This window comes from Anastrepha ludens, chromosome 4 (genome assembly GCF_028408465.1).
Source record: "Anastrepha ludens isolate Willacy chromosome 4, idAnaLude1.1, whole genome shotgun sequence".
NCBI classification, from domain to species: Eukaryota; Metazoa; Arthropoda; class Insecta; order Diptera; family Tephritidae; genus Anastrepha; species Anastrepha ludens.
This window is the reverse complement of record NC_071500.1, coordinates 123,361,664-123,483,559: the sequence shown is the minus strand read 5'-3', so window position 1 is coordinate 123,483,559 and position 121,896 is coordinate 123,361,664. Positions and strand designations below refer to the sequence as shown.

The following is a 121,896-nucleotide window of genomic DNA, read 5'->3' as shown; positions in this document are numbered from 1 at the left end:
AAAGAGATTTAGGTGTATATGTCATTCGAATATTCCTAGTATGTGTATGTTTATGAAGCATAATATTGCCCCAACCTTGAGTAGATCAATTTTTGAATTAAAAACAACGCCACACAATCAATCCAAACAATGACATACTTACATGTATATATGGCACGCATGTATGATATATTAAACAAAAAATTAGCCTACATACCCCATACACACAGCTTACCCTAATTTTAATAAAGGAAAAATAACAACAAAATAAAAAATCAACTGACATATCAGCTGTTACCTGCTAATCCGTCTTCGTTTTACATTGCATTCACTTTTATTTTTGTTTATTTCCTTATTCTCACGCATTTCAGAGAACGTTGACATACTAATGCTGAAAACAGTGAAGACCGCACGGAATCCCGAACCGCAGTCCTTTCCGTGCACAAAAACTCACCCCCGAGAACAACTGCGTTCTTTTAATTACATATTTACACAATACATCGGTTTGTGTGTGTATGTGTTTGGTTGTATCTACACAATGTTGCCATTGATATTTTTGCTTACACACTTTTTCACACATCCGCGTTATCAGTAACAATTTTTCATTGTTTAATAAACCAAAGCCAAAAACCAACAAATCCAAATAGTTCATTTATCTTTAATAATGTAAATAATTTCGAAATGTACTGCTTGGCAACACTGTGGGGTGAGAGAGCAATCAGCTGGGTCGGTATTACGGGATTTTTTTAACAATCGTGAAATAAAATCTACGGTACTACGATACGGAAGGAAGGAACTTTTCATTTACATGGGGTTCTCATTAGTTTGATCAGAACAGCTGGGTCGGGATTGCGTTTACGGTGTTCACTGTTTTCAGCATTATGCTGCACGGAATCCCTTACCACAGTCCCTTACCGTGCACAAAAACTCACCCCCGTGAACAACTGCGTTCTTTCAATTACATATTTACACAATACATCAGTTTGTGTGTGTATGTATTTGGTTGTATCTACACAATGTTGCCATTGATATTTTTGCTTACACACTTTTTCACACATCCGCGTTATCAGTTACAATTTTTCATTGATTAATACACCAAAGCCAAAAACCAACAAATGCAAATAGTTCATTTATCTATAATTAACATTATTCAACAGTATTTTTAAGCTATTTTAACAAAAATTATCATTTTTCTAAGCTTATTTTGTAAATGATTTCGAAATGTACTGCTTGGCAACACTGTGTGGTGAGAGAGCAATCAGCTGGGTCGGTATTACAAGTAGTGAAATAAAATCTACGGTACTACGATACGGAAGGAAGGAACTTTTCGTTTACATGGGATTCTCATTAGTTTGATCGGACAGCAGAGTCGGGATTGCGTTTACGGTGTATGTATGTAGCAAGAATTGGCGGCCGCCGTAGCCGAATGGGTTGGTGCGTGATTACCATTCGGAATTCACAGAGAGGTCATTGGTTCGAATCTCGGTGAAAGCAAAATTAATAAAAACATTTTTCTAATAACGGTCGCCCCTCGGCAGGCAATGGCAAACCTCCGAATGTATTTTTTCCATGAAAAAGCTCCTCTTAAAAATATCTGCCGTTTGGAGTCGGCTTGAAACTGTAGGTCCCTCCATTTGTGGAACAACATCAAGACGCACACCACAAATAGGAGGCGGAGCTCGGCCAAACACCTAACAGGAGTGTAGGCGCCAATTATTTATTTTTTTATAGCAAGAATGATAGAAAGAAGATTGCGCCCATCAAGAGTGCGTGACGTCACGTTTGCCGAGTTGTGCAGTGTTGCCAACCATTTGCTCTTCACAATAAATTTAATGCTTTTTTATACCCAAAATGCAAAAATTTTTAAGTTGCGTACTAGTATTTGTTTCTTTTTTTTATTTAAAGCTACCGAAACTTTAAGTTAAAAAACAAACTATATTATTGAACAAAAAAAGGTTAAAAAAGGTCACTCTGAGAAAATTTTAGTGCTAATGAAAATTTTTTTACTCTTATAAAATTTGATAATTTCAAAGTGCAAATTTAATTTTTGGCTTCATTTAAGGTTATGCAAGAATATTAAATCTTCTTCTCTCAACTCTTCTTAAGATTGAAAACCTTCCTACACATTTTAAAAAGCGTTTGAACTTTCTGAATGCGAATTAAAACCATAGAGGTGAAATCGTTTCTTCCGGTCATCAATCCTTAGTGAGACATAGGACATTAAGAGTTGTATTCATTGTAAAAATAAGCCACAAAATACCAAAAAATACTAAAGAAACCATACTGACATTTTTACAAAAAGAGTACCTTATCTAGTTACATAACCTCAAATTTAGCAAATAAGTCGTTCCCTTAACAAAATAGTCTCGCTTAACAAAAAAAATCATAAATTAAATTGTACATAAGCTAACACATTTATTAAATAAAAACACACACATTCTAAAGACAATTTGTCACGCATAAAAAGCTCTTTAAGTGATTCAATAAAAATTTATTGTTTTATTTTCTTTAAATGGGCATTTTAGTGCGTTTTTATATCCAAAGCTAGGCAACACTGCAGTAGTGAGAGAGAGATTTGAGTGCCGAAAGCAGAAGAACACCAACAACACCGGCAATCACGGGCAATGCCACCAGATGTTAAAAAAAAGTAAAGCTAAATAAAACTGAGTGAATTATTTAACTAATTATTAAAAAATGTATATTATACAAAATTATAAACATTACATTTTAATTAGAGCAGGCTAGAAAACTGTCATGAAGAAACAACTAAAACTCTGAGACTAAATAACAATCATGGGAGGTACACATGCACACACATGTGCTTACATATGTATATATGCTAATCAAGCATTGTTATTGTTACGCTAAAGAGAGAGAAATGGGTTTCTTTTATATTAATTGCCCTATCTATTAATAATATTAATGCCTCTAGTTTTGTTACAGTTATTGTGCTCCTAATTTTAGACGTAAAGATTTTTTTAAATACTATGCAGTGACTATAGGGGTCAATGGCAACGTTGCTGCAAAATGTAACTTTTCACTACTTAAACCATTTTATTAATATGGTGCTTGCCTTTTAGTTGTTTAAGGCCGGCGGGCCAATTAGATGTCCTAAATTCAGTAGTTTTCGCGAAGCGTTGTAGGATGAGAAAAAAAACAATTAGCCAAATGAAGTTTTGGGGATAGTTTAATATATATTTGAACTAAAAAAAAAAAATGTGTACAATCTCCAACAATATATTGTAAGCCGAGTTATCAATAGATTCCCAGAGCGCCTGTATCCAACTTCTGTACAAGATACAACTTGCAATTTTCATCTGAAAATAAAAAAAAAAAAGATTATTAATTTTGATGTAATTATCTTCTATGTGAACTAAAAAACATCCAAAAACTTTTTTAAGCGACTTTTTTACCCAGTTGAAGAGTTTTTTTTCCTTGAAAAACCACTTTTTTTTCTACCTTCCCCAAAAATTCGAATTTTACGTGTTTCTTAGTTCACATCGAAGATAATTACATCAAAATTAATAATTTTTTTTTTTTTTGTTTTCAGATGAAAATTGCAAGTTGTATCTTGTACAGAAGTTGGATACAGGCGCTCTGGGAATCTATTGATAACTCGGCTTACAATATATTGTTGGAGATTGTACAAATTTTTTTTTTTAGTTCAAATATATATTAAACTATCCCCAAAACTTCATTTGGCTAACTGTTTTTTTTCTCATCCTACAACGCTTCGCGAAAACTACTGAATTTAGGACATCTAATTGGCCCGCCGGCCTTAAATTGAGTTTTGTAATTTTTCTTTTTAACACACTTTTATTAGCTCGGGTTGTATGTATGTATGTATGTAACGGAATCTTTGAGCTTAATTTTCACTGGCTTCTAAAAATCTGATCGACTTGGAATTTTGCACACCTATCAATTACCGATGACAATGCAATAATTTGATAAAAGTTTTCCATTATCCTTATTAGGACTGCCAGGATTAATATTTTCGTTTTTTACTACTGTGGGCAAAAAGTAAGGTGAATTTGGTTGTAAAATGAAAAATCTTTATTTATTCTTGTAAATCAATTTCATCCCCTTCAAAATAATCCCCTCTCGATGAAATACACTTATGCCAACGATTTTTCCAATCCCCGAAACATGCCAAATAGTCCATTTCCGGTATAGCCATCAGCACCTTCTTCGATTCAGCTTTTATCTCCTCAATCGACTCGAAACGCGTTCCCCGGAGTGGTCTCTTGAGTTTTGGGAATAACGAGAAGTCACACGGAGCCAAATCAAGCGAATACGGTGGTTGCGGAACGATATGCGTGGAATTTTTGGCGAAATTGTCACGAAGAACGAGTGCAGTGTGAGACGGTGCATTATCGCGATGCAAAAACCAAGACACACTTTTATATTAGCTCGGGTTGTATGTAACGGAATCTTTGAGCTTAATTTTCACTGGCTTCTAAAAATCTGATCGACTTGGAATTTTGCACACCTATCAAGGACCGATGACAGTGCAATAATTTGATAAAAGTTTTCCATTATCCTTATTAGGATTGCCAGGATTAATATTTTCTTTTTTTAACACACTTTTATTAGCTCGGGCTGTATGTATGAATGAATGTAGCGGAATCTTTGAGCTTAATTTTCACTGGCTTCTAAAAATCTGATCGACTCGGAACACACAACATAGATAACTAGATGGGAAACTCTTTTTCTCGTAAGAGGGCTGAAAAATGTGCATTTTTTTTAACATTTGTTAGTTAGTTAATATAGTTAAAAGCGTGGGATGCATTTTACTTCACTTTCATAACCCTCTGTACATAGGTAGTTGCCAATAGAATGATTGTAATATTTACTATATCAAGCATCCCACGCTTTTAACTCTAATTTGAATTACTCTATTTGTATCTTAATTTTTGTTATAATTCTGTTCTGAGGTAGTTGACTATGACTGATCGTTCGATTTGCTATTACTTCATTATAGGTCTCTTTGTCATTAAAATTTATTTTCTACTTTTTAGTTCGATTAGTAATAAAAGCGTGTTTTTTAGTTTTTTTAAACTATTTTTTGTTTATTATATTTATTTTGCTTCTAACCGGCATGATATAATTTTACTTTTTTGCCAAATAATTGGCACATGCATGTCTTGTACACCTGTTAAAAGGAAACGCCACTACAATGTTAACCGACATTAGAGCCATCTCTCTTTTACATTCATAAGCAATTAGCAATCTTATTGCATTTGTTTGCGTAAATTCTCAAATTGTTGCTTGTTTATTTGTGAATCCCTTAAGTTGGCCCTAAACAGCGCACAATTCCAGCGATTTGTGCCGACAGGAAACGACCCGGATTTATATTCGGCCAAGGATTGCCACTCCAGCAGCATTCCCCGTATGTAAGAATGGGGAATGTTTATGCTGCTACAACAACAACAACAACAACAGCGATTTGTGCCTAGTCCGTAGCACACTCAATGTACACAAATCCATAAACCATAATTTCGTTGCAATCGTCGCACTGTCCACATGCGAATCAAAACAGTGGATGACGATTGCAGATATTTACATGTGGATTGAGAAAAAAAAGATGTTGTCTGTAACGTCGGTTTACTGACGATAGTTTAACGTGACAACGTCATAAGAAAATACTGATGTAATGGTTGCAATTTTCAAAACAAAATTTTAATTTTATTTGTTTGATAGATATTTTGTATGGATATAGAGAAGGAGGTAAATTGAATCGCAATGGAATAGGTCAAGTTACATTTACACAAACGAGAAAAATTACGAAAGATTTATCAAATTCATGAAAGATATAATCAATTTCGATTGTGCATCACACGTTAATAAGTCAACAACACTAAGAGGCAACATCATCGATTTGCCTTTTTCAAGATACTTTACACTCGAAACACTCCCTTTTATTTCCTACTTTTTCTATCATCGTCCTATTCTCAACAGAGAAATGGTTCATTACCATGCACACAGGATGAAGGCATATGCAAATACAAGTATGTGAATTTATATACAAATGCGCATATACAGGGCCCGCCATCTATCGTTACGGATTTGAGCTAGGTATTATTTGAAGAATGGTAACACTTAGCTGTCATCTTATTTGACAGAAAATTAGTTGTATTCTTCCGCTGAACGAAAATGGTTGTGTATACGCTCAAAGAACGCTGGGAAATATTGTTTTCGCTTCGCTTCATGGGCTTGGGAGCGACTTGAAGAAGATGAAGACTTTTACCGAAAAATCATCTTTTCGGATGAAGCTCATTTCCATCTCGGCGGGCATGTTAACAAGCAAAATTGCCGCATTTGGGGCTCAGAAAACCCGCACGCACTCGAAGAAAAGCCGATGCATTCACAACGAGTCACTGTTTGGTGCGGATTTTGGTCGAAAGTCATCATTGATCCATTTTTCTTTGAAAATGAGCGAGGAGTGGCCGTAACCGTCAATGGAGAGCGTTACCGGGCCATGTTGAGCGAATTTTTGTTCCGAGAAATTGAAGAGGAGGATATTGGTGGCATTTGGTTCCAACAAGATGGCGCTACTTGCCACACAGCGAATGCTACGATCAATCTTTTGCGCACTGTCTTCGGAGATCGCATTATCAGCCGAAATTCTGATATCGTTTGGCCGCCTCGGAGCTGCGATTTGACGCCGTTGGATTATTATTTTTGGGGTGCCGTCAAAGACCATTGTTATGCCAACAAACCAGCAACAATTGATGCACTGAAGACCAACATACGCGATGTCATAGCTGAAATACAGCCGCATATAATCGAAAATGTGTTGAAAAATTGGACCGATCGTATGGGATGGAGCATGGCTAGCCGAGGCAGCCATATGAATGAAGTTGTGTTCCATCATTAACCGGAAGGATTGTACTTCAAAATAAAAAAAACAGTTTGGAAAAATATTGAGTAGTTTCTTTTTTATAGCATTTTTAATTCCGTAAAGTTATATGGCGGACCTTGTACATACATATACATACATATATATGCTCACTCAAGTAGGAGAGAGCCAGATGTCGAACGTTGCCGAATGCGGCGGCCGATTGTGCTCTTTGTCGTTCGTTCCGCGCTTTCGCTTGCAGTTCATGCAAGGTAAGACGTTATCACGTCAAAAACGAAAAAAAAGAAAAAACGAGTTTTGAAAAATTCACTTTTTATTTGCCGTAATGATGACCCATTTTTGAAACACTATACATTCTTCTAAAAAAATTTGATTAACACCTGTTATTTTTTCCCTTACTCTTACTTCGACGACGGTCAGTAAAAAAATGAGAAAATCACAATTACTTGTGATTTGTGCCCACACGCCACACGCTGTACACGAGGAATTTTCTCCGAATTGCAATAAATCGCTGGAAATTGTTTCTTGTTTATGACCAGCTTTAATACAGTCTTGCTGGGGTAAAACCGACCATCGTGAGAAGGCCGTTCCCACGACAATCGGTTCTACGTTACCGGAACGACCCAGATTTATATCCGGCCAAGGACTGTCACTTCAGCAGCATTCCCCATATATGTATGGGGAATGTTTATGCTGCTACAACAACAGAAGGCAAAGTAGTCCTAATAAGAAACGGATATAGCTTAGAGATACATATGATAGCATTTAACTGTAGACTATCTGTTTTGTAGAACAGAAATGTATGAATCAGACTTATTGTTATTTTCTTCTATGAAATAATTTTATGCAACTACGAAGTTGTTGTCATCATCTCAAGTGGGGAGAGCATATGGGGAGGGCGGAGTAGGTTTCAGCGGGAAAGAGGCAGTTAATGTGGTTTATTAGTCGTCATTCTCGATGTCATCTAACGTTAAGCCTTGAAAATAGGTGCTTCGACGCTATGGGACCACAAGAAGAGGTGTTATGTAAGTAGGGATTAGGGTCATGCAGCATAGATTCACACGCCGGGTTTGCCTTGACGCTAAGTTGGAATAGACAACTACGCTAGTATAATTCTAGTAATATCATCTCAGAATCGCGGATATCCACTGCGTCCTATTAGTCAGTGGCGACCACGGGGTCATTGTGAAGTTTTGGTCAGTCGATTACCATAAATATTTCCAACAACTTCTTTTGTCTTTTTCTCAATTGGGTTACGGGTTAGTTATTTAGGGACTTTGTTGTGGTTTTTGAATTTTGGTGGTGGTTGTATTTTTCGTCGACAAGAAAGAAGAACAACTTTCAAAGTTGACGCCCAGTAACTTGGGAGTTTTTAATCTTCGCCCATGAATTAATATATTATATGTATACGGTAGCCATTGAATTTGTAGAGAAGAGTGTTAAATTCCGTGCAGTGAAGAACAGAGTACCATTGCCGGACACCATTAAGAAAGTAGTGGAACTCATTATGCTGATTATTGGAGCAAATCTCTCATCTCCAGGGGTCTAACGAGGATCTCCGGGATAGACCATCGGAGTCCAACCATCACCCATTGCAGAGGAAGAGCTCCAACTTACCCGAGAGTCCCTCGTAACTTTGCCACAATTACGTTCTGGATACTGTAGCAGGTTAAACTCCTACCTATCCAGAATCGACCCCGGCATACTAAACATATGTCCGGCATGTGAAGGCACCCCGCACGACACTAATCACCTTTTCATATGCCCTTTTAAAACCCACTCATCTAACACCCCTCTCCCTCTGGACCCAACCTGCCGAAACAGCATGTTTCCTGGGCCTGCCGTTAGATGAGCTAGACGAAGACGACCGGTGATTTACACTACACTGACAGGGCAAAGTTACTGCTACAACAACAACAACCACATATTTGAACACAATAACCCGAAATCAACTAAACCGTACCCTGTTATAATGTAGTTCCATCTCCATCTCTGAAGTTTTCGGGGGAATTTTTATTGTCGTTACGATGAATATGTATTTTAAATTAAATAATCATTTACCACAATATTAAATAACGGTGTCATTAATACCTCAAACTTACGGCAGTACCCAGAGCTATATCCGCTAAAAAAATTGTCACTCAAACTGCATTTACATTTTCAGATGGTTGGTGCACTTGCAATAGCAGTTTTGTGAAAAAGTATCGCTATTAATTCTAATTTTGTGCCTGCGCCATATCTATTGATCACTTTGGTCCTGACCAGCACACTAAGCCAGGGAATGTTAAGGCTTTTCACATTACATCCACTGTGCAGGAGTCGACGCTATTTTAAAGTCGAATTTTGTATTAATTTCTAGTTTTTATATTTATTTAGGATCCAAATTACAAAGTGCATACACATGATATACATAAATGTTTTTTTTTTTAATTTTTTCCAGTTATTGAAACTTAAGCTGCTAATGCTTCAAAATATTTCTACACTGCAGCTATGGAATATTCAGCGGGAAATTTAAATGCGTGAGAGCCAAGAGATTTGATAGTAGGTAACAAACCAGCATTCGGGATAATATTCCATGATAAGTATAATGAAACATTTTTATTGTTCCTACGCATGAAAAAAATAAATACATGGCACATATTAAATATTTTAAGTAAAACTGCAAACTAAATTCACTTACTTCAAACCATTGCCATCATCCCAAAAGTAATATTTAGTGTTCATATTCTTAAAGTCTAGCGCGGAATTTTCACCACGCAAAATTATTTTATCCCACAGTACAACCTGATTTAGAACATTGTCCTGAGTTTTATATTCGGCGGTCAGGTAAAGGAATAATTGCTTCACGTTCCAGTTAAAGAGACTAGTCAGATTTGTCTCCAGATCGAAGGTGAGAAAGCCCAAATCATGTTTTTCACGAGAAGCACCATAGTCGGGCACATTTTTACTAAAATATGTCAATAAAATTATATATATAATATACAATTTTCAATCGGGGTTCAAGTACAAGTATACTTACACTAGCACTTTTACAGTGTTTACGTGTGCAGTTGTCCTGCTGTCGAGGAACACAGTTGATAAAAAGCAACAAAATGTTAAGCAGGCCAAAACACTTAGTGAGTAAGCAACGGTGGCATTTCCCCGCGTTAACACAGTATGCATTTTGTGGTATTTTTATTAATACAAGAGGAATTATTTAAACTAACTACACGTATTCGGATAAAGCGACTTTTGACACGTCGAGAAATGCCGCAATTTGTCATATACTAAACGTACGATGGAACAAGACTCTCAGTACGGTACAGAGCGATTCAGAAAACTTGTTTTTAAAGTACCAAGTACTAATGTATTATTCATACGCGCCTAAAAAATCAATTTAATGCTAAATTCATTCATAAATAATTATAAATACGTTGAATAATTTAAAGTCGAATGTAACATTTGAATATATACATATCTGACTAAAAGTTTGTAATGATATCTTGAGTATAAACAGGGAGATATTATTCTGGTCGAAAAAAATTGTTATTTGGAGCATGCTGTAGGCAAGGGCCAATTGATTTTCCTGCAACCTTTTTGATATAACAAAACGTAAACAATTGTGGGTGTATAAATGTTAATGTTTTTCGGTTGCTAATTAAAAGTGATAATGAAGCCAATTGTTATTGTAACCTCAAATGGCGAAGAGGAGGCAGCAAAAATAGTTAAAGGTATGTTGTAACTTAAAAAATATAAAATCATAATTTATTGTGACGGTAGTAACTGAAAATATAATATTGAAAAAATTGTCTGTCTCAGATATCCTCACGACAAATGGAAGTCATATTGATGACACAGAGACTATCTCCCTTGGTACATGCACGTATTTGACTTATTTATGCGACCTTAAAACAAAATATTATGAAAATACCATTGCTTTGTTACCGTATAAAGGAAACGTCAGCGAAATGCCTGAAGAGGTTCTGAAGGCGACAGAGGTGTTGATTGTTTACTTTGACCCAGATAATGTAATTTACTATCCAGGTTATTAGTTAACAAAATTAATGTATGTTTATTTTTAGAAATCATTTAAGCATCAGATACCTGACTTTTGCAGTCTTGTGACTAACAATGACATTGAGATGGGGTTATTATTAACTAGTAAACTCTTCGATGATACTAAGCAAGGCCTGACTTACGAAAATGTCAAAGAAGATTGTAAATTTCAGTTTGATGTAATAGAGCTATGCAATGAAGAAGATAAAGGTGAAACCTCGGGCTATCAAGAAGTTGTTGAAGTATTGAAAAATAACATTTGGTCAAATATAAAAGTGCCAGGTAAGAGTATTTTTGCAGAACGCTGATTAAAAGTAAAGAAATCATGAAATAACATTTTAAGGAGGTAATGCAGACGCTCTTGATAATGATATGGAGGAACAGTTGGAGAGCTTTGAAAATTTGATCACAAGCATGCAAAATTTTAAACGAATGTCGAGTGGAATGGAAAGAGACCAAATGCTTGATGAAGCAGAAAAATTAGCCGAGCTATTTATTCAAATGATGAACGAAGATTAAATGTGATATATGTATTTTGAGAAAGCTTAATTAAAATACTACGGAGTAGTTTGAAGAGCACTGTCTAGTTTCTTTAGAAGTCAAAAACTAGGTAATTATGAATTTCTTGAACCTAGTCTCCACACGTGCGTTTTAGACATCAGTAGTTTTATTAAGCAACTGCCCTCATGACGAAACAAGCTATGCTGAAAATATGAAAATCACTACTAGTGGTGGGTGACTTATTATCTAAATATATATTGTGCAATAAAGCACGGATTTAGAACATACATATGTTTTTATATCACTTTATTTTGGATAAGTTTAAGCTGGTAAAAGATCAAAGTCATCGCTAACATGTACTATGGGTACATGGTTTTTATCAATGATAGTTTCACATTTGTAGTCCCATAATTTATGTTTCTTTAGTGCAATATCCCAGTTCATCATCTGTACTGCATGAAGGCTTTCAGCTTCATTGTGATGACGCAAAACCATAGCTTCCTGAAAATTGTACACGGTAATTACTGAACGATATGTTTGTGTCAAATGATGCCATACCTTAATTTTGTCCCATTTATCATCGACATCTTGCAACCAACTCAGTAGCTGTCGTCCATTGAAACGATATCGCGCATTTTTATCTTTTTCATCCTGCTCAGAAGTCGGTATATTATATACTTCTTCATCTTTAAGAAGTGTGCATACTGAATATGGCACCGGCTGGCATGAGATATTACGTGCCGCTTTTGAATGAACTCGAATCATTTCCTGTTCAACATTCAAGCACAATTTTTCCCGTTCTACAATATGGCGCTGTAGCAATACATTGCGTTCTTGCTCTTGCAAATGATATATTTCTTGCATTTTTAGCGGTACCGTATTTGGTGCTTTTGTTTCAACCTTCTTTTCATTACTGGCCAATAGATAGGTTTTCTTGTTTAGTAGATATTCGTTGTAACCTTGCGGAGGTCGTGGTTTGATCGGATACATATTCCGCCACTTTTTCTCAATCTGTCTTCGTATATTCAGATACATTTGGAAACAATTTGTAAATGGAAAGTCATGTGAATGTGTTTCTGAAATTGTTGAGGATGCGTCTGTGTTGGAATTGTGATTGCCATTGTTTTTGTTGGTATGACTGTCATCATGTTTTGAGCGTATTTTACGCTTGCGTGGATGCAATTCGACACTATGTGAGTGTACATCTTTCGATGAGGATGTCGATGAAGTAGATGGACTTGGTAAATTAACGATGTTCTCATTCTCATATGCGTGATTTTGTTGTAGCGGACTTGCGCCAACGTTTGTAAAGGAAAGTTTATTATCCGTAGTTCCATCGTTTGCATTGGATGATGCTGGCGAAGGTGAGCTGCTTTGCATTTGTGGTGAGGAATTGTTAGAGCTGCGTTCAGCACTAGTAATACCACTACGATGCGAACTGCGCAGCACACGATGCAGATTTTTCTCCTCATTTAATAATTTCATATTCTTCTCGTCCATAACAGTGCATATATTATTTATTTTTATCGGACTTTCATGTGGACTGCTGCATTGTGCTTCACGTTCGCTGGAATCATTTGCGTTCGAACTCACAACATAGGGCAGGGCAGCATTGCGCGATGTGTTAATTTTCCCGGTACGTGATAAATTTCCGTCCGTATCTATAGAACAGTTCTGCTGTGGAATAACAATTTTTAAGGGCGGTACTTTTAAACCACCACTATATATTGAGTCGGACAATTTGAATTCTTCATCCTCGGCGTCGGCTTCAAATTGCTTTGCAAAACTAGATTTTGCCAGGTCAGACTGATCCTTTTCTGTTGAACTTGAATTTTTGCTAGGATTCGGCGAACCTTTAGCCGCTGAAGTTTGCTTAATTGCCTTTTCTGTTCTGCCTGGTAAACGTGCGGTTGAAGAAGGTTTAGAATCTTTTCCGACATCTACTTCTTTGCGTTTTTTTTTCTTCACATCATCGCAATCATCAAACTCGTCTTCATCCACATCTGAGAAATTTCGTTTACCTTGACTGGAGGAAGGCGTATCTGCACTGCCAATGCCATCATGTTCACTTTTGCTTTCGGAATTTATTTCGTCAGTAGTTAATTTGTCTCGGCTTGTCTCGGAGTGATCGTGCTTTTCAGCGGAGCTAACATCTTCGGCGTCATCACCTTTCTTATGTTCATTCTTCTTGATGTGCGATCTTGAGGCCTCTGAAAATTAATGTTATATTGGTATTACTCTCTGCAAATGATTCGTGGGTTCTCCATAATTCTACACTATATACATACACTGAAGAGCAAAACTGTAACAAAATGTAATACTTTCTATTTCAACACATTTTTTTTTAGACATGTTTTAACAAATCAAATATTTTTTTTGCATAACTTTATTGGCATGTATGTACTCTCTCTCTCAAACCGGTTTGGTGTCAATGCAACAACAACAACACTAGTAGCAAGCAATAATGCAAATAAAGACAAATGTTACAGTTTTGCACTCACTCTTAATTTTCAAATCTTCCGTTATTTTTCTCGTAATTATATATTTGGTGGATTTTTAATTATTATAAACGTGACCGTGAATAAGACAAAATGTTAAATCGGGAAGTACAACGCCAAATAATTGATTTGCTGAAGAAGGGCGAGTCTATAAGAAAAATAGCTAAACAATTCGAAGTGAGCCACATGGCTGTGCAAAGGCTGCGGAAAAATGTACCAGACGCTGTTCCCAGTAACAAAGGAGGCCGGCCAAGGAAGATAAGCGACCGCGATGCCCGCCATCTGGCAAATTTGGTAACAAGCAGCAAGGCGATCACTCCCAAAGAAGCACTAAAGATGCTGGATATTGATGCCAGTCAGTGGACAGCCAGGCGCAGCCTGTCAAAACTGGGGCTAAAGGCAGCGGAGAAGAAAACCAAGCCAATGCTGACAAAAAGACATGTGCGGTTGAGGCGGGATTTTGTTGCGGCTCACCAAAGCTGGACAGTTGAAGATTGGGATCAGGTACGTCTTTATAAATGGATTATAAAAGACCTTTTTTCATAAAATTTCAAAACGATTGCAGGTTATTTGGTCTGATGAAACCAAAATCAACCGATTTCAGTCAGATGGTCAGGCCTGGTATTGGGTTAAAGACCCAAATGCAGTCCAGCCACATCACATCAAGCAGACAGTAAAACATGGTGGTGGCTCCATTATGGTGTGGGGCTGCATTTCCAAAAATGGTGTGGGTCCTTTAGCACGAATAGACGGTATAATGCGGAAAGAGGAATACCTGGCCATATTGCAACAAAATCTGCCGGGTGTAGTGGAAAGTATGGGTCTTGCTGCTGAAAAAGTAATTTTTACTTTTTCAGCAAGACAATGACCCTAAGCACACCGCACATGTTGTACGAAATTGGATGCAACGCCAAAAATTTCGTAACTTGAAGTGGCCTCCACAATCACCGGACATGAACCCAATCGAAAATTTATGGAGTCATGTAAAATCGAAGCTTGCCGAATATTCAAGTTCGCCCAGTGGAGTTAATGAGCTGTGGGAGCGAACACGCGATGTATGGGATGCTATTCCGACTGACTTTGTCTTGAGGTATACACGAAGTATGCCCAATCGTATCCACGAGCTGAAAAAATCCAAAGGATATTTTACATCTTATTAATATTTATTTTATTTATTGTAAAAAATAAAAAATGGGTTGAGTGCAAAACTGTAACATTTGTCTTTATTTGCATTATTGCTTGCTACTAGTGTTGTTGTTGTTGCATTGACACCAAACCGGTTTGAGAGAGAGAGTACATACATGCCAATAAAGTTATGCAAAAAAAATATTTGATTTGTTAAAACATGTCTAAAAAAAATGTGTTGAAATAGAAAGTATTACATTTTGTTACAGTTTTGCTCTTCAGTGTATATATAATTGGGTGTTTCGCCGCGCTCCTCCCCTATTTGTGGCATGCGTCTTGATGTTGTTCCACAAATGGAGGGACCTACAGGCGATTCCGAATCGCAGATCTTTTTTCCGAGGAGTTTTTTTATAGCAGAAATACCCTCGGCGATACATTTTAAATTATCCTTGATTTTAATCTACGGTTTACCTGTTGTCGAGTTCGCCGTCATCTGAATAAGCAGTGCCATTTGCTGTCTCTCAGACATCGGTGTATTCGGGCTGGGCCTTGATGTTGTGACTCCTGTATTATATCCCACTCCCCTTGGTCTTGGGGGTGGCATAATATCTTAGTAATATTGCGTACCCAAAATATCAAAAGTTAAATTCCCAAAGAAACAAAATAGTAAAATGTTTTGAAAGGAAAATGAACCTAAATACGCACACTCAACCTTTCTCATCAAATTTAGTACGATTGACAATACAATGTTTCAGGAACGACTTAGATCTTGAAACAAGCATAGGGTAGTCACAAATAAATGTGATTCTATTTCTAATAAGCCTATCAGAATTTTAATCTTTTTTTTTGACGTTTTACAATTTGAGCAAATAATAATTGCAATTTGGCCAAATTTTATGTTATTCCACAAATTAAGGGACCTACAGTTGTAAGACGACATCCGTTTTTTCCTTGAGTTATCTCAAAGGTAATGAAAATAAATGTATTTCGAAACTGTATTATATAAAATCTATTGTTAATTAAAATTTCGGAGAGTTTTTAGTAAATATTGAAAAAATTTCTGAGTCAACAATGAAAAACATATACTTCTACTCATAAGTTGCTGAAATATCGCTCCTTTGATTTCACATTTTCTGGTGATCACCTGCTGGCTGGAATTTAGAACAATGTCTATTTTGGAATTTCTGGCAAACTATAGTGTTTTTTTTAATGAAACTTGGTGGAGATGTTAGTGAGGTGTTAAGGAACACTCTTTATAACTTTAAATTAATCGGGAAATAATAATTTTTTAATTATTTACATTCAAAATGCCCTCGGGAACTTCACTATAATTTGCCACATTACACTCTATATTTTTTAACATTTCACTAAAATTCACCAAATATACACTCCCACGCGTGTTTTTACCGATTTTTATGCTAATATTCTAATTATATCTATTAAAATTAAATGCAAATTCATTTGCCTATGCAATCACATTCCAATTTTAAGCGCGAACAAGAAGAAGATTGGAATTACAACAGTATGGTGTTGCCGGATGCTTGCAAATGAAAACAAAAATTAAGTACTTGAGTTTAGTGTTAATGATGGGAAAGGGGGTTATTGTGCCTGCTTACTACATACACGCATATGACGTTTTAATTTTGGGTTCAATGGTTCTAACACGGAAAGGAGTTTTCCGCAAAAATACTGAGCATTGCGTAGCCGGAGTTGGACTGATGAGGGTAATTTTTTTAAAGCGCGGCCGAAGGCCGCCCACGCGAAAAGAAGTTCTACGCAAAAATACTGTGGATAACGTAGCCGGAGTTGGACTGATGAGGGTTATTTTTTTGAAGCGCGGCCGAAGGCCGCCCACGCGAAAAGGAGTTCTACGCAAAAATACGGTGGATTGCGTAGCCGGAGTTGGACTGATGAGGGTTATTTTTTTGAAGCGCGGTCGAAGGCCGCCCACGCGAAAAGGAGTTCTACGCAAAAATACTGTGCATTGCGTAGCCGGAGTTGGACTGATGAGGGTTATTTTTTTGAAGCGCGGCCGAAGGCCGCCCACGCGAAAAGGAGTTCTACGCAAAAATACTGTGGATTGCGTAGCCGGAGTTGGACTGATGAGGGTTATTTTTCTGAAGCGTGGCCGAAGGCCGCCTACGCGATAAGGAGTTCCACGCAAAAATACTGTGTTAATTAATTTAATTTAATTTTAATTACTTTATTATTTTTTGTGATACGCTTAATATCATTGTTTTTAAGTTTAAATGAGTTGTATGTTTTTATTTTCAAAATTATTTCTCAACTTTAAATTACAGCAAAAAATACTGCAGTTTTACAATGAACCTTCCACTGAACATCCCTGCGTGCGAACTTCGTTTTCATTTCAGGTGTATGGCAACACCAACTTTTCGCTAAATTATAGAACTTTAACATTAAATTACTTAAAAACTATAAGCCTCCGGCAGGTTCTGTTTTCAGTTTTAAGATGGGGATACACCCCTCTATCACCCCCTTTTTACCGTTTTTTCCAAAACGATAGACATTATACTAAATTCTAGCCCACCTGCTTCTTAAACACACATTTGGAAATAGTATCAAGTAATTTCATATTTAATTATAAAATGTATTTGTTTGTATGTACACGATTTAAATTCTGTCAGCATATGAATTTAGATTTTTTTCAAGTATCTTTAGCACCTTGTCGCGTATTTTCAACTATTTATGATTTGTCAGTTTTCTTTTTGTTCCATCAGGATTATTGTGTATCACCTGGTGTGCTCCACTTAATATTTATCGCTTTTTTGCAAACAAAAGTAGAAACACTAAATAGTTGGAAAGTTTGTATTTATCGCATTGATTTGTTGTAGAAAATAATGCTCACATAACAAATTCTGTTACGTTACGCTGGCATATACAATTGATTAACGAAGTACGTGTTTGATTAAAGTGTTCAAAATATGTTATTGATTTTTCAATAGTTTGTGTAAACTCTACTGTGTCTTAATAATGCACAATGTTAACGCAGAAAAAATATACAACCATCATCACCGCATGTAAGACGATCTTATAGCGTTAATTAAGTAATTGGTAAGTGTGGCCAAAATTGGATTGGCCAAATAAGCAAACAGCGTAGAAAAAACGATATACATATGCATACTAATGATACAAAGAGGAGGCTGCGTTGTTCAGAAGTGGGCGCCACCATAGCGGCAGCGTATACTAGATAATAATCCAATATAAAAAGGGATGTTTGCACACACATATGTATGTACATTAATTCGTATACGTGGAGTCGTTTGTGATAATGACAATCATTCGCCAATATTTACTGTTTATGTGTTCACATTTGTAGAAATCGGTTGATCGCGGGAAATTTATATCTTTTAGAAATGGTGTGTTACTAAAGATGTTAAAATGTGCCCAAATTTCGCTGAAAAACAAAGCATTATTACCTAGACTCTTATGATATAATAAAGCTTTTTTATTTAAAATATAAAAAAATATGCAAAAGGAATATTTATACGCTTTTTTATAGTTAAACTATCACCGATCTCTTTTTCGGAACAAGAAAGGAATACATACCCCTAAAAAAAATTAAAAAAAGGTCAATAAAACTGTTTATGCTAATTATAACAGTACTAATATTTTTATGCGGGGGACGCCGTAGCCGAATGGTTTGGTGCGTGTCTACCATACGGAATTCACAGAGAGAACGTTGGTTCGAATCTCGGTGAAACACCAAAATTAAGAAAAACATTTTTCTAATAGCGGTCGCCCCTCGGCTGGCAATGGCAAACCTCCGAGTGTATTTCTGCCATGAAAAAGCTCCTCAAAAAATATCTGCAGTTCGGAATCGGCTTGAAACTGTAGGTCCCTCCATTTGTGGAACAACATCAAGACGCAAAAAAGGCAAATTTTATGCATTTTTAAAATTACATTAGCTGTGTGCAAAGGTCAATTATCTGGATTCAGATTAAAACCTTGTACGTAAATGCAACAATGATGTGATCCCATGGTGAAAAGATGTTTACAGGTGTGGCCAATATCAGCCGGCTCTCAGCTAATTTGACAGAACCAGCTGATGGGCTGACGTAACAGGAGGTGTGTTTACAAAAAAAACAACAACATTTATTGTTTTAGTGATATTCCAAAAAAAGCACAACCTTCGCTCATGTTACTTCGTAGTCGTCTAAAGCTGCAATTAGTGGTGCCGTACCTTAGCTATAACCGTAATCATAGCAGCCATCTGTTCTGAACAAACATATGGACATCTCTGTAAACGATTACACAGGTCAACAACGTTTTGTTCTAGGAAAGTGTAGGGTCATTTTCGAAGTAATTTTTTGTGAATTTTTCGATATTCGAAAATCCATTGAGATAACATGAGACGTGATACGGGCTATTACATAGTCGCACAAAAAAAATAGCATGGAGACTTCAAAATGCGATATCTCAGTGAAAAATTAAGATATTTGAGCAAACTCAACGGCATTTATAAGAGGAAAACTTATAATTTAAAATACCACGTCTACTTTTTTATGAAGAGCAAAATCTTCGTAGATACATAACCTCAAAAATGGACAAAAACAGCGTTTTTTGCACTTTTAGGTTAGGATATCTCAAAGTCCTGACGTGATAGAGCAATTTAAACCCCGGATTCGGATTCTACGCAAAAAATTACTTCGGAAATGGCACTACACTTTTATAGAACATTCCGAACCCATTTTTTTGCAGACCTGTGTTATAGGTGCTGGACCATAACGTCATAAACCCGTAACAGTAAGCAGCTGTGAAATACTTAACATTTGTTTTGATATTTGCGATGAAAATTTGAATCTTAGAAATGAACGACGAAAAATTAATTGACTTAGTAGAAAATTGTCTGAGTTTTTATGACAGAATGCAAATGTTGTCATTAATTCTACTTCAATATCAGTGGTGTATGGTTACGACATGACTAATTGACTAATACTGTAATGTTCCGGCTATGATAACGGTTACGGCCATGGAGTTATGGTTACGGCACCACTAATTGCAGCTTAACAACGACTGAATATTGAATAACGTTTTTTTCCAAGAATTTTTGAGCTAGCCATTTCAGCGAATTGATAACAGTTGAATTGATTAGCTCTTGAGAAACACCGATAGAATATATCCGTTATTGCTTATTTTAACGATAGAGTCTAAGCCGTTACTTTCCTTCAAATGAAGTAATTGTCTGAATATTGTTTTATGGTAGGTATCACGAATGTATTTTCGAGTACTATTTTTGCGGAAGATTGTAATGGTGTTTATGTTTCTCTTTTTTTGTATTGTCAAAACAGAAGTTATATACAAGTGCTGCCAGCACTCATAAAAATGATATGATGAGAATGATGGGAGTTGATCGTTATACTGAGCTGGATAACTCAAAAACAAAACACGCCATATATCTTTTATAAAATCGTCTTTTAAGTTGAAAATCCAGGGAGAAAGGTCACCGTCTTGGGGCGACCATTACTTTATCATCCTCTGGTTAGAATTTTGATCTTTGAATATTACTGACCTCACAGGTAGTTTGCGGACAGAGTTAGTCGTTGAATATCATCTTATAGCATGGAATGGCTGACTGTATCGAAATGCTTGATAGGTCCCACGCTACAAGGACCGTTCTCGCCCAGGGGTGGCTTTGGTTGAGCTCACGCTTTATCGGTGCTTTTATGCCTTTACGTGCTGTGGTGGTACTTTACACTCTAAGGAAACCATGCTGAAGTAACTGTGGCCTAATATTTCGTAAAGGCCGGGGGTAGTAAGGTTTCAAGTGTATTCAGTACTGTGGAAAAGAGAGATATCAGACTATATGACTACCCTTGGTTGGCGGGCTTTGCAGTTTTTAGTAGTCCAGGTGTACCTCTTTCAGTCAGCTGCTCGTTTCGCAATACAGGCCGATTTCTCCAATAACCTCTGACTTTACTTAAATACTGTCTTTACTTATTAAACTCTCGAGCCGATATACTCTTACATAAAAGTCAGTTGATATTCTCTTTACAATTTTCTAACTAGGTTCGATTTGATTCAGTTGAAATTTTAATTTACAAATAAGTTACTTGTGAGGGTGAATTCAAAAGAGGTGATTTTGCTATAGTACCTGATATTGTTGCCTTATTTGTGTAAAATTCAAATTTTGACATCCGAACTACCACATTACAAAAATAAGGTACATGTGACTGTTATAGCAAAGTCACCTATAAATTCGCCTTAACTAGTGTGTTACCGTAGTTTGGTAATCTGTAAATTTTTGTTTGTCGGATTGATGACAAATGAGAAGAGCCAAAAGGTATTATAAAGCGAGGAACAATTTATCATCTCGATTAGTAAAACCTACTCTATTGGTAAGATAAGAAAACGGCGCTAAAGCTGGCCATAAACAGGGTACAATTCCAAGCGATTTGTTGCAGTTGAAAGAAAATCCATCGTGTGTGGCGAAGTGCGGGCACAAATCCAAAGTAATTGAAAATTTTCATTTACCTGGGATTTGGTGCTAGTTTATGGATTTTTTTATTTTTTTTACTGACCGTCCTCGAGATAAGTGTAAGCGGAAAAATGACAGGTGTTAATAAAAAAATGTTAACGGTGCGACGATTGTAACGGAATGATGGTTTATGGATTTGTGTACAGTGTGTGTGCTACGGACTAGGTACAAATCGCTTGGAGTTATGGCCAGCTTAAGTTAATTACTGTATTATTTATCGGTTTTATGTCTTTAACTTTCAAAATTACCGATACTATGATTCTAAAAAATGGTTACCATTTTTTATATATTATGTAAATATCGTCAGCGTATACCAGTTTGAATACCACCTTGGTCAAAAAGTTCCCGGAATATATTCAGAAGATTCAAAATATCTACAAGTTGATTCCTCAAAATGATATTATCGCCTTGAAAGTACTCCCCATCAACTGCAACTCACTTATGGCAACGTTTGGTCCAGCCCTCGAAACATTTCTGGAACTATAATATAATTTCAGTATAGCCATCAAAGGCATCTTCGATTTATCCATTACTTCCTTTCGGCTGTTAAAATGCGTCCCATAATAGTTTTTTGGCTCGATCAAATTCAAAAAAATCGCAGGGAGCCATATCAGGTGACTTTTGGATGGTATTCGTTACGTTCTTGGTAAAAAATTCACGGATAATGATAACACTGTGCGACGACGCGTTATCACGGTGCAAAATCCAGAGTTGTTTTTACACAAATCCTCATATTTTTGGCGAATTGCTTCACGTAAACATCTCATAACGCCCAAATAGTATTTCTTAATAACTATCGGACCTTCTGGCAAAAAATGCGTGGTGTACAATACCGTTGTAATCAATAAAAACCGTAAGCATCGCTTTCTTTTTTGATTGAAGGCTATATGGTTTTTTGGACTTGGTTCATTCGCAGATCTCTACCCACTCGCCTAATGTCTGGGTGTCTTGTCGTACTAACAAACCCACGTCTCGTTTCCAGTAGTGTTGCGTTTGATGAATGTTGAGTTGGATTCAGTCTTTGGAAATCATGTCTTTGGCGATATTATTGCCGTCCCTTTTTTTGCGTGAAATTCATATCCATTGTGACTAACTTTGCAGTAAAATGGCGCAAACCTAAATCACTAACTACAATGTCCTGAACGGATCCAAAAGCAATGTTCAAGTCCTCTGCCAGCTCTCTGATGGTTAATTTGCGTTTATTAATTAACTTAGGGAGTGCATAGGTTCGAATCTCCGTGCATGAATATCTAGTAATAGAAAAGTTTTTTTCTAATAGCGGCAAACCTCCGAGTGTATTTCTGACAAAACTGTAGGTCCCTAGTATTTGTGGAACAACATCAAGACGCCCACCATAAATAGGAGGATGAGCTCGGCCAAATACCTAATAGAAGTGTACGCGCCCATTATTTATTTATTTTCGATGGACTTGCGATCTCTTTTGAAGCGTTCTTACCACTCGTAAACGGCTGCTTTCTTTGGAATGTCATTTCCGAAACAGTTTCCCTACATTTCTAAGATTTTCGTATCGTTAAGACCATTTTTAATGCAAAATTTAATAAAGCCTCCTTGCAAATTCACATCCATTCTTAAAACTAAAAAATCGAGAACACGTGTAGAGGTAGACGTAACTTTTACAAATGTCAAGCAATGACGATAGTTTTTCGGTAGGAATGTTAATGACAGATGTGGCAACCTAACAAAAAAAAAAAACAAAAAACAAAACAGAATTGAAATCAGTTAACTTAGAGCGGCGCCAGGCGGTTGTTCCGGAAACTTTATGATCAAGGTGGTACATACTTTTTGAAAATATCCTTCTTTATTAATAAGAATTATCAGTAAAGGCCATACATACTATAAATTTACTTTCCTATTATATGATTACTTAAAATTTTTCCAAATTTTCTGAAATATATTCATGATGTCACACTAAAATGAAATGAATCTACTTAAATATGCATACATACATACATATATACAGGTCAACACATTTTTTTATTTTACGCATTTTACATACATACATACGCCTATTTATACATACATATGGATTGATGTGAATAAATGTATGCATTTTTTTAAATAATTTCTTATAATTTTGGACAATTTCCAAAAAGGCAACTGCAATGCAGTGTAATAATAAAAGTAGTACAATACACATTTCTTCAGAAGAAAATCACTTTTTACGCATCTCTTTTCTAGTGCAGAACGCGCGCGATGAAAAACAATAAAAACAAAGAATTTTGGCAGCTTTAAGTGTGCAACATTTCTTACGCATCAAAAAAACAATAGCCGTGGTCGAATAATTATACTCGTTTTGGTGTGTCAATTTGCTCAGTTAGAATTGGTGTACTTAAAATTGTAGAGAAAGGCATTCGTCGATGTATTCCAAGGAAATACATTTCTGCACATATAAATCCTTACGACCGTGATCATGACATAACCATATTCTTGTTGTTATTATTGTACCAGCATACTCGTACATGTATGTATGAGGAATGCTGCTGGAGTGACAGTACTTGGCCGGTTATAAATCTGGGTTGTTCCGCACTGCAACACGCACTAGTTGTGTGTAACTGATGTTGATGAGTTACCCTTAGATTTTCTGAGCCCCACAATCTACTGTTCGACTTGCTGACATAATCACTTAAATCGAAGTCCGCTACATCTACATATATCATTATATAAATCAGTTTGTGTGGCTAATTGTGCAAAACACATGTTGTTGTCCTTGTTGATGGTCTTGTGGTACTATGTAGTGCTTGCACAATTTGAATAGAAGAAGCCGATAATTTTACCGCATTGTTCTGTATGTATCCATTATAAATTCCAAGTATTCGTTTATAACTAGCAAAAGGAAAAAGATAACGTATTACGAATAGAACATAAAAAAGTTATTCGTGTTTAACATTGGTTGGCCTTATTTGGCCCACCCTGTATGTACTGTCAGCGTCAAAAGGAAGTGTACACCACATATTTACAAGTTTCGACTATTTATTTCTTGTGGGTTTTTTAATTTTTTTTATTTTATATTTATTTTCTTTTTCTTATCCGTCATGTTAGCTATCTGATAGAAATAGAGTTTCTTGTTTTTGTGGTAAAAATTGAAGGCGAATCTATCAAAGGTGGTATCGGTAAATCAGCTGATTTGTTTTGTTTTCTTTCACTGCGTCTATATGGCTATCAGCTCAGAATGAAACAAGGCGAATTCATTCCTTCTTTTCAACTTTGCCAATTTCTACTTTGCATAGACAATCAAACGTAGAAAACATTTTTGTTGGTCTAGTTCCACCACCTTTAATGAATGCGCATAGTAACAATTTATAAAAAAACAAAGTTTCTTCATAATAAATCATGTAAATACGCCGCACTAAAATATTTAAACCCCTTTTTGTGTGTACCGTTCGCCCGATTTGCAATGAAACATGCACCGATTTGAAGGAAATAACTTCCTTTAGTGCAGGAATGTTAACCCCGATATATGGGGCTGTGGCATTTGACATATAAATGAAAATGTGAAAACCCATATATCTCTACAATAAAGTAAGGGAACTGAAACTTGGCAGGAATGCATAAATCGCGTAGTGAAAAGATTTCAAAGGTGAGCTACTTAACAGACTGTTATTCGGCTCTGAGCGAATTTGACAGAATAAGCTGATGCGCTGACGTCACTTGTGGTCATGAAGTAGTTCGTTTATGAAAAACTTAAGATTGGGTTAGTGGTATACGAAAAAAATTAACCAACAACACTTCGTTGCCATCCGAGCAACGACTGATTGGACGAGTGTGTGAATATATGTGAAATGATGGAGCAGAAGGCACAAGTGACGTGACAACCAAAGTTCCTCTCACAATTTTCTTTTTCACCATAGCTAAATAGCAAACTTGGTAAATCTATCATTCTTGCATAAAGTGTATATACGGTACTTACGGTGAGAAGTGGTAGATAGTGAAATAGAAGGCGTCGCACCTCCCATATAAACTGAAATTTCCAAATCGCTTTTGTCTGAAATGACAGTTACACAAATTGCCAATACCTGTCTTATGGTGATAAGCGGTAGATAGTAGAAAAGACGGCGTGGCACCTACCATACAAACGTAAACCTCCATGGAGCTTTTCTGCTCATTTATTGTACTGAAATTTCATGCAGTTACATAAATTACGAATGTCTAGCTCAAGGCGAAAAGTGGTATTGGAAAAGGAATAACAATAAAATAAATGGAAATTTCAGAATCATAAAACCATTTTTATGGATCGCTACCACGGTTTAAAAAGAAAAAATTACGTACATATTTGATCACATTGTATAGTTTAATTGAAATTACATAAAACCTAAATACTATTGTACTTACATGAGAATTGTTACTGGTTAACCACGGGCGCTACTAGTACTCGTAAATACATATAACAATTCCACAAAACAAGAAACATTGCGCTCTTGCGTTTTCGTTTATATGATTTTTATTGATATGATAAGCAATGATAAGTATGTACATATGCATTAAAAATATATGTACATAATATAATTATTAAAAATGAAGTGTTCAGTTATGAAATATATAAATATTTACAAGTTCAGTTAAAAAATACCGATAATAATAAGTAAAAATCTCCAAGAACAATATCGCAACAGTGGCAACATTCGGTGTTTCCCAATAGACACGGTTTATGTAAAAAATTTTGAAGTGAAAATATCTTCTGAAAATTATTGGTTCATACTACAGCAAAAACCATATTATGCAGGGTTTCAAACTTTGGGCTGGAATTTACAATAACGTCTATTGGGTAATTTTTGGCAAACTATAATGTCTTTATTAATGAAATTTGGTGGAGATGTTAGTGAGGTGTTAAGGAACAGTCTTTATAACTCCAAATTATTCGGGAAATAATAATTTCGTAATTATTTGCTGGCAAAATGTCCTCGGAAACTTCACTATAATTTGCCACATTACACTATATATTTTTTGATACTTCACTAAAATTCACCAAATATACACAATTATTTTATTAAAATTAAATGCAAATGCATTTGTCCATACAATCACTTTCCAATTTTAAACGCGAATAAGAAGAAGATTGGAATGTCAACAGTATAGTGTTGCCGGATGCATGCAAATGAAAACAAAAATTAAGTATTTGAGTTTAGTGTTAATGATGGGGATGGGGGTTATTATGTCTCCTTACTACATACACGCATATGACGTTTTAGTTTTGGGTCCAATTGTTTTAACACGGAAAGGAGTTTTACGCAAAAATACTGTGGATTGCGTAGCCGGAGTTGGACTGATGAGGGTTATTTTTTTGAAGCGCGACCGAAGGCCGCCCACGCGAAAAGGAGTTCTACGCAAAAATACTGCGGATTGCGTAGCGGGAGTTGGACTGATGGGGGTTATTTTTCTGAAGCGCAACCGAAGGCCGCCCATGCGAAAAAATTTGTATGCATGAGGACACATTTGTAAAACTGATCGAACCAATACAATACACTTATAAATCGTAATTTTTGGCTTCTAATTACTTTATTATTTTTTGTGATATGCTTAATATCATTGTTTTTAAGTTTAATTGAGTTGTATGTTTTTATTTTCAAATATATTTCTTAATTTTAAGCAAAAAATACCGCAGTTTTACAATGAACCTTCCACTGAACATCCCTGCATACGAACTTCGTTTTTATTTCAGGTGTATGGCAACACCAACTTTTCGCTAAATTACAGAAGTTTAACATTAAATTACTTAAAAACTATAAGCCTCCGGCAGGTGCGGTTTTCAGTTTTAAGATGGGGATACACACATATAGCGATAGTTAATATACTAAATATTTCCCAAACTTTTTACAAAATTTATAAAAATTCGACGTATTTATGAAAAAAAAAAAATGAATTAATAGTCCAAACTTGTTTATATGTGGTGTACACTTTTTTTGGCGCTGACAATATATAATATATGTACACTTCGCTGTACGAGTATAAATAAATCTATGTTTTAAAAACTAATCCTGTTCATAAAAAGAAAAAAAAAATCCAACTAACATGCATTTTACTAAGTATCATAGTCTGTGTATACCTTTTTTTACAAATCTATTTGTGTTCCTTCGTGTCTCTCACCAAATCACAGCACGAAAGCCTTTGCGTCAGCGCTTGGACAAAACCGCTTTTACTTCAAACAACAAGCAAACAGTAATACGACAAGCTCAACGACAACTCATTTCACGAAATTCAACAACGATCACTATACGAGTACTTTATCACTAACAAGACAAACAGAAGAGAAGAGAAGAACCTGGCGGTCGGTATAAGGGACAGTCAAGGTCGTACCATAACTGGATCTTGTTTGCTGGCATATTCAACTTGTTTGTGCTAATAAAGAGAGAGGAAGGTGATTATGAAAACGAGAACCTTTTTATCTCATTATTTTATCAATGACCTACAATTGTCCCCATCATTTAGTTCGCAAATTGTGTAGTGTACATATGTACTATATAAGAATAATACCATAAAGTATTCTCTCAACTGATTAAAAACATCAACACTTGTGATTGTTGCCAAAGCCTTCCAACTACGCTATCTTTTAATCAGTGAAGAAATCACTTCACCGTATTTCGAATATTTGGATTGTCAGTGTAGTTTTGGTATTATAACTGAGAACAATGGCATCGAAGCTGGCAGCGAATTTAAATTTCCTATTCACGGAAGGAAAATGTATTTCTGAGCGAATTCGAATGGCCCACCGCGCTGGCTTTAAATCGGTTGAAATACCTTTTCCGAAACAAGAACTTGAAAACGTAATAGCCGCAAAAGAGGAGACTGGAATACAAATTGCTCTAATTAACATTGACCCTGGCAAGTTACATTTCATTACGTTTGATCTTTCATTATAGTTTATACTCATATCACTATTTTTATATGTCACCAGGTGACTCTAAGTTCGGGAATACAAGTTGGCCCCATGCCAAAGAAAGCTTTAAATCTCAACTCAATGAAACAATCAGTTTTGCTAAGGCCGTCAGCTGCAAAAAGATTCATTTAATGGCAGGTCTTTCACAAGGAGATCGAACGGAGGAATTGATTGCCTACAAAGAGAATTTAAAATATGCATCACAAATTTTAGAAAAGGCGGGAATTGTAGGCGTGATTGAGCCAATCAATAAAATCTCTCTACCATCATACTTCATGAACTCATTTGATACAGCAAGTGACGTCATCAGGGAAATAAATAGCAAACATATTAGATTAATGGTCGATATATTCCACTTGCAACTTATCAGGGGTAATATTACAAACGCTTTCTCCGACTTCAAAGATATTATTGGACATATTCAAATTGCGCAAGTACCACACCGTCATGAACCAGATGTTGTTGGAGAGCTGGATTTTTCATACATTTTTAACTTAATAAAATTGTCTGGATATGATGACTGGATTGGATGCGAATATACACCAAAAACTACAACATTGGAAGGCTTAAAGTGGATACAAAAATACTAAGCAATATTATGAGCAAAATTTATGTTTCATTCTTTGACCTGTTCTTCGCTGATGAATTGCCGTTTTCGCCTGGAAGTTCTTCTCCCAAGGCCGACGGCCTTTATTTATATAATTATATTTCATTTAAATAAATAAAATACAATTTCCATTATGCATTTGCGTTGCATTAAAAATAAAGTGTATTTTTTGTTGAACATTTTGGTGAAATTTCAACCGCAACCACATTTTAGCTGGACTGGATTTTAACTCTTATTTTCAGCACGAGATTGATTGAGTTTTTGAAGTCATGATTGAGTTCGTCTACATAGACCAAAATCGGCATAATCATAACAAAAGAATGGAGCGCATTTAGGTGGCTCAAAAAGAGAATTGACGTATATTTATCACTGAATATCTGGTATCACTGGGAATTTCATTGACGCAAACTATAAGAATGGCGGCTGCCGTGGGTTGTTGCGTGACTACCATTTGGAAGGCGTAGGTTCGAATCTCTCTGAATCACCAAAATGAAGAATAAGTTTTTTCTAATAGCGGCCGCCGCTCGGTAGGCAATTACAAACCACCGAGTGTATTTCTTCCATAAAAAAACCCCTCATAAAAAATATCTGCCGTTCGGAGTCGGCTTAAAAACTGTAGGGCGCTCCATTTGTGGAACAAAATCAAGGCGCACGTCACAAATAGGAGGAGGAGCTCGGCCAAATACCCAAAAAGGGTATAAGGGCCAATTACATATATAAGAATGTAGAGATTCTGGGTACCTAAATTTCGCATTTGTGACTTTAGGTTTTCAATTTTTTCTTTGTACTTCATCTTGTCTGCGTTTTCTGAATCCAGTGGATTTATCAAAACTACCTTAAGAGAATCTTATCCAGATATTCAGGTTCGCTTTACCAACCGTAAAGATCGGTTCATTGCACCTACATACTAAACTAATACCTCTCTCCCTTTGGTCCCAACTTGGCAAAACAGCCTGTTTCCTTGGTCTAGCGTGAGATGAGATTCACGACAACGGCTGATGGTCGCGGGGATCAGTAAGTTGCTATAACAACAACAATAATAACCGGTTTATCTTTTTTCATAACAATTGCTTTACTTTGCCGAAACGTTGTGTCATATCCCTTATCTGTAATAAATAATATTAATTTGTTGTTGATAAGCGATTTTTTGCTGTTTTGTAACTGAAGTGGTTTTCTTATCTCTCTAAAAATGCTAAAATACTGTTTATGCGAACTCATATGCGAAGAGCAGTCGCTGGTCGTATGCTATATGGTCACTAATATTTTCAGTAGCACTTCGTGCATTCGAACTCGTAACTTTTAATATTTTGTTTTGATAGCCAGTTTCGCGGGATGTGGTTGGGTTTGCCGCATTTGTAACGAGTTTGTTGGTCGGCTATTTGTGTTGCCATTGAATACGTCTTTCGCTTTTGACTCTCTAAAAGTTGCCAGCTTATTTACGAAAATAAATAAAATAAATTTTTCCTATAATTCATTTATTTTTTTCATATTCATATTTATTCATTATTCATATTTGCTATTGCTATTCGGATAACGATAAATATTTACCACGTTTTACTTCGAAAAAGACGTCTTAATGTGTCAGAGTGAATCCAAACAAAATAATTTATAGAAACCACAGAAAACCCCATATTTTGTTCTCCAGTGCTATAGATGTCAAGGGGCTGCACTCAAATCGCCTTGTATTCTTAATTTTTTTTAAGTATGGATTTATGATTCACACTTTTATAGTATGAACTATATTTTTAAATTGCACTGACGAAGAAACAAACCATTTGGAAACATTAGCCATATTCTGTTGCACACCAGTTGAAAAAGAACACTGATTTAGCTGTCGATATACGTATAAATCAACAACACATTTCGTATATATTAAACCAGTAGAAGCAGAATAAAAAGCTACACGTCTTAGTTTGACTTCAATTATGGCACTATTCTGATGTATCATGAAATAACTTGGAAAATGTCAGTTCATACGTAATTTTCTTTTGCTTTTTGTTTATTTAATTGTTCGAAGGACAGTTTGTAGCAGTACTGCCATAGCTGAGTTAACCCTGTTGAAATATTCTTTTGCGAAGTTCCGACGACGGTCGGTTCTACGTAATAGGAACGATTTATATCGGGCCAAGAACTATCACCTTAGTAGCAAACCCTGTATTTGTATGGGGACTGTTTATGCTGCTACAACAACAACAACATTCCTTTGCAACTCGCATAAAATAATAAAGCTATTATAAAAAAAATGCTGTACCGTTTTCAATGACACTCACTGTAAATTACCACTATTGCAAATATAATGTACATATGTATGAAAGTATGTATGTGTATGCACATGTTTGCTTGAATTGCTTTTCACAGTTGAGCAAACAGAAAATTAGGTTCGTTTTATTTGCATAGGTATGCCGTCATCATTTAGAAAGCAACGCAGTGATGTACATATTAACTTGCTTTTTACGAAAGCGAAAAATTTCAATATGCAATTAAAAATTATATTCAAACCTTTTTTTAGAAGACGTAATAAGCCTGTTCACACAGCTAATATTTATAAATTTCCTTACCTGAAGGTAGGTTGCTACACATACAAGTAAATGCTGATGCGTCTAGAAGTAAAATGATAATAAATAGTTATAGGCTATACGTAATTTAGTAGGCTTGGAGCAAATTCCACCTTCAATTCTTAATGTGTGTCGTACTGTTTTTCTACAAATGACGGAAGGGGAAATTTCATGTAGTTGCTGGTCGAGAGAAAATTTTCTTATGTAATATTTTATATCTGATCATCTAAGAATCGAGTCCCCGACCTTTGGATTACTAGCCAATATCCCATGCACTTGAACCATTTGTAACGGCTGTCACGTGTCCTATCTTTTAACCAATATAAAAAGAATATGTTAGATGTCCGCTTAGTGGCATAAAGCGTGCATGTGAAGATCCCATACTCTCACTCACATTCCTTTAACCTTGATTTCTTTAATGTATGACCACTTGTTATCTAAAATGAATGTGAAGAGGCCTGATGTTTCTACTTTCGTTATCTTTGCCGTTCTACTGGAGGAGTGTGTCATCAAGTGTTTAAATAGCTTTGAAGGTCGTTTGGGCATCACCATAGGAAGTGGCTTCAACATTTGTGGCCTTATATCGGTTTTTTGGTGTTTTTGTTATGCTAAAGAACTTGGGGTTTAATTGTTTATTAATTTGTCTTCCTTTATTTCTAATATTCAAATTTTTATCACAAATATCAAAACAAATGTAAAGCATTACACAGCTGCATACGCTTGCGGAGACCTGATGTCAGTTACTGAAAAGGGTTGAACCTATTTTATTCAAAATTGTTTATGTTTTTGAAACTCGTATATAAGGTATATTATATTATAAGATTTAGGGTTTAACTTGAGTATAGGTTGAAGGGTTTAACACGTCAGGTTTTTGATAAAAATACCCAAAAACACGTTTTAATGGGGATTTACCCACAATTTTCTCAAAACTATGATGTGATGGTCAATTTTTGAATCGTTTCAGACCACAAACATATGAATATCAGAAGCCAGTCTCAAAATAAAAGGAAAAAACAAAAAAAATATGTAGACCTGTGTTATTAGCGAGACCTGCCAGTCGTACGGGGATATATCATGTGAATACGGTGCTTGCATTTCCTTTCTAAGAGATAAGGCAGTCCACTTTCCCTTGAATAATGTTGTAGACAAAGTTAATGATAAAGTAGGCCTATGACTTTTGAGAGTTTTCAGATTTATTAACCTAAGATGAGTTGCATATTCCGTTTCAAAATTTAAAAAACGGATATAAAATTTCAAAAAAATTGTCTGTACGTCTTTAATCCTATTATACAGGGTTGATTGAAAAGTAATGAGCCTTTCCGCGCGGAGCGTCTGCCAAGCAATCATCCGAATCGGCTGGTGGGGGAAAATGATCGTTGGACCTTCCCCTTCCACTAGAAACCGGTCCCAGTTCGCTGGAAACAGCGGTGCAGTCAACATCGCTCCGCGCGTGAAAGCTGTTTTAAAAGTGTGTTAGGATTTTGCAGTGACGAAAATGCAGCGATCGTTGGAGCAACGTTACTCGATCAAATTTTGCGTAAAGCTGAACGAAACGAGTACCGAAACCATTGGGCTACTCAAGGAGGCTTACGGGGACCAATCTCTGTCCAGTGCCCAGGTAAAACGGTGGCACAAGTCGTTCAAGGAAGGCCGGGATGACGGCGAAGACGAACAGCGATCTGGAAGGCCTTTGACGGCGCAAACAGACGAAGACCTCTGCATTGGCCAAGATGGGGGTTACGGTGCTTCCCCACCCTCCCTACAGCCCAGACCTGTTCCCTTCTGACTTCTTCTTGTTCCCGCGCCCGAAAAGAAAGCTGAAGGAGAGGCGTTTCGACTCCATCGAGGCGATCCAAAAAACTGTGACAGCCGAATTGAACGCGATTCCGGTGGATGAGTTTAACAAATGTTTCCTGCAGAGGAAGGACCGCTACCAGCGGTGTATTGACGCTCAAGGGTCCTATTTTGAAGAATATTTGTTGTACAAGCCAAAAGGTTTAATAAAACTGCTTAAAAAAATAAGGCTTATTACTTTGCAATCAAACCCTGTAGGTAGTTGATTGCTTTTGTATTTCATTATAAGCTTTCATCTAAAGTAACAAAAAAATTATTAAATTATTACAAACAAATTATTAAATAAACCAGAAACAAACGCATAGAAAATATAATTTATACGGGAATACATCGAAATACGTACCTCCTTGACAGAGATTGTCCTTACTGCACCTCCATAAATCTTACGATCGTTTTCAAATTTGAAAGTGCAGCTAAATATTGTGTTCTAAATTTTTTTACTTGCAAAAACAAAAAAAGAGAAGAATTATTTACCGTTCGTGTCCATCATAATATTTTTCGAAGAGTTTAGCGACTGACAAAAATATTTATTTAAAAAAAAATTGGATTTACCCATACAAATTTGCAAAAGCGACAAAAATAATCAAATAATAAAGGGTCTCTGAAAAGGCGTGCATAGATGGTGTTTTAATATGAAACATGTAAAAATTTAGATTCTTTCAGGTTTCACTATTTTTATTCAAAATACAGCTCTTAACAATTATATAGTTTGGGGAAAAGGTAATCCATTATTTTTGCGTAAAATTTTTGTGCAAATGATTTAAAACTGTTTTATGGTCGATTTTTAGCTCTTAGGTGATACTACGACTGCTAACATGCCGGTTAACTTCGATTCTTTCGGTGGTTTGATCGACATTATCGACATTTTCTTTAACATCAAAAATGCTTGAACGGAATCGATGAAACCAAAATTGCAGGTTAGCTGGTATTGTATCGGTACCATAAACACCATTCAAAATTTCAGCAGCCTGGCTTGCATTTCGCATTATCAAAGAAAAATTGTAAAATGTACCAAATTTTCTCTTTGTTGACTACCATTGTTAACACCCTGTCTGAATGGAGCAAAAACAAAAACAACAAACGAGTTTTTTTAGTTTGAAATGTCACCTTAACAACAAACATAAACTTTAAATATTTTTATAGACACTTTACGAGATATCGATAACTACAGCCATCTATCGAGAAAATAATGGATTTCTGATCTTGAATCAATGAATCATTGTCATCAATTAAATGTGCCCCATGAGCACGTCTACAGGCTGTCATACGATAATTAAAATTTTCAAGTGCTCGCTGACCCATTATCGCTTTGAGTTTAGCAATTTCGATGGTTTAGTGGAGTTAGGTGGCCAGTTTATGTTACAATTACGCGAAATTAATCTACCGGGTAACTTAGATCGCAATAATGCAGTGCTGTCCCGTATTGTGTGACTTGTTGCTCCATTCTGTTGAAAATAAAAATCGACTATATCTATGCCTTCAAGCTTCGGCCACAAAAACTCTTCAATCAGTTGTCTGTAGCGATGTCGATCGACAGTAACAGCTCTTTCGATTTTTGAAGAAAAACGAGCCAATTATTTCACCAGTCCAACAATCACACCGAACAACAAATTATAGTGGATGTAATGATTTTTCTGAAATTACTCAAGAATTTTCTCCAACCAAATGCGGCAGTTTTCTTTGTTGACAAATCCAACGATTTTCATAAAAATGTAATAATTTTGTTGTTTTGTTGTACACGTTGTTCTATCGTGTAAAACTGTACATCTGTCGACTTGACAAATGTTCAAAACACATAAAAAGAAAAGATACCGTCTAGGCGTTTCTTTTGAAAGGCCCTTTACTTAAGTATGAAGACACAAACATAAATGCATATGTATGTGTAGAAAAGCTTCTAAAATTTTTTTTAATGCTTAATACAATTGTATGCTTGTATATATATATATATATATATGGTATACAAATTTAGGCAAGCGAATTTTTTTCGTTGCCTCCTCTGAAGGAACACTTAAGATGGCAGGAAACAAAAAGTATGCGTCTGGCATCAATTAAAGTAAAACAAAAGCTTTTTTTTAATAAGGAAACACAAAATTCGTTTCATAGCATAAGTGAAAGGTGGTCTAAATTTTTTATTTCAAATTTAATTTCTAGCTTTTAATTTAATGCTTGTATTTCTATTTTCAAAATACGTCATGATCTTGCGAAATCGCTGGATTTTTGTGAAATGAATTAATTTGTCGCTCAGTTTAGTTTGTCAATCGCGCGTGTAGGGTTCTAGAGCGTGAAAAAATATATACTCACATACATACATGAACACATACGTATATAACATAAGAACTTTGTGTACATTGTGTCGTAAAGGCAGGAAAAATTTGTTAATATGTGTTGCCACTGGTGTATATTTTTTAGATAAAAAAAGAAAACACAAAAAAAAAAAACAAGCAAAGAGTACATATAAGAGTATATATATACATATATATATATATATATAAATATATGTATTTACATACATATGTATATGCCAGATTGGCGTACGCTGAAAAACGTGTATATGGTAATGCCCACGAGACAAAATACCTGTATTCCTCGTCTACTCAAGCAAGCAGCCAGTGCACGTGCGTTTTGAAGACTCCCATCATGGCTGCCTACTTTCTATAATTTTAGAGTAGGCGACCTATATATCCATGTAATGCCATATACCAAATATTAAATGCATATAAGCTCTACTTTTTGCTGCTTTGCATTGAGTAAGCTATTGAGTGGCAAGGTTCTTTCTCACAGTACAATATATACTACTTTAGCGGCGCAGTCTGATATCCGATGTTCAGTTACACTATCGATCCTCTCCTTAAAATGCAACGAAAAATAAGCATCGTTGACGCTATTCCCGTCTATGCTGGTGCGACTAGCGGCTCCGCTTCTCAAGCTCGAAATGCATAGCCAGAGAGAAAGAGGTGGTATGCTTCTTGTTAGACAGGCTTTGTTTGGATTTTCCATCTTAGATTTCAGCTCAAAAATATATAGAATGAAACATGATTTGTGTGACTGGTTGGAAGTTGGCCTGAAAGACGATTAATTTTCTTCTAATAGCGTTCGCCCCTCGGCAGGCAATGACAAAGCTTCGAGTGTATTTCTGCGAAGAGAAATCATTTGAAATTTATTAATTATACTGACTTTAATTTATTGGAACATTATCAGCTTGCATTATGTGTGTATATTTAAGTTCAAACCTTTCACCTCTCATTGCTTTTAAAGCGCGATTTTGAAAACTCGTAGAAGTATTACGCACGAATTCTGCTGGAATTTCATTCCAAAGCGGTACTTTAATTGATTCAACTTAAAGTTTTTATGTTTGTATCCCCATATGCAAAAATGCAAAGGATTCAGACGAGAAGAAGATGGAGGTCATTCATATGTCGAAATAAAACTAGGCTTATCGTCCAACTTCTCATCGAAAAACACAATATCGTAATCTGCAACGCATTTCTTCCTCTCTGCATTTTATTTTGTCGTTTCTTCACACAGTGCAACCTTTTTTTCTTGTAAACTTTAAGCTTCAAAATTTCTTTCACCTGCCGGCCATGGTGGAAATAAGCATCTGATTGAGTCGGAAATTCAAAGGTTGGTGAAAAATTTTAAGAAACTGGTTCTGTCAAAGATAGAAAAAGGATGGACAGACGAAGAACTATACGTTCTGTTGAATATTGCTGCTGTAGCGCAAAGTGTTGCTGAACAACCTTAACATCGATATCTTGACGTTCTCAGCAATTAGGCTTTCATCACTCGACTGTTTGGCGAATTTTTCTTGTAGACGTGCCCATTGTGGACATTTAAATGGTGTCATTGTAATCTGGGCTGGAACAGGTTATAATTTAATAGAGCAAATTTCCCAAACGGATCAAAATCGAACCAAATGCGAATGATTACTTCTATACCATTAAACAATGTTCCGAGGCAAAGATAGTGAAGCATTGGCTACATAAAGAAGTCCCGACCTGAATCCCATAGAAAACTTATGAAATGTTGTCAAAATAGAAATCGCAAGTAACAATTTGAAAAATTTGATGATTTGTGGACCGCAGTTGAGGGAGTGGGATCCAATTCCAAAGAAAAAATGGCAACATCTTTTGAAGAGTATGGGACAAAGATGTGAAGAAGTTATTAAAAACGTATGGGTCCCTGTTGTTTGGCACATTATCAAAGTTTCCAGTAATTAAAAGAAAAATGAAGTTTACATTATTTTAATTTGAAAATAAAGGGTTTTCAATATATTTAAAAATGTATATTCTTTCAGATTTTGCTATTTTCGTTCGAAAACGTCTCTTAAGAATTATTTGAGAAAAAATGACTTCGTTTAAATGTCCACCATGACCACATCTCCAGGTAAAATTCGCCAAACAGTCGAGTCATGAAAGCCTAATTGTTGCGAACGTCGAGATATCGATGTTGGACAGCAACAGTTTGTTGCACTACAGCAACAATATTCACAAGAAAACGTCCAGTTTTTGACCTGCCAGACCTTTTTCTATACTGGAAGTTGCGGATTGAAATTTTGTTGCCAAGCTTTTAATATTCAACTCATTCGGACGAGTATTTCCACCAAAAAATCACGAATTTTGCGATACGTTGTTCTTAAAGATCGTTGTTAATAAGTTTCAATAATTTTAACTCGTTGTTTTACTGTTTAAAATTGTACATCCGTTTACTTGACAAGTATCAAAGATGACATAAAAAAGGTACATTCTAGGAATTATTCGCTATTGACATCTAGGTGTCACTTTTGAAAGTCCCTTTATTTTGGCATATGGCCGTAATTTACATTAAGAAATATAAATTGGCGTTATGGAATATCTATCCGGTTTTCCTTGAAGTGTTGCTCTAATATCAAACGATGTACTCGTATACGCCGAGAAGTTTATTTGCCGTATGCAGTTTTGCTAAATTATTTAAAAGGTTTTGGTTACAAATTTACCAAGAAATATGTGAAAAAATATTAAAAATGTAATTGGCTGCCGTAGCCGAATGGGTTGGTGTGTGACTACCATTCGGAATTGATTTCGGTGAAACACCAAAATTAAGAAAAACATTTTTTTAATAGCGGTCGCCCCTCGGCAGGCTCCCTGAAAAGGCTCCTCATAAAAATATCTGCCGTTCAGAGTCGGCTTGAAACTGTAGGTCCCTCCATTTGTGGAACAACATCAAGACGCACACCAAAAATAGGAGGACGCACACTCAAAAAGGGTGTACGCGCCAATTATATAGGGGTTTTCAGTAAGAGCGCTTCAACTTTTGAACTTTTTTGAATAAAACACAAACGGTTTGACTTTTTTAACTAATTTTTTTTCTATTATCGACTTTGAACATATACATTTAAGTATGAAATTCGATTTCTTTTGCATGACCACCGCGTGCACGTTTTACGAAGTCCAATCGTTGAACCCAATTTTCGACCACTCTTTTGCATAAATCGGCCGAAATTCCAGCAATTTTGCGTTCAATATTGGCTCTGAGCTCACAAATCGTCGCCGGCTTGTTACTGTAGACCAATGACTTCACATAACCCCAAAACAGGACGGCTTGTTAAATGGACCGTAAAATGGCCGTAATGCTCTTAAAGTAGCAGCAACAGAACGATTATTTTCATAAAAAATTTGCACGATTTGCAATCGTTGCTCAAATGTGTAGCGTTCCATGATGAAATGTATACTAATGAAGTTTACAAATGACAAGCGAAAAATAAAAAAAATATTGCGTCGTTCGCCCTCCCTATCGGAATAAAGTTGAAGCGCACCTATTAAACAACCCTATATATACAATATATACCTATATAATTAGGCCAGTTTGGTTTTGGATATGCAATATCATCTATTAATCGCAAAATATGCCGAAATATGCGTTAACAAATGAGGCTTTTTGTTTCGTCGTGATTTAAAACGCCGTTATATATTAACCATGTTGGTAGGGTTAAAATAGAAGGACATGCATTTGTGCATATTTTGTCTTGCCATAGTGATCGCCATGATTCTGCATGACTCTTTATCATCTTATCATCGTAAAGTTTCCAAAACTTTTAGCTACGCTGAAGCATTCTTATCTTCTACATCATTATTTAGCATCTTTTTGTAAATCATAAGCATGATATTTCCGAAATGGCTTTTGTACTTACATACATACATAATTTATCTAGTTGAAAACTTTTTCTCGGTTAGAATAATTTCCCCTCTAAATCAGAACAATCACTGTAACTGACTTACTACTAAATATTAAAACACATCCACATAACCGAATATCACTACACTGACATACAGATGCCTATATGTATGTGTTTAATATATTTTTTGCGTATATGTACATGCAAGTCTATGCGTTAAAATTAACTGTTGAATGTAGTTTAGGCTCTTATAGATCATAGAGTCCCACACTATACAGTGGATGCCCTTCAACAATTGTAATGGTAACCCTAGGACTTAAGAATAAGATACACGTACTTATATAGTCGTGCTTTTTGTGCCCGGGTGGCCTAGTATTTACAATACCTGAATAAGTTCATACACTCAGTAGGAAATGTAACGCATTCGCGGTGGAGCTCTTCGTGTCATTTCGAAACTGGTTCCTCTGCATACATTAGGATTGTATCAGTGGTGGTATGAACAAAAATATAATAATATAAAATATTGTATGTAACTTTATAAAATTGTTATTGGTTAAACCTCCCATTGCACCATTAAGACCGCCTTATTCGAAAGTTAGAACCATTTTTTGTGTCAGTTGTACAGGGGGCCTATGAATTTTGAGTTTTAGTTGTGGAGAATTACTCGTGGGAATTGTGAAAATCCGCTACCGAGATTGTGAGAGTTTTGCGGAAACTGTCGAAATGTATGGATTTCAGACCACATAATGCACCTTTTCGTCGTATAGTGGAATATTTGAGAATTTCGGGCCAGTTTAAATGCAAAAGAAACCTATACTTATATGGTATATGTCCGTGCGGGTCGGTCTAATGAAAACTTTGCAGCAATTAGTGAGAACTCTCGCTTACAGCTTCATGCAGCAAAAGCGAAAAAGTGCCAGTTTTTACATTCTTTGGGGAGACGTATTTCGAACTTAATGGTTTTGCAAAAATCAGTATTGTCCTTTGGGCGTTAAGAATCCAAAGAATCCTTCACCGTGTGATGCTTCTGCTTGGAACTTTTGACTGGGGTGTTCTTCTTCGAAAATACGGCTGACATAGCGGTCGACTGCGTTTATTGTTTTAAAATAATAAATACCTTCAAAGTATATACAAGTGTACATACATATGTCAATGGCCAGAAGATAATTCTTGAACTGCAACTTGAGATTTGACGAGCCATTGTCAATGTTATAGAAAATTTTGTCAAAAGGATTAGGTTAGGTTGAAGCGCTTGTTCTGTGGGACGCACTCAAACTCATAGCCCATTGTGATGCCGCATTTCTCCTAAAAGCAGTGTGCACTTTTCAAAAATTTTAGAAGATTCCTGAGATGTGCGATCTTCCAATTCATTGTTTACATAAAATGATAAACAAGCGTCTGGGTAGAGAATCACAATGGCACAGTGGGTGCGAGATCGTCTCTTCATCTTCCTCATCTAGACAGCTTTTGCAGAAGTCATTAATAACTTGTTTACCTAAAATGATAAACATACGTCTGTATAGAGAGGGACAATGGCACAGGAAGTGCGCGATCGTCTCTTCCTCCTCTAGATAGCTTTTGCAGAAATCATGTGATTGCACGCTCATCCTCTGTGCGTGTCTTTTCATTAGGTAGTGTCCTGTTATAACTGTAACCAGTGTTCTAAGACTGTGTTTATTTTGGCTTAACAGAGATTCTGTGCGTTTAACATTGAGAGTCGCTGCTCTTACGATGTCTTCAACGATAAGTATAATAGCTTACATGTCTGTAAGGGTATGCCTATGTCACTGTGTGCGTACTCATTGGTCAGTTTGGTGCCGAATCTTGCTAGTTCATCGGCTCTACAGTTACTCTCAATGTCACAACGTCAAAATGACTCTGCCATTGACTCTGACTCGTTAAGAAATGTGTTATCGCCGACTGGCTACCAGAGAAAATGTAGATTTCATCTCCAGGTATCGCATCAACCTGTGACACGGCTTTTATTATTGCCATCAATTCAGCTAAAAGGATTATCTTCGTATTAATAATTATATTTGGAAGTAAACCCAACGGTTACTTTTCTACCGTACGAGAGGAGTTTTTCGCAAGGGGGACGGATCTCTTTTGTACGGAAATTTGTTAAGCGGCAAAATCTAAAAATAATCAGCTTAAAACATATTTCATCAGCTTAATAAAAAGCTTATTTTGAATAAAAATAGTTTAATCTGAAATAATCGACATTTGTATATGTTTTATTTTGAAAGCCTCTTTATATATTTTTGTGGGAAGTTTTTAAGGATGTCCAGGGATAGTTTTAAAAGTATATCCTCTATACCTATTCGTTCGTGTACACCAATGATTTTCAATTCCAGAGATTTTTCTCTTATATCTGTTACCCACATTTTTATTCTATTGATTCTTTTTATAATTTTCTTAACTCATCTTGGCATTACAGTCCGGGGGGGACCATTGCCTCCTCTTCAATATGCCTCCATTTTTCTCGACAGTCCGCTTTCGCTCTATGTTGTTTTCTTTTTCTTAACTAATCATGCCTAAAATTTTAAAGGTCCTTTACAAAAAACAATTCTGGCCTCAGAGATAATAATTAAAAACGTATATTAATTCCATGTATACAATCTTTTTGAATAAGCGGCGTTTTTTCCAAATGTTAGATTGGGCGGTCCTAATGGAGCACCCTGAATGTACTGACTTAGTGCTAGTTGTGAAGATATTCAGCTTAGTAGTTCAAAATTTTCCTGTAGGGTGTAGAACATGATGTGACAGTGGCTATGTGTGCGTGTGTGAGTGTGTATGTGTGTGAGTACACTTGTACGAGCATATTCGCGGAAGTTTATTTGAAAATGAAACCTTCATTGCTGCTATCCAACCAGCCTGCCAGCGAGCGAGTGAGCCAGTGTATACATTCAAAGGACCCGCTTACTGCGCATGTACACTATCGAACTCGAAAAGTCCGTCCGTTCGCTCCTAGCCTGGTTATTGCATTTTGTTAGTAGCAGCGACTTTCATACAATACACAACACAGATTTTCAAAAAATATCAACTGTATACAATCATATTAAATTAAATTAAATTAGACGAGTAGATAAAGCGAAGCTAAACGGAAATATTGTATTAGTTACAACTGAAAACGCCCAAAAAACAAACAAAGGAGTAATCCAAAAACCAAACAGAAGCGTTGAAGAGAAAGATATACTGTAGTTATATTTTCACGATTGTTTTTTCTTATTCGCATAGAAATGAATCGATTTACGTATCGTTGGAGCGATTACGAATTGTTGCATTGATTCAATTCCTTGAAGTTCATAATGGAATAGCCTACATGGAAAAAATATTATCGATTTTAAATGATTGCATTTGTACGAAGTTAAATGACACAAAGTCGTTTTCCATTCAATGTAGTTTAGTAAAAGCGAAGAAGATTGCTCGCGGTGTGTAAAGTTAGAACGACAAAAAACAAAAAAAAAAATTTAATTCTAAAGTAAAAAATATACATACATATACGAAAAGTAGTAAAGCACAAATTAAAAAGCAAAAAAGCTAAAAGTTTTAAGGCAACAAATAGCAAGCGTGAAACTAGCATCAGCAACAGCCGGAGCGGCAGCACCACCAGCTTCTTAACAACGCTTAGCAATTTAGCACTAACTTAGCGGAGCAGGTTTTATCCACATACTAGATTTATCATCAATACCGTTACACCGCTCCGCCTACAATTTACATAAATACTACATATAACAAAAACCAAAAAAAAGTTAAAAATAATACTAAAGTAAAACCTACACACGCAGTATTTGTGCTCGAGTAAAAAGTCAAAAGTGAAAAATACAATATACCTGTAATACTTTTTAATTAGCTCGAAAAAGAAATGGGGTGCTTAAGTAGTAAAGACCGTCTTACAAAAGAGGATATGGAATTCTTGAAATCTCATACACGCTACGATGAAGCCACAATTAAAGAATGGTATAAAGGATTCAAGGTAACTGCATATTAAATGTTTATTACTTTTTGCCTAACACACACTAATGCGCCACAAAATATACCACCATATATGTATATACGTGTACTCCTGCATGAACATAATGCAAATCAACAACAACAACCACGCTGGATAAAACAACATCATCTGCACGCAATGCATACCTACTACATACCTCAATTATTTTCGTGTTTCCACTTTGGGGTTACTGCAGCAAGACTGTCCCAATGGCCGTTTGACGCCGGCCAAATTCGTGGACATGTACAAAATGTTCTTCCCATCTGGAAATGCCGAGGAGTTTTGTGATCACGTTTTTCGCACCTTCGACATGGACAAAAATGGTTATATTGATTTTAAGGTAAGTGAAAAAAATATATCTACTTTAATTTCTTTTATTATACATATAATTCTATAGTGAACGAAATAGTAAGAACAAATGTGTGTTTTGCGCCTGGTGGCATGCATGTGAAAAAATCGTGCAGTAAAAAGTCTACTATCTCACAGTGTTCCTTGGGGGACACAAGTAATTATCGGCCTTTTTTAATTTATACCGAATTATTTTATAAGAATATAAAGAATTATAAGCCTCTTAATACACCAAAGCTCAAAATTCAACCTAACACTTTGGATATATTTGACGTATCAGAATGTCATGCATTTATTTGGCCACATCCCCGAAGAGACTGATTGTGCACTGTACACTGCGAAACCAATATGAGGTTGTCTCTGATTATTAATTGCAGGATCTCGAAAGCGCTCTGGCCAAAACTGAATCTTAAAAGAACAAAATGAAAGAACAAAAAAATGTCTGCTTGGCTTCAACAGATCAACTACCAGCCTCCTCACAAGTGCTATAACAGGTCATTGCATCACTGGCACCTTAGCCAGTAGAATGGGTGTACCACACAACGACTTCTGCAGGAGTTGTGGATATGAAGAAGGAATTGGTACAACACCTCCTCTGCCCGGCACTTCAAAGAAGTCAGCCAATTATTTTGGCTATAATTTTGAGACCTGGGAAATTTGCAAAATGTCCCACTGGAGGAATTAAGTTGTTTAAACCAGTTATCTTCTTAAAAAAATCTAAGTGGTTTAAACAACTTAATTAGGGGATAGAAACTAAATGTAGGTATCACCCAATGTCTTGTCTTTAACAAGCAACTTAGCTATCCTAACCCAGCTTAGTCTATTTGGCTAATTTCGCACACGATGTTCTGATACGTCATTAGAATGGAGGCAATATTTAAATAGTTCATTCTTGTTTATTTGAGAGTAATTTGTATTAGTGGAAACATAACAAGTAATTTCAGTATTGTGATGAACCTTATTTGGGAATATATTTTTATATATTTTATCGAAGTGATAGCGATAATTTTGAAGAAAGTCTTGTATTAATTAATTATCTAAAACTACCTAAGTATATTCTGGGAGTATATCTATACCATAAATAATATGAAATAAATTAATTCTGACACAAAATATACTGCTTTTACTTGCCCACAAAATGAAATGTTCTTCAAAAGCAGAATTTCTGTCAAATAAATGTGTACCGAAAGGGTTAAACACCAGAAATAATGTTAAAATGGTATAAAATTTACTAATACATACATACATTTTTTTCAATACATGTTAATGAAATTAAAAAACAAAAAAAACTTTTTTGCGTTTTGACGTAAATATTTCTGGCGTTTACGCTGAATTTTGAGCTTTGATCTGTTAAGCGACTTCTAGTAGAATTTTATGACACATTTTTTTGGTACATTTCAACCCGTTAAATCCCTCTGTTATGAGTTTTTTTTTTACCCTTTTCCCACAAAAAAGAAAAACGTCCCATCTTTTAAGGAGTTAGAGGCATTAATCTTCACCTTTGTTTTTTTATATAGAACTGCTGAACATATCAGCAAAGTTTCATATAACGATTTACCATAAGGATGTGCAAAAGGATGACAACTTTGACTTCCCAACCCTCCACCCTAAAAATCAAATTCAGATGTAAACTTTCAATCACCAACAAACTTACATATCTTTATTTATGGGGTATGCTGCTATAATGACAGTTCTTGGACGGATATAAATCCGGATCGTTCTGGCAACGTAGAACCGACTGTCGCAGGAACGATCCGTCTCGTCTTTGTATAAGGTCCGCTCGCTTGACCAAAACTTTGCATGTGAAGGCAACAACAAAGTAATCGAGTAGGGTTCGACTAGCGAGTGTGGCTGTATCTCATAAAACTGGTACAACCTGCTACATATTTGCAATACTGCCAACTCTCTTTTCTTATATTAGGCAAGTTTTATTAGATCGCGTTTATACAGGGAGACTTCTGTTGCTTCAACTTTGCGAATTCTCTTTTGATCTTCCCGGTGTGTACACGTACCCTGTAATTGTTAGTATTTCGTCTACAGTCAACAAGAACATTGAGAAGATCGAGAAAACCAAGAGTGTTGACAGAGTCCTAGCATCACAAATAACGAGTTGAAGCCATAAAAGTTGTCCTGTATGAACATACAAATTTCGGTAAACATAGTTTGATTCAAAATTATGGGCACAAATATCAATGACGCTGTTAGAATATACTAAAATGAAGCTTGTGTACTTTTGTTGTTTCCGTTCTTCAAAGGTGTAAATTTATCAAGAAAATCCCATTTTCACATAGAAAATTTCAAGACAAATTTTTTAGTTTAACATTTATTTTATTAATTTTATATAGAAATATATTTTCAGGAATTCTTTCCTTATTAAATATTTTTCAATTGCAACAAAACAATTTTTGATTATAAAAAATCATTCAAATTCAAAAATTCAAACCTTAACTAAAATCTCACGCAAAATTCCGTGAAAATTCAGCTGAAATATTTTTCAGTTGCAATTAAATCATTGGTTGATTTCTGAATACTTTCATTTCCTGTTTTGGAATGCTGGATATAAAAAATCATTTGATCAGAATGCTGGAAATACTCGAAACACTGTGTGTTTTAGAAAATAAGCATTTTAATATACACAAACGAAGATTTGGCAAACAAATTTCAAGCAACTTGGCATTTTCTATACGTTAAGTTCTAATATTTTGGAAGGGCTTTAGCTGCTTATAAAATTGTTCTTTGGAAGATTCAAAATTATTTATGTATCTAAAAACATAAACTGCTGATTCCAAATAAGTACACAAATCTGTTGCCCACATATTTCGTGAGTAGTTCAAAACCCTAATCTTAGGATTATGCGCCGATTATAACAACCTCAAGTTGGGCGCTGACGCGCTAATTTTTAAATATGTATGTATGAATCTCGGTGAAAACACCAAAATTAAGAAAATAGAAAGAAAGATCTAGATAGAAAGAAAAATCTGATAGCTGTCGGCCCTCGGCAGGCAATGGCTAACCTTCGAGTGTATTTCTGCCATGAAAAAGCTCCTCATAAAAATATCTGCCGTTCGGAGTCGGCTTGAAACTGTAGGTCCCTCCATTTGTGGAACAACATCAAAGTGCTCACTACAAATACGAGGAGGAGCTCGGCAAAACACCCAAAAAGGGTGTCCGCGCCATTTATATATATTATATATAGGTATATAGTCCAACTTATGTACGTCTCTTAATGACACGGTTTACAACTACATACTTTTGTATTTTATTATAAAGCTTGTTTTGGTTTTTTAAGTCTAATATATTCCTATCATTCTGACAACTCCAAGGCAAGAAGATATGACTTAAATTATTTGCAAAACTTTTCAAAATTGAAACTGTAGCACAGATCTGTTAATCATTTGAAATTCCGTAATTTAAACTTCGCATACAGCAAATCATTCAATATCATTATCACATTCTTTATTGGACACTTTTGAATTGAGCATAAAGTGCATCTTCTAAATTTGAATTAATCTTCAATTGTAGTCTTCTTTCATTTCTGCAATCTCAATATTTATTTTTATTGCCCTTACTTTCGTTTTCCCAGTCAGAAAAACATTTTGATTATTCGTCTTTTGATTCAGCCTCGACCCATAAGAATAGTTTTGGGTGAAATTTCGCGCTCATAAGCAATTTTTGTGATTTTGCTATTGCTATTTTGATACATTTTTGCAAACGTAGTCAAAGCTCCGTTATAAATCGGTAGGCCGACAGCCTTAGCTAGTGGTTGTTTTCTTAATGTAATATAATTATTTATAATTCTTGTAGTTATTTTAATAACTACATAAATATTTTTCACTTCTTCGCACAATTGTGACCGACTCAAAGTAATGCCTTTAAATTCGTAAATTTTCATAAAAAACGGTAAATGTGTGTGACTTTTGTAAAAAGCACATTTAAGCCTGTGTATCAATAGCTGCAAGTAACGATTTTTTTCGTGCCCTAAAAATTCTTCCAGAGTATGAAATTAAAAACAAGTTAAGTTTATTGCAATGTTGTATCCATGAATGCTTTTGTAAGTCACTGTGTGTACTATCAGAAGTGAAGGCATTATATTCGTAGTCGTAAAAGTACCATTAACTGAGTATAAATTGGCGTTGCTTAGATGTGTTTGCATGCGAGTGCGGACCCAGCGCACGCATGCTAGAACAGTTGCAATGTGTTGAATAAATGGAAGTGCTCTGATTACATTATATTTTATGTAAGGAGCAAAATTTTGTACATTATTTTCTGATAGAATTCCACCTCTGAAACTTATTGTTAAGAAAAACTATAAACTTTGTAAATACGCAATTTTATTGGTTTATAAATACGTTTTCGTATATATATTGTATATGTATATATATTTATATCTGTAGGATTTTGTTAGGACACGTTACTATATTTGACTCAAGCAAGTATTTAAACCAGTAAAGTTTAATCTTACATCGAAAAATTTTATAATTGAACGCAACTTCTATTGAGATAATTGAATGTTATAAGTTATTCGTTTTTAAAATTAATATACTTTTATTTCATTTTCCCAGCTGCCGTCTTGGTCAGCTTTCGGTGTTGAGCCTATCTTAGGGACTTACAATTCATTTCTTACTATGCTACCACTTAACCTACGACGTCGAGCAGCGCCGGCAAGTTATGACGTTAGCAGAACTGTAGCGTCGTTGGTGTAGTGACTTTAAGCGGTGTCAAATGTCGATACTTCGCTGATACCGCAAAGTGTGCTGGCAACCGTGTTCTGCACTTGTTTACGAAATATTCCTATTTCATGTGTTCTGCACTTGTTTATGAAATATTCCTATTTCATTAATATCCGTTCGCATAAAACCCGCTGACGCGATGTCTAGGTGAGAAAGGCAGCCGTGGGAATTAACTTATGATAACTCCTCCCCTTCTAAGTGAGGGGCGTCCGCGGCCCTCGTGGTGGTGTTTTCAATTGTCGCCTTGACGGACTTGGCTATGGAGATTTTCTTCCTGTTTACAACTGCGCGCTGAAATGCGTATGCGAGTAATCCCATAATTACCAAAGCTCCAATGCAAACATAATTCGTTATGTTACTGCGTTCAATGCTTTCTTTCAGATGTTTAATATGTCGAAGGTTCTGTTGGTTTACGTGGTGAAGGTAGGGGGCACTTAAAATTTCTATGTGCTGCGTCAGGTTGATATTTGGGGACAATGGCACTTCGGGTTTCAAAGGTGCTGTGGAATTTTCGTTATAAAATAAAGTTCCGTTGACTTTCACCTGTTTCTCAAAGGTCACCAAGTAAGTCCCGTTGACTGTAACTGGGATTTCGTCGTTTTCTTCTATTATCGCAATTTGATCATTAATAACAATCAAGCCGTCGCCTATCGTTGTAATAGGTGGGAGATTATTAAATGTGGTACCGCAGTTGGCGGTATTGTGCGTCATTAGTTGCAACGCGCATGATTCGGTTGATGATGTTAAGCAGAATGCTGGAGTTGTGTTGCTACAGTTCTTTACGGCTACCGTGTGGTTCTGACATGTAGCTATGGTAGGTTCTTGCAGGTGTAGAATTTGATTGCCGCGTGCTACCGGGAAAATTATTGTTTTCTTACATCTAAACTTAGGTATAGGATATTTTATTAAAAAGTATATTGCATTATTATACTGAACAATCTTAATTCTAGTTAAAGGTACTATATCGGCTACGTTGAAGCTTGTGAAGTGCTGTGTTTTCATAACTGAATTTATTTCCGAGCTATCCAAAAGAATGGGATTAAGAGTCCCGATTTTCGCAAAAGCTATGGAGGTGATTATATTGTCTAATTCTGTTATTAATGCCCTGTTTCTTGCCGTAAGTATGTCGTAGAGATAACCTGTATCTACTTCGTTCTGTTTTGCTGATTTTAAAATTTTATTTACTGTAGTAGTAAGGCTGTTAATTTCCTTCTGTACCTCTGTGTTGATAGTAAACTGTCTGTCCTGTGAGTCGATTATTTGCTCTGCTGTGTTGGTCAATCTGTCAAAGTCGTCGTGGTCTGGAGTACCTGTAATGTATTTCAGTATTGTTCCGAGTGCGTTCAAACTTCTTGCCTGCCTATGGTGGGTATTTATCAGCTGTAAAAGTCTGTCTATTTGGTTTATATCTGCGTCTATTAACTTCCTCATGTGCGTTCGCGGAAAATGGTCAGTAGCGTTAGACGTTTCATCTCGTAACAGTTCGTATAGAGTCAAGTTAGTAATATGTTTGATGTGTCCGAAGTTTTCCCAGATTATAAGGTCCCCATCAGTTACTGGGATGTACTTTGCGTTCGTGTAGTCTAGTATTCGTCCTGCCGATAGCGACGCTGATAGTACCATAACCAGTACCAAAACAATCCTGTAATAAGTTAGTTCTTATTAGCGACTAATAATGTTCAACTTCCACGAAGGTTGTCCTTATGGACCCTCCTCCCTCTTATGAGCACCGTAGTGCCGAGATCTTTTTCAATCTCCTCTTCGGTATAGAGAGGTGTGAGTTTATTGCCTAGTCTTCTGTTATTCTTAACCAGTACTTTTTCACCTATTTCAAACTCCCTATCCTGCCTATTCTTATTATGGGTTCTTAATTCCTTATCCTGTGCGTTCTTTATACAAGATGTTATTCGTTTGTCCTCCTTTTCCGGACGGAAAATAGTGATAGGTTTCATCGCAGTCACAGTGTGAATGGATCTATTGTATTTTATTGTGGCTAAAAGGATTATTTCCTCGATATCGTCCATGTTGGTATCGAGTTTAAGGCATCGCGATATTTCCATCAGGGTGCTATGGAATCGCTCTACCTGGCCGTTCGATGTACTATGGAGGGGTGGGGCGTTCGCGATGTCGATATTGAAGTGATTTTTTATTGTGGATTTGATGCTATGAGAATTTAGTGACTTTTCGTTGTCACAGTATACGGTTTTTGTACCCGCAAACATATTAAGTATTTGAAGAAGTTGCGGCTTCACATCAACTATTGTTCTAGACCTTAAAGTCTGCACTATAGCGAACTTCGAAAATTTATCAATGCAGGTCAGAAAATATTTAGAGCCCGTTGAAAATATGTCGATGTGGAGTATCTCTCCACAATATGTGGGGATGGGCGTCTGTGCAATGGGTTGCTTTTGTGGATGGCGACTGTACTTCGCCCTAGAGCATGTGCGACAGTTGGCCGCAAATTGTTTAGCTTTTTTTTCCATTTTTGGAAAGAAATAGTCTTCTAATATTTGTTTCGTATTCTCCTGGGCCGCTCGATGCGCTCGATTATGCTCAGCCGCGATTATTTCTTCTTGTTCATTTGGGTCGGATATATCGTTAACATATTTTTCAGTATGCCTGAATTTGGTTGTTGGAAAAAGTCCGACCAATTCGTCTTGAAATAAGGCCAGTGTGTGTAGGTCGCAATATATTGCGTTGACTACATCCGCTTTTACCGCCTCCTTCAGGAGGTTAATCAAATCTTCTTTATTTTTAAATGTGACTAAATGTCGGGTTTTTTTCCCGAAAATAATGAACGTTCTCTTCCCCGGTTCGATTCCTTCTTCTACCACTATCTGGTTGCGGTAGCAGTTAACCGGCTTTTCCGTTCTTTCAATTGTGTTAGTCGACGATTCCTCGCTGTGAATCGTTTCAGTGCTCATATTATCCAAGGCATTTATGTGTTGCCTAGACAATGCATCTGCGACTACATTCTCCTTGCCTGGTTTGTAGATAAGCTTTGCGTTGCATTCGTCTATGAATGCTTTCCATCTCTTTATTTTTGAGTTTGGATTTCTATCTGAAACCGCGAAAGTGAGCGGTTGGTGATCTGTGTGAACGGTGAGATTCGTCACGCCATATAGATAATTCTTAAGAGTTTTAAGTGCCCAAACGATGGCTAACAACTCCCTTTCGTTTGTGGCGAAATGTTCCTCGCAACTGGCTAAAGTGCGGGAGATCATAGTTATAGGTTTTCCTTCTTGCGATAGGACAGCACCTATTGCATGCGAGGAGGCATCGGTAGTGAGTTCGAACGGTTTCCTGAAATCGGGGTAGGTTAACGTCACCTCCTCCGATGCCAGTACTTCCCTTAGGGTAGTGAAGGCTTTTTTCTGTTCTTCGGTCAAATCAATTTTGATTTTCTTCGACTGAGACGCAGTAACTCGGCCATATTCACCCCTCATTATACTTGAAAGTGGTTTCGCTATTTTGGCGAAATCTTTTATAAAGCAGCGGTAGTATCCTGCTAAGCCCAAAAATGATCTTAGCCCCCTCAGAGTGGTGGGCTCCTGAAAATTTCGGATAGCATCTACTTTATCCGGGCATGTTTTGATTCCATTTTGAGTTACTAAGAATCCCAAAAACTCGACTTCTGTTTTAAAGAATCGAGATTTTCCCGCTGACACTCTCATATTGGCCTCGAATAAGCTTCTTAAAATCGCTTCTATGTCTTTTAAATGCTGCTCCTCGTCCTTTGAAAATACAATAACGTCATCCATGTAGACGAAACATTTGCTTCCTATATGCTCCCTTAAAACGTCGTCTATAGCCCTCTGGAAAATGCTAGGAACATTCTTTAAACCGAATGGCATCCTGCAAAATTCATATTTTCCATTTTTTACGGAGAAAGCCGTTTTCTCTCTGTCTTTTTCTGACAGGTTTATCTGGTGGAAACCAGATTTAAGATCAAGGGTGGAAAAAAATTTACTCCCCCCTAGATTCGATAGGATCCCTGAGATATCCGGGATCGGGTATTTATCGCTAATTGTTTTTTCATTAAGCTTCCGAAAATCTATAACTAGTCGTTTTTTTTCTTGCCCGTTTTCGTCGAGGCCTTTCTTTTTTACTACCCAAATAGGGTTATTATAAGGTGACCTGGATGGTCTGATAATGCCATTTGCCAGAAGTTCTTGAATTTCTTTATTTACGAAGTCCGAAACACCTAGTGGGTAAGGGTACAGTCTCGAATAGACCGGGTCTTCGCTTGTAGTGCGAATTGTCGCCACTACATTTGTATTATATGGTAGTGCCTCGTTAGGGTCTGCGAACACTCCATTTATACTACTTATCAGTTCAGAAAATGTTTCTTTTAGATTTTGCGGGACGTTCTTCGCTTGCAGTTGTAGGTGACTAATATCTTCGCTAGATACGAATAAAATAGTCTCTTTACCAAAATCGTGTGTAATTACGTTCATTTTTAAGTCGATAGAGGCGTGTACCCTGTTGAGTAGGTCTAAACCAATAACACCATCAAATGACGTTAAGTTGGGCAGTAGGAAAAATTCTGCTACTACTCCAAAAATTTTAAGGTTGCATTTTCGTCTAATGAGGGTAACGCCGTGGATAGACTTTACCGCAAATGGGTTTTCCACCTGCTTTATTCCTTTCAGTCCCGGGAGGGGCTTGATGTAGCTCCTGGACGCCCCAGTGTCGACAAGGAACTTGATCTCTTTCCCTCCTAGTGTCCTTGAAATCCAAGGAAGGAGGGATTTTGCCCTAAAAAATTAACCTCATCGGTTTCTATATTTTCTGTCATCTGCTCCGCTTCGTTATTGTATGTGGATTCGTTCTGCGACTCCCACACATCGGTGAGATGGTTTACGCGCTGCATTTTAGGTCCTGTGTATCGTCCCGAGTTCGCCGCGCGTTTTTGTATGTTCCCCTGTGGCCTACCGTATTGTTCTTGACTGGGATTACTAGCTGTATTTTTAAATTGAGATATGGAAGGATCTACTTCCATAGGTTCCACGCGTCTTTGGCTTGAGTAATTACCATTGGTAAATGGTTTCTGGGTATTTCCGTAATTCTGTGGGCGACTGACATGCTTATTCTGTTGTTTACCTACTGAATAATGCGGATTCTTGTGGCCCACACCATGTTCAAGGTTAGGTGACCTAGAGTTAACAGGATTCTGACTCCCGATTGGTTTCTCTTGAAATCTATTTGCGAAATTCATCGCGAAAGCGTATCGTTCGTTATTAGCATCTACTTCCTGTGCCAGAGCTAAGGCTGACGGGAGGTCTGACGGCCTAGATGCAAACAGGATATCACATAAGGGTTTCCTTAACCCTCAAATAAACACCCTGAGCGCATCCGCCCTATATTTTTCATTAATGGTGTCTGCCACACCACTTTCGTAAGACATTATCGTCTTGTTTGCTAATAAGGTTAGCTTCTTTTCCACTTCGTCGTAGAACTCTAAACATGACATTGGGCCCTGTCTTAATGTGGACAGTTCCTGTTCTATCAAATATATCGGACGTTTGTCCGCGTAGGTGAAGTCAAGTCGGGAGATTATGGCACTAAAGTTGAGCACTGTGTTAAAAGAGGAAAGTATTGCGTCGGCAGCACCCCGTACTTTATTTCTGATAATGGTGACGGCTTGGTAGTGGCGTTCACTACCATTGTACCTTCTAAACAATTCATATGCGTTATGTGCGGCTTCGCGCCAAGACACATAAGTGCCCTGAAGTCCAAAAAATTCCGGAAGGGATTTTATTGCGTCTAGCGTAATGTCGCAGTTTGTCAAAGGGTTAATTGTTACCCTATTATACTTCTCTACCTTCGGCTTGTTTATTGTTACCTGATTTTGTAAAGCAAGTAGCTTTCTATCAAACTCTATTTTTTGTTCACTTAGTGCTCTCCTAACCTCCGTTTTCACTACCTCACTGACTTGTTCCGCGTTCATTGTGGCTTCTCTACTTGTTAAATTTAAATTCCTAAAGAGGTCTTCTAATGCCTCGCTCATCTAACATTCACCAGATTTTGGTATAATTTTCGCAAGAAAGTGTATGTTTTTTTTTTTTTATTTATTTATTCTCAATTTTCAAGTAATTTTCAGTTTGCACTTTTTACTAAATTTATATTCAGCACTTCACTCACCTCATCATCCTTAGAATTTAGTGTTTTATGATTCAAAAATGACTTATGACTTCAATAAACTGTAAGCTGCTGGCTTCAGGTTACCGCCGTTCGTTGATTTGCCTTCTTTTACCGCTGATTCCTTAATATCGTTGATTCCTTTAGTATGTTGTAGACCTTAGGTTTCCACCGTTTATTGATTTAAGTTAAGTTAACAACGTTCTTTGGTTTGCTTTGTTACTTCACTTTATTTTTTAATCACTTCAATATCGCGCGCGGCCCCACGTTGGACGCCAGTTATTCGTTTTTAAAATTAATATACTTTTATTTCATTTTCCCAGCTGCCGTCTTGGTCAGCTTTCGGTGTTGAGCCTATCTTAGGGACTTACAATTCATTTCTTACTATGCTACCACTTAACCTACGACGTCGAGCAGCGCCGGCAAGTTATGACGTTAGCAGAACTGTAGCGTCGTTGGTGTAGTGACTTTAAGCGGTGTCAAATGTCGATACTTCGCTGATACCGCAAAGTGTGCTGGCAACCGTGTTCTGCACTTGTTTACGAAATATTCCTATTTCATGTGTTCTGCACTTGTTTATGAAATATTCCTATTTCATTAATATCCGTTCGCATAAAACCCGCTGACGCGATGTCTAGGTGAGAAAGGCAGCCGTGGGAATTAACTTATGATAACTTATACAGGCAGAAAATGCTAAGTTAAGACAAGTCGATTTGAAGATACGAATATATTTGACATAGTGGTCACCATCGATAGCGGCCGAGAGTGTTGGGCATGCCATAGAGACAAATAAAAAAGAGGAAGTAATTAGTGGGGCCTTAAAATTGTATACAAGTAGTCAATATTTATATTTAAAAAATTTTATATTCAAATGTTTTTATCTAAACTAGGCTTGCGAGCCGTTATTTTAAGACCAGACCTGTTACTTGAATACTGTGAGTTATACCAGTTTTATGAGGAGTAACCATACCCACTAGAGGCGATTCTCGCTTGATAACCTTGTCGTTGCCTTTGCATGCAAACTTTTCGTCAAGCGAGCCGCGCCCAAAGCGAGCAGAGTAATGGCAAATTGAAGACGGCCAGTATGAAAATTAACAACAGAATCCAATTTTATGGAAGTATTTAGCGTTCTTCAAAGCTCATGTTTGGTAGTAGCAGTAGAGCAAAAATAACACGAATAATGATTCCGTTTTTGCTTTTGGTCCCTTAAATTTAAGCTATGAACAAAGATTGACAATTTAGAGTAACTCAAATAGAAGTTTACTACTTAGTGATCAAATAAATAGAAAACTATCAAATCAGCTGATACTGATACTATATGATTAATGCGCCTTGGTTTTCATAGTATTGTATAAAAAATATAAAAAAAAAAGCAAAAAAAAAATAATAATAAAAAATAAATATATTAAAAAAAATGAAAAGCGATATAAAAAAAAAATATAAAAAAGATAAAAGGAAACAGAAAAAAAGCTTTAATTGTTTTGAACACATCATGTTGGCCTGTTTTTTTCGCGGTGATATGATACGAGGTGTGTGAGTTCGTTTTACCATTTTATTACTCATATTTTAATATACATAATTACACGCCAATAATGATTTCACGTCTACCTGTTCTAACAATTAACACAATAATAAAATGAGCATGAACAAATTTAAAGATAATTCATTTGCCAATTTATCAGCTAACCCGTTCCCTGTAATACCACAATGTCCAGGCACCCAAATAAGACTAACTGTTGTATTTTGCAACATTGTTCAGTTTTGTCTTACATTCCCCGACAGCTTGACTGTCATTACAAATTCGAATACTGTTGCCCCGCCACTTTTTCTCAATTAGCCAGTACGCGACATTCAAGATGGCATAGACTTCCGTAAGGAATACCGTGGCCATCTGTCCTGTGGCATAGGAGTACTTAGTGTCTTCGTCTAAGTACCATCCAGATCCGCTTCCATCAGTGGTTTTGGATCCGTCGGTGTAGAAAGTGTGCTGATATCCCATTAATAGGTTCATTGGACTTAACCATTGATCTCTATCTGAGATCAAAACATCATAATTCCTACCGAAGCCAACGACAGGCACCCGATTGTCCACCGGCATCGAGAACAGTGTGCACCGCTCCGACAACTGGCGGTATATCTGACAGTGGCCAGTGCTTACTTCATTTCCCCAGACTCCGTTTAACTTGAGCCTGTACGCCGCCTTCATTGCTTCCTTTCGAATTTGAAGATCTAGAGGTTGCAAGTTCAGAATGGCATTAAGGGCATCACCATTCGTACTCATGGCACCTGTGATACCCAAGCACACATTTCTCTGTAGCCTGTTTAGGGGTATTACCATACTACAGAGGCGTATGTAATAATGGGTATAATCAGGGTGATGCACAGCCAGTGTACTATCGCCGGTCTTAGACCCTATGTCTTGCCAAAGGTTCTCTTACACTGCCAGAAGGCTTTTAGTGTTCGAGAGACCTTCTGCTCGACGTGCTTCTTCCAGGTAAGTTTACTATCTAGGATTACTCCTAAATATTTAACATCAGAAGACAGTTGCAGTGTTACCCCTTTCAATGTGGGTAGTAAGAGGCCTTCCATATTGCATGTCCTAGTGAAAATCACTAAGGTACTTTTTGTAGGATTCACCGAAAAACCATGCAATTCGCACCAATACTCAATCTTATTTAGAGCTACCTGCATTTTATTGCATATAATTTCAAGTGATCGTCCTGAGATTAATACGCACACATCGTCTGCGTAGGCTTGGATGTGCCCAATTTCCTGCATATCATTAAGAATTTCTTGCACCAAAGTAGAGGAGAGAGTACAACGCCTTGTGGTCAACCCTTCCTAACCTCAACCCTGACTCCTTCATCGCTTTCTCTATCCATGGTAAGCAGTCTTTTTGATAACAAAGAGTGGATCCATCTGGCAATGATGTCTTCCACTCCATAACTTCTGATAGAAGAGCACATAGAGTCAAAGGTAGCATTGTCGAAAGCTCCCTCAACACAGCAAGAGTGTAGTCTCTTGTTTCCAGCCCTTTTTCGATTATGCTAACGCGCTCGTGCAGAGCCGATTCGCAAAATTTCCCACTTTGATAAGCATGTTGTCTGACGTTGAGATGGTTGCGACTTCGAACCCTGAGTCTAGCCTAGCCGTTCGTTCTCTTTGGAGGGCTTTGCGTAACCTCGCTGAACTCTTCCGTTCCTCCAGTTCACTGCAGAAGGTTCTATGAGAGTCCAAGATGATCTAGCAAGCCTGAACTCTATATAACGATGGTCCGACGGGAAATCTTTATCGAGTACTTTCCAACCAGTGATATGATCTGATATTTTATCGATAGATAATATTATATCAATCACTTCCTGCCTTCTGCTGGTCACAAAAGTCGGGCTGGTGCCAACGTTCTGTATAAGCAAGCAAGATGACAGAATGAAGTCCATGAGTTTATGCCTCCTGAAGCTACATTTTGTGCTACCCCAGAGTGTGTTCTGTGAATTTACGTCACATCCCACAATTAGACCTAATCCCATGGATTCAGCATATCTTACAACTTCCATAAACTCCCTCGTAGGGGGAGGGAGAATGGAGTCGCAAGGAAACTAGGCCGATACGATAATTGTCTCCACTTCTTTCCCCTCAAATCGATACTTTATTTTGACTGCAACTAAGTCTTGACAGCAGAATTGTCTTAACAAAGTGCAATCAACCGCTTTTGGCATAATAATACACGTACGCTGACGTACACTTTTTATCTCCCAAGCCCTGTATTTGTCCTTTAGACACCCACGGTTCTTGAATCAATATTATATGAGGATTTGTGTGCAGTTTTGCTTGACTGCGGCATAAAAGAGCCGTAGCCGATATGCTATGCTGTAAGTTAATTTGCGTAAATGAAATATTGGATCTCATATGGACATCGATAATCCCAATCTTACACTTTTCCTATATCTGAGTCGAGTTCGGTAACTAGTATCCGTCCCAGATTCAAATATAGGCGCATTCCATACCTCGACCGTATGACCTTCAACGATTCTGAATCCACACCAAGAACCAAGTAGGATCCGTCCCCGCTTTGGTATAGTGGTATGATCTCCAGTGCTTCGTATCAAGTCCCCCGATCAGGGCATGGAGCCTAAAGATGATCGCATGGGGCTCCCTTGGAGGCCCAGAAATCAGCATACTCACTCTCACCAGTTTTTGAATTTTGTTCGTTTGCCGGATGACAAACTTACATCCTTCAAATGCTGGCATCGCAGCCTCAGTTTTGGTCAGCCATTCGAGCGATTGAGTGTTTGAGTATTGTACCTTCAAGAAACCTTGCTCAACTCTCATTCGCTCGAATCTAGGTAATCTTTCGATTTCCCTATCGCCTCCCAGACTTGACTGTCGACAAAATCCAATTGTTTTTGGGACAATTCGATATGCCCATTGCCACAGATCTCCACCATCATGCCGCTGGCTGCTGCCGCAGCATAGTTATCTCCAACGGACAATAGTGGATCACTAGGCGGACCCGGTTTCGCGCTCGCTACTGCGCTTTTAGCCCCCGCGGCACTCGTTCCACTGGACTCGTTGGTACTACTACCAAGTACGTGATTGCTGCAATAGGCTCCTCCTGCAGTCACTACAACCTGTTATCTAAGGTTGCTTACCTCGGATTCCGGTTTATTACCCTTCCTCTTTTTCTTCTTCCTCGTGCCAACTGGTGCGCTCACCGTCGCTTTATCTGTCAAGGTGGCCAGATTAGATGGATCATCATCAGATCTGTTCCTCTTTCCAGATTCGGACGAAGACAGATGAGCCGCAACTCCGGCTCGAGTGGCAGCTGGCATAGCTACGTTAGCCGTAGTCATACCCACTGTTTCCCTTGCCTTCTTCGCGTTCCTCTGCCTTTGCCGCTTCTTCTGCCTATTAGTCAGATTTTCTCCTGAAGCTGGACCTCAGTGATCTTACTGAGTTAAGTAGCAAGATGTGTCCTCATACAACATTCATGAGTATGCACATTATATGTCTATATACTTTATCTCAGATGTAAGAATATTTGAGCATAATATGCAATGCTTGATCATCAATGTCCTCAAAGTGTCCTCATCAACGAGAAAATGTGACTTTGTTTAAATGTTGTTTTGTCTCCTTTGATTTACATTATTTACTTGGACGTTGAAACAAAAAAGTCTATATGTTTACATATATGTATGTATATATGTATGTATGCATGTATGTATGCATGTATGTACTTATGCATACACTGACATAATAAAAACATGCGACTCGACTCCGTACCAAAAACTTGAATATGTAGTATGATTTTTTAGAATAGGGGAAGTAAATGGTGTGTGCCTTGCCGTTGCTGTTAAGTTGTTGTTGTTGCTGTTTAAGTCATTCAACGAATAACGCTGCTCTACAGTACTGCCTCGTTGTTGGCTGTCGCATGTGGCCTACACTCTATTGCGGTTAAGTGCTGCTCATACTCGAGCCCATGACTGTTGTCTGTTGGGTGTGTTGCTGTTGGCTTGTACAGCAGCTACGTCACCACAGTCTACAGTTTAAATTGTTGGCAGGGGAGGAGAGGACAAGAGCATTTGGTTTTTATATTTATTTTAAACCAAAAAACAATGCGAAAAACGCAGTGCGGATACTTGTGTGCCGCCTTTGTTTTAATTCCTTCATTAAATGGATTTATTTCTGTAAGCATTCCTTTCAGCGCGCACGATTAACCGACCTCCACCGCATATCACACCGCATTCACCTCGCTTACACGATTCAACTGCCCTCCTCCATTCATGTGTTTCACCTCGGAAAAACTATTGTATGTGGCCGTGTGTATATGTGTATTTGTAATGGAAAGACGAAGTGAAGTGTAATTGATTTTATACAGCCTGAAAAACTAAAAAACACACACAGACAATAAAAAAAATTACAAGAGAGAAAAATAACAACTACTTATATTGACATAACAACAAAAAATTTGAAAATACGTAATGATACAATACTGTCATTGCAAAGGCAATATATAGTACGAGTATTGTGCAATATAGGCTTGGTATGACGTTTTTACTGATACGGGCAGAATAAGAAAAAAAACTAAATGGATACACACTCAAACAAAGAAACCCACATACATTACCAATCATATTACGATCTATCAAATAAAAATATAAATAGTTACAGAAGCCAATTGACGATGTACATGTACATACAAACATACATAGGAAGTAGATATGCTGCTCCTTTGAACCAAAGCCCAAGTTTGTTATTTGACATGAGTTTTAGATCAAAAACTTAATTCACACTTTTCGTGAAATTAATAGTTTCGGGTAAATAATGAATAATCAAATAAATTGGCTTTTCACAGCATTAAAAAATACGTTGTTGACTCTTTATCATTTAACTAGGCATATGCCTATGAAACCGGAATCTATACACAGAGAGCGCGAATGATTTTGATATCTATTCACATATAATACATACATACATACATACAATATTACAAACTTTTACTAGGTGGCGCAAAATTAATCACCCTATCGGAAGATTTATTATTTTTTGCAAATGGCGTCGTACGTCAATCATGTTTGGCATATGCGTACTAGGCAGCTGCAGCATACAAACAGACAAGCAATGGAGCGCGTAAAAGTTAAAATAAAGATTTCCATCACTGAGCATATGACCACCATTGGAATCAGTGAGGACCCGATTTGCCGGCCTTGTTAGAGGAGCTGGATAGCACTGAGCATTTTCACTGTGAGTGTCCTGCCTTTTCTAGAGCAAGGCTACGAATTTTGGGTTATCATGAGAATGAGTAATATTCCTTCCCTCAATCTGGAAGATATTTCCAGATTTGCCAAAGAATCTAGAAAATTCGCACATGACTTGCTTTCTCTTTCTCTGTTTTTATTCTATTCTATCTCTTTCTCTCTTCACTTCTTTCCTTTCCTCCTTGACTATTAACCCTTTCACCTTCCAGTGCTTCGAATGCAATGGGCTTTTTAGCCTGAGTGTTAAGGAGTTACCATTCTCTCGGTGCTTCTTAGCTCGCCGTTTTCAAATTTCAATTTTATCACTTAAATTCTTTTTGTCTCGTAAATAGTTATTAAAAACAAAATTGGATTATTAATTTTGTGCCACCTTGTATTTCGTTGTTTCTAACTACAATATCCGTGAGAATTAGTTTTTGTAATCTGGCATGAGCTTCAAAAACCTCTTTAAATTTTCATCTTTATTCAAATGAATCTTTTGCGCTAAAAAAATTTCCAGAATATTAAAAGATTCCCGTAATTTTCTCTGATGACAAAGCAGAGCGTGCCAGGAAAATGTGAAAGCACGTCTCATTCGCCATACTGAGCTCACTTAGATTTCAATCGGATTGATAGGAAAGACACTTGTAGAGCAATACTTCGTTTCTTGCGAAAATGTGTAAAAAATGGTTCATTTACCGGTTGGACTTAAAAGATTAACATTTTTTTCTTTGTAGCGAGTCCTTCACAGAATTCCTGAAAGATGGAAAAACTGTATATCTCACGATGATCATTACTTGAATTGAAATATTTTTTAAATTCCGGTTTCATATGTATGAATATGTACATGTGCTACCTACAGAGTCAAGAACTAGACTATCAATTGGATATTTCGGCAATTTTGGGTCTTTTGTGTGTGACTACCAGTCGATGGGTCGTCAGTCCTTCACGTTCGATACCTACTGTGGGTCGGCATTCAGCAAACCATTACCGATCTTCGAGTCTATGCCATGAAAAGGCTTTTTATGAGAAACCATCTGCTGTTCAGAGGCTGCGTAAAATAGGTCCCTCTATTTGTGGAACAAGATCAAGATGTACCCCACAAAATGAGGGAGGAGGGGCTCGGCCAAACAAAGGTTGTACGCGCCGATTATTTATTTATTTATTTATTCTGGAATCAATAAACAGTTGTTCTTCCTTACTACAAAAGTATATTTGACAAAAAAGAATTAAGTTAATTTATTGCACAATTTGCACACAATGCGAAAGGTCTAAGTGTGTCGCTCCGACAATCACCCAACCTACCTACCTACCTACTGAAAAAATATCATTATCAAAAAGTTAAATTTAATTGTTTAATTGAGCAAAAAAACAAAGTTTAGCTAATATAAAATCGAATTCAATAGAATTCGAGATCTCATAGAGCTCTTGAAGAGAGCGAGCAATAGGAGCATTGCAGGCATAACTAGTTCTGAACCCATTCAAATGAAAAGGATATTTATTACGTAAAGACCTGATAGGGACCGAAAAGTTAATCATTTATAAAAGAGAGGAACAGTCAATTCCCCCTCGACATTCTACTTTCTATTTGTTTAAGCGGGATTTATATTATGAGACAGGCTGAGAGAAATTCAGGGAAAAGAGAGCATCCTTAAAAAAACTTTTTTTACTCTTTGAATTCTGTCAAAGATAATTTTTTTACTATATATACATATATAATAATATATATTTGACAATTAATTTTTATACATATAAAATCCTTGTGTATTTTATAACAAAAAACGCTTCTCAATATATCGCCAATGAGTTGTTCAATCTAAAATGGTGGTAGTATTGATGTATCAGAGGAACTATTGAGAGTAGAGTTAGTTTTCTCTATTGATGTGTGAGCATGCATGTACGTGAAAGAGTGTTGTTGGTATTCGTTCTTATTTTTGCTTTTATAAGTGTTTGTAAGCTAAACTAGCTTAAATTTTTCTCAAATACTAATTACCATTTCGCTGTTTTCATTAAACTATTTTAATTTTTTTATACAGGAATTCCTTCTTGCTATAGACGTTACATCGAGCGGCACTCCCGAGGAGAAACTTAAATGGGCTTTTCGTATGTACGACGTAGATGGTAACGGCGTTATTGACATACAAGAAATGACGAAAATTGTTCAGGTAGTAAAATAACACGATGTGTTTTAAACATGTGCGTGAAATAGCTGCAAATATGACGTGCATTTATAATACATACACTGTGCGTGTTTATTATTCTTTTTATTTGAGTTAATATTATACAGAGTTAAATTCATTATAGTAGTTATTAAAGTAATTATAGGGTGGCCAGATAAGAACAATATGAAAAGAAATTTTAATAAAACAACAACCGGCGAAACATAACATAAATTCTGGCCTTATTTTGAAACTACATTTATGCCATGATGTGTGAAAAAACTTAACATTGAAATGGGCTTCACTGGCAGTGCTTCAAACGGTCCATCCAATTTATGGTTACTAGGCGATGTCATTCCGGTTATATTTTATGTTTTACATGCTATTTTATTGGAGACGCACTCTGATATATTTATGTTGTCGAGCTATGGTCACACAAAGGCGGCTCTATACCGAGGATCGTTTACGGTATTCCTTTCTTATTTAGAAAAAAATAAAGTTCGGTGCAGCCACTATGCCTTAAAGCGCACAAACAGTTAGTATTTGTGGATGCATTGATGCCTGAAACACTTGTGAATTGTGCGTGGCCAAAATTTAGCCTCGGAAAGATAATCTCCGGATCGTTGTATGTATTTACAACTAAGCCAAAATTTCGTTAAAAATTTTTCAAATGTTCGACAAATATAAAATTATGCATAAAAAATGGCAAACATTACTGGAGGCCATTGGAAATTTGGAAAACATTACTCATTACTCAACATTAACTCTCTATACTCCAACTTGGAACTCTAGAATTTGATAGTGATTAGCAGCTGCTGCAACATAACCATTGGAAAAACTGTCATTGCTTATTGGTCACCCTTTGGCAAGCCTAATAAAACAAAAAAAAAAACAACACTCCTTTTATGTTTGTGTACTTTTATTTATTTTTTTGCTCTATTTGCTCAAATGTAGTAATTAGCTGTTAATTTATACCGTCAGTTCACGTTTGCTCAAACCATTCATTTAAGCTCTCTTGCCTATTAATTTGTACTCCAATGTTGTGTTCATAATTTTAATTATGTACATACGTATGTGTATATTTCAGTGTATGTGTGTTGGTTTTTCTTGCAGGCCATATATGATATGCTTGGCGCGTGTTCATCGAATCGACCAGCAGATTCTGCTGAAGAGCGTGCAAAAAATATTTTCGCAAAAATGGACGAAAACAATGATGGTCAATTAACTCAAGATGAATTCTTGAAAGGGTGTCTGCAAGATGAGGAACTTTCAAAAATGTTGGCCCCATAAACAACATGAAAAGAAACCCGAAAAACCAAAGAAAACCCAAAAGAAACAAAATGAATTAAAAACAAAAATAAAAATAACCCATTGCGGTTTATGTAATTTATTGAATCATTTATATCATAAAATTTATAAATTTACATTTCCTAAAATGAATACTAAGGCATCTACTAAAAATTAACACTGTGTTTCAATGTTTTATGCACACATACATACATGCATGCATACTTAAACCGGCGAGTATGAGGCAGGGTATCTCGTTCCCAGACATTAACTAAACGTTGTTTTAATGTTTTTAAACGTGTATGGCAAGATTGGGGCTTAAAAGGATATAAATAAATAATTAATATTTCTCTTATTTCATTATTCATAAAAAATTGATTATGTCTTTTGTATGCAATTTATATAGGTATATACTGGGAGCGTCAAAAGAAGTGTACACCACTTTTGGTTAAGTTTGACTATTTAGTTATTTAATGATTTTGTTATTTGAATTATTTTTTTTTTAAATATAGTTCTTATTACAACAAGAACCATATAAGGCAAAGTTTCGAACTTTGTATACAATTTGTAAAAATTCACCAAATTTTCAAACTTTTTAGAAAGATTTCGTGTATGCAGTTTTATAGATCATTCAATTTTGGTTTCAAGTGGTTTAAAAATTGAGTATATTTATAAAAAAAATTTGTTCTGACGGTGTTGGGTGTTTTCTTACATTAATAAATGGAGAAAATACACAGGAGAGCGGCCAAAAAAATTCTCAAAAATCATGTTATTTGACCTACTTGCAGCTAAACTTGCACTTTCTATACCAAAGGGGCTTCTTTTTCTTCCTAATTGGTGCAATAACCGCCTAAGCGATTTGGCCGAGTTTAACAAAGTGCGCCAGGCGTTTCTTTGTCGTACTAACCGGCGCCAGTTGGGTACACCAAATGAAGCCAACTCCATCTCCACATGATCTTTCCAACACAAAGGAGACGAATACATTCAGAACCGGAGCGTTTGTATCCATTCGGACAACATGAGCCAGCCAACGAAGCCGCTATATCTTATTCGTTTTGCTAGGCTCCATTCGCTCGTGCAAAGGCTCAAAAATCTTTCGCACAATCTTTCTGTCAAACACTCCAAGCTATGCCTCATCGGACGTTGTTATCATCCAAGCTTCCGCGCCAATCGATAGGACGGGCATTATAAGAACCATATAGAGGTTTGTTCGATTTTGTTATTTTTGTTCGTCGAGAAAGGACTTTACTACTCAATTGCCTACTTAGTCCAAAGTAGCACTTGTTGGCAAGAGAGGTTCTACGTTGGATTTCAAGGCTGACATTGTTAGCGGTGTTAATTCTGGTTCCTAAATAAACGAAGTTTCTTACAACCTCGAAATCATAACTGTCAACAGTGAAAAGGGTGCCGATACCCGATTGCGCCGGCTGTTTGTTTGATGACAGGAGGTACTTCGTTTTGTCCTCGTTCACCACTAGATCCATTCGCTTTGCTTCTTTATCCAGCTTGGAAAGGGCAGAACTAACAGCGCGGTTGTTAAGGCCGCATATGCCAGCAATTGTATGCTCCTATAGGAAATTGTGCCTGAGCGATTAAGTTTTGCAGCTCGATTTGTGCTGTGAGATATAAAATTGCATGCTTGAAATTTTTTCCGAAATTCTGAGTAAAAAGTTTGAAATTTTGATGAAAATTTGCCGAATTCTTACAAATTTTGTAAAAAGTGTGAAACTTTGCTTTATATGGTTTTTGTTGTAGTATGAACTGTGTTTTTATATATTAAAAGAATAATTGAAATAAATAAATAGTCAAAACTATTCAATATATGGTTACAGAGTTCATCCTCTTATTGGTTTTGTGCGCCTTGATGTTTCTGTTTTACAAATAAAGTTTTATGCCGCCTCCGAGCGGCACATGGTTTTTATGAGGAGCTTTAGGAGGATATGCAATTTGCAATGGTATATTAATTTGAGGTTATGTCATACCCTGTCTCATTCTAAGTGATACATTTTTTCACCTCAACTCGGCGCGTTAAGTGTACATGACACTTTTTTATTTATTATTTGTTTAATTTATTTTGTTGCCAGAAAGTTGATGAAAAGTAAACCTAATTAAGTAAAAACAAATATTTGTAGGCATTTATATTAGCAGAAGCAGTACTATAAAATTATTAAATTATTGTGTAGCCCAATGCTTTCGTTTCGTTTGTTTCGTTTAAAAATATTTTCCTAAATTTGTTTTATTATTTTTTTAATGGTAATTGCTGCCAAAGAAATATATACACAAAGATTTTGCTTACACACTGAAATATATATTACTACATATTATCACAAATTTATTATTCAGGGTGATTGTAATGCACTAACAATTCGTGAAAAATTGCAATATTGGCTTTTTAAATTCGTCTAATTTGAGTGCCTCAATAAGTTTTGTTCATTGAAATAAATTCTCATTTAAAAAATATTATTTAAAACAGCGAATGACGAGCTATAAAAATACATAACGAAATTTGCAGTGCGAAAAATAGATATGATAAAAAAGTATTACCAATTAAAGTTACTCAGAAGTATAGTAAGAAAAACTGCAAAATATCGAAAAATAACCTCTTGTGTTTGGTTTTTTACTTTTGTTTTTACGCTTCTGCTCGGAAATGCTCGTTTTAGCGTGTAAGTGCACTTTAGCTAATAAAACTAACAATAAGTAAACAAAAAAGTGCAAAACCTCTGAAACTAATTTGTTCCACAAATTCCGCACAAGTCATTGTGTTTGTTTCTTCGTATGCGAATGTAGAAAAATAAAATAATAGCTATTTTTACCACTCACCAACAAGTGATTTCAATAGACTGACAGCGAATTTGGGTATATATATACGTATGTGTAATGTAATTGCAGCTCCATATCCGTGCTAAAGACGGCGTATATGTAGTCAGTTGGCTTTTTCTACGCTTAAGTTCAAAATATATTAGATTTTTTTAAGCTTACTCTTCAATACTATATTAGGTTTGTTTTAAGCAGTTTGTTTTTTATATTACAAACACAAATAAGTATTTGATTTTATGTAGTAAACACAAATACAAATGTATTATAATTTCGTAAAATCGCTTACTTTTTTTGAAGCAATTCTTTTACAGCTTTATTCGTAAACTAACTACAAAAAGTTTAGTTGAGATGATGAATTTTAAGCAGCTTCCTCACGTTAGATCAAAATTTTGCCCATTAATCTATGTATTATCGTATTTTTCGAATGTGCATTCAAGCCACCATTCAAGCTTGCAAATAATTTACTGTTCAAGCTCGAAGGCAAGACGATCAGATTGAAAATAAACGGTAATAAAGTCAAAATATATTAATTAATAGTTGTTAATCATTTTCTGTAGACATTTAAAGATAAAAATATTATTTACAAAATGTTGTTGAAAATACATATTTGTTTCTTTCCTACCCTTTTCAGAGAAATCAAAGCATGAGTAATCAAAATGGGAAAGCAAAACAGTAAATTGAAGCCAGAAGTCTTAGAGGACCTAAAACAAAACACAGAATTCACAGGTAAAAAGACAAAGACGAAAATACAACATTTGAAGGGATGTCATATGAACATGATACAAATATAAGTGACCTTAAATTCAAAGATCTAAAACCTCATATCCAGGATGCAATAAAACAAATCCGCAAGATAGCATCATTTTTCAGAAAATCGCCAGTACGTAACACAATTCTTCAGCAAAATGTCAAATTAGAATATGGTAAAGAATTAAACCTATCATTAGACTGTACGACAAGGTGGAATAGCTTATTAGATATGTTGGAAAGATTTGAGCAAATAAGAATTCCGATTAAAAAAAGTCTATGCGAAGTTAATGCTACACATCTACTTGAAAAGGAAGATCAGCTGTTCCAAATTGTAAGCACATTAATTACTTGTTTACGTCCAGTAAAATTAGCGTCCGATGCATTATGTCGACGTGATATGGATTTAATAAAGAGTGAGGGAATAGATAATTCAATATCTCGAGCATTATTACAAAATTTTAAATTCCGTATGACAACTCGAAGATCCAAAATTTTAATTTCATTGGTAAAGTACCTAAATAATTCAAGTTTATTGTACTCCAATCAAGATGATATGTTTTTTGAAATGTCGTCGAAGTCTGAAATGGTTAAATTATCTAAAGAATTGTTACACCGCCTATTTCCAGTTAATATCCTTGAAGACACCACTGTACTTGAAAATGAAGAAAGCGTATTGATTTCCGAAACGGAAAACAATATAGAAGCAGAAATGCCCGCGAATGTTTTGAAACGAAAGCTTGAAAGTGCTATAAATAGTATGAGCGCCAAAAAACAAAGTACTGGAGATACAGAATATAAGACTATATTAAAAGAATTTAATTTATTTGAAGCTAGTGGAAAGTTAACCAAAAATTTGAAAATGCTCTTAGATGCTCTTCTTTGCATTAAACCAACTTCAGTGGAAAGTGAAAGAGTATTTTCGACTGCTGGCCTTTTTGTCACCAAAATTAGGACAAGACTCAACGACAATTCAGTTAATGCGCTAGTTTCGTCTCAGAACTCATTTTAAAAACTCTTCTAATAAATAACTTTTTTTTTTGTTTTATGAATTTGAATAAATATGAATTTTTTTGTTTTGTGAATATGAATAAAATATGTGAAAATGAATTTTTTAATTGTTTTTAAATTAATAAATTTATTTTAATTAGTAAATATAAAAACTCGATTTTCCCGGGAATCCCGGGAATATTTTCGAAATATTCTCGTTTCCCGGGAATCATTATGTGACGGGAAATGAGAAACCCTAGTTGCAGTCTTTTGATGACCACCTCCATGACGTTTCGCGATGCTTCCAGTGTCATTGTAACGAGTAATGGTGCGATAAACAAAAACTTTATTTAATTTAAGGTGCTCGAGTTCACGAACAATCGCTGTTTGTGATTTTCCAGCGAAATATAATGCAATCACACTATTACTTTTGAAATCCATTACTAATTTTTTTTCTCGTTTACTCTCGACAAAATGCTTCCGCGCGCTTGTAAGCAATACTCTGAACTGTCATTTAGCCAACTAATAGACAGCTGCCCGTTCATCAGCTGCGCGAACGGTCTGAAGTTGGTTACACTTCGAGTGCCGGACCCTGTATTTGCGCATTAAAGCTGGGAAAAGGGATCGTTTTTTTAAGCATTCATTCTGTTTGGTCGAAAACTTCTTAATTCAAATAAATGGGAACAAATGAAAAAGGGCCAACCAAAGTCTTGATCTCAGAGGGACTTTCAAATCGCCAAATTACTAAAAATATTGGTCTAAGTCCAAATGTTGTGGATCTTTACGTAAAACAAAGTGCCTCATCCACCGAAGGAACCCCGCAAAATCCTTAGGATTGCATCAAATACCGCCCTTCCAATCACAAAAATTAAAGAAATGGCAAATGTTGCGGCCTGCAAATCCAACGTTCGAAGTGCTTTTCTAAAAGCGCCACATCTGAAGCATACAAAGTACAAAAAAAGCACCTTAGAATGAATTTCGCAAACAACGCCGCCTAAATTTTGCAAGGGACCACATCGCGAGTTTTGTTACGAATAACTATCCGGTGAGTGGGAAAAGTAATAAAAGAGCTTCAAGCTGGATGATCCGGATGGATACAATTACTAAAGGGTGATTCTTTAAGAGCTATAGGAAAGTTTTTCAAAAAAAACACACGTAAAATTCAGAAAACAGCATGAAATTTTTATTTAAATCGATAGTACAGTCCATATAATTTAATGTTTGAAGATTATTTCATGCAAATGTTGACCGTGACTGCGCTTCAAATGGTCCATCCGCTTAGTCCAATTTTGGCATACTCTTTCCAATGTTTCGGCCGGTATCTCACATATAAATGATTCAATGTTGTCTTCCAATGCGTTAATTGAAGGAGGCTTGTCTGAATAGACATGAGCTTTAACATATCCCCACAAAAAATAATCTAAAGGCGTTATATCGCACGATCTGGGTGGCCAATTGACAGGTCCCGAACGTAAAATAAAATGTTCACCGAACTCGCCTCTCAACATGTACATTGTTACGCGTGCTGTGTGACATGTGGCACCGTCTTGCTGAAACCACATGTCATGCAAGTCAAGCTCTTGCATTTTGGGCAAAAAAAAGTTGGATATCATTTCACGGTAGCGCTCACCATTCACAGTTACGTTACGATTCGCAGCATCTTTGAAGAAGTACGGTCCAATGATACCTCCAGCCCATAAACCGCACCAAACTGTGACCTTTTCTGGATACATTGGTAGCTCTTGCAATTCTTCTGGCTGATCTTCACTCTAAAATCGACAATTCTGCTTATTGGATATAAAGTGGATCTTAAACTTTCTTAACAGAACACGCATTTTTATAATAAAATCCAATGATTTGCAAGCGTTGTTCGTTTGTAAGACGATTCATGGTTAAATTATAGACCAAACTGAAGATGTTTGACAGTGAAACAAAACACGAAACGTGCGTCAGCTGTTTAAACCAACTGTTTACAAAGATAATAGCTAAGAAATCACTCGTTATTTGCATGACTTAAGAAAGGAGGAATGGTACTTGAGAGACATCACAGCCACGAAGGTGGTGTTATGGTATGGGGAGCAATATCGTATTACGCCGCATTCGAATTTAAAATTGTGGGCCACAAAATGGCGGCAAACAGCTATAAAGCTCTGTTGGAATCATCTTCTCCTGAGATTCGTGAAACATTTTGACCTAGTAATTGGTTCTTTCAACAGAATAATGGACCTGTCCACAATTCGGGTGTGATCAAAATTTGAATTGCGTCTCAAAACGTTGAAACTTTAGCATAGATACCGTATTCCCAGGTCTCAACATTATTGGAAACCTGCTCGTAAGGTTTATGAGAATGGACAACAATTTGAAGCCAAAAATGCTTTAATTCGAATCATTAAAACAGCCTAGTCTGAAATTTCATGAGGCTATCTGGAGAATTTGTACAAATTCATGCGTCAGCGTATTTACGAAGTAATTTATAAACAAGATGGCAGCACAAACTATTAAGCTTTAATTAATAAGTGTACAAAAACAAATATTTATATTTGTTGTTATTTTGTCTTATTTGTGAACCAATAACTGCTGAAGTTTTAATGATGCTAAATTCGAATAATATTTTGATGGAGGTATGTTTATTTTCGAGCAAAGTATACAGTCCTATTCAAAAATAAATTTGTATGCGGACCACCCTATATGGCACAGGTATATATATACCCGGCGCTTGCTTTATAGTAAATTAGTTAAGTTGAGTTGTCAGGCTACAAGATGACTTTACCATTGATCAATAACTTTATTAATTAAAAGCAATGTTAAAGGATATTCTTGCCCCCGTGGCGAACTGGAGTAGTCTTCAGTATTTTATCAATGGCCGATCCCAAATCTCTTTGCTGCACAAGCTTCGCCAGAAGTCCTCTCCAGAAGCCTCCCTTTCAAAGGTATTAGAAAATGGCTTTTGCAAAACTGAACTTGAGTTCGCTAGTTTGAATCAGGCACGTTCACCGCGAATGTGGCAATAAGGCCCTTTCTATGACTTCTTAGCCTATGAAATATCATTAATAATCCATCGTGTAGCAAAGGGCCGAAAAATTACTATATTTGCCTCCCATTTTAATAATAACTTTTTATTTCTTTTAAAATATATGCCAAATGAGAGGTAGGCTTATGTGCTGCCAGATTTCAATTCTATATATTAAAGTACCATCTGCTGGTAGCAGAGGAAAGATCTCTGCGTTGGAAAGATCAGGTGTAGAAGGACTTGACTTCACTTGTCCAACTCGGGCTCGAAACCCACTGTCACCAAATGATAGAAAGGATTTTTCGGCGGGCAATGGCAAACCTTTGAGTGTAGTTTTGACCGGAGCTGGCGTAAAAGTGTAGGTCCCTTCATTTGTGGAACAGCAAGAAGACGAGTACCACAAATTGGATCAGAAGCTCGGCCAAGTAGCAGTTTTTAATTTTCTCATAAATTAAATTTTTTAAAGGATTTTACAGGTTTAAAGGAAAGAACGTAAACAGAGGCAACCATTGCGAATACTTTATTTCATAGGAATAAATTTCAAATATTTTCACGACGAAGTTTCTTATATTATTTTCAAAACAATACACCAGAAAATTTCAAGAATATCTAATAATATATAATTTTTTTTTTTTATTTGAAAATTGGAAAAGAAATGAATTACAATCACAATTAATTAAAAAAGCATTAGCGACTAGGCCATCAGCTTTAATATATAATTATAATTGTATATATATTGTAAAAAAAAAAAAAAAAAAAAAAAATTCGTTTGTTTTCCATGTTGATATCATGGGGTGGGTATAAGTATTTAAAACCATTTTTTTAATGTAGTGCTTTGAAACTGTAGCTCCTTTAAAAAAACAAAATGATGATTGTAAGAAAAATATATTTTTGACGTTTTCAAACCATTTAGTCCCGTTGTATTGGTTTTATATTTTCATTTAAAGAAATTAGAAATTAAAAATATTTTGACAGAAATTTAATTATTCTATGCTCTAAAATTTGGATAAAAAAATGACAGTACTTAAATTTTAATTTCATGTAAACGCCTGTGTATAAAAAGCAACGAATTAAAAAAAATAGATTGATGAGAAAATTAAAAATTGAGCACAAAGCTATACTATATAAAACTGATAGTTTAAGGTGCATATAAAATGTTTGGAAAACTTTTACTGTTGCATGATAAATATTCCATCTTCGCCATATGAAGGAATGTGTGTGTGGTTATTGACCGTTTTACCTATATATATAAATATAGATGTATGTATATACAAGGTGAACAGAATTTTTAACTCTAGTTATTCCTCGTGGTCTCTTAGCTACTACAGGCGCAGAGATATTTCTACTATTCATCTGGTTGCCTAGGAAGGAAATTTCTAATAATTTTAAAGAAGATGGGAGACGGGACGGAGATACTTTTTTTTTATATTCTTGTTCGAAGCCTCTTAATTGATACTATGAACTGGGGACGCTAAAGGGTTTGTGACAGTTCACTGCAGCTTAGCACTTAATTTATTGTTGTTTAAATAGCTGTTTGTATTACCGAAAGTTTTGCTTGAAAAAAGTTAGTCTTGATTGCAAGCAACTATAAAAGTGGGGAAGGTCTAACAAGAGTAGGGCCAAGTTTTGCCAGGAATTTTTTAAATATGAGAAAAATTTGAGAGGCATAGGCAGATTTAAATTTTGAACCAAGAAAACATGTTTAGTGGCCTATCTGTGGAGATAACTCATGAATTCGGGCGCCACATCGAAAAACAAGGGATAAAACTAGTGGGTCAAGTCAAGGCTATCCGTATGTTACTGCTGATGTGCCTCGATTATTTCTAGTTGGGAATGTCAGCAGTATTATTATTTATTATTTATTATTATTTATGTGTGAAAGTTAGCTCTGTCACACAGTGCTGTTATAATCGATAGATGTGTTATTAATTAATAGCTACAATTAAATAAAATTTTAGCAAAGCTTAGCAAATTCTAGCTTTATATGCGTACATATACGAGTATATGTATGTACATATATATTTAAGTTATACAAAATTTCACTGAACTCATCTAAAGTACTCATAAAAATGTTTGTCTCTAACTTCAGATGCAGAAATTCAGGAATGGTATAAAGGATTTTTAAAAGACTGTCCTAGTGGGCATCTCTCCGTAGAGGAGTTTAAAAAAATATATGGGAATTTTTTTCCGTACGGTGATGCAAGTAAGGTAAGATTTGACAATTTTTTAAATGTACTTTAATGTTTTTTTAATGCATTATTGTTAAACTTTTAGGAATTCTAAAACCTTTTTTGGAATTTTTTAAAATGTTATGAATTTTGAAAAGCTTTTGTTAAAATTGTTTCCAAAATTTTTTATCTAGTTTGCAGAGCACGTTTTTCGAACATTCGACGCCAATGGCGATGGCACAATTGATTTCAGAGAGTTTCTATGCGCGCTGAGTGTGACGTCTCGCGGCAAATTAGAGCAGAAGTTAAAATGGGCGTTCTCAATGTATGATTTAGATGGAAATGGCTACATTTCCCGACAAGAAATGTTGGAAATCGTCACGGTCAGTCAAAATCTATTATAGCTACTATCACTCACATAAGTGTGTATATATTACTCACTTATATTCATTTTTTCTATATTTGCAGGCAATTTATAAAATGGTTGGTTCAGTTATGAAAATGCCGGAAGACGAAAGTACGCCAGAGAAACGAACGGATAAAATATTTAGACAGATGGATCGAAATAAAGACGGCAAATTGAGCCTCGAAGAGTTCATAGAGGGGGCGAAGAGTGACCCATCAATTGTTCGTTTATTACAATGTGATCCTCAAACACATTAACTTTTATATTTAAAAAGTTATAACAAGCAATAAACAATTAATCTCAAATACATGGAAAATAAAAATGTTCTCGTTTTATTTTTTTTTTAATATTCAAATTTGTAGCGGTAAGCATTTGTAAAGAATTGCAAATTGAAGTAGGCAGAGGGCGGAAAAAGAAATTTCATGCATGCATAAATATTTTAAATCGCATAATTTAAGAGACTAATCTGCGACATGCATCTAAGGCACTACAATTGAATGCCATTCGCAAAAACCAAAACCTCTGCAAACAATGGCCAACAACTGAATGTATTTCCGCCTTGAAAATGTTTCTCATAAAATAACCATTTGCCATTCGGAGTCGGTTTAAAACTGTAGCTTCCTCCATTTGTGAAAAAACATCAAGATGAACACCACAAATAGAAGGAGGAGCTCGTGCAAACACCGAACCCGTAGGATGTAAGCGCGAATTATATACATATATAAGTATATTTCACATTTGGACAAAATGTACATATCTAATGGCGTTTTTGTCGTGATAACGTCTTATAATTCGATTTAACAGGCTGCACGCACGAAAAAATGTGTCGTTACCTTGCTCATTAGTGTTACCTTGCTCATTAGAGTTACCTTGCTCATATGTCGTTACCTTGCTCATTGCATTGAACGAACTGCAAGCGAAAGCGCGTAACGAACGACAAAGCAAACAAAGCAAACGAACGGCAACGTTCGACATCTTGCTCTCTCCTACTTAAGTGAGCGTATATATGTATGTATATGCGCATATGTACATATATAAATTCACGTATTTGTATTTGTATATGCCTTCTTATTGATTACACAGGCCGACAAAATTTAACCAACATTCAGACCCAGAAACCAGACTATATATTTCCGAAGGTTTATGATGCGCTGAATCCAAATCTGGCCTCAGAATTGCTCTATTAGTTTGAGTTTTCGAGATATCCTAACCTAAAAGTGCAAAAAACCCTATTTTTGCCCATATTTGAGGTTATGTAGCCTTGCAGATGTTTTCTTTCACCAAAATTAAAGGATGGCATCTTTAAATACAATCCTTCTTTTTTCAAATGGCGTTTTGTTTGCTCAAATATCATTTTTTTTTCGCAGAGATATCGCATTTTGAAATTTTCATGTTTCGAAATTTTCCTACACCTGAAAATCGATTAAGATAACATAGACATGATATAGTCGATTACTAATTTTCTTGAATTGAGTCTTATTTTTCTTAAAATTTTGTCTCACACCATAAGTGGCTGACTCCCCACACCCCTACACTATCTAACCTTTGGGTTAGCCCTAACCCCTAGAAACCACCCCTATCATACCGCGAGCAGGCTAACCCACATAACCGCAAGCAGGCTTTCCCACAAACTCCAAATTTACATACTATTAATCCATATATTTCAGGCCCTCAAACCCAAGAAAATTAGTAAGCGACTATATCATGTCTATGTTATCTTAATCGATTTTCAGGTGTAGGAAAATTTCGAAACATGAAAATTTCAAAATGCGATATCTCTGCGAAAAAAAATGATATTTGAGCAAACAAAACGCCATTTGAAAAAAGAAGGATTGTATTTAAAGATGCCATCCTTTAATTTTGGTGAAAGAAAACATCTGCAAGGCTACATAACCTCAAATATGGGCAAAAATAGGGTTTTTTGCACTTTTAGGTTAGGATATCTCGAAAACTCAAACTAATAAATTAATTTTAGTTATCAATCCGAATTTTGCATGGACAGAGAAGTAGATATTAGTTTAAATTATTTCGGATACTTTTCCTTGTAGACTAGTGTTATTATTAATTTGATTCACTTGAAGAATTTAAAATAAAACCAAGTTTGTTAATAATACCTGTTGTTTTAATGTTATTATTATTAATTTTTATTATATATGAAGGAAAAAATACCTTATAAGATATGTTGTATACTAATATATGTATATAAACATGCATATACATATACAATTTTGCGGAATTTTCAAAAAGAACAAATCTATATGTAAAGATGCATACAAATCATATGGACATATCAAATATACGAATCTATTCCGTACGCAAGCAAATGTAAGCTAATGTGCTTGAACTGCAAGCGAGAGCGCTGAACGAACGACAAAGAGCACAATCGGTAATGAACCAATTCTCTGTTGAGAATAAACGATGATAGGAAAAATAGGAAATGAAAGGGAGTGTTTCAAGTGTAATGTGCCTTGAGAAAGTCAAATCGATGATGATGCCTCTAAGTGTTGTTGACTTATTAACGCCTGATGCACAATCGAAATTGAAGGTATCTTTCATGAATTTGATAAATGTTTCGTCATTTTTCACGTTTGTTTAAATGTAACTTGACCTATTCCATTGCAATTCCATTTACCTCCTCCTCTATATCCATACAAAATATCTATCAAACAAATAAAATTAAAATTTCGTTTTGAAAATTGCAACCATTCCATCAATATTTTCTTATGACGTTGTCACGTTAAACTATCGTCAGTAAACCGACTTTACAGACAACCTCTTTTCAATTACAACACTTGTTTCAATTACGGACTAAGTTTTTTCATTAAATGGCCAATAACTTGGTGAGACAGAGAAACCTTCAAACGGGGAGCTGATGCACTTAGTAAGCGAATGAAGGAGGATCCAGAGCCTTCTGTATCCAGGCAGTACACTGGCAGATGCGCTTTTTTATTTTGAAAATGGGATAAGCATCCTTTTTCACAATTCTCCCGACGAAGAGCGCACCAATAAGTTATCAGTGCTTAGCTGCTAAAGGAAGGAGGGCAAATCAGACAAAGATGGATAAATATTTGAAGTCCAATCAATCAACGGAAATTGATGACACCATTTCATCTGATTACAACAGTTCCCAAACATTTTATAATTTTTGGTTTTTAACTGTGAAATTTGTTGATTTTTTGTATTGTTGTTGTATTCGGGTTTGTTGGGTTCTTTTATTTTTAATTCTTATAGAAAATAATAAGGGCAAAATGCCTGATAAACTTAAAACTTAATATATTGTTTTTTTTTCGGAATATGGATGTACTTGCCCAAGTTCATGCATGAAATAGAGTAGAAAATCCCTTGTTTTTTCTCCTCTACTTTTGACGCGTTTCTGCTGTTAGATATGAAAATGGCTGGATTTAGTAATCCTTCTATAATATATGAACAAGGTTGTTAAGTCTCTTATCAAACTTTTATTAATTTCTATGAGAACATACATATAATATAATATAATTTATGTTAATCACGTCGCATGAGCAATATTAATCCCCAGATATGTAGGTATATCGTTTAGTTCAGGGTTTCCCAATTTTTTGGTACTACGACTGCCATTAATGAACATCAGCTTTGCAACTTTTTACAGGAAGGTAAAAACAAAACTACCTGTTGATATTTTTAAATTAGGAACTCCGATATAATTTTTTCTAAAGAATTATGAAATTGGAACATCTTTGGTAAAGGATGGCTGCGAATAAATTTACAAATTTGAGGTAATTCATACACATTAATGAAAATTCTTCCTCGAGAACATCCTGATGCCGATAGACCTTTTAAGATAAGACCAATGTCAAAAGTAAACGAAAGTAAGACAGTAAGTAAAATCCCCTGTAAAGTCTGCTGTGTATAGATGAGCACATCTGATCTACAAAGCAAATAGCCGTAGCCACAGTTACCCAAAATATGTATATTATTATTTGAAGATACCTTTATATTGTAAGAATGAGCAGAATCAGTTTTCATCGGCTGATTTGCGTTCCGAGGTTGCTACAGTATTGTTTACTATGGGCACAAATAGTCCAGTCATCTGGTAGCTTGACCTGGAAAGTTTTGCGGGAGTTTTGAAACTGGATAATTTTTATAGATTTTGGGACGCTCTTTTCGAATTTCAACTTTTCCACCTCGTATCTGCGACGCTAGCGCCGCCATATTGAAAAAAATGGCGCCTAAAAATAGTTTTTTTACAATATCTCCATTCCGACGCATTTTATGAGAAAAACATATCGATGGTTTTCGAGAAAAGCGACACAACTCGAAATTAACTCAAATTCGGAGTTCTGCCGTTAAAAGCAAAAATCAACTACAGAGTTTATATATTTTTATCTGGAAAAGCGTCATAAGCGAATCTTGAAGCAATTCTGAGAGATGGCGTTAGTGTCGTTTTGTCAGGTGATCGAATTGGCGCGTCAATTATCTAGAAAACTGACCCACCTCAGTATTTTGTATTTTTTAATTATGTCACTTTTCTCGAAAACCATCGATATGTATACAAAATTAAACTAGAGATAATTTCCTACATTTTATCAATAGTTTTTGGCGTATGAGTGCCACAAAGTACATTTTAATATGCGTTTTCGAAAAAAAACTCATTCCCACACCACCTGGAGGTAGAGTAAGCGGCGCGTTTTTTTATCGTGGCCTAATCCACATGTGATGCACACTTTCGAAAATTTAGCGCAATCTCCTATGTTTTACCGTTCCTGATAGACCAGGCGTTGCGAGTTCGTCTTGGGCACCGATCAAGACGTCGCAGACTGAAATCTCGTCCACATCATCTGCGATACGATTATCAGACTCATCACAATCCTCTTCGTTGTCCGTTTCATCAAACGTTTGCTCTAAAATAGTCGCAGTTTCTTCCTCTCCATCGTAATCCAATTGCACTTGGGAATATTTACAAGCCCTACTACAATTTGTGCATACAACGGAGCATTTTAACCCAGCTTTTCTGCATCCACAGGCCTTCTGACATCCCTTTTTACATTTACAAGAAATAAGTTTTAACAAGGATTCTGGAGCTGGGGGCTCGAGTGTCGTAACAGGAACCAACCCATTTTTGTTTCTGTCCCATCCCCATAGTTCTGCATTTTGTTCATTCCCGTACCACTGCCGAACCTGGTGATAGGTTCGGAATGAATGATGTCGTGCTGGTGCCTCTATTGGTGGTATTTTTATTTATTTTTATATGCTGATTTTGTGAAGCATCTATATCTGTACTCATTTAAAGACATGATTCAAGATAAGAATAAATGAACTGCATCGCAGTATCTATCTCATTCGCATACGGACCTTTTTTTTATATTTTCAGCTGGTGGTGGTTGATACATTTTTTTCATGCAGGAATTATGGTACTGTGCATCGGCTGCGACCAAATCATTCACATGCTGAAGACGCTCAACAATTGCTCGACCCCAATCATCATTACGAGGTCTAGCAAGTTCAGAAATAATATTTTTGATAATTTTCGCACACTGTACACAACGCCACGCTTGCACAACCGCTCCTGTTTTTATTTTGCTATAAACTCTGCTGTTATTTCATCAGCACATAAAAAACAATGGTCTTAGAAAGAAAATGTTGGGTGCGAGGATCGCAGTGGTAGTTAAGGTGTCGTGACATCACTTCCTCTACGCAATGATGCAGCGATTAACTTTTCATTGTTGTATCGTATTCGACATATATCATGAACCACTATCCATTTTATTCCCGCCAAAAGTTTAACTTTATTGTCATTTCTTTTAACACTTGATTTACGAAAAGTCTCCAATCCTTTTTCCTTCACTTCAATTGTTTCATTTTCTAATAATGGATTATCACAAATACAACAATTTCTTTCATCAGAAGCCATGACTTTAAAAACACAAACTACACTGTAAAACGATAGACGTACAGTAGCGTGCAATAGTGAGCACATGTTGGGCGATTTAACTTTAAAGTCTCTGAAAAAATCTAAATCCACAACTTAATGAAACAAAACTTTCAGCATTTATCCGTTGCTTAATTCTTAAAATAACGGCTTAAATAAAAACATCAAATAAAAATGTAGGAATGGGAAGGAGGCAATAATATAAAAAAGTACGTATTTACTCAGTTTTGCACGTCTGGCACTCATGGCTAAAAACTAATAAATTTTAATAGTTAATCCATAGGCCTTTATTTTTTCTTAGACTTTTAATGCGTTTGGGCATACTTTTGACAAGATTCTCGATAAATGTGCGCGGAATTTGGTTCCACTCCTGCTGTACCCGGTCCCATAGCTCTGTTATGTTCTCAGGAGCCCTGCGATATTTTTCCAGCCGCTGTTTGGTTATTGCCCACAAATTTTCAATTGGATTTAGATCCGGGCTTTGTGCAGGCCAATCTATTACCTGAAAATTTTGTTGCGACAGCCATTCTTTAACAATTTTGGCGGTATGTTTGGGATCGCCGTCTTGTTGGAAGATAACTTCCTCTTCTGGGTAAGCGCTCATATCAACAAATTCTGGCAAATTAGTCTGCAATAGATGTAAGTAATGTTCTTTTTTCATAATACCATTAATTTGAACGAGTGGTCCTATGTGCCACCAAGTGAAGCAACCCCACACCATCAAATTACCACCGCCATGTTTAACAGTTGACTTCACGTGATGCCTTTGGATCCTTTCTGTAGGTCGGCGCTAGCAATAGCTTATTCCGTCGGACTAAAAACGATTAATTTTTACTTGATCCGACCAAATTACCCGTTTCCAGTCTTCAACATTCCAATTTCTGTATTTTCGAGCAAATGCTCGATGGGCCTTAATATGCTTGAGCGATAACAATTGATTTATACCCGATTCTATGGAATGCTCTACGCGCGGTCCACTCGCTGACTTTCTTTTTTAACATTGCTGCAGCCTTCTTTGATGTCACAAAACTGTTTTTACGTACTTCTTGTACCATAAGGCGTGCGTCTGAGTCAGAAAGAAGTTGTGGTCGACCTCCAACATTCGGTGCATGCGCTACATTTCTTCGCTTCTGTACATTAATAACTGTGCGTTGGCTAATATTTAATGTTTCAGCAATTTTTCTGGAGAAATTTCCACTATTAGTCAAAACCACGACGCTGTTTTCGAGCTCCACACTTATTTTCATCATAATTGATATTAATATTAATCAAAAAGCGATTGTCTAACTTCGAACACCTTTCTACTACTAATAACAAAAGTAAAAACACAGTAACATGAAACAAAAACTATAACGGTATATAATTACAACTGTACTAAATGTTACAGCTCCTTTCGGTTTACATAAACAAAACGTGCAAAACTGAGTAAATACGTACTTTTTTATATTATTGCCTCCTTCTTATTCCTACATTTGTATTTTTTGTTTTGTTTTAAACCGTTATTTTCAGAATTAAGCAACGAATTAGTGCTGAAAGTTTTGTTTCATAAAGTTGTGCATTTAGATTTTTTCAGAGACTTTAAAGTTAAATCGCCCAACATGTACTCACTATTGCACGCTACTGTATACTGATAGCTTAGTCTAAACTAGATACTTCTCTTCAGTTCCATCGACAGAAGTTTCGTTGAAGGTTGAGAGAGAAAGGGGCCCTTCAACAAAGGCGACACATTAGCCGTATACATGCTTTTCTAAAACCTGCTATAGTAGAAGATTATTGTAGAGAAATATACGAAAAAATGTGGTGGTGTAGGTTAATATTACTTTGTAGCGCTCGTACGCCAGTTTAATTTTGTATACATATGTTTTTCTCATAAAATGCGTCGGAATGGAGATATTGTAAAAAAACTGTTTTTAGGCGCCATTTTTGCAATATGGTGGCGCTAGCGTCGCAGATACGAGATGGAAAAGTTGAAATTAGAAAAGAGCATGCCAAAATCTATAAAAATTACCTAGTTTGAAAACTCCCGGAAAACTTTCCAGGTAACTCCCTTTTTTTACCAAATGACTGGACTAAAAGCTAACGATAAAGCGCAGAGATATACAAGCCGAAATCACAAGGGACCAGTTCAACATGTTCCCCCAATAACAGCTAGACAAGACTAAGTTGGACACTGTCAGGATGTTCTAAGTACATTAATTATTGTATATACTATATATTGTTTTACCTCTAAATAAATAAAAATACAATAATTCCATACTTCTCAAATATTATAGGTGTTTTAGAGATAAGCGGTCGTTTGAAAAGTCCGTGCAAAAATAAAAACTACTTTTTTTATTTCTCGACGTAGTCTCCTTTTAGGCTTATACACTTCGTCCAACGCTGTTCTAGTTTGTTGAGCCTTTCAAAGCCATTCATTTCTGCAATCACCTCTTCGTTTGAATAAAATCTTTTTCCTGTCAGCCATAAAATCTTTTTCCTGTCAGCCAATTCTATTTTGCGACCCCAACTGCTGATCGAAAATCTCTCGACTCCATCCACTCAAACGAATGCCAATCACTAAGAAATAGACCGAGCTGGCTGAAACTTAGTATATGTTCTTCCAAGAGATGCTACTAATTAAACATAACTTCGGTTCGCGCAGTAGTGCCATTTCTCTGACTTTACGTGGTGTCATACTTAATGATTCCTCGATACCTTTACTTGCAAGTCAATATCCGATACTTTCTTTTCGAGCAAGTAATTTTTTTACTCGATGCTCTTTTCGAGTTTAGAGCTGTGTGATTAATTATGTGCCACAATTTATTTGGCATCGATACTCTTATGCAGTATTTGCTATATGGCAACGCCATAACTATCGTTCATCTCTTCAAGTCAAAGTAGGCCAAGTAAATTTCAATTTGCTGTTATTTTTTTGTGATTACTTTTCTTGAAATTTCTGTTTGTAGTTGATTTTGAAAAGTTTCCGTTTAGTGAAAGAATCTGCATGTGACGAAACTGAAAGTTCAACTTTTTGGAGAAACATTAAAAACTTGTTTTAGACTACTCCAGAAAGGTTAATATGAGTTCAATAATTAAAAATAAAAAAAGATTGCCTAATTTTTATAATGTAAATTTGTATGCTATTGATAAAATTATGGTGGTAAGCTCAAAATGTAACAGGTCTGGCAATGCTTTAGCATCAACTCATACTATTGTAACTACTATATACAATCAGTGTGTATTCAACCGTGCTTTGTTTCGCACGCCGTTTTATGTACTGATTCGATTCACTGCAATTTTTAAACCAACAGCTATACTTAAATATAATTTGACACTTGAAAGTACGCGATACTTCTAATCGGCTTTTATTCAGTACTCGATAATTATGTTCTGATACCAGAAGAAAGCAAAAACAAAAATTACCTGTTTCAGTTCTTTCGGAAATCGATCACGACCATGTAGTTTTTTTTTCTTTAATTATTTGAGTTGTAAAGAGTTGGAAAACTATATTTTTTCGACACCTTACAGTGCCGCCCTAGTTGGTAAAAATCGAGAAATTCTTTGTCTGCATTGCGAACGTGTTTGGAATTTTCCTAAAGATAAATTATCACTTCAAAAGGATTAAACAAAAATCCCCCTATAAAATCAGTGATATGCCACCAGAAAGCCACTAAAGTCAATAAATTTATAACTAAGCATTTTAATCAGTGCATAGAGAAAAAATGGCAGAAATACAGTTTTTTGAATAAAATGTTGGCTTGACGTTTGTTTACTTTCATATATGTACTTATATATACTAGTAAACTACAAGTACAAGAATAAAAAATTTGGAACTAAATTAAACTACTTCAACAAAAAAAAAAAAAAACAAAAAAAAACAAAAAAAAAATTTGTTTGTGCATGGTAATGGTAATAAATATTATACGTACTTTTATTCCTTTAAAAAATTTATTTATTTCGCACCTGATATTTTTTCGCAATTCCTGAAATAATGCGTTTTTTTGCAAATACATAAAATCCTTGCGTTCATTGCTTATTATTATGCAGGAAGTTTTATTTGAAAATTCGCCTTATTTTTTTAACACACCTTGTATACCGCAGCCGCCAAAGCAGAATATTTTATGCGTGACTACCATTCGATAGTGCCCGGGTACAAAGTGCACTGTGGGCACGAAACATCAAAATGATAGAAAAGGATTTTTCTCATAGCGGTCATCCCTCGTCAGGCAATGGCAAACCACCAAATTTATTTCGGCCATGAAGAAGCTCCTCATAAAAAACCATCTGCCGTTCGGGGGCCGCATACAACTATACGTCCCTCCATTTGTGGGAAAACATCTAGAAGTACACCACAAATAGGTGGAGAAGCTCGGCCAAACAAAGGTCTTAATATGTACAGTAGCTCAAACGTTTAATCGTACATACTCACAGTTAAACATTAAAACAGAATTTCGAAACTGTAAATTAATTAATTCGAGAAGAGCATATTTGTCACTTCTTTGGAGTACACTCCATTGACATAAATAGGTAATATTTAATTTAATATTTTTATAGTGGGAAACAGAAATAAAGAAAACCATAGAGTTCACGTCCAAAAGAATAATCGTACAAAATGCAATGCCCTTAAAAAATTACAGTATTCAGTTTCTAATCCATTGGCCTTTATTACAGCGTTTTAAAGTTAGCGTCTGAGTATGTACGATGAAGTGTTTAAGCCACTGTAATTAGATGCCATCTGTTGTGAATACTTTCGAGTTTTCGAATGTGTCAAATTCTTAAATTACTCGTATAAATTTGCACCTTAAAAGCTGGCAAGTGTGAAAGCAGAACAGATGTGTTTTGTTTAGGAAGCTGAAGTAGAATTCAAAGGGAATTTAGAAATAGGCTCGGCTTGATTAAAAATCAAGTGAAAGCGGGGTTGGTTTGGAACAAAAATCGATGAAAACCCGACCTGAAATATTAAAACAACGTCGGAAATAACTGGAATTAACAGATATCTTATCTGAAAATTTTCAAAAATTTTGTAATTTCTATCATGTGGAATGCACCTTGATATTAATGCGTTCAAATAACTTTTAAAAACTACGAGGGGTGTGTACTTGAACTATGGATGACGCTATAAGCCAAGTTTCGTTGCAGTATTCAAATAAAGATTTATTGAACTATTTATTTATTATATAAGGTTGTCAAAAAAGTCTTGCGGTATTTCCGCAAGCTTGTTTTGCAAGCGCGTAGTTCTAGTTGTATTCGTCGCATCGGTTCACGCTAGAGCTTTTTGGAAAGCTCTTTTCACGTGCTAACACGTGTTTGATTAATTGTTGTTTGCTTTTAGTCGTTCGTGAGTTATAGCGTCGCAAACATGGAGCAAAATAAAGAGAAAATACGGCATATTTTACAGTACTACTACGATAAAGGCAAAAATGCATCTCATGCTGCCAATAAAATTTGTGCAGTTTATGGACCCGATACAGTTTCCATTTCCACCGCACAACGATGGTTTCAACGTTTTCGTTCTGGTGCAGAGGTGATCGAAGATGCGCCACGGTCCGGAAGGCCTGTCGTCAAAAATTGCGATAAAATCGCTGAATTGATCGAAAGAGACCGGCATAGTAGCAGCCGTAGCGTCGGCCAAGAGCTGGGTATGAGTCATCAAACCGTTATAAACCATTTGAAGAAGCTTGGATTCAAAAAGAAGCTCGATGTATGGGTGCCACACGACTTGACGCAAAAAAACATTTTTGCCCGTATGGATGCATGCGAATCGCTTCTGAATCGCAACAAAATCGACCCGTTTTTGAAGCGGATGGTGACTGGCGATGAAAAGTGGGTCACTTACGACAACGTGAAGCGCAAACGGTCGTGGTCGAAAAGCGGTGAAGCTGCCCAGACGGTGGCCAAGCCTGGATTGACGGCCAGGAAGGTTCTTCTGTGGGTTTGGTGGGATTGGCAGGGAATCATCCACTATGAGCTGCTCCCCTATGGCCAAACGCTCAATGCGGACCTGTACTGCCAACAACTGGACCGCTTGAATGCAGCACTTATGCAGAAGAGGTCATCTTTGATCAACAGAGGCCGAATTGTCTTCCATCAGGACAACGCCAGGCCACACACATCTTTGGTGACGCGCCAGAAGCTCCGGGAGCTCGGATGGGAGGTTATTTTGCATCCACCGTATAGTCCGGATCTCGCACCAAGTGATTACCACCTATTTCTGTCCATGGCGAACGAGCTTGGTAGTCGGAAGTTGTCCACAAGAGAGTCCCGTGAAAATTGGCTCTCCGAGTTTTTTGACAATATGGAAGCGAGCTTCTATAAGAGGGGCATTATGAAGTTGGCATCTCGTTGGGAACTCGTCATCGAACAAAACGGCGCATATTTGACTTAAATCGCATTATGTATATATATTATATTTAATTGGCACTTACGCTCTTTTTGGATGTTTGGCCGACCTCCTCCGGGACCTACAGAATAATATGGTTTGGAAATATAGTATCTATCTACACCTCCATCGAGTGTGGCCACTGAGTAATTGCATTGAGTCGCAAGTTAACTTTATGGGGTTAGGGGTAGTCAGGATTTTCAAAAAATTGGATTTTTTGGCATTTTCTTAAAATATAATATGTTAAATACATATATTGTGTAAAAATTTGAAGTGACTCCAACAAATACTTTCAATACGTTATTCAACAATTAACAAATGGTGCTCGGGCGCTCCGGAACGTTCGTATGCTGAAAAAATGGTGTTGCACGTTTGAAAGTGGTAGATAAGCGCACTAACGATAACAACATAAGGTAGAAGAAGGTTACGTAGGCAACAGAAAATCCATATTTTGGAAGCTGCTACGACGGCTAAAGAACTATTATATGGCCCAGGAATAGATGACACAGTATAAGTAATTAAATAATTCGTGTAACTCTACATAAATCGATAGCAAAACTTTAAATTCATTTTTCTCAAAGCTATGTTTTTTGAACTGGTGATCACTACAGCTGCATTCGACAGTACGAAAAGGAGTTACCTGTATGCCGCGATGTCTGAATTTGGTATCGCCGCAAAACTAATACGGCTATGTAAGATGACGTTGCTCAACACCAGCAGCGCCGTCAGAATTGGGAAGGACCTCTCCGAACCGTTTGATACCAAACGACGTTTCAGACAGGGTGACTCGCTGTCGTGTGACTTCTTTAACCTGATGTTGGAGAGCATCGTACGAGCCGCAGAACTTAATCGCTCAGGCACAATATTTTATAAGAGCGTACAATTGTTGGCGTATGCCGATGATATCGATATCATCGGCCTTAACAACCGCGCTGTTAGTTCTGTCTTCTCCAAACTGGATAAAGAGGCAAAGCGAATGGGTTTGGTGGTGAACGAGGACAAAACGAAGTACCTCCTGTCTTCAAACAAACAGTCGGCGCACTCGCGTATCGGCACCCACGTCACTGTAGACAGTTATAATTTCGAGGTTGTAAAAGACTTCGTTTATTTAGGAACCAACATTAACACCGATAACAATGTCAGCCTTGAAATCCAACGTAGAATCTCTCTTGCCAACAAGTGCTACTTTGGACTAGTAGGCAACTGAGCAGTAAAGTCCTCTCTCGACGAACAAAACTAACACTCTACAAGACTCTCATCATGCCCGTCCTAACGTATGGCGCAGAAGCTTGGACGATGACAACATCCGATGAAGCGACGCTTGGAGTGTTCGAGAGAAAGATTCTGCGTAAGATTTTTGGACCTTTGCACGTTGGCAACGGCTAATATCGCAGACGATGGAACGATGAGCTGTATGAGCTTTACAACGACATAGGCATAGCGCAGCGAATAAAGATCCAGCGGCTTCGTTGGCTGGGTCATGTCGTCCGAATGGATACAAACGCTCCGGCTTTGAAAGTATTCGATGCGGTACCAGCTGGTGGTAGCAGAGGAAGAGGAAGGCCTCCACTGCGTTGGAAAGATGAGGTGGAGAAGGACTTGGCTTCACTTGGTGTGTCCAATTGGCGCCGGTTAGCACGAGAAAGAAACGACTGACGCGCTTTGTTAAGCTCGGCCAAAATCGCGTAAGCGGTTATAGCGCCAATTAAGAAGAAGAAGATCACTACAATTTAAAAACCGCTTGGTAAATTTCAACAAAATGTATACTACTTTTGAACAACTTAAAAAACTCGTGCCTGATCGAAGGATTTTTTTTTTCGAGAACTTCGATTTTTTTAAACGGTTTTTTACTCGAAAATCTGAAAAATATTTCCTGATAATTTCTCTTGACCGATTGATTTTAGATGAATCTCCAAGGAGTTGTGATGGCCACCTCAAGGAACTTCTGGAGAATCGAGCTCCACACAAACAGCGATAACTTTTACAATTTTTTTTTTTTTTTTTTTTGAAATTTTGCTAAAGTCAAGACGAAACATGATGTACAGGTAATAATGCTATGTTTTTATTTTTGTAAAATAAAGCAATTGACTAGCATAAAAAAAAGTTTCTTGGGCCTCTGTCTACCCGTAACCCCTTATACTAATAGACAGAGCCGCTAGCAAAATGCCAATAAGCTACTGTTTTTACGTTACAATAAAAAATTAATCAACTATGAGTATTAAATAATTCCTATACTACGAGAGTTGAAAAAAAAAATACATAAAAAGAGATTTTAAAGTAACCAAGATTTTGGCTATACCCTGTACGTTCTTCTGTCTAACACCTATTTTTTAATAGAAAAATATCCATTAACCTTACCTGTTAAATTGCATTCAAAAAAGTAGTGATAATTTTTTTTATTTATTTATAAAAATTAACTTGTAGCATAAATCTTATAAGCTAATTGCGTGAGTAGCTAAAGCAGCTAGGCATTAAGCTCGATATATATAAGTACATACAGTCAAACTTACATAACTTAAACTTCTAAAACTCGAATTTTCTATAACTCGAATTAAATCGAGGGGCAATAGATTTTAGAATGCAATATAGCCTCTTGAACTTCTCTACCCCGAAGTTCTCTATAACTCGAATTATTTAAGGGAAGTTTTTTATGTTTTCGGTGAAGTACTTATGTACTTGTACTTGTGAAGCGGATGTTTTTTTTAACGTTTCTTCTTTGTGATCAAATTATTGATTAATGAAAACTCTTAAAGAAAGGTTTTGAGTCATTAATTTCCGATTATTTTAATGCATTTCATTTGTTTGCTTTGTTTGTTTTTTCAGTAGGGCAGCTGATTTGATGTTTTTATCTTATATCTTATATATAAAATAAAGTCAACTTTTTGTGTGTGTTCGCTAACCGGCCGTGTCTTTGCACCGAATTAAACCAAACTTACACACATTGTTAAGAAGGTATTGAAGATGGTTTCCGTATAGTTTGGATATCTATTGGTGGATAGGGTTCGAGGTATAGGTCAAAACGTGGACCCGGGTAACCTTCGGATGTGTATGTACAATATGGGTATCAAATGGAAGCTGTTGGTGAATGCTTTAGTCCAGAGTATTTTTCATGCCGCTCCGTGACTAGGGTCTCGAGATAGAGACCAAAACGTGGACCCTAGAATGTGTTTGTACAATATGGATATCAAATGGAAGTTGTTGGTGAATGCTTTAGTTCAGAGTATTTTTCGTGCCGCTCCGTGACTGGGGTCTCGAGATAGAGGTCACAACGTTGACCCGGGTAACCTTTGGTTGTGTATGTACAATATGGGTATCAAATGAAAGCTGTTGATAAGTGCTTTAATACGGGGTAATTTTCATACCTATTGATGACTAGGGTCTCGAAATATATGCCAAAACGTGGACCCGCCGTGTCTTTGCATCGAATTAAACCAAACTTACACACATTGTTAAGTAGGTATTGAAGATGGTTTCCGTATAGTTTGGATACCTATTGGTAGATAGGGTCTCGAGATATAGGTCAAAACGTGGACCCGGGTAACCTTCTGACGTGTATGTACAATATGGGTATCAAATGGAAGCTGTTGGTGAATGCTTTAGTTCAGAGTATTTTTCATGCCGCTCCGTAACTAGAGTCTCCAGATAGAGACCAAAACGTGGATCCTAGAATGTGTTTGTACAATATGGATATCATATGGAAGCTGTTGGTGAATGCTTTAGTACAGAGTATTTTTCATGCCGCTCCGTGACTGGGGTCTCGAGATATAGGTCAAAACGTGGACCCGGGTAACCTTTGGTCGTGTATGTACAATATGGGTATCAAATGAAAGCTGTTGATAAGTGGTTTAATACGGGGTAATTTTCATACCTATTGATGACTAGGGTCTCGAAATATATGCCAAAACGTGGACCCGCCGTGTCTTTGCACCGAATTAAACCAAACTTACACACATTGTTAAGTAAGTATTGAACATGGGTTTCGTAAAGTTTGGTTGTAATTCGGAACACTGGCAACGGGTACATCGTTCTTTTGAACCAGCCATAATGTCATTTACTTTTATAACGCTTGGGGCGGAACTGAACTGTCAAATTGACAGTGTGAGTTACAATGTGTCAATAATTCTTTCTGATTTGGATGCCATAAGGAGAAGACGTAAGGGCAAAGTGTAAAAATTTTTGTGAATTTTTTTGGAGTGGATTTTGGAACAGTGAATAATTTCTTACGAAATTTGAGAATTTAAAGTGAAATCCGAATGTTCAAATGAAATTATGTGTACGTGGAAAAAAAAAAATTTTCGTTTTTTTTTTGAAAAATATAAATGGATAATGGTTAAAAAAGCTCCAATGCTTAATAAAACATATAAATTGAAACGAAAAATTCATGGATGATAAGGAAAAAAGACGATTGTTTCTTAGTTATTCATTTGCGTTGATTTGAAATTTAAAAACAATCTTCTTTTTTCCTGATTTTCAATTTATATTTTATATTTACTCAAAAACAAATAGAAAAACAAAAAATATTGTTTATGCCAAAGCGCATGAATAAAGAATAAAGAAATAAATAATATGAAAACCATATCTTTTCTGTTCTAAACCATATCTATTCTATTTTAGTGTGCTAAGCGAAGCGGGCCGGGTTTGCTAGTTTTTTATATTTATGTTTTTACTCTATTGGAAAATGTTGTTCGGTTCAGGCTTAAAAGTCGATGCTCAATTGTTCTCTCAAGTATCTAAATTTTTTTTGGGTCGGGCTTAGTGTAATGCCGTATGAACAATTCTAGGCAAAGTATAAATAATGATTTATTTAATGAGAGTTGGTGGAGATATCAGGGAGTGGTTCCTCAACAACGTTTATAAATCCCAATATTACGGAAATAATAGTTTTGCAATTATTTGCGTTCAAAATGCCTTCAGCAACTTTAGTTTAATTTTTTCTCTTAAACTTCATTTCATGACTTCGTTATCATGACTTTTCAATTTTAAACGAGAATAACAATTCATTGGAATTGACAACAGTGTTGTTTTGCCGGATGCCTGCAAATAAAAATAAAAATAGGAATACAAATTAAGTATTTGAGTTCAGTGTTGATGATGGGGATGGGGGTTATTGTGCCTTCTTACTACAGTATACACACACATATGACATTTTGAAGCGCGGCCGAAAGCTGCCAACGCTAAAAAGAGTTCTAAGCAAAAATACTGTAGATAGCGTAGCCAGAGTTGGACTGATGAGGATTGTATTTTTGAACACTGTCCTTCAGTAAAGCTCAATGACTTTGAGATCCCACAATTAAATGAAACTAAGGATTTAGACATTCATATGTATTCAAAACTCACTTGGAAAACTGCCATCCTCATCAAAAGAAAAGTTTTGGGTTTAAAACTTATCTCTCTCTACTGGTTACTAATCAAAAAACCCCAATTGTCGCTCCATACCGAAATTCTCTTGTATAAGGCCATTCTCAAACCCATTTGATGTCCAGCTATGGGGTATGCAGCCAGCTCAAATATTGAAATAATACAGACATTTCAGTCTAAAGTACTCAGGATGTTAATAAATTGTCTGTGGTATGTCTCCAACGCCCAAATCCACAGGGATCTCAAAATGCCGACAGTTAAAGAGGAAATAAAAAACACTGCAACCCGCTGTAAAAAGAGATTATTACTGCACCCAAATACTTTGGCACCATGTTTAATGAGAGAAGGAGTCGTCATAAGAGGCTGAAAAGAAAAACCCTGTTCAAATTACTCTATTAAGCTTATATAATATTTTTGTTAGTGGTCGCATCACTAGAAGTATCCGCACAAGTTAATAATGAGAAATTTAGTTGCATATATATGATAAATATATTATGACTGAATTAATAGTGTTTTAAAATAAGTTTTCAAATATTGTAAATGTTAATTAACAGAAGCAACAAATTCTGAAGTCAATAAAAAAATATGAACTTCGTTCTATTTTGAGGTGTCTGGCAGCACTAACCTTTCTCTGAATTACAAAATGTTAACAATAAATTACTTAGGATGGGGATTTACCCTTCTATCCTCCATTTACATTTTTTTCAACGCGTACGGTACTACATATATTGCATATTCCCCTTTTTCAAGCAAGCGACCGACAATCTAATTTTCACGTGCAACAAAACGAAATTTTGCGATTGTGAATAAAAAAGCTTAAGTTGAATTATGTGGTTTTACTAAAAATGCAACGCACTCAGTGTGATCGAAAAACATGTGAAGAATGCTTTACGGTACTTTAAAATTTGCAGCAATCAGCTGCCAAATGCTTTATATTCTTTTGTTGAATGCAATAATTGCAATGGACCCTGTGCGTACAACAAGCGTTCAAAATTTATTATCTGGTATCTACTTGCCAAGCGTAATTAATCAATGTGCATTGCTACACCAAATAAAATAAGTATTTTCTTTAAATCTAAAAGTGTCTTCGCATAGGTGTTAATTGGCGTAGTTGTCTACTTGGCGCTGATTGGCTAAACATTGAAAATAAAATGCAAAAAATCCTTCGCCTCAGTAATTGGTTAGGCTTCCAATTTCTAAATTAACTTTCTCGATTGCAGTGTTTTTTGTATACCTCTTCAATCAACATCAACCTTTTAAAGGTATCAATAGCGAATTACTTGAAGCAATTACAAATTTAATTGTGCATTTGTTGAGGATTTATACGCATTCAAATACATACAACGGCATACGACAAAAATTTTCATACATTCAAATGTATGCACATATAAAATATAGTTGCAAAAGTGATACACATACAAAGCTGCATATGAAATTTAACTGAAATATTTTGAAATTATACATTTTTATTAAATCTCGATTATTGTGCTACGAAGGGAATACTTTTCTCGCTACGAATTATAAAATTTCCCATTGGATTCTAATTGAAAATTGCAAGTGATGTCACGAATGAAATGTGAGAAGCTCTGTCCTCTGTCCATATGCATGTACATCTATGTATGTATGTGTAGGGGGCAAAGATTGCATAATTGCAGCTAGCTGATAATGTTGCAACGCTTAAGGCGCCAAACAAATTTAAACGAATATCAACGCAATTAAAAATTTAAATAATAAATTAAATTTTAATGCGAATATAAATCCGAAAGAAAACATTTTGACATTGATATTAATTGCTTTATAAATAAGGCGAGCGACGTAGATTTAACGCTAAAAACCATTGAAATACTATTGAAATGCAATAAACGCACGCATAAAATCAAATCGATTACATAACTGCAACTGATAACATTAGAATTTGACGCCAGGTGCGAAAATGTTTAAACAAACAAAAAGGCGTTTAAAAATAAACTCAAGTGAAATTATTTACTCAATTAATTTCAGCTTTTGTCTTTAACATTTTTTTTTTTCATTTTTTGAATTTCAATGCCATGTATTTACGTTTGAGTTTAAAACAAAAAATAGTTTAGACCTTCCTTTGATACTTCGTTACAATCACGTTGAGTAATTTAGACCAATTTTTTTACTGCAGTATTTACTAAAAAATATTTACAAGGCTAAATGAAATAAATAAAGCGCTCGCTTTAGTGAAGTATTAAATAAAAAATTTTATTTTAATAAATCAACTCCCAGTGTCACGCGCAAGTGACGAGAGTTTGAAAAGAAAAGTTTAATTTAAAGCGCTTCTAACGTAACAAAGATGTTCACTATGCCCAGTACGTTCCTTTACTTGTCACTTATTTTTAATTAAAAAATATTATATTAATTTAACTGTTGCCAAATTTATTTATTTATAAAAATTGTGTTGCAACATAAATCTTTTAAGCTCATTGCTTAAGCAGCTGAAACAGATGGGAATGAAGCTCGATATGAACATATTTTCATTTTTAAACAAAAATAGCTAATTACAACTTCAAAAATTTTATAAAGATATGTTCTTTTAAAGAGTTTATTTATTAGAGATATAAATTCAGCGGAAGAGGCAGAGAGTTGTGAAGCTGGTGGTGCCGAGATTCCTTTGGAAGAGTATTTCAAATGTAATTATTAAATAAGAAATTGTGAACAGATAGTAAATCATTTGAGTAGTTCACAAGGTGTCGTAAGTGTCGCATTTTGTTTTCTCGTAAAGTTTTTAAATAAATGGTTAAATAAATGCAAGTAAAGGTACTTGATATGTAAATATTGTCTAGCTGTGGGAAAATTTATAATATGACTTGCACGGTACCTTGCGAACCCCTAAATATATTTTTAGCCGCTTAAAGTTTACGACACACAACAACACAACACTTACGACACTCCAATTGTTTTTTTATTTTTTATTTATTTTTTTTTTTCAATATACCTTTTAAAGTCTTTACATGTAGGAAAAATTTGTGTGCAATAGAAGCTATTTTATGAAAAAAAAATGTATTAAGAAAATTAAGTTTAAAAAAATATTTTTTAATTATTCACAAACGTGCTTTTTGCAATGAAATGTACATATACAAGGTGGCGCAAAATTAATCATTTAATTTTGTTTTTGAATAACTTTTTTCCTAAGTAAAAAATAAAAATGATTGAATGACCATTTTTGTTTTTGAATAATTTTTTTTCCCAAATTTAAAAAAAATATTGAATGACCTTTACGTACTCCCTTGTTTGTCAGTATGCATACTGAAGCTGTCTAGCTCACAAGAAGCAAATATAATATAATTGACGTATGACGCCCTTTGCAAAAATTATAAATCTCCCGATAGGTTGATTAATTTTATGCCACCTTGTGTATGTGTGTATAAATATATGTGTATATAATTGATATTTTTCCACAAATGGAGGGACTTAAGGCGACTCCGAACGGCAGATTGATTTTATGAGCAGGTTTTTATGTGTATAAGGTATTTAATTTAAAAACTTTTCAACTCAGTTTCATTTCGAGGCCGGAGTATTAAGGATGCCAAAGAATTTTCACAAAAAATGTACAATTTGCATAGTATAACTTGCTTGAGTTATCACCATATCTTTTGTTTGACATATCGCCATACCATAACTTAAAAAATCAAAAAATTGATTAGGATGGAATCAAAGCTTTCAATAAATTTGGGTAATATTTTCTGTAACTAGGGAAGGAGGCGTTTATCAATAACTAAATTCAAAATCAACAGGTGTATAGAGTTTTATTGAGAGAACTCATTTTTTTTACTGAACAATGGGACAGCTGATGGGACAATGTGTTGGTTCTTACACTTGGTTTAATTGATTAACTCCCACGATGGAGAGAATAATAAGATAGCGTCGATCGTGGTACCGCTACTTCGCTCTCAGCGAATTTGATAGAGTCGCTGTATGTGTGACGTCGCACTTGTGCAATTTATTTATGTGTTGTTGATGTAATTTCTACTTCTTTTAACATTCTGTTCGCATTTTCACATCTATCTCATGCAGCTGCACCAATGTGACGTCACGCACTCTCTGAAGGAAGCAATTTTGTTCCGTCCACTCTTGATAAACTCGCAACTCTGCATGCATAAGTTTAGATCTCATGTGCTGCCGTTAGATTGTTACAAATAACCGTTATGCAAACAAAAGTATAAGGTTCTTTGCCACTAGTATTCTGCGCTGCGTATAAAAATGAGAATGTGAGGGTGCGGTTAGGGATGACAAGAATAGTGCTTGAATAACTCATTTTGCTGTCCAAGTATTTATTTTCCGAGCAACTTTTCTGCAATTAATTTAAAAAACCTTGTTTAGTCTATGATTGATTATATGAATTTTATAATTCCAATGGATTCGGATTTTTGTATGGAGACTGATGGATCCTAATTTAAAGAAATCTTCCTAATTTAAAGAAATCACTCCAACAATGTTTTTAAAGGGTGTTGCCAACTAATTTTAAAGAAAAAAAATTATTAAATTATATTGAGAAATTTATAACAAAATTTAAGTAGAATTTAAGTTATGGGTTTTAAACAAAATGCGCTCAAAAGAATAACCCAAACTTTTTAAAATAAGCTGCGTACAGAGTTGCCACCTGGATCTTAAAGCAAATAATAAATGACAGTACAGATGAATTAAGTATGAAGATGTGGGCATCACACAAATTATGACTGCGAACATTTGAATTAAAAAAGTATTTTCTGAATAGCGTTGCCACTTATTTTTTAATTCAAAAAGTATTAGGATTGCGTTTTAAAATAAAACATGTACACACAAATAAAAAATTCAACAAAAAGCAGAAATTATTTGCTTTCAAGTAATTAATAAAATTATTTTTCTGCAATATTAATTTTTTTTGTATTGCATCTGGTGTTTTTGTAAGAGCTAGAGAATGTAAAATGATAATACAAAACAGAAATACTGTTAGAATGATTTTTTTTATTAAAATCTGGTAGATTGCATTTATTTTACTTTTCAATAAATCTGAATAATAAATCTAATTGAGCCCAATCAGCATAAATGCGATGAATTGACACTTCGGCGTCTTCTTCATCACTTCGCTCTATGAGCTGTTTGCTGATTTTTTTGTGAATTTTCACAATTTAAAAGCGTTGTTCTGGCATTAAAAGATTCAAAATAACTTGCCAAACCTTACTGAACAGAAATGTCAACTCAGTTTTCCATTTTCAGCTATGCAATCATAGTCATCGAAATTGATAGCTCCTATGCCTCTACAAAAGCGCTCGATAGAAGCGAGTTATGTCTTCAGTGAAATTATTTCTTCCGCGCTAATAGCCGTATGCTTAGCTCTGTTTTGCTGCGGATGAGTGGTCACATCCCTTGTAAGAAATTTTCTTTCAATTTTTGCATCTCGCTCATGACTTTAGCGTAACTCGCCTTTTGAACAGATGGCCACCATCCAAGTTTTCTATATATTAAGATTGGCGTAACTACAGAAATATAGAGTCAATGTGTAACACGAGGTGTTAGCTCCTTTTAATACCGACTGCTTTCTTGCAAGTATATAATGTTTCCTCTAATGAGTCCTAAATACTTTACATTCTCCCTCAAAGGAATCTCCATACCCTTAAAAACTAGCGGGAAGGTTATAAGAAGTCTATGTTTCTTTGTAAAGAGAATTATTTTAGGTTTTACGGGGTTTATATCGAGTAACCTACTCTCTTAAGCATGACCATGTTAGAGCGCAGAATATCCATTAGGATGTTAGGATATTTGCCTTTAACAGTGATTGGTAGATAATCTGCAACCCCCTCTCTCCAGATTCAGCAATAGTGAGTCGATAATTTCAACGCTTGTATGTATGTATGTTGCATGCTGCATGCATCCATTATAAATTGCCAAGAATTCAATTATCAAAAAAGAAAAAAATTATAATATTAGAAAATACAGAAGTTAGTCGCGTTCAACATTGGGTGGTCTTATCTAGCTCACCCTGTATAACAACTCGATGTAGATTCGTTCGTACCTGTGTAGCATCTAAGTGATTATTTACATATTTTGGTACATTCCTAGTTTTAATGAAAGCGTATGAATTTATTATTTAAAAGAAATCAAACAATGAAATGCCTGATACAAAATAATTTTGTATTGGTCTTTGGAGTTTGAGCAGTTATAAAAATTTAAAATCGTGTCATATCAAATCAATAAAATATGTAGTTCTTTCCTCTTTTGTTTCATCTCTTCTAAGTAAACTCGTATAATGGCCGATGAGGAGGATCCATGGGGTTTCGATGAGGGTGAGAGTGAGCCAGCCGCTGCGCCTGCTGCTGCCGGCGCTGCACCTGCCGCGGGTGGCGTGAGTGCCGCGGGCGGCGTGAGTGCCGCGGGTGGCGCTGAGAGTGCACCAGTTGGTGGCGAAGAAGGACCTGAAGGCGCTGCCGAAGGGGAAGAGGCGGCACCACCACCGCCGCCAGAAGATGATGGCTATCGGAAGCCCGTGCAGTTATATCGTCACTGGGTGAGGTAAGACATACATACGCAACTGGACTTTTGCCATAACAAATTATATGTAATTTCAATTTGCGACTATGCGATTTTATTTTGTGCTCTTCTTTTAGACCACAATTCTTGCAGTATAAATACATGTACAACTACAGAACAAATTACTATGATGACGTAATCGATTACTTGGATAAGAAGCAAGTTGGCGTTTCAAGGGAAATACCAAGAGCACAAACTTGGGCTGAACGTGTGCTAAGAACAAGCAATGTTAGGTAAATTGCGACGCATGAAAACAGTCTCTAGACAGTTGAAAGACAACACTTTTTACTTATAGATAATCAGTAGTAGTTTTTGCACTTGCATGATTTGGTAAAATATTGAATACTTTCATTTGTGTTTATATAAATTTTTTGTACTAAATTTATTTCATTTCGTTTTGTGTGTTGCCTACGATTTTAGTGGACGCGACCTCAACTCATATTCGTCTTCAAGCAAAAGGGATCAGCATCTTGTTCAAACTCTGGCTGCCTCGATTCGTACGCATAATTATCACACCAAAGCTTATATTAACCAGAAATATGCAAGTGTTCTATAAATACAATACAATACCTATCTACATATATACATACACATAAATATGAATACCACCTAAAAAGTTAGTTAAAATTGTAGTACAATTTAATTATAAGGAGATGATTACCTAAATACGTTACAATAAAATGGGAGCTTATCGCTATAATACTCTTTTGATATATACAAAACTTTTTATTTCGCGGTATTACGCCCAGCACCAAATCGAACTGCATACAATAGTTTAGAACTTGTTCCTTTGCGGATGGTAACTATCATATTGATTATCAAAGACTAATTTGTAATATCCATTCGTTAAAGGCCCTTCTCCCACCCAACCGACGCGAGAGACGACGACTACGTGGCAAACAATTAATTTCTACTTTGTTGTCGAACTGAGAATGGCAGAAGTTTGTTAAGTATAGAGATCTAAAACGTTAGAAACTAACAAAACAAAATAATCAGATTGACGGTATAAAATGAGTTCGATATATCAAAAGTGCTGGAATGAGTGTTAAAATCTTTGCATAGGGATCGAAATAAGTAGTTCATTAACCCTACATTACTGGCATACATCATGCTAAACTCATTACAAACCGTGGGTGTTATCGACCCACTTTTTTGTTAGTTTTTTGGTGGGTTGGATGAGGTTTAAAATGCTTTCGTACTTGCAGTGAGAGCCGTCTACTGCGTCGAGTGTTGTGACCCCTAAAATTATCCCTCCTCCTCTTCTGGGAGGACTCCCTTCCAGGGACTACTTTATGCATTACTACGGGAGGGTCCAGAACGACGTCCATGAAATGGACCAGTTCTATTCACCCACGTCTGGGTGCAACATGCTTGTAGCCAGCTTCGTGCTATAGGCTCGTCTTCTTCTGTCTCTGTGAGGCTTCTCTTTGTTGTTCTACGTCGAGGCCCTCATATACCTTCGCAATACGCCTCCAACGTAACTTTTAAACGCATTACAGTTATCCTCGCGTTCAAGCATCTTGCCGATCACCTCAAAGCATCTCTTCCCACGAGCCATCTGTCGGATTATTATCTGATATGCACCTGGGGCCGCTTGCCTTACCCATGCGGTATAGGTATTTCAGGAAATATCCGTAACCCGAGAGAAACTGAGTCATGAAATAGCCAACTTCCCCAAAGTTCCTTTCAACTCATTTGCTGATTGTTTTTTTTTTTTAAAGCTTCCAAAAAATAGTTTATATATATATATAATTGGCGCGTACACCCTTTTTGGGTGTTTGGCCGAGCTCCTCCTCGTATTTGTGGTGTGCGTCTTGATGTTGTTCCACAAATGGAAGGACCTACAGTTTCAAGCCGACTCCGAACGGCAGATATTATTATAGGCAGAAATACACTCGGAGGTTTTCCATTGCCTGCCGAGGGGCAACCGCTATTAGAAAAATGTTTTTTTTAATTTTGGTGTTTTCACCGAGATTCAAACCGACGTTCTCTCTGTGAGTTCCGAATGGTAGTCGCGCACCAACCCATTCGGTTACGGCGGCCGCCAATAAAATATTACACCTCTCTATATTAACAATAGGTAATTTGTTTTAAAGATATTTGGATAGTTCCGTATCACTTAAGGCCATTGCACTTCAGGACCATGTAGAGGTCTGTTGGGGTTTTTCGTTTTAGTCTCTTCTTATTGAATTTTTCTTCAGCAGTAAGCTTCCTCATCGTCGGATTTGTGTACATCAGAAGTCTGCTAATGTGCCTGCTGCTCGCAATTTGTATTGTATTGTTTAAATCTCGGTGAATGTCAGCGTTTGGTCACCATATACCATTTGTTACTGTCCTAAGTATCTTCGACTGGGCTCGTTGCAGTGTTGTCAAATTGGATTTAGAAGCTGTGCCCCAAACTTCTATACCATACTTCCAAATTGGTGCAATTGTCGTTTTGTAAATGAAGGTTTTATTTTGCAGCGAGAGCTTTAACTGAGGTCCTAGCAGCCAGTACAGTTGTCGAAAACGATTTTTAATTTCGCTTCTTTTTTTTATTATATGGTTCTTCCAGTTTAGTTTAGAGTCAATTGTAATGCCTAAGTATTTAAAATAATAAAGATTGCCCAATCAATTTGAATTCTCGTTGTTTTATTTCAATTTACAATCCGATAGCTCTAAATTGATCACCCTTTAGTATGACGCAGACACCTGTTTATAAACGCCTGCAGCTTTACGTTTGTAGCCGATGTCACAAGCCAAGTTTCGTGTTTCGTGCTATATGTACTATATTTCGAAGTCTAGAAAGTGCGTTTAGGGATTTATTAACTCGGTTGTAAATGACACCTTTTGCGCCACCGTCTGTGGAGATTGTACTTCCCAAATAGTAAAAACTGTCAACGTCAGGAATGGTTTCTTCTCCAATTGCATAACGCAGCGTTGTTAGTTTTGATACACATAGATTCCGTTTTTTTAATGCTAATTTTGAGTACAGCTTTTGCGGACTCTTGTTGAGGTAAGTTTAATTTCATTTGCATATGTTGATGCGCATGCGAGAGTAAAAGAGCGTCATCTGCATATTGCAGATTTTCGAGGGGTATGGCTTTTGCAAATATGTATTTCACATTTAGAGCTTGTTGTTTTTATTTTTCTAACTCTTTTATAGCCACTCCATACTCGATAGCGCTTTTGTTTGAGTCTCTTAGCTGGTGGTGCTTCTCTTTCCTCGTTATACTCTTGACCAGTTAACTTTTTACAGAATTTTTGACAGTCTATCGGCAACTGTTTAATTTCCGATTTTTTACGCAAAAAAATGAACATTGTTTGTACTTTAAGGGTGGATTTGGAGTACATAACAGAACAATGCGTGCATTTATGGCAGCCACGTTCATGAACGAAAAGAATATTACGAGAGACTACAGTTTCTGGATACGTTGCGTGCTTCGTCCCGGAAAACTATCCAATTTTTCGTTAGCCGTCGTACAACTGTATGCAATTTTGCGGTTAGGTGTGCATTGTACAGATGCATAAGTAAAAACACCCTCAGCTGATTGTCAAAAAATGACTGCAGCTGAGATCACCTGATTCCAAAACGCTCTTTCGTGTAACATGGTTGCATAAAAAATGATTAAATTTCATACAAAATCTAAAAAATGTCGAACAAATTCAGGTATTTCTCAATAAAAAAGCATTATTATAGCTAAGAAATATATAGAATTAAATTATTTGTATTGTAAATTTTCAAAATTAGAGATATTACTTTAATTTTTTTCGATATTGTATTGTATTTTATGTTACCATAAAAATTGTACTTTGCAATAGCAACCCCGCCAATACGTTGAAGCAAAAATACCAAGCTCTCACCCTATTACACATTTAGATGATTGTCAAACTCAAATCTAGGTACCTGTCAAAAAATAGAAAGAAGAAGAAGTGTTTTCGCTTGTATTTCTGTACAATGGGCGAACCTGATCTGGTATCAAACCTGAACCCTTATTACAAATAGTCTGCATTAAAATATTTTCTGAAGAGTTTCGAGAATATATTTTTATTTAATCGTGTATTTGATCGTTTATAAAATAACATTTTTTTTTATAAACAGTGGTCGTAATTTATTTATTTATTTATTTTTTCAAACATGTTTTTATCTTTATTTATTTCAGTTTGAAACAACGCGCCCATTCTTGTTGCACGAGAATTGACTCCATGACTGCTGTTGCCCGATTGCAACGGAAAAATAAAAAAGAAAATAGAACCAATGCAAAACAATGCATTAATTCGGAAAAGTAAATACAAAATACAAAAAATTTATACAATATATAAAAATTTGGGAGAATAGATCCAAAACTACTCACAATTCGAAAAATTAATTGTAATCCATTGAAAATGGCCAAATGTTAGTGTTGGATATTGGAGGAATCATAAATAGACTGCTATATTTTATTCAAACAAAATCGATACATCGCTTGAGAGACAATATAAACAAAGAAAATAAAGTTATCAGCGGTATAGCGCCTACAGTGGTATTATTCTTCGCATTTTTCTACGTGGAAGTATTGATACGCTTCAGACGAATTGTGTATTGAGGAGAGGTCATTAGATGCACGATATCAAACAGAAAGTATCGATATTGTACTCATGAAGCATTCATCGTTTGAGGCTTCCGAAATATCGATTACACTATATACCTAACCAAATAGGCTCGAAAATATCCTTTCAAAGTTAAGAAAATTACAGGTGTAATTTTCAATATGCGCGGGTCGTTTGAAAAGCCCGTGGAAAAATAAAAACTACATAATTGTGTGGGGTACACCGTTTTTATTTTGCGACATACTCTCTTCTTTGGCTTACACACTGCGTCCAACGCTGCTCTAGTTTGTTGATCCCTTGCAAAGAATAGGATTTGTCCAAGTCTGAAAAATAGCCATTAGTTTCTGCAATCATCTGTTTTGGGGAACAAATAGTAGTTCGAGGGACTCAAAGGAGCCAAGTATGAAAAATAATGTGGATCTGAAGCGAAATGGAATCATATTTTCATTAATTTTACGACCACAACTACTGAGGCGTGAGCTGGTGCGTTGTCGTGATGCTAGAGCAAAATCACTCGACTTTCTCGATTCAAACGAATGCCAAGCACAAAGAAATAAAATGCGCTAAACTATATTGCGACACTTCGAGGTCCCCAATGCGTATACGTAATTTTTAAGTAGAAAGCATCGTATTAGGTTGTTTTCACTTAAAGATAATAGAATGTCCAGAAGTACGAACATGCAAAAAACACATGTATTTAGTTTATTTTTATTTATTAGACTTAGACAGTCTTTATTTTATTTGAAATTCTTAGTTGTTTTTTATTAAATTCTGTTTCGCAACTGCATGTAATCAAAAAACAACTGATATGCTCTTTTCGGTTTGAAAAAAATTTTACTTGCGAAGAAAAGTTCGGCTGTTACGGGCAGAAAGAAAAGGAAATTTCCCACTTTTCAAGCCATTTTACCAATTTTTTAGAGTATAAGCGGTATTTATTGTGCCCAAACTTGGGTTATGCAATGAATCTTCTATGTATTCCCTGCACTTTATCATGATGATGGCATTCATGCATTAAATTAAATCAATGACAAATGAAGTGGTGCAGTCTATAATCTTTATGAATTTGGCTGAGCTCTTCCTCTCTATTGCAAAAAATATGAGCATCTTAAACGCCAAAAAAGTTTGTTAAAAAAAAAGAGGTTGTCTGTAAAGTCGGTTTACTGACGATAGTTTAACGTGACAACGTCATAAGAAAATATTGATGGAATGGTTGCAATTTTCAAAACGAAATTTTAATTTTATTTGTTTGATAGATATTTTGTATGGATATAGAGGAGGAGGTAAATGGAATTGCAATGGAATAGGTCAAGTTACATTTAAACAAACGTGAAAAATGACGAAACATTTATCAAATTCATGAAAGATACCTTCAATTTCGATTGTGCATCAGACGTTAATAAGTCAACAACACTTAGAGGCATCATCATCGATTTGACTTTCTCAAGACACATTACACTTGAAACACTCCCTTTCATTTCCTATTTTTCCTATCATCGTTTATTCTCAACAGAGAATTGGTTCATTACCATGCACACAGGAAGAAGGCATATGCAAATACAAATATGTGAATTTATATACCTACATATGCGCATATACATACATATACATACATATATATGCTCACTCAAGTAGGACAGAGCCAGATGTCGAACGTTGCCGAACGCGGGGGCCGATTGTGCTCTTTGTCGTTCGTTCCGCGCTCTCGCTTGCAGTTCAAGCACATTAGCTTACATTTGCTTGCGTACGGAATAGATTCGTATATTTGATATGTCCATATGATTTGTATGCATCTTTACATATAGATTTGTTCTTTTTGAAAATTGCGCAAAATTGTATATGTATATGCATGTTTATATACATATATTATTGTAGTATACAACATATCTTATAAGGTATGTGGTAAATATTACCATACATTTTTTCCTTCATATATAATAAAAATTAATAATAATAACATTAAAACAACAGGTATTATTAACAAACTTGGTTTTATTTTAAATTCTTCAAGTGAATCAAATTAATAATAATCAATAAGAAGGCATATACAAATACAAATACGTGAATTTATATATGTACATATGCGCATATACATACATATATACGCTCACTTAAGTAGGAGAGAGCAAGATGTCGAACGTTGCCGTTCGTTTGCTTTGTTTGCTTTGTCGTTCGTTCCGCGCTTTCGCTTGCAGTTCATTCAATGCAATGAGCAAGGTAACGACAAATGAGCAAGGTAACGGCAATGAGCAAGGTAACGACATATGAGCAAGGTAACACTAATGAGCAAGGTAACACTAATGAGCAAGGTAACGACACATTTTTTCGTGCGTGCAGCCTGTTAAATCGAATTATAAGACGTTATCACGCCAAAAATTTACCAGGCATAATTTAAAAATGTTTTTAGTAGCCAATCACACAAATTCTACGTGTCGATTTGTAGAATGTATTTAAGAAGATGTGTACTTTAAATCTAAGCAAAGGGGAAAAAAGGTTTTTTTTAATTTGATGTTGGTTTTTATAACACTAGTAAAAAAAATGCAAGAATGTGGTATAATTGGATCATTGGGCATTTTGTCTCGAAGCGTCACAATTTATTTTACATTGTACTGAAGGTTTCCTAATTTGGTTTCATGTCTATCTAAGTTATTCGAAAAAAAGAAGTAGAGAATGAGTTAACATTAACATAACATAATATACTTTAACATAACATAACATAACATAACATAACATAACATAACATAACATAACATAATAACATTACATAACATAACATAACATAACATAACATAACATAACATAACATAACATAACATAACATAACATAACATAACATAACATAACATAACATAACATAACATAACATAACATAACATAACATAACATAACATAACATAACATAACATAACATAACATAACATAACATAACATAACATAACATAACATAACATAACATAACATAACATAACATAACATAACATAACATAACATAACATAACATAACATAACACAACATAACATAACATAACATAACATATCATAAAGCATTCACCAACAGCTTTCATTTGATACCCATATTGTACATACACGTCCGAAGGTTACCCGGGTCCACGTTTTGACCTATATCTCGAGACCCTATCTACCAATAGGTATTCAAACTATACGGAAATCATTTTCAATACCTACTTAACAATGTGTGTAAGTTTGGTTTAATTCGGTTCAAAGACACGGCGGGTCCACGTTTTGGCATATATTTCGAGACCCTAGTCATCAATAGGTATGAAAATTACCCCGTATTAAAGCACTTATCAACAGCTTTCATTTGATATCCATATTGTACAAACACATTCTAGGGTTCACGTTTTGGTCTCTATCTCGAGACCCTAGTCACGGAGCGGATGGAAATACTCTGAACTAAAGCATTCACCAACAGCTTCCATTTGATACCCATATTGTACATACACATCCGAAGGTTACCCGGGTCCACGTTTTAACCTATATCTCGAACCCTATCTACCAATAGGTATCCAAACTATACGGAAACCATCTTCAATACCTCCTTAACAATGTGTGTAAGTTTGGTTTAATTCGGTGCAAAGACACGGCGGGTCCACGTTTTGGCATATATTTCCAGACCCTAGTCATCAATAGGTATGAAAATTACCCCGTATTAAAGCACTTATCAACAGCTTTCATTTGATACCCATATTGTACATACACAACCAAAGGTTACCCGGGTTCACGTTTTGACCTATATCTCGAGACCCCAGTCACGGAGCGGCATGAAAAATACTCTGTACTAAAGCATTCACCAACAGCTTCAATTTGATATCCATATTGTACAAACACATTCTAGGGTCCACGTTTTGGTCTCTATCTCGAGACCCTAGTCACGGAGCGGCATGAAAGATACTCTGGACTAAAGCATTCACGAACAGCTTCCATTTGATACCCATATTGTACATACACATCCGAAGGTTACCCGGGTCCACGTTTTGACCTATATCTCGAGCCCTATTTCCAAAATAAAATATAATCCATGTTACTCGTGGATGATGTAGCTTTCGAATGGTGAAAGAGTTTTTAAAATTGGTCCAGTAGTTTTGAGCCTATTCATTACAAACAAACAAAGTTTTCCTCTTTATAATATTAGTATAGACAACATATCTTATAAGGTATATTGTAAATACAATACCATACATTTTTTCCTTCATATATAATAAAAAAATTAATAATTATAACATTAAAACAACAGGTATTATTAACAAACTTGGTTTTATTTTAAATTCTTCAAGTGAATCAAATTAATAATAATCAATAAGAAGGCATATACAAATACAAATACGTGAATTTATATATGTACATATGCGCATATACATACATATATACGCTCACTTAAGTAGGAGAGAGCAAGATGTCGAACGTTGCCGTTCGTTTGCTTTGTTTGCTTTGCCGTTCGTTACGCGCTTTCGCTTGCAGTTCATGCAATGCAATGAGCAAGGTAACGACAAATGAGCAAGGTAACGGCAATGAGCAAGGTAACGACATATGAGCAAGGTAACACTAATGAGCAAGGTAACACTAATGAGCAAGGTAACGACACATTTTTTCGTGCGTGCAGCCTGTTAAATCGAATTATAAGACGTTATCACGTCAAAAACTCGCATGAAACCGCGTTTATCATTTATACTGTTTTTAAGAGTTTATAATAAAATGTAATGGCTTATATTTTTATAGAACTTTTTAATCCAATAATTCTTACCCGTGTGGGTAATTTTGATTCTTATTTTTAAAAATCTGAGAAATATGAATTTTGTGTGGTCTCAGTTGGGGTATTTTCAGACGCAAGCAGTGTGCGATAACGGATGGTACGCCATTAATTTATTTCTAACACTTTTTTACTATGCATTCTTATCTCCGTTTTTCCCAATTTGTCCTCTATTGAAAACTATTTCGCTTTATTGACTCATTTTGTGTAGAAACTTGACTGAAAGTGCATGAGTGCATATGAACTGTATGTGAATATCATCATCACTGGAGCATAGGGCCTCAGTGAAACATTTCCACCTGATCCTGTTTTTGGCTCACAATTTCAATTCGTTCCACGATTCCCCGCATTCATCGACTTTTTTTGTAGCGATCTCTTCCATGTAGTCTTAGGGCGGCCCTCTTGCGGCTTCCTTGCGGGTTCCCTTCAAGAGCTTGTTCGCAGACTTTCGTAGCATATTTTCGCAGTCTATGGCCTATCCACCTCCATTTTCGTAATCTGATAGAATTAGCCATTACTTCCAAGTTTCACTTTTTATATAAATTATCATAGCATATATCTGTTTACAAAGGTTTGGATATTTGTTTGAAAGGATATTTGTGATAAGTTCCAGATTTGGCGTAGCTGTACATACGCGACAGTTGCTTTATTTACTCAGGCCAGAATATCCTTTCACCCATTATTCTCAGCGAATATTATGTAAAATCTTTCAATTTCTTTGCATGTAACGTAAACCTGTTGTAATTTTTGGTGTTAATTTTCTTTGATTTCTTTTTGTCGATGTTGATTTTAAGGCCAAATTTACCAGACATGGCGCACGGAGCACCTATGTATTTGTTTTAAAAAATCTTTATTCAATATTATTAAACAGTATCAAAAACTGTACTAAGAGCATCATATTTCTTAGTTCATTAGTCGACTATGATCAATTTGGGGAAAAACCTCACAGTTAAAGTGAGCCACACTCAAAATTAGACACTCCAGGGAAAGGAGCTTTTAACTTAAATAAGAAAAAAATATTAGTTAACTTCAATTTGTAAGAAGTACAGCTATAAGAATTAACTTCATTGAAAACAAAAACCATAAACAGAAACCAAATTTCAAGATCAAATCGCAAATTGTTTATTTCCAGTAGTATTTCAGTGACTATCGACAAATTAACATTATTTTTCGATAATGCGTCAAACAAAAATTAAAGAAGGGAAATTATTATAAAAAACTACAAAGACAAGAAGTCCATTCGTGAAATTAGTGAAATTTTTGGTAAAAAAAGTTTACAGTGCTTAATATTATTAAAAGGTACAAGGAAAGGGGCAACGTGCTTGATAAAAAACCTAACTTAACAAACAGAGCGAAAATCAATTACCGGAGTTGTAGATTTATATTCCGTTTTACAAAACAGAATCCGATGTTATCTGCTGTAAATTGAAAAAAAAGAGGTTGTCTGTAAAGTCGGTTTACTGACGATAGTTTAACGTGACAACGTCATAAGAAAATACTGATGTAAGGGTTGCAATTTTCAAAACAAAATTTTAATTTTATTTGTTTGATAGATATTTTGTATGGATATATAGGAGGAGGTAAATAGAATTGCAATGGAATAGGTCAAGTTACATTTACACAAACGTGAAAAATGACGAAACATTTATCAAATTCATGAAAGATATGTATGTTCAATTTCGATTGTGCATCACACGTTAATAAGTCAACAACACTAAGAGGCACCATCATTGATTTGCCTTTTTCAAGACACTTTACACTCGAAACACTCCCTTTCATTTCCAACTTTTTCTATCATCGTCCTATTCTCAACAGAGAAATGGTTCATTACCATGCACACAGGAAGAAGGCATATGCAAATACAAATATGTGAATTTATATACAAATGCGCATATACATACAAGTTATGTTGCCATACACCACTATACTTCCCAACGTCGCACCCTGTGATCACATTGCACTGCACGTGAGTTCACTGCTCCAATTAAAGTTCACACAAGAACTTTCGCTGACGCGACACACGCGCAAGCGATCAATTGCAATATCCAATGCTTGGGAATTGCAAGGCCAGCATATTGGCCAACACGCGCAACCCAACGATTGCGAAATACCAGCAAGTGGTGGGAACTGCAACGTTGACGAATTAGCTTAGGATAAGAAGTTAGTTGGTAAGAATTATATTTTGTAAAGTTTAGTTAGAATCGGAACCGCAACTAATGCGGAATAAAATTATATGTGACTAATTGAAATCGTGTTTTTTATGTTATCGGTGAACAATTGGTTCACCGCATCTTAAATTTTTTGGAAGCCCCTATCGGTCAGGGCATAAGTTACATATATATGCTCACTCAAGTAGGACAGAGCCAGATGTCGAACGTTGCCGAACGCGGGGGCCGATTGTGCTCTTTGTCGTTCGTTCCGCGCTCTCGCTTGCAGTTCAAGCACATTAGCTTACATTTGCTTGCGTACGGAATAGATTCGTATATTTGATATGTCCATATGATTTGTATGCATCTTTACATATAGATTTGTTCTTTTTGAAAATTGCGCGAAATTGTGTATGTATATGCATGTTTATATACATATATTAGTATACAACATATCTTATAAGGTATGTGGTAAATATTACCATACATTTTTTCCTTCATATATTAAGAAAAGTAATAATAATAACATTAAAACAACAGTTATTATTAACAAAATTGGTTTTATTTTAAATTCTTCAAGTGAATCAAATTAATAATAATCAATAAGAAGGCATATGGAAATACAAATACGTGAATTTATATATGTACATATGCGCATATACATACATATATACGCTCACTTAAGTAGGAGAGAGCAAGATGTCGAACGTTGCCGTTCGTTTGCTTTGTTTGCTTTGCCGTTCGTTACGCGCTTTCGCTTGCAGTTCATGCAATGCAATGAGCAAGGTAACGACAAATGAGCAAGGTAACGGCAATGAGCAAGGTAACGACATATGAGCAAGGTAACACTAATGAGCAAGGTAACACTAATGAGCAAGGTAACGACACATTTTTTCGTGCGTGCAGCCTGTTAAATCGAATTATAAGACGTTATCACGTCAAAAACTCGCATGAAACCGCGTTTATCATTTATACTGTTTTTAAGAGTTTATAATAAAATGTAATGGCTTATATTTTTATAGAACTTTTTAATCCAATAATTCTTACCCGTGTGGGTAATTTTGATTCTTATTTTTAAAAATCTGAGAAATATGAATTTTGTGTGGTCTCAGTTGGGGTATTTTCAGACGCAAGCAGTGTGCGATAACGGATGGTACGCCATTAATTTATTTCTAACACTTTTTTACTATGCATTCTTATCTCCGTTTTTCCCAATTTGTCCTCTATTGAAAACTATTTCGCTTTATTGACTCATTTTGTGTAGAAACTTGACTGAAAGTGCATGAGTGCATATGAACTGTATGTGAATATCATCATCACTGGAGCATAGGGCCTCAGTGAAACATTTCCACCTGATCCTGTTTTTGGCTCACAATTTCAATTCGTTCCACGATTCCCCGCATTCATCGACTTTTTTTGTAGCGATCTCTTCCATGTAGTCTTAGGGCGGCCCTCTTGCGGCTTCCTTGCGGGTTCCCTTCAAGAGCTTGTTCGCAGACTTTCGTAGCATATTTTCGCAGTCTATGGCCTATCCACCTCCATTTTCGTAATCTGATAGAATTAGCCATTACTTCCAAGTTTCACTTTTTATATAAATTATCATAGCATATATCTGTTTACAAAGGTTTGGATATTTGTTTGAAAGGATATTTGTGATAAGTTCCAGATTTGGCGTAGCTGTACATACGCGACAGTTGCTTTATTTACTCAGGCCAGAATATCCTTTCACCCATTATTCTCAGCGAATATTATGTAAAATCTTTCAATTTCTTTGCATGTAACGTAAACCTGTTGTAATTTTTGGTGTTAATTTTCTTTGATTTCTTTTTGTCGATGTTGATTTTAAGGCCAAATTTACCAGACATGGCGCACGGAGCACCTATGTATTTGTTTTAAAAAATCTTTATTCAATATTATTAAACAGTATCAAAAACTGTACTAAGAGCATCATATTTCTTAGTTCATTAGTCGACTATGATCAATTTGGGGAAAAACCTCACAGTTAAAGTGAGCCACACTCAAAATTAGACACTCCAGGGAAAGGAGCTTTTAACTTAAATAAGAAAAAAATATTAGTTAACTTCAATTTGTAAGAAGTACAGCTATAAGAATTAACTTCATTGAAAACAAAAACCATAAACAGAAACCAAATTTCAAGATCAAATCGCAAATTGTTTATTTCCAGTAGTATTTCAGTGACTATCGACAAATTAACATTATTTTTCGATAATGCGTCAAACAAAAATTAAAGAAGGGAAATTATTATAAAAAACTACAAAGACAAGAAGTCCATTCGTGAAATTAGTGAAATTTTTGGTAAAAAAAGTTTACAGTGCTTAATATTATTAAAAGGTACAAGGAAAGGGGCAACGTGCTTGATAAAAAACCTAACTTAACAAACAGAGCGAAAATCAATTACCGGAGTTGTAGATTTATATTCCGTTTTACAAAACAGAATCCGATGTTATCTGCTGTAAATTGAAAAAAAAGAGGTTGTCTGTAAAGTCGGTTTACTGACGATAGTTTAACGTGACAACGTCATAAGAAAATACTGATGTAAGGGTTGCAATTTTCAAAACAAAATTTTAATTTTATTTGTTTGATAGATATTTTGTATGGATATATAGGAGGAGGTAAATAGAATTGCAATGGAATAGGTCAAGTTACATTTACACAAACGTGAAAAATGACGAAACATTTATCAAATTCATGAAAGATATGTATGTTCAATTTCGATTGTGCATCACACGTTAATAAGTCAACAACACTAAGAGGCACCATCATTGATTTGCCTTTTTCAAGACACTTTACACTCGAAACACTCCCTTTCATTTCCAACTTTTTCTATCATCGTCCTATTCTCAACAGAGAAATGGTTCATTACCATGCACACAGGAAGAAGGCATATGCAAATACAAATATGTGAATTTATATACAAATGCGCATATACATACAAGTTATGTTGCCATACACCACTATACTTCCCAACGTCGCACCCTGTGATCACATTGCACTGCACGTGAGTTCACTGCTCCAATTAAAGTTCACACAAGAACTTTCGCTGACGCGACACACGCGCAAGCGATCAATTGCAATATCCAATGCTTGGGAATTGCAAGGCCAGCATATTGGCCAACACGCGCAACCCAACGATTGCGAAATACCAGCAAGTGGTGGGAACTGCAACGTTGACGAATTAGCTTAGGATAAGAAGTTAGTTGGTAAGAATTATATTTTGTAAAGTTTAGTTAGAATCGGAACCGCAACTAATGCGGAATAAAATTATATGTGACTAATTGAAATCGTGTTTTTTATGTTATCGGTGAACAATTGGTTCACCGCATCTTAAATTTTTTGGAAGCCCCTATCGGTCAGGGCATAAGTTACATATATATGCTCACTCAAGTAGGACAGAGCCAGATGTCGAACGTTGCCGAACGCGGGGGCCGATTGTGCTCTTTGTCGTTCGTTCCGCGCTCTCGCTTGCAGTTCAAGCACATTAGCTTACATTTGCTTGCGTACGGAATAGATTCGTATATTTGATATGTCCATATGATTTGTATGCATCTTTACATATAGATTTGTTCTTTTTGAAAATTGCGCGAAATTGTGTATGTATATGCATGTTTATATACATATATTAGTATACAACATATCTTATAAGGTATGTGGTAAATATTACCATACATTTTTTCCTTCATATATTAAGAAAAGTAATAATAATAACATTAAAACAACAGTTATTATTAACAAAATTGGTTTTATTTTAAATTCTTCAAGTGAATCAAATTAATAATAATCAATAAGAAGGCATATGGAAATACAAATACGTGAATTTATATATGTACATATGCGCATATACATACATATATACGCTCACTTAAGTAGGAGAGAGCAAGATGTCGAACGTTGCCGTTCGTTTGCTTTGTTTGCTTTGCCGTTCGTTACGCGCTTTCGCTTGCAGTTCATGCAATGCAATGAGCAAGGTAACGACAAATGAGCAAGGTAACGGCAATGAGCAAGGTAACGACATATGAGCAAGGTAACACTAATGAGCAAGGTAACACTAATGAGCAAGGTAACGACACATTTTTTCGTGCGTGCAGCCTGTTAAATCGAATTATAAGACGTTATCACGTCAAAAACTCGCATGAAACCGCGTTTATCATTTATACTGTTTTTAAGAGTTTATAATAAAATGTAATGGCTTATATTTTTATAGAACTTTTTAATCCAATAATTCTTACCCGTGTGGGTAATTTTGATTCTTATTTTTAAAAATCTGAGAAATATGAATTTTGTGTGGTCTCAGTTGGGGTATTTTCAGACGCAAGCAGTGTGCGATAACGGATGGTACGCCATTAATTTATTTCTAACACTTTTTTACTATGCATTCTTATCTCCGTTTTTCCCAATTTGTCCTCTATTGAAAACTATTTCGCTTTATTGACTCATTTTGTGTAGAAACTTGACTGAAAGTGCATGAGTGCATATGAACTGTATGTGAATATCATCATCACTGGAGCATAGGGCCTCAGTGAAACATTTCCACCTGATCCTGTTTTTGGCTCACAATTTCAATTCGTTCCACGATTCCCCGCATTCATCGACTTTTTTTGTAGCGATCTCTTCCATGTAGTCTTAGGGCGGCCCTCTTGCGGCTTCCTTGCGGGTTCCCTTCAAGAGCTTGTTCGCAGACTTTCGTAGCATATTTTCGCAGTCTATGGCCTATCCACCTCCATTTTCGTAATCTGATAGAATTAGCCATTACTTCCAAGTTTCACTTTTTATATAAATTATCATAGCATATATCTGTTTACAAAGGTTTGGATATTTGTTTGAAAGGATATTTGTGATAAGTTCCAGATTTGGCGTAGCTGTACATACGCGACAGTTGCTTTATTTACTCAGGCCAGAATATCCTTTCACCCATTATTCTCAGCGAATATTATGTAAAATCTTTCAATTTCTTTGCATGTAACGTAAACCTGTTGTAATTTTTGGTGTTAATTTTCTTTGATTTCTTTTTGTCGATGTTGATTTTAAGGCCAAATTTACCAGACATGGCGCACGGAGCACCTATGTATTTGTTTTAAAAAATCTTTATTCAATATTATTAAACAGTATCAAAAACTGTACTAAGAGCATCATATTTCTTAGTTCATTAGTCGACTATGATCAATTTGGGGAAAAACCTCACAGTTAAAGTGAGCCACACTCAAAATTAGACACTCCAGGGAAAGGAGCTTTTAACTTAAATAAGAAAAAAATATTAGTTAACTTCAATTTGTAAGAAGTACAGCTATAAGAATTAACTTCATTGAAAACAAAAACCATAAACAGAAACCAAATTTCAAGATCAAATCGCAAATTGTTTATTTCCAGTAGTATTTCAGTGACTATCGACAAATTAACATTATTTTTCGATAATGCGTCAAACAAAAATTAAAGAAGGGAAATTATTATAAAAAACTACAAAGACAAGAAGTCCATTCGTGAAATTAGTGAAATTTTTGGTAAAAAAAGTTTACAGTGCTTAATATTATTAAAAGGTACAAGGAAAGGGGCAACGTGCTTGATAAAAAACCTAACTTAACAAACAGAGCGAAAATCAATTACCGGAGTTGTAGATTTATATTCCGTTTTACAAAACAGAATCCGATGTTATCTGCTGTAAATTGAAAAAAAAGAGGTTGTCTGTAAAGTCGGTTTACTGACGATAGTTTAACGTGACAACGTCATAAGAAAATACTGATGTAAGGGTTGCAATTTTCAAAACAAAATTTTAATTTTATTTGTTTGATAGATATTTTGTATGGATATATAGGAGGAGGTAAATAGAATTGCAATGGAATAGGTCAAGTTACATTTACACAAACGTGAAAAATGACGAAACATTTATCAAATTCATGAAAGATATGTATGTTCAATTTCGATTGTGCATCACACGTTAATAAGTCAACAACACTAAGAGGCACCATCATTGATTTGCCTTTTTCAAGACACTTTACACTCGAAACACTCCCTTTCATTTCCAACTTTTTCTATCATCGTCCTATTCTCAACAGAGAAATGGTTCATTACCATGCACACAGGAAGAAGGCATATGCAAATACAAATATGTGAATTTATATACAAATGCGCATATACATACAAGTTATGTTGCCATACACCACTATACTTCCCAACGTCGCACCCTGTGATCACATTGCACTGCACGTGAGTTCACTGCTCCAATTAAAGTTCACACAAGAACTTTCGCTGACGCGACACACGCGCAAGCGATCAATTGCAATATCCAATGCTTGGGAATTGCAAGGCCAGCATATTGGCCAACACGCGCAACCCAACGATTGCGAAATACCAGCAAGTGGTGGGAACTGCAACGTTGACGAATTAGCTTAGGATAAGAAGTTAGTTGGTAAGAATTATATTTTGTAAAGTTTAGTTAGAATCGGAACCGCAACTAATGCGGAATAAAATTATATGTGACTAATTGAAATCGTGTTTTTTATGTTATCGGTGAACAATTGGTTCACCGCATCTTAAATTTTTTGGAAGCCCCTATCGGTCAGGGCATAAGTTACATATATATGCTCACTCAAGTAGGACAGAGCCAGATGTCGAACGTTGCCGAACGCGGGGGCCGATTGTGCTCTTTGTCGTTCGTTCCGCGCTCTCGCTTGCAGTTCAAGCACATTAGCTTACATTTGCTTGCGTACGGAATAGATTCGTATATTTGATATGTCCATATGATTTGTATGCATCTTTACATATAGATTTGTTCTTTTTGAAAATTGCGCGAAATTGTGTATGTATATGCATGTTTATATACATATATTATTGTAGTATACAACATATCTTATAAGGTATGTGGTAAATATTACCATACATTTTTTCCTTCATATATTAAGAAAAGTAATAATAATAACATTAAAACAACAGTTATTATTAACAAAATTGGTTTTATTTTAAATTCTTCAAGTGAATCAAATTAATAATAATCAATAAGAAGGCATATGGAAATACAAATACGTGAATTTATATATGTACACATGCGCATATACATACATATATACGCTCACTTAAGTAGGAGAGAGCAAGATGTCGAACGTTGCCGTTCATTTGCTTTGTTTGCTTTGTCGTTCGTTCCGCGCTTTCGCTTGCAGTTCATTCAAGGTAACGGCAATGAGCAAGGTAACGACAAATGAGCAAGGTAACGACAAATGAGCAAAGGTAACGACAAATGAGCAAGGTAACGACACATGTTTTCGTGCGTGCAGCCGGCTAAATCGAATTATAAGACGTTATCACGTCAAAAACACGAATTTTATGCACGGGTGCCACGATGTAAGTCCCTTATTTCGAAAAAAACAAAAGGCTAGGTTGGAGTTTTCGGAAAAGTTCCAATATGAGAATGTGGACTTTTGGTCTGAGGTTGTCATTGAAAAATAGCAATAGAGCATTCAACATCTTACCGTTCTAGGTTTTATTTACGGATGAAATCAAAATTAATATATTTTGATCAGACGGCACGCGTTTTGTGTGGAGAATGCCTGGAAAAGAATTGGAGGACAAAAATATTAAAAAGACGTGGAATATGATATGGGGTTGCATGTCGAGAGCTGTCGTCGGAAAAGTACACGTTATTGATGGGAATTTGGATGGTAAAGGGTACATTGACATTTTAAAACAAAATGTTTTCAACAGTGCAGAAAAGCTTGGTATTCGTGTGTTTTATCAAGACAAAGATGCTAAGCACACGTCGTGGAATGCTCGGAATTGGTTACTGTCTGTAAAACTTTCAATTGTTCTGGCTACATCTGCTCAATCTCACGATATGGGGTTCATGAACATTTGTGGAGAGAACTCAAAAAAAGACTTGCTACAAGATGCGTGAGCAGTAAGTCAGATTTAAAACAAGCAGTATTGGAGGAATGGGAAAAAATGTGGCGCAAAGTATGCCACGGCGCTTACTGGAGGTAATACAAGAATGATAGAAACAAGATTGCGCCCATCAGAGCGTACGTGACGTCACGTTTGCTGAGTTGTGCAGTATTGCCAACCATTTGCTCTTCGCAATAAATTTAGTGCTTTTTTATCCCAAAAATGCGAAAATTTTGAAGTTTCGTGCTTGCTCTTTTTTTTTTAATTTAAAGCTACCGAAACTTTAAGTTAAAAAAAACTGTATTATTAAAGAAAGAATGTTATAAAAGGTCACTCTGAGAAGATTTTAGTGCTAATGAAAATTTTTTTACTCTTATAAAATTTGATAATTTGAAAGTGCAAATTTAATTTTTGGCTCCATTTAAGGTTATGCAAAAATATTAAATGCCCCTCTCTCAACTCTTCTTAAGATTGAAAACCTTTTTACACATTTTAAAAAGCCTTTGAATTTATTGAATGCGAATTAAAACCATAGAGGTGTAATCGTTTCTTCCGGTCATCAATCCTTAATGAGACATAGGACATTAAGAGTTATATTCATTGTAAAAATAAACAAGAAAATACTAAAGAAACCGTACTGACATTTTTGCAAAAAGAGTACCTTATCTAGTTACATAACTTCAAATATAGTAAAAAAGTCGTTCCCTTAACAAAAGAGTCTCGCTTAACAAAAAAAACCTCATAAATTAAATTGTACATAAGCATAACACATTTATTTAAAAAAACGCACATTTTAATGACAATTTGTCACGCATACAAAGTTCTTTAAGTGATTCAATACAAATTTGTTGGGTTATTTTCTTTGAATGGGCATTTTAGTGCGTTTTTATATCCAAAGCTAGGCAACACTGCAGTAGCGAGAGAGAGATTTGACTGCCGAAAGCAGAAGAACACCAACAACACCTACACTCGCGGGCAATGCCACCAGATGTTAAAAAAAAGTAAAGCTAAATAAAACTGAGTGAATTATTTAAATAATTATTAAAAAATGTATATTTTACAAAATTATAAACATGACATTTTAATTAGAACAGCTAGAAAAATGTCATGAAGAAAGAACTAAAACTCCGAGACAAAAAATAATAAAAATAACAAAAAAAAAAATGATAAATCAAGTTACGAAAATGGTAATCTGGCCATACTGGAGCTAAAATCACGTAACTAGTTGTCAAATTCGCTGAGCGCAAAGTAACGGGACCACGATAGGCGCCACCTCATTATTCTTTCCATCATGGAGGTAATAAATACAAAGGGGAATACAAAATATTAATGCTTATGCATTTGTTGCTTTTGAGAGTTATAAACCGAGTGTCCCAATTTGAGTGTGAACAATAATTTCATACAACATCGAATTCTTCTCATTCTTTTTGATTTAAGTGCAGTTAACTCTTATAACTGTACTTCCTACATGCGAGTACTCATAAATAAATAAAAACAAATTGAAATCAAAAAATATTTCTATTCTTATTTAAGTTAAAAGATCTTTATATGAAGTGTCCCATTTTAAATGTGGCACATATATGTTATGAATATTATTTATTTCTATGGAGAAAAATGTTGAGGGTGATTACTATGACATATACCATATACGTAATATATATAAACCATATATATCCTTTTGTCATACAAATCTTTCTGCTACATTTTTCTACTTTTTAAGAAAGAGAGAAAAGCAAAGATAAAAATCAATAAAACAAACAAATTAGAGTGCTCAAGTTCAGCAAGAACCGAACTTTATTTATGAAGTGCAAATGTTTATAAAAAGATTACGAATTTAGATCCAGCGTCATCGCTAAGAGTAATCGACTTCCATTCGACCCAGTATGCATTGATGGTGAGAAAAGTGAGGAGGAAATATTTACTTTTCGTCAAAATAAAAAAGCGCGGAAATGGATTTCTAAAAGGAGTAAGGTGTTGAAGTCGGTCAAAAATATTTAGTTGGTTATGGTGCCAATCAGGAATGCGAAGATATTCATGGTAGCGTTTATTAAATGGCAAAAACCGCGATAACACTATCTCTGAAGTGCCTTTCATTCGGTGTACACATGAATGTTTCTACAGAAAAACTTTGTGTTGCTATAACAAACTGATATTTCACTAATTTTTTATTTCGTATAAATAATTTTGTACGAACATCTCTATGAAAAGTGTCATTGAGCTTAATTTTTGACCTCTTAGAGCTACCTTTATCTAATCGATAGATCTCCTCGACTTATGGGCTGTCAACCTGCAGCCAATCTGCCTGTGTAAGGCGTAGATTACTTATCTCAAGCAACGTACACGCTTCCAAGTATGGAAAAATCAAAATTCTTTAATAGACCACTCCGTTTTTTCTATATCGTGCATACAATAATAATAGGTAATTTGTAGAACTGAATTAAAAACTTGTATTTAGCATAAAAATTAAAAAACAAATTCTTATTACTTGGTCTGAACATTTTCTCTTACATATTTTAAACAATACGAGGGTTACCTTTTATATCTTGCCACCAATAATGAAAACACAGTAAATAATAATGGAAATGGCTTTATTATTGTTTAAAATATTTTTCTTGGAAGTCAATACACTTCTGCATTCGCACTTTTTCCACTCAGAAGTGGTTCAACAGCTTCTTCAGGCGTTTAAAAACGTTATTCTAGCATTTCATTTTTGATATTCGGCCCAAAAGGAAATCAGTAGGTGCCAAAACAGGTGAATGACTTATTAATTAGATCTTTTGAGTGCTCGAAGATTCTCTTGTGTGAGCCGATACGAGAGATCTCATTGTTTTGGTGCAGGTTGGTTCATCTTCGGCGGTTGGTTTTCTTTACTTATCCACAAACTTCTGGCAAAAAAAAAGTTGTGTACCACTCAGAATTGACTGTTTTAAGCTTCTCCAGTGGTACAATTGTGACATTACCAGTTTTTTCCGTCTGTTTTTTTCTTCTGTTTTATTTCCTGCTCATGTGCATTAGGAAATTGTCAAATTGTGCGGTATCTAAGGAGAATAAATATTCTTGACGCCCAAGTATTCTTATTGAATGTATGCCAGATCCCCTAACGCTCAAGGATGCCTAGATCTTCTGTTACTAATTGACACACAGCATCGATGGTTTCTACCACTTTGGAACTCATTGTACCAGCGTCTCACAGTGGCTAAGTGTGGTGTGGTGGTCTCACAGTGGCCACATCGAAAGTCATAATAGACCATTCGGAAGTGCGTAGCAAAACGATAGAAGACTTTTTTTCCAAT

General features: G+C 35.7%; 7 protein-coding genes across 18 annotated transcripts; 5 read left to right on the top strand and 2 right to left on the bottom strand.

The window, feature by feature from the left end:
• Positions 1–9,179: 9,179 nt before the first annotated feature.
• On the bottom strand, positions 9,180–10,108 carry LOC128860994 (signal peptidase complex subunit 3). The gene is made up of 3 exons (XM_054098829.1): positions 9,858–10,108; positions 9,519–9,785; positions 9,180–9,445 (listed from the first exon to the last, which is right to left on the bottom strand). Exons 1-3 carry the CDS (start codon positions 9,998–10,000, stop codon positions 9,316–9,318), a joined length of 540 nt encoding a protein of 179 aa, XP_053954804.1. The 5' UTR covers positions 10,001–10,108; the 3' UTR covers positions 9,180–9,315.
• A 308-nt stretch (positions 10,109–10,416) lies between these two features.
• LOC128860993 (uncharacterized) lies at positions 10,417–11,447 on the top strand. The gene is made up of 4 exons (XM_054098828.1): positions 10,417–10,548; positions 10,637–10,845; positions 10,900–11,155; positions 11,217–11,447. Exons 1-4 carry the CDS (start codon positions 10,488–10,490, stop codon positions 11,390–11,392), a joined length of 702 nt encoding a protein of 233 aa, XP_053954803.1. The 5' UTR covers positions 10,417–10,487; the 3' UTR covers positions 11,393–11,447.
• A 218-nt stretch (positions 11,448–11,665) lies between these two features.
• Positions 11,666–15,757, bottom strand: LOC128860992 (ankyrin repeat domain-containing protein 12). Its single transcript, XM_054098827.1, has 3 exons — positions 15,469–15,757; positions 11,933–13,584; positions 11,666–11,875 (listed from the first exon to the last, which is right to left on the bottom strand). Exons 1-3 carry the CDS (start codon positions 15,599–15,601, stop codon positions 11,696–11,698), a joined length of 1,965 nt encoding a protein of 654 aa, XP_053954802.1. The 5' UTR covers positions 15,602–15,757; the 3' UTR covers positions 11,666–11,695.
• A 2,062-nt stretch (positions 15,758–17,819) lies between these two features.
• Positions 17,820–75,382, top strand: LOC128860989 (neurocalcin homolog). 5 transcript variants are annotated; one of them, XM_054098821.1, is made up of 5 exons: positions 17,820–17,911; positions 68,394–68,488; positions 74,599–74,717; positions 74,872–75,060; positions 75,146–75,382. In XM_054098821.1, the coding sequence occupies exons 2-5, from the start codon at positions 68,419–68,421 to the stop codon at positions 75,338–75,340; spliced, it is 573 nt and encodes a 190-aa protein (XP_053954796.1). In that variant the 5' UTR covers positions 17,820–17,911; positions 68,394–68,418; the 3' UTR covers positions 75,341–75,382. The 5 variants fall into 5 exon arrangements, with proteins under 5 accessions (XP_053954796.1, XP_053954795.1, XP_053954792.1 ...); XM_054098820.1 differs by lacking the exon at positions 17,820–17,911 and adding an exon at positions 17,946–18,035; XM_054098817.1 differs by lacking the exon at positions 17,820–17,911 and adding an exon at positions 17,980–18,069.
• LOC128860991 (neuronal calcium sensor 2) lies at positions 17,821–68,049 on the top strand. Of its 5 annotated transcripts, none has more exons than XM_054098823.1 (5): positions 17,821–17,911; positions 43,406–43,528; positions 43,743–43,886; positions 63,536–63,664; positions 64,772–68,040. In XM_054098823.1, exons 2-5 carry the CDS (start codon positions 43,418–43,420, stop codon positions 64,946–64,948), a joined length of 561 nt encoding a protein of 186 aa, XP_053954798.1. In that variant the 5' UTR covers positions 17,821–17,911; positions 43,406–43,417; the 3' UTR covers positions 64,949–68,040. The 5 variants fall into 5 exon arrangements, with proteins under 5 accessions (XP_053954798.1, XP_053954801.1, XP_053954797.1 ...); XM_054098822.1 differs by lacking the exon at positions 17,821–17,911 and adding an exon at positions 17,979–18,069 and having other exon boundaries at positions 64,772–68,039; XM_054098826.1 differs by lacking the exons at positions 43,406–43,528; positions 43,743–43,886 and having other exon boundaries at positions 17,823–17,911; positions 64,772–68,049.
• LOC128860988 (putative hydroxypyruvate isomerase) lies at positions 27,776–29,152 on the top strand. Its single transcript, XM_054098816.1, has 3 exons — positions 27,776–27,866; positions 27,938–28,327; positions 28,401–29,152. Exons 2-3 carry the CDS (start codon positions 28,138–28,140, stop codon positions 28,973–28,975), a joined length of 765 nt encoding a protein of 254 aa, XP_053954791.1. The 5' UTR covers positions 27,776–27,866; positions 27,938–28,137; the 3' UTR covers positions 28,976–29,152.
• Positions 75,383–93,857: 18,475 nt separating the features above from the next.
• LOC128860987 (flightin) lies at positions 93,858–99,948 on the top strand. 4 transcript variants are annotated; one of them, XM_054098813.1, is made up of 4 exons: positions 93,858–93,966; positions 98,943–99,217; positions 99,313–99,468; positions 99,656–99,948. In XM_054098813.1, the coding sequence occupies exons 2-4, from the start codon at positions 98,955–98,957 to the stop codon at positions 99,789–99,791; spliced, it is 555 nt and encodes a 184-aa protein (XP_053954788.1). In that variant the 5' UTR covers positions 93,858–93,966; positions 98,943–98,954; the 3' UTR covers positions 99,792–99,948. The 4 variants fall into 4 exon arrangements, with proteins under 4 accessions (XP_053954788.1, XP_053954787.1, XP_053954790.1 ...); XM_054098812.1 differs by having other exon boundaries at positions 93,859–93,966; positions 98,912–99,217; XM_054098815.1 differs by lacking the exon at positions 93,858–93,966 and adding an exon at positions 95,290–95,358.
• Positions 99,949–121,896: the final 21,948 nt, after the last annotated feature.

Coding starts and splice junctions, on each gene's coding strand:
- LOC128860994 (XM_054098829.1), bottom strand. CDS start 10,000: ATGCATACTGTGTTAACGCGGGGAAATGCCACCGTTGCTTACTCACTA. Junction 9,786..9,857: donor AACACTGTAAAAGTGCTAGT/GTAAGTATACTT, acceptor GACATATTTTAG/TAAAAATGTGCCCGACTATG. Junction 9,446..9,518: donor GATGATGGCAATGGTTTGAA/GTAAGTGAATTT, acceptor TTTCATGCGTAG/GAACAATAAAAATGTTTCAT.
- LOC128860993 (XM_054098828.1), top strand. CDS start 10,488: ATGAAGCCAATTGTTATTGTAACCTCAAATGGCGAAGAGGAGGCAGCA. Junction 10,549..10,636: donor GGCAGCAAAAATAGTTAAAG/GTATGTTGTAAC, acceptor TGTCTGTCTCAG/ATATCCTCACGACAAATGGA. Junction 10,846..10,899: donor TTTACTTTGACCCAGATAAT/GTAATTTACTAT, acceptor GTTTATTTTTAG/AAATCATTTAAGCATCAGAT.
- LOC128860992 (XM_054098827.1), bottom strand. CDS start 15,601: ATGCCACCCCCAAGACCAAGGGGAGTGGGATATAATACAGGAGTCACA. Junction 13,585..15,468: donor GACGGCGAACTCGACAACAG/GTAAACCGTAGA, acceptor ATTAATTTTCAG/AGGCCTCAAGATCGCACATC. Junction 11,876..11,932: donor ATAAATGGGACAAAATTAAG/GTATGGCATCAT, acceptor TACAATTTTCAG/GAAGCTATGGTTTTGCGTCA.
- LOC128860988 (XM_054098816.1), top strand. CDS start 28,138: ATGGCATCGAAGCTGGCAGCGAATTTAAATTTCCTATTCACGGAAGGA. Junction 28,328..28,400: donor TGCTCTAATTAACATTGACC/CTGGCAAGTTAC, acceptor TTTATATGTCAC/CAGGTGACTCTAAGTTCGGG.
- LOC128860991 (XM_054098823.1), top strand. CDS start 43,418: ATGGGGTGCTTAAGTAGTAAAGACCGTCTTACAAAAGAGGATATGGAA. Junction 43,887..63,535: donor ATGGTTATATTGATTTTAAG/GTAAGTGAAAAA, acceptor TTTTTTATACAG/GAATTCCTTCTTGCTATAGA. Junction 63,665..64,771: donor AAATGACGAAAATTGTTCAG/GTAGTAAAATAA, acceptor TTTTTCTTGCAG/GCCATATATGATATGCTTGG.
- LOC128860989 (XM_054098821.1), top strand. CDS start 68,419: ATGGGAAAGCAAAACAGTAAATTGAAGCCAGAAGTCTTAGAGGACCTA. Junction 68,489..74,598: donor ACAAAACACAGAATTCACAG/GTAAAAAGACAA, acceptor CTCTAACTTCAG/ATGCAGAAATTCAGGAATGG. Junction 74,718..74,871: donor CGTACGGTGATGCAAGTAAG/GTAAGATTTGAC, acceptor TTTTTTATCTAG/TTTGCAGAGCACGTTTTTCG.
- LOC128860987 (XM_054098813.1), top strand. CDS start 98,955: ATGGCCGATGAGGAGGATCCATGGGGTTTCGATGAGGGTGAGAGTGAG. Junction 99,218..99,312: donor TTATATCGTCACTGGGTGAG/GTAAGACATACA, acceptor CTCTTCTTTTAG/ACCACAATTCTTGCAGTATA. Junction 99,469..99,655: donor CTAAGAACAAGCAATGTTAG/GTAAATTGCGAC, acceptor CTACGATTTTAG/TGGACGCGACCTCAACTCAT.